Here is a 144,179-nt window from a genome sequence, read left to right as displayed (position 1 = left end):
TGTGTGTGTGTGTGTGTGTGTAGATAAAACACAGCTCTTCAATATCCAGAGGCTTGCCATCAAACTTGATTCTGGACTGACCTCGAGCAAAGCAGGTGCAGGGCCTGTCGTTACTTCTCAGTTTGACTGATTGTGGGGAAAGACTGAGCTGCCAATGTGCTTGATTTCGGTGCATTCTCCGCAAAGACAAAAAGAGCATTGATTTGGGAGTGGTCCTGACCTGGGTTTAAATTTTAGCGGTACTATGCATTAGCCTGTGATCTTGGGCAGATCTGTTTCTTCATCTTTCATCAGCCAAAAAGACTCCATGTCAACAACTGCCCAAGAAGTTGGTCTTTAAATAGACATAAAAAAAAGGAAAAGAAAAACACTAGACTGCCATGCCTTGTTTCATATTCTGACAGGTGAGGAACTCACAGGGTTATTCATGCCTCCCCTACCCCACTTCAGAATACCGAAGTTACACTAGTTCAACGTGGAGACCATGTTTAGTGGTGGGGTCAATAAATAGAGTCCATAATAAAAAGTTCTTTCAGGAAGAAGATGTCCCAAGACACCCAGACAAGTGAGAGCAGGGGAGGGATGCCCTTAAAAATGACAATACTAGGTACAAGAGGGAAGGTGAGTCTGACCTAAATGAAAGGGTAGGTGCATTCATTCATGTTCAAGAGAAACAGAGAGCTGCCCTAGGTTGGATATATGCCATTACATTTTCCAGAAAATGGATGGGATCCCATGTTTCTTATTTTCTGTTTCATTAGAGTGAAACTATGATAATGGGATGTGGTTGAAAAGGAAACTCTGAGTAAGTCAGTAAATCACCAAGAATCAGATTGATACCAAAGAGAAGATGTTTTAAATTCTGTCGACTGCCCCCTCCCCAAATCCAATTTTTGGGAACCCAGCAAATTCCTTTTCCATTTCCCCATCCTTTCCATTATTTCCCACAAAAGCTAAAATTTAGCCTGTCATGCCCCCTGCAAGTGGATTCTCTGCCCCAGTAATACTGGGCTTCTTGCTGCTCCCTAGACATAACCCCTGGTTCCAAATCTAGCCTGTTCTGACTTAAGGGAGGGGCAGTTCTTTCTGTGTGGAATTCTCTTTCCTTAATGCTATTTCTGGATAGCCCCCTTACCCCCTCAAATCTTTGCTCAAAAAACACCTCCATAGATTCCCTTTTTACATATATAATTTTTGATTTTATAAAGTAGTTCACAATATTTGATTATATTTAATATTCAAACACCAACCCCACCACCATTACACCTTCTCACCACCATATTTCAGATGTTTCCATCCCGAACCCCAATCCCCGACACAAAACAGAACCAAAATAATATATTTTGTATTGTTTGTTTGTTATGAAAATCTGCTGAGAAAAAAATATCCTTAGAGGGAAAAGTGTGAGGATTGTTGTATTTCACCCAGGGGCCATTAAACCCTTCTATAAGAGATCACTAACATGTATATTATCACTGTCACTGTCATCCCATTGCTCATCTATTTGTTCGAGCGGGCACCAGTAACATCTCTCATTGAGAGACTTATTGTTACTGTTTTTGGCATATCCAATACGCATGGGTAGCTTGCCAGGCTCTGCCATGCGGGCTCCATACTCTCGGTAGCTTGCCGGGCTCCCCGAGAGGGGTGGAGGAATCGAACACAGGTCGATTATATATATATGTCACTGTCACTGTATCACTGTCATACCATTGTTCATTGATTTGCTCGAGCAGGCACCAGTAATATCTCCATTCATCCCAGCCCTGAGATGTTAGCAGCTTCTCCTTACTCGTCTTTCTCAACAATTGGAGGCTCTTACAGGGTCAGGAGAATGAGACCTGGTATTGTTACTGTATTTGGCATATCCAATACGCCATGGGGAGCTTGCCAGTCTCTTCCGTACGGGCGGGATACTCTCAGTAGCTTGCCAGGTTCTCTGAGAGGGACGGAGAATGTCACTGTCACTGTCACTGTTATCCCATTACTCATCAATTTGTTTGAACGGGAACTAGTAACGTCTCCATTGTGAGACTTGTTACTGTTTATATATATATATGTATACATATATACATATATATATGTAAAAAATGTATACTTCCCTCTAAGATTGGTTGTGTCTTACTTTGAACCCTGTCAAATGTGGTGCAGTAATCCTGGAGTATAGGTAGTGTGTGTGGTTTGAAGTATCGCATTAGAGGTCACAAGGTCCAGAAATAGATGCACCTGTGGGTGAGGCTCAGCCTGAGTATGTGGAGAGCAGCCGTGAGAATGGCGGCGGCTGAATTGTGGAAGTTTTCGGCTGCCAAGGCTGGATCCCTTGGGGCGGGAAGGGGTCTCACCCGCCCCCCTCTGGGGCGCCCTGCAGAGATTCCCTTGATTCCCTTCCTCTTCTCTCAGTTTAGAACTTGCCCATCATCTCAGTGCTGGTATCCTTCTTAACTACCTAACCTCAATTTTCCCAAGACATTGCCCCATTTTAACATTGCTTATACAGCCCTTGACTTGCATGCTTATTGTTCTTATCATTTCCCAACCAGAATAAAAATTGAAGTAGGATTTCCATTTGTTTGTTCACGGAAGTTTTCCCATTGCTTAGAATATTCAGTCATTAAGGAAGAGGAAAGGAGGCAGGGAGCTTTCTGGCCCCCTGTGAACTCTTGACAAATACAGACATCTCTGCCCCCACTCCAGCTTGACCGAATCAGAACGTGTATTTTTATAGGGTCCCCAGGTGATTTCTGTGTCCCCTTGAACCCAGGAAAGGCTGTTGTAATGTCTCAGCTGCTATGACAGTGCTGAGGAGACTTGTCATATGTTTGAGAAAACATCTCCCTGAATCATGCTGTGCACCACTTTATAAAACACTCAGAGTTTTATAAAATGGGCTGACCTTGGGGATAAGGTTAAATGAAAGACGTTTTGAGGCTGTCACACACCCATCCAGCTGCATCCGCACCTGCATCCACAGCTGCATCCTCTCCTTCCTCCTCCTTTCTACTCCTGCCTCACCACCCTTCTCTGTCCCTCTCAGGCTTTCAGGCTGCTGCACACCTTTCCAGGCATGTCCTGGCTGTTCCTAGGCAGGACCATCCTGTCTGTAGTTCCAGCATGGTCAAGGGTCAGAATTGGTCCCAAAGAGAAGGACCATTTGTTATGTACGGTGCTGTGTCATTTGCTTTATATTTGTCAGTGGCAACCTGTTTCATTAGTGATTTTTTTGGTGGGGAGGGAGTTTGGGTCACATCCGGTGATGCTCATGGTCACTTCTGTACTCAGGAATTACTCCTGGAGGTGATCCCAGGATCATATGGGATTCCGGGGACCAAACCCAGGTCAGCTGTATGCAAGGCAAGAACGCTACCTGCCATACTATCTCTCCAGCTCCTCATTGGAGAGGGTTCTTACTCTGTGATTTTAATCTCAGAGTAAGAACCCAGTAAAACATATTCCTTTTTGTAAAAGCCTAAGAAATGTTCTCAGTTAACACCTCTGCCATGCTGACAAAAATAACCAAAGGGCCGATTTTGTGGCTGTGTTTCGTAGGAATACCACCTTTTCAGTTAGACCCACGAAGGTTGTCAGTTACTCTGATACTTTGGGGACTGGAGATAACCATTACTTTTAAAAATGACTACAAACCAAGTTCTTACTAAAGCTTTATTCATGCCTTTTGAAAACTTAAAATCACACTGCTAGGTTATATTTCCACGAACACTGTCCACTATTTTATTAACCCTGGAATGTTGTAATACCCTTGTGCAATTAATACAAGAAAAAGCAACTCAGAGTGCCTGGACTATAGGACACCTGTTGACTCAACATTTTTCATGGTGCTCCTCCATTCATCTCACAGTTCTATAGAAACCAGAAATAACAGCAGTGAGCTTTAGAGACAGTTCTGGGAAACAGTTAGGGAATCAATAGATTTTGCCTTAGGATCCTTGAACGCCTGTGTGTCATTTGACTGATCAGGGCTACCCAGGCCAGGGAAGGCACTTCGGTTGATGACGTGTTGGGGCAGGTGGGTCTTCTGCAGGTGCAGTGGGCAGGAAATAGGCTGGGTTGTCACCTTGTGACCAGCTGGGGGTCAAGGGTGCCACCATCAACTCTTGCCCAGAGGTGCTCCAACCCCTCCGTGCTCCTGTACACCCTGTGCTACATCCTGCACACATCCTCTGCCAACAGCACTAGATCTCCAACATCTGCAGATGCCAGATGTCCAATGATTTGGAACAAAAAGGGAGGCAGGAGGGGGAAGCCTGACCAGGCACCTGTATTTCTGCTTCTCCTTCTGTGTGGCTTAATTATACAGTTGTGGGCAGAGAAACCCGCTTGTCTTTATGTCCCCAAAGGGCGTCATTCAAATTTGTGAAGCCTTCATCCTCACCCGCAGGAGTCAGGAGGTTTTCTTGGGACCAAATAATCTCCTCTGTACCAATGTTATTGTTTTGATAGAATGAAAAATGCGGGGCCATCAAGGGCTAACAGTGGCTCCATCATTCATCCTTTCATGGCAGGCAAGTATATTTAGTAAACGGATAGAGCCATCGGGGAGCACAAGGCAGGCTGCTCCATTATTCAGGTTATTACGGAATCGGCAATGTTTACTTTCTTATTATAGTTTTCCAATTAGTGGGAGAGCAATGGCAATAGCCCAGCTCGAGAGGGTCTCCAGGGAGATGCCTGAAATTTTACATGCAACTTAAAGGGACATAAGGAGCTATCAGGTCTGTGTCTTGTGATAATCTTCCTTTTTCATCAAGGGATTAGGAAAGTTGTGGATTTGCAGTTTTCACCTGAGGAGCTGCTGACTCTGGCCTGTGAATGTGGCCTGGGTTCCTTCCATCTCTGGTGGAACAGGTCACTGAACCCTTTATGCCCAAGAGCTAGGATTGCCAGGGATGCCGGGAGTTGATAGGTCTGTGCTGAGCTGTTCACTCCACTTGAGTCCAGGGAATCTTGGTCCATGGCTCTGCACCCCTGTCACTTGCTACAGTGTGGTTGGGGATGCTGGACTTAGCTGGGCATCTCCCCAGTTCAGCCAGCCTGGCTCCCCTCTGCTCCATGCATCCAGCCCCTTCCCTGGATCTTTCTCCCTACCTCTCTCCAACTGCTTTCCTCACCTCCCCTCTGGCCACCATACATGGCTGCTTTTCTATTCAGAGGTCATCTTCTAGTTCTCCATTTCACTTTAGGGCTCTGGGTGTCTGTAAATAGACCCAATTTTTTTTTTGGCTTTTTGGGTCACATCTGGCGATGCACAGGGGTTACTCCTGGCTCTGCACTTAGGAATTACTCCTGGCGGTGCTTGAGGGACCATATGGGATGCTGGAATTGAACCTGGGTCAGCTGCGTACAAGGCAAACACCCTACCCACTATGCTATCGCTCCAGCCCTAGACCCAATTTTATTTTTTTAAAAAAAGAACCTAGGATACTAAATTTGACTGTAACAGCAACTCAATTTAGGTAGTGATAATGTCATAGAATATGATAGAAAGTACTATATGAATCTACTATCCCCTAAAAGGGAACCATTTTTAGCCCTTTAGTTACTTTTTGGTTGGGTGAGACTCAGTGCACCTGGAGGTCACTCCTGGTGATACTTTGCCCACAAGACTGACACAGTATTAGTGCCCAGTGATGTGGTTCTGCTGGGCTCTCTGGTGTTGAGGATCACGGCCACATTGATGGTGCCTGGGCACTTGCAGAGTCATGCCCAGCCATCCTCATGGTCTGGAGGCCACATGGTTCTGGGAACCTACATCTGTTCTAACCCCTGCACCATCTCCCTGACTCCTTTTGATATTTTTGCTTGTTTATTTTTGGACTTGGAGGACCAAACATGGTTCCAGAATCTAACTTGGGTCAGCTAAGTGCAAGGCTAGCACCCTACTTGCTGCATGATTGCTTTGCTCCACATGATGATTGCTCTATATACAAGCCAGTCTAGGACTTAGTAGAGTGCTTATGGCTACCATCTACTAGATTAAAAAGGTATATTTAGTCCTAGATTACTAAGGGATTTTATTCATTTTCAATGTAGCACTGTCGCACTGTTGTCCCATTGCTCATTGATTTGCTCAAGCAGGCACCAGTAATGGCTCCATTGTGAAACTTGTTGTTACTGTTTTTGGCATATCGAATATGCCACGGGTAGCTTGCCAGGCTCTGCCATGCGGGCAGAATACTCTTGTAGCTTGCCGGGCTCTCTGAGAGGGATGGAAAGATTGAACCCGGGTTGGCTGCGTGCAAGTCAAATGCCCTACCCGCTGTGCTATTGCTCCAGTCCACAGTTTCAATAATGAATAATTTTTATTTATATTGAATGTTCTATACCTAATCAGATGTTATTTTTAATCCCTAGAAATTTTTTTCCAGTGAGGCTTTTTATTTGCTCAGTTTTACATCCCTAGACAAAGAATTTCAGGATTTTCCCTCCTGTGTGTTTCCATTTTGCTTCTTCATGGTCCATGATGCCAGCTGAGGTTGTCAGTACAATGAAACCGAACTGACGGGATGGGAGCAGGTTGTTCTGTCACTTTTCTAGATCTTTGAGCTGCATTTCAAATCTGGGGCTGATCACGCCGCACTTGTTCAACCTGCCTGTAAGGTTCACGACAATCTTCCCGGCGCGGTGATCATCGATGATTTCAAACTCGCCGATGTAACCGTGCTTCATCATGACGGTGAGGAACCTGACGATGACCTTGGAGCACGGCCAGATGAGCACCTGGCGCTTGCAGCGCTTCCCGGAATTGTTGATGCTCTTGAGCGCGTCGGCCAGGACGTTCATGCGCACCACGGCGGCGGCACGGGGTGATGGCGGAAAGAATATCCTTAGAAATTTTTATTAAAATATTTTACCTTATTGTAGACACTTAAGCAGTATTTATAATATGATGCTTTACAACATAAAAATTTTTTAAACCATATAGTAGTGTGAAAACAATGGGAATTAAATAAACTATTAAAAACCTAATGAATTAATTAATCTTTGGGGAGTCTCACCTGGCGATGCTCGGGGGTTATTCCTGGCTCCACACCTAGGAATCATTTCTAGTGGTGTTCAGGAGTCATATGGAATGCCAGGGATCGAACTCGGCTGGCCACATGCAACTCAGGAATTTTACCCACAGTATTTTTTTTTCTTTTTGGGTCACACCTGGCGATGCAGAAGGGTCATTCCTGGCTCTGCATTCAGGAATTACCCCTGGCAGTGCTCAGGGGACCATATGGGATGCTTGGAATCGAACTCAGGTCTGGCTTCGTGCAAGGCAAACGCCCTACCCACTGTGCCATTGCTCCAGCCTGAAACAGTATTTTTGAAGAAAAGGTGAGGTACATAGCACAAAACACAATATCCAAGAAATATCAGTGAATCAGAGAGCATTCTTAGCTTCCCCATGTGATTGTGTGCCTGCCACAGGCCAGCATGGTGAGGGAATGAATGGGTAGTATGGAAAAAGATCAGAATACCAAATTGCCCAACTGTAGGCTAATGTACATAATCTGAACATACCTTAGGCTAGGATTGACTATGGTGTTCAGTTTAAGGTTTTATTTTATTTAATTTTTAATTTTTATTTTATTGAATCACCGTGAAAAAAATACAAAGCTTTCAGGTTTAAGTCTCAGTCATATAATGATTAAACCCCCATCCCTTCACCAGTGCACATGTTCCACCACCAAGAACCCCAATATACACCCCTCCTACCCCCCACCTAAGTAGCTAATGATCTTCACTTTATTCTCTCTATACTTTGAATACATTCAATATTTCAATAGAGAACTCACTATTATTGTTTGGAATTTCCCCCCAACAATCAGGCCTGCTGAAAAGGGCATCATTTAATAATTTGTTTTCATTGCTGAAAATGAAGACTCTATGAGCTCGCTCGGCTGCTGTTGCAGCCGCGCAGTTTTGGATTTCTGATATTTTAGCTCAGTTCACAGTCTAGAAGCATTTCTGTAAGAAGCTGCTCTGGGTGCCAAAATGAGTTAGAAGACCTCTCGAATCATAGTCTTTAGGAGCAGAGGGTCCCCAGTTTAAGGTTTTAAATGTGTTTTCAAGTTAAATGTTATTTTCAATTGAAAATGTAGTCATCATTATAATTCCAGTAGGATCAGTTTTCCTTCCTTCCTTCCTTCCTTCCTTCCTTCCTTCCTTCCTTCCTTCCTTCCTTCCTTCCTTCCTTCCTTCCTTCCTTCCTTCCTTCCTTCCTTCCTTCCTTCCTTCCTTCTCTTCTTCTTTCTTTCTTTCTTTCTTTCTTTCTTTCTTTCTTTCTTTCTTTCTTTCTTTCTTTCTTTCTTTCTTTCTTTCTTTCTTTCTTTCTTTCTTTCTTTCTTTCTTTCTTTCTTTCTTTCTTTCTTTCTTTCTTTCTTTCTTTCTTTCTTTCTCTCTTTCCTTCTTTCTTTCTCTCTTGTTTGCTTGCTTCCTCAGGGGAGGGAGGTGGCACAACCTGGTGATACACAGGGATTATTCCTCGTTCTGCCCTTAGAGATCACTTCTGACAAACTTGGTGGGCCACATGGGGGTCCAGGAATCACACCCAGGTCAGCTGCATGTAAAACAAATACCTAATCTGCTATACTATCTCTCCAACTCTGGAAGATCAATTTTCATCCTCGTTACTTTCCTCACTAAATGAGGATCTGTGTACTTTTTTTTGTGCCATTTACAATTTTTCCGGAGCCCTGGTTTAAATGGCAGAATTATATTTTATTATACATATATGCTCTTATTGTTTTAAAACCAATTCCTTATTCTTGACTGTTTAAGTGGCTCCTATGATTTCCTTCAGATAAACTGCATGATGATTAATGTCTTGTGCCTAGCTGTTATCGTTTCCTTAAGATGAATTCCCAGAAGCAGAATTGCTGAGTTAAAGCACATGCATATTTCGAAGGGCTTCAAACAGTTCTGACAATTTCTGTTCCATAAACATGCTCCAACTTACTAAGTCCACTGCCCCCGCCAAACAATGGCATTGTTAGGGCTGCTTCCCAGTTTTTCCAGGATGAACTCGCAGGTTTCTGTGGATGGTATCCATACCTCTTTGTCCTTATACCAAATAGCAGACTGTCTCCATCCCCATTCGCTCTTGCTGGCACACCCTCAGAGCTGCAGAACACAGATATCAGTGTGCTCTCAGTTCTAACTCTGATGTATATTATCTTCATCATAAGTTTTTTGGTCTAAATTTTTTTTTTGGTGTCCAGGCACTAGTCTTGTTTCTGTGCTCAGTAGTAACCCCTGGCTGTGCTCAGGGGGCTTTAGTTGGTGCTGGGGATTCAAACCAGGGTCAAAGAAATGCAGGGAAAGCACCTCACCCCTGTGCTATCACCCTAGCCCCAGCAATCTATTTGACAGTGAAGAATATTGCATCCCAACATCATTTATCTTGGCTCTTAATGGTTGTTGTCCTCTCATATTATGCACCTGCAGTGAATGCATCACTCTTCTTTTCCAGGCCTCTGCAAGTGTGTAAGGTTTTTTTGACTCTATTTCATGTGCAATGCTGAGAGCCTCATCTGTACAGTTTGACATGGACTGACCCAGCTGCCGAGCACCCAGCAGTGTCTCACAGGTCTGCTCTCTATCTCAGTAAATGACCCCTCCTTGGTAGATGCGTATGATGAAAATGATGGCAGCGAATTGAACTCAACTTTCTTCCATTTATGGCTCCTCTCTTGGATGTCTGATGCTTCAGGAGTAGGGGTGACTGGTTCAGGCTGGGAGACCAGGAGCCGTGCTTCTTGGTACAGAACTTTCCACTCAAGTTTTTAAGGGGTGCAGTAGCAATGCAATGCTCTCTCCCACCTCCAGGGTTTTCTAAACCTCCTGCATTCTGCCTTGTGGTCTCAATGATTAAATGGTGGCAATTATGATGATATAATAATAATAATACATCTGTGTCTTTTTGAGGGTATACATCTGGTAGTGCTCAGGGCTTATTCCTCTCTCAGTGCTCAGAAATCATTCCGGGCAGGTTCAGGGAATCAGACAAGGTGCCACAATTCTACCTGGGGGTGGCTATATGTAACAAAAGGGCTTTAGCACCATTACTCTCCCTGACCCAGTGTGCCTGCCTCTGAAGCAGGCATGGTATGCTCAAGAGAACACAGCCAGGAGAGAATATGTCCTCCCTTACCTGATCACCTGACCAAAGCACTGACAAAACATGGCTCTGGGTTTAGCCCCACATATTTAAAATGCAACTGGGTCGTTTTTAAGCTGGATGGCTTTGGATAACTGCCTGAAATCTCCAGAAGTAAGCCTCAGTTTTCTTAGCTATAAAATGGGAATGGTTAGAGTGCTCCCATTTTACAGCCAAAGTGAGTACTGTGTACAGAGCATCTGAACCCAGGGCACAATACACAATAGTGAGGAGTCACAGTCAGTGACTCTGAATCTTTCCTCTCCTTCTTCTAATAGACCATAGTCATCTGGTCCTCTACCACCCCCCACTCTTTTTGGCTTTTGGGTCACACTTAGCAGTGCTCAGGGATCATTCCTAGTGGGTTTGGGAGACCATATGTGCCGCCGGGGATTAAACCCTGGTCAGCTATGTGCAAGGCAAACACTCTACCAACTCTTGTCTAAAAAAAGGAAGATTTTTGTTTTGGGGCCACACTCGTTGATGTTCAGGGGTTACTCCAGGGTCTACACTCTCCTGGCTTGGGGACAATATGGGATACTGGGAATCAAACCTGTGTCAGCTGCATGTGAGGCAAATGCCTTACTGTACTCTCTCCTTAGGGGTTCTCCCCACGCCCCATTTTTTTTGAGATCTGATCACACTTCTCTTCCCAGCACCCATCCTGTGTGGCCTTCTCATTCCAGTTCTTCAATCAACCCCACTGTGGAAAGGATATGAAAAATTATCTTCTCAGTATACATGGTGTGGTCTGAGCCTCAGAACAGGCTATTCCTAGGCCTGTGAGACGTGTGAAATGACACTCTACCAGCCCTGTGGAAGCAGAAACTGCATTTCCACAAGCTCTTCAGGAGCTTCCTGAGTCCCACCACGCTGGAGAAGCACCAATCTTCTCCAATTCTCTCCCCTGTCTCTCCTGCCCCTATTCACTGCCTCTCCTATCTCTCCTGTTGTGTGTGAGCTGCTGGCACTCTTCCACTCTCCCTTCTTTCCGAGGCTAGGAGAGATGTGTGACACAAAATCACTTCAATGTCATATTAGCCAATCCTTCCATCTGCAGACAAGGACTTATAAAGATAAGATCAGAAGGGCCAAGAGGTGGAACGATCTTTTCAGAGCTTGCATAAATTAAGTTGCTTTTTATTTTATTTCTCCAGATTTCACCTTTTGGATGCCAGCTTTCGAATGTAGCTTTATCAAAATATATCAAATGTTAATTGAACCTCTGCTTTGGACTGTGTGGTTCCCACCTTCTTGCTCACAAATGGAGACAGACATTTTCCGTCACAGGAATGGAAGAGGGTGTGAGATGGAGCTGTGGAGTGTGCGGAGATCTCGGGAGAGACTAGTTCAACAGCTCCAGTTGTTGACCCAAAGACCTCTGGTCTGTCTGGGTTCTTCCTGGCTAACATCTCCCTAATTTTGTTTGGACTTCAGGGAAGTTGTATCTCAAGTACTTTGGCCCATGATGAAAAGGAGGATTTTAACCTTTTATTTCTTTATTTATTTTCCTATTTTGGAGGGTTGGTTCAGGGAGGAGGGTGGGGCATGGGGATTGGCCACATCTAACAGCACTCAGGGCCTCTTTTTGGTTCTGTTCTCAGGAGTGACTCCTGGCAGTGCTCCGGGTTGCCCACATGCAAGGCAAGTGCCTAACCCCCTCTGCTCTGTGTCTGGCCCGGTTTTGTGTTTCTATAAGTTTGCGCATTCCATTCTTTTCTTCTCATGTACCAGTGAAGATCCTGGTGTCATCTTGGGCCACCAACCCAGCCAATGTTGCTGGTACTGTAAGAACAAGCTGCGCCTAAGTCTTGATTTTGTCAAGGTGTCCTTGATGCTAAGAGCTGCATCTCTTCGTTCTTGGGCCACAGCCATGGTGCTCAGAGCTTACTTCTGCCTCTGTGCTCAAGGATCACTCCTGACAGGGATCAGGGGCCCACCTGCTGTGCTGGGGCTCAAATCCTAGTCAGCTGCAAGAGTCACATCTTTGATCTGAGTGAAAAGAGACAGAAATGGATGGTTTCCCACTCTTTGGCCATGTGGTATTGGGTGAATATAAACAGCTCTCTGCCGAAGCCCAGAGGCTGTCCATATTTGTGCCAACAAGTCCATGGTGAAAAGCTGTGCCAAGGATGACGCTCAAAGCCGAATGCATCTCCATTCTTCCATGTCATTTGCATCAACATGATGTTGTCTTGTGTGGGGGGCTGACAGGCTCCAAACAGGTATGTGGGTACTTGAGAAAGAGTCTACACTGGCCAAGTCATCATGTCCATCTGCACCAAACTGCATGAGATTGAGGCACTGTGCCAGCTTGGGTCCAGGTTCCCTGCATGGCAGAATATCCACATCTCCAAGAACTGTGACTTCATCAGTTCAATGCCGGTGAGTTTAAAGACATGGGGGCTGAAAAATGTCCCATCCCCAGATGGCTCTGGGCTCAGATCACCCCTAATTGTGGACCTCTGGACAAATGGCCAACGCTGCACTCCACAAAAGCCTCAGAGCTGCCCGCCCCATCCCTGCTTCCCAACGCAGTCCTCAGTACCCCCCTCCTTTCATCACAATAAATCCTATCTCTTAAAAATATATATAAATGGAATGAAGTTACTACCTCCCATGAGGCCCAGAGATTCTGCCTGCCTTTTTCAGAGCTATTCTCCAACATGTTGGAGCCACATCTGGCACGGGTAGATATTCACCTGAAATAGGCAGACCCACCCAGTCAGGTGACTCATTACAATTCAGCAAAGAGATATTGATTTCTTTTGTGTGCCGGGCCCTGTGTGGGGCCCAGGAGATGCTGTCCTGAACAGACACAGATCAGGAAAGAGAAATTCAACAAAAAAATAACAAAAAAGTATTCAACAAAAAAATAACAAAACAAGATAGCTCGAGTGAGACCAGAGTAATGGAGTCAGAGCAGAGGGATCCCACGGAGGGGAGCCTTGGACTTAAAGATGTCAGGAAAGGCCTCCCTGGGGTCTGCGGGAGCAGTGGGAATTACAGAGATAAAACCAGCAACCGAATAATGCGTGGAGGCTAGAGGGTCCCACACAAGTTGGTCAGAGATGCCCGAGAGTTGAGGGGGAGAGGGATGGAGAAGCAGGATCTAGGGGGAAGGTGGTCAGGGCTGACTGGCTGAAGGGAAAGTAGGTTGGGGACATGCCTGGGGACCAATCCAAATTGGGTGACCCCGGAGGTGTGAGTGGCTGAGCTGAGCGCAGGGGGAGGGACAGAGGGCATGGGGGGCTTACAGATGTGGGTGTATCATTACTGCCTGTAGGGAGTGTGACATGAGTAGGGGCATCCCACTCTTAGCTAGAACATTGGTGGTTGAGTGAGCCTGGTCCTAGTGGTACCCTAGAAGGGGCGACGGAGGCAGAGTCGGTGGCGATAGTGTTGGCAGTGGCGGCGTTGCTAGGAAGCAGAGCTGGGGAGGTGGAATTGGCCTGGCAGCGTGGCCTTTTAAGAAAATGCTGCCTTTAATCCTCATTGTTTTATTGATGCGTGCTTTTAATTTCAATTTAAATAACGGGGACGGGAATGTCGGAGGCCTTTCCTGGGGGAGCGCTAAACCCTGAATTTAATTCCGTTAATAGGACCATGGAGACTTCCTAGCCTTCAGTCTCGCCCAACTGATCTTTCTCCAGAAATGCTTTGAGTTCTAGCAAGACACGTTCTTCTATTTCAACTCCGTAGGCATTTCTCAGACATGGAGTAAGGGATTGTGAGGGTGGAGGCACAAAGATGAGACAGAGGCCTCAAGGACACGCACCTTCATAGGGGACAGTCTATAAACCTCGAAGCCAGGGAACCAGGGGGGTCTGCAAGGTACTCAAGAGTAGGGGGGCCCGGGGACAAAAAATCTTCCTATTGAACCCAGGTTCCAAAGCTTGGAGGCTGATACTGTATGATAGGAGGGAAAGGAGCTCAAGCAGAGGGAACAGCCTAAGCAAAATCAGGAGGAGTCAGCACTCAAGTTCCCAAAGCTCCAGGGTGTGGGTGGACAAGAGTAGAAACCCAGCTTGAAAGAGAGCAAAAGGGGGTCCACTGTGCCGCACTTGAGAGTTAGCCCCCGCAGAAATGGGGAGCACTGAGACTGAAGGGGGGAGAAGGGTGATCTGACACATGCTCTATGACCACCAACATTCTGGCTGTGCCAAGGGGGGACATAAGTTAGAGACACAGGGAGCAGGGAACAAGGGGTGGCTCATTCTAATCTAGGAGAGAAGTTTGGAAAAAAGCAGCTTTGGGCAGACTCTGAGAGCAGTACTTATTGACTCCCTCTCAAAAGAAATTTATAAGTAATATGTCCCAGCATTTCCCAACTAGGGGCCATACGGTAAAAATCGCATAAGTGAGGGGTCACAGCATGAGACTAGGGGCCACCTGAGAAGAAGGGGGGGCCCACAGGAAGAAAACCAGGTCAGAAGGGGGCTATGGTTGGAAGAAGTTTGAGAAAAACGGATATAACCCACTGGTTCTCCTAATTTCATAAATTGTCATGCGCCAAATATAACATCAGGTAGAAATGAATGCATTAAAAAGCAGATAAGCTGTGTTTCAATAGGGAGTGATCAGATGTTTTCTTTTTAGGGGACTCCACCCAGTGGGGCTGGGGTTGGGCGGGGACATGTGATGTGGGGCTGGGACTCAAACATGTGAAGTGGGTGCTCTGCCATGGGAGTGGCCTCTCTGGCCCCAGGGCCGGGCGTGTTCAGCCATACCAAGATTGGTACCAAGGCACCACTTTTAAATACAGCATGGCAGAAGACTGAACAGTAAATGGCAGTTTGAGCCCCTAGAATAATATTGCTGTTGTGACATTGATGTAGGCAGGTAGACAGGGAAAGGCCCTTGACTATGAAACTTAGATTAACAAAGTCTCTGGGAAGAAGAATCCTGAGACTGACCTACCCTGTGGATACAGAAAACAGACCTGATAAGACCTTCAGCAGACCCTGAGGAGGTTGGACCCCTCCCCATGAAGTTCCTCGAATTCCCTCGACCTCTCCCTTAATCTGATTAAAATGTGATCCAGCCTAAACCACTCCCAACCTCCCTGGTAACCTCCTTAGCAACGGACTTTTACCTGGGAAGAAGCCCCCACATGGGGGCAGGTCGAAGAAACCCTATAAAAGACACCGTGAACAAAAGAAGTGCGCATATATGCTGCCTGAACACCATGTGCTGCTTGTACCCACATGGCCAAGCACATGTGGTGCCCGAGCACATGTGTCGCCCGCATCTCCCCTCTTGAGATGTGTATTTTCATGCTTTCATACTTTTGTGTCTAAAGCTTGGTTATGTGTAGGGGCTTCCTCCACCCTTGGAGAAGCCCGCGTTCTCCCTTGAGCACACTATTCTTACTATTCTCTCTCCCACTTGTCTCTTCCTCCCTCCCTCAGAAACCTCTGAATAAAATCTATTTACTTCACTGCTTGTCTACTCCTGAAATTCTTTTCCTCGAGCGAGACAAGAACCCAGTAACTCTGGGTCCCGGGTGGTAGAGGCGGTTGGGGAGAAAGTGACTGTCTTTCTCCACCCCGCTTCATGTAAGTCACCCGTGGAGCCCACAGACATCAACATGAGTTTCTGGAAGGTGGAGCAAGCCAGCAGAAGCATCTGGAGGAGAAGAAGGAGGAGGAGGACATGTGACTGACAGCGAGAGCTCAGTGAAAACTGGGAAGGTTTCCAAGGTCGCTAAGGCTTCTAGCCCTCCAGAGTGAGAGGAGGGTCCTGCGGATACCAGAGGCCTGCTGGGGCCCCTCCCACACCCCCAGTGCAGGCTGAGGACAAAGGCCAATGCTGACTTCCTGGAAGCTGAGTTGCCAGGATTTTGCCCAGAGGCCCCCCCCTGCAAAGTGAGCAGGAAATTCTTTGGCTATCAGAGGCCACCCAGAGCACCCAGTGTGGCAGGGAGCTTAAGTCAAAGCCATGAGGGAGTTTAAGTAAAGCAGCCTGAGAGGTGACCCTGAATCACTCAGGAAGGAGCTAGTTCTTGACAGGACAGAATCCAGGCAGTGGCTGCTAGGGAGGCAGCCAGGGCAAAGGAAGAAAGGACACTGGGGGTTAGTGAAGTCAAAGCTGCAGGTTGTAAGTGTCACTGTGGCCAGGTGGTGGGCGGGAAACAGTGAGTGAATGCAGACACCACGTGTGCATGTGTTTAAGGAAACACAGCTAGCGTCAGATGAGGGCAAATCACAATTCATTTGACTGAGTTCTAGATAGAACACGGAGAATTATACCTAGCCAATATTTGACAACATGTATTGAAAGAATAAAAAAACAGTATGAGAGGGATTTTTATTTTCTTTAAGAAAACTTAAAAGCTGTCTAGCTCTGAGTTCCTGGTACACATCCTTGCCACTTCATTATTGCCAGTTGAACAGAGACCTTGGCTGGCCTTCCAGTAAGACATGACGTAACCTAGTTAAAAGGGTGTGTTGGGAATTCAATGGTTGTTTTCTTAAGAAGCTAAAGGATCCCCTGGCCTGCGGGTGGCTTGGGGGTACGGGTGGTTCTATTAGGATAAGGCTCCTTCAGGAGGCAAAGTTGGAGGGTTTTCCCAGAAACAGGAAGGTTTGTTGGGTTTGGGTTTGGGTAGGGGGAAGCACCTGGCCATGTTCAGCTCATACTTGTCTCTGTGCCCAGGGACTCCCTTGGCATTGCTCAGGGGACCAGAATGCTGTGTGATAATGGTGGTAGTGGTGGTGGGGGTTGCAAGCAAGTGCCTTACCTCATCCTATCTCTCCAGCACTAGGAAGAATTTTCTTCCCTAAAAGTCAGCTACGTGGCACCCGGACAGAAAGCCTCGCAGGCTTTAGTCAATGAGATTAGAAGATTTAGAAGCTGACTCAAAGGCGGCCCAGACCCCCTTCCCGGCTCCAGCCCAGCCCATGCAAGAAAAATGCATCTAATTTCGTTTTATGTCTGACCTACCGGGCGAGCTCCTTTGCCTTTCTCTCATCCACCCTGTGGTTTAATGCAACTGAATCAGGCTGACATTTTGATAATAAACTCCAGGCGGAGGCGAATTTTCAAATTCTGTGTCACTGTCCCTCATTGATGGTTCTCATTGATGCTGAGAGTGTTTGCAACAGCGGCGGCTGTTAGACTCGCGCACAGGGACCCCAACAGCCCTGGGAGTGGGTGTGAGAGAGCCTCCCTACAAAGACGCTTTAGATTTCTTTACAGCTTCCTCTGCGCTAACAGCTGGGGGATGGGGCGTGTGCCGAATGGAAACGTTTTGTAATTTCCAAGCCACCCCACAAAACAGATCCTTCAGAACGTTTTTATTTTCTGTGGCGGTAGAGTCGCGGAGCACAAAATTCTCCTCCTGTCCCTTAACCTGCGTGGGTCGCCCTTCGCATTACCTTAGTCACCAGCAGAAAATAGGATTTCTCACCTACAGATGGCGAGGACAGAAGAGGCTAGCCTGAACATTAGGTAGAAATTACTTGTCAAGTTTGATCAATTCAGAGACGATCCAAATCCCCTTTGAGAAGGCACAGTTGATATTCCAAGATTAGTGGGGATGTTCTCAGAGACCCATTGTTTGGCTAAATTGTCTGCATATGCGGTGTGTTTTCTAAATGAATGATACATTTGCATCGAAATGGCCCATAAATAATTTGATTCTGCTCTAGAAGGGGTAATAAACAGCCCCCTCCTCACTGTTGGACTTGTGAGGTGTGTGTGTGTGTGTATGTGTGTTTGTGTGTGTGTGTGGTCTCTGCTCTTACAGCTTTGCCTGTGCCAGCATTTGACAGGGCACTGGGGAAAGAACACTTAAATCTATTAACGAGAACCAATCTCCATCATGAGCTGAGATCTGAGTGAGCTGCCAGAGAAAAATCTTTCTCTCATGGTGCTGCTTTTGGCCTCTAGCTTTCTGGATTGAAAAAACCAAAAATACAAAAAAAAAAAAAACAACAACAAATAAATAACGAAAAAATCAGATACTGGAATGGTTGCCACTGTCACAGTTCCTTGCTGCCCGGTGGGGACAGTGCTCAGCGTTAATTGCCATCTGCGCTGTTGCACTTTATGAGTGCGCTAAATACCTCAGCATGCCCTGCCTGCACCTTGGTGAGTCTTTACAGCACTCACGTGGTGGGGAGGCCCAGGTGCTACGTTCCAGTTGATACCCAAGGACTTGAGCGACTCAGTGCACAGTGGCATGTTAGGATCACACAGACCTCCCTGCACCCCCCCTCCCCTCGACCATGTCCAAGCCCACGAGTTCTAGCTCTAATCTGGCTGGCAGGGAGTCAGAGGGCGGCATTGACTGTTGCCAGTTTCCATTTGCAGTTATGTCACGCCTATTATGTCAAAAGATGACTTTTTATGACCTCCTTTCATGGGCTTTGCGATGTTTCGTTCTTTTAAATGGCTCCAAGGGTCCTGCTGTACCTTGATTTAAGAAATCTCCATATATTAAATCCAGTTTCGTGTGAAAGAAATACAGAAGGATGGTTATTCCCTTGCAAAAGGATTTGCCACGGGATTCTTTAAGTAATAAATATTATATGTGATGTTTAGCACATGATTTAACCTGCAGTTTCAGGAATAGATCGCTTGGCAAAATACAGTCTTACTTAGAGGGTTTTGAGGCTTTTTACTGCGGATTGTTCAGCCCTTGATCCCCAACCCACACCAGCACGGGGACCATCCAGACTTTGTGGGCTAATCCCAGCACTAGCTGCTTTAATCCCTGTTTTGTTCCTGGAGCTCTTTCATTCTTTACTGTGACAGGTAGTGTAAATTGGTTTGCTCAGTCCCAAACCCAATCCCTTTCAGCGGGCTTTCTTGAGCTTTAGCGCCTGAAAGCTCCAACCTACATTTCCCAATTTCCTTCCCATTTAGGGGGAGTGAACACGGTTCAGAGATTTGATGTTCTGGCAAGCTCGTTCAGTGGCAAGGACAGCTCTCTCTCTCTCTCTCTCTCTCTCTCTCTCTCTCTCTCTCTCTCTCTTTCTCTTTTTATTTGGGTCACACCAGGTGATGCACAGGGATTACTCCTGGCTCTGCATTGAGGAATTACCCCTGGCAGTGCTCTGGGACCATATGGGATGCTGGGAATCGAACCCAAGTTTGCCGCATGCAAGGCAAATGCCCTACCCACTGTGCTATTGCTCCAGCCCCTGACAGCTGTCTCTTGAAGGGAAGGGAGCATACCTTTCTCTCTACCCTTGTGCATTCTTTCCTCAGATCTTGTAATGAAGGACATATTGACAAGAGAAAAAGAAATAGAAGTTGATGACCATGGGAAACCCCCCCCCCCCAAAAAAAAATAAGTGTCTTTATGAGTCAGGATTATATTGCTACACAGGTATCTTGGGGAAGAAAAGTAATTGATTTCTTAGGAAGGATGAATGGATTCTTAGGGGACGGGGTGGAAAGTATGACAGTTTTTGTTTATGGGCCACATCCAGTGATACTCAGGGACTACTCCTGGCTATACACTCACGAATTACCACTGGCGATGCTCAGGGACCATATGGGATGCTTGGGATTGAACCCAGGTTGGCTGCGTGCAAGGCCAGCATCATATCCACTATCTCTCTGGACCCGAAGGTATGAGAGTGTGTGACCAGCCTATTTTGGTTGTAGTATAGCTTCTCCTCATCTCTTCCATGGCCAGAGTCCATATTCCCTGCAGGGTGAAGCCCCAGGAGGGATTTATGATGGCCACATTCCTTGTGAGCACACTATTTCTGGACAGAGAGACAGTCAGAGGGAAGCCGATTTTCAGGTCTGTACAGCTTCCCATCAACCATATGCCAAAGCGTGTATTTGGGGGTGGCCATTCATTGCTACCGACAAAGTTGATATATTCCAGGGCAGCTCGAGTCCAGTTTCTGGCCCTGGTGACTGGTCTTAGCATTTAGATGCAAAGCAGACAGCAACTGCCGTGGTGTTTCTGCTATGGTCATTCTGTCCTGTAGTTGGGCTTCTTCTCTGGCTACTCTGCCCCTGGCTCTCTATGTGATTCATCTTCTTGTTAACTTGTTTTGTGCCTGAACTAGCTATTTTATATTGTTTCCAACAAAAAATCTTGTCCGACATACTCCTACTTTCTTGTGTGAACTGAGTTGTTGCTTTGGGCTCCTGAGTTCAGCTGTGCGCGTTGTGCACTGTACAACCCCCAAGTATATCACACACTTAGACTGAATAACTTTTTTCTTGAGTTACCTTTGAAGGTTCTTGCCTATCTCTCAGCTCTGCTGTTTTCACAGCCTCAGTTCAGGCCCCATGCCATGGTTTGTGCAGTAACTTGCCGACCCAAGTGTAGGATAACTTGGCTTGTCTTTTCTGCCTTGCTACAGGGAGCTTAGATTTATTGAGTTACTCACACTACAGTGCTCCAATTCCTCTGTGTTTATTTGTAAACTCTCTCTTTGTGCTCTACTTTCCCAACTGATGAATCACCTTTATCTCCTAATCAGACTTTCTTAACTTGTAAATATTGCTTTTCTCTCTTCTTAAGTTCTTTGCATAATTAATTCAGAGCAATGTCCTTTCTGTATAGACACAGGAAGACAGTTTATGGTATGCTTTTGTAACTTGGGAGTTAATTGATTCAGAATGATATTCACTTCTGGGCATCTGTTTTATTGACTTAAGCCTCAGTATCCTTCACTTCCTAGCACCCCAAAAGCAGGGTCCTGTTGAGGGACTGGATAGACACAGGGCAAGCTGTGAGGTACCTTGTCATCGAAATGGGCCAGGCCAAAGTGCCATAATACTTAACTATAAATTAAGAGCATGGTCATGGACAAAATGTGTCATGATCCAAAAAGTAATAACTGGAGTAGGACCCTGCTAGGGTTAGGTAAGATTAATCTGACCTGAGCACTGTAGTTTGAGGTCTAGAGCAAGATGTCCTCAGGAGAGTCACCTTATAAACTCAATGAATCTCTTACTGTGTCCATACAAAATAACTAATATTAAGAAGTAGAATTAAGATGTTAATTAATATGTTAATTAAGTTATTGGACTAAGGAGAGGAGAAACTCCCCTAGGTGGTATTTCTACTCTTGAGCCAGATCAGCTATCAGGAAGGGCTTTTGATATATTGATTGAGCTAAAAAATGTGTGAATCTGTATCCATACCCTCATGGTGATTCACTAATTAAAGAATAAAATAAATTAAAAAAAAAACCAGTCGTCTCTGACATCTTACTGTGTCTGATGAAAATGAATCCCAGGTATACTTTACGGCACTGGAAAAGAAGGGTCTAATCAGCCCTATATAGTATACTGTAAAGTCTTTTTCTTTTATTATGAACTGACTCTCCCAAGCTAGAACCTTCATATGAGGGGAAGAGGGTTTGGGATACACTCAGCCATGCTCGGGGGCTACCTTAGTTCTGAGGTTAGGTGTAGGATAACATTGGGTTTGTCCTTTTAGCCTTGCCGCAGGGAACATAGTTTACCTTAAAGCAATGTCCTTTCTGTATGGACACAGGAAGAGATATATCAGACTTAAAGTTTGGTTCTTCTTGAGGACATTCACTATATATTCCAGACCACAGTTCTCAGGCCAGGTTAGTCTTCCTAACCCCAGCAGGGTCCTAGTCTCATCGTAACTTTTGGATCATGATAGCATTTGTCTATGTCCATTCTCTCAACTTATAGTTGAGTATTGTGGCGTTTTGCCTGGCCCATTTCGATGCCAGGGTAGCTCACAGCTTGCCCTGGGTCTATTCCGTCCCTCATCGGGACCCTGCTTTTGGGGTACTAGGAACTAAGGGCAACTGAGTTGAGAAAACAGATGCCCAGGAGTAAATATTATTGGAGTCAATCAATTCCCAAGTTACAAAGCATATTATTAACTGTCTTCCAGTGTCCATACAGAAAGGACATTGCTTTAAGGTAAACTAAGTTCCCTGTGGCAAGGTTAAAAGGAAAAACCCTATGTTATCCTACAGTCAGGAGTGATCCCCGGCCGATCTCAGGCGACTGAAGGTAGTGCTGGGAATTCCAACTGGGTTCGAAGGCAGACATAGCAAGGGGCATTAACCCCTGTGCTGTCTCTCCAGTGCAAAACCCTTGTATTTTGACAGTCCTCTGCCTAGGATTATTTCAAGCAGCATTCCCCATCCTCAGTGTGTTTCTTTTCATTGTTATGCTGAAGGGTTAATTAATCCTGAATTTTCCAGAAAGAGAACTCAATAGGCTGAGCACATGCAAAGTTTTGCTTGCTATAAGAGAAGGTGGAGTTCTATTAAACCACGAGTTCTCCTGACCTCCAGGTATGCCCCTCAAGCAAAGGTGAGTCCCTTCACGAGTGGCACAGAAAACAAAAAAGTCATCCTGGTGTTAGTAAAGTTCACTGACCATCAAAGTTCTCTTAATCAATTATGTTAGAAAATATAGATGGTATCAAGAGTGAGGTTTTCTAGTCTTGTTGGGTTTGTGTCTCTAACTCTTCTAGAATTTTCTAGCCCTTCTAGAATATTGGAGGTGAATAAGCTTATTAACATTCAAACAGGGTTCTAACATCATCCTTATGTTGAAAAAAATTCAAAATGGCTATATATATATATATTACGGTTACTTTGCTAAGTCCCTGAATAATTCTAAAATTTAATTATGGTAAAGGACCCTACAAATGACCTAGTTTAGGTGTTTCAAATATTCTTTTAAAGATATTTCTTCCAACTCTCTCATTTTAAATGAATCCTTTTAACCATTTTAAATAATTGATCATTTCATTGCATCTGTTTGTTATAGTCAAACTATAGTCTACAGGACAAATTTGGTCTGCTACCTGATTTTTTTTAAATAAAGTTTTATTGAAATGCACCTGTACACCTTCATTTACATGTAATTTGGCTACTTAAATACTATAATGACAGAATCAGATATTATAGTAGAGGACATAGGGTCTGCAAAATCTAAAATATTTATGATCTGACCTTTCACAAAGACCTAGCCAAGCTCTGTGCTAGCATATAAAATGAATGGGAACAATCTCAAATCCTTCTTCCTCCTAAAGCTTTTAAGTCATGCTTGCTGTCAGCAAGTCATCAAGCTGCCAAGAGTCTCATCAGACCTTAGCGGTTGAAGTCTTAATCACTTCATCTTGTCTCCACTATACAAGGCTGTGCTAGTGTTGACAAACAAGTGTCTGTGTATCTTCCATATTTGTGCATGTCTAGGCATGCACAGCCACGTGTTCCAGAACTGTCCTTTCTAGGCTGTGAATCAGAGCTTGGAGAAGAGACAGCGACTCCTAGAACAAACTTATTGGCTGTGATGTAGCTCAGCCATAGAGCACTTGCCTTGCTTGTGTGAGGTTTCAAGTTTGATCCCTGGGGGTTAAAATCCACCTAGAACAAATTTAGTGACTTTACTGAATAGCAGAGGTAAAAACAATCCCTCCTTAGATAGATTGGCTTACATGCCAAGGTAAATAAAAAGAGCCTTTGTGTGGGGGCAGGAGGTGAGTGAGGGGGGATGACTCTGGATGTTTGATAGACACCTCATTACGGACTCCCAGGCTCAGACAGGGTCCTTTCCTTTCAGGCACCGCTGTTTGTGTACAAGAAATACCTGCGTCTCATTGCACAGTCCTATTAAAATTATGGTCTGGGAACGTGGGACAGAATATTCTTATTGCTATAAATAGTAAATGAAAGCTATTTGGGTTCATTGATTCCTTACTGGCTAAATCTAAATATATGAATGCAAGCAAAGCAACCTATCTACTGCTATTGAGTAACAAGTTAGAGACACATAACTGGACTTCCTGACAGCTGTTTAAGGCCATGGTAACTGCATTTTATTTTATTTTTTTTAGTATCTGGAGGACTGGAGTGATAGCACAGGGGGTAGGGCGTTTGCCTTGCACGAGGCTGACACGGATTTGATTCCTCCACCCCTCTTGGAGATCCTGGCAAGCTACTGAGAGTATCCTGTCCGCAAGGCAGAGCCTGGCAAGCTCCCCATGTGGTATGCAATATGCCAAAAACAGTAACAAGTCTCATAATGGAGAGGTTACTTGTGCCTGCTGGACCAAATCTATAAACAATCTGACCACAGTGCTACAGTGCTACAGAATATCTGGAGAAGGTCCTTTCAGGGAGAGGTCAGGTTTTCTCTTTTCTTTGTATCACTTAGCAAAGTTCCAACACACAGTAGAACTCAGTAATATTTTGTTGTTGAAGCTAAAGAAAGCTGCACAGTTATCCTGAGGTCTCCTCTTCCTCTTCCTCCCCTTCCTCCTCCTCTCTCTACTCCTCTCCCCTCCTCCTCCACCTTCTCTTCCTCATAGCCACCCCTTCTTTCTTCCTCCCCCTACTCCTCCACCTTCTCCTCTCCATACCCTCCCCCCTCCCTTTTCTTCCTCTTCCTTCTCCTCCTTATTTCTTTTTTGGGGTCACATCTAGCTCAGGGCTTACTTCTGGCTCTGTGCTCAGGGATCACTCCTGGTGGTGCTCTAAGCAGACCATATGCAGTACCAGGGGTGCAATCCGGGCCGGCCACCTGCAGCGTTACTGTCTACTCATTGTATTTCCTCTCTGTCCACCTGAGACACTCTCTTTAATGGATGGCAAAGACTTGGAACTCTTTCTAAAGGCCATGCCATAACTTTCTTTTGTCTCCGTGTCCCCCACCCCCAAAACTCTAAAATTTAAAGCCACGCTAGTTTTCTCAAGAGGCAGGCAGAAGTCCTAGTGTCTAACCCCCAATCAGGCTCACTATGGATCTGCTGGCAGGACCTAAGACAATGTGGTCCCTGGCCCTGGTCAGTGGGGGTTGGCAGCACACTCAGATCCCCCAGGTTAGAGGAAGAGTTAACTAGCAGAGACTCTCCCTCTTGGATCACTGGCTGCTGTGACAAACCATGAGCACAAAAGTGAATGCAATTTATGGACTCTTCCCTTTCAATGGCCAGATAGGAGCATATAAAAATACAGGACACTCACAGACCACTTATGTCGGGAGTTCAGATAAATAACACACTTTATGTCTCCTGTGAAATATTCGGGATAGGTTTTTGCTAAAGAGAATTCGTTTTTTTTTCTGGCTCTGAATTTTTCAAGCAGACTCTGTATTCTTCCCCCTTCCCCCTTCAGGGTCTATCTCCCAACTCAGCTGGAAGTCAGCCCCTGTGCTCATGATTTTTCTGATACCATATTTTCATAGAACACTTCCTTTGGACTGGTGCAGGTGCAAAGCTGGGGAATGTTCAGGGAAGGGGCACAGCTTCTCAGTTACCCTTCCCGTGTCACTGTCTGCAGAAAGCAGGACTAGGATTGGATTTTGTGCTTTTTGAATGATCTAGAAACTTTTGTGATGTATCCAGGAGCTTGGGAGTCTGTTTGTATCTTCTCTTTTAAAACTAGAATTCCCAGAGTTGTATCAAATCTGAAGGTCAAGAAGCGTCTCTCCTCTGTGTATGGATGAAAGTTGAATTGGAAGCAAAGAAGAAACCAAGGGAATGGACGACTCAGTTGCACTCTTTCACATGCATTTATTTCCCTTTGTCCCATGCAGACGGTGTGCACAGTAGACCCTGTCAACTTGAGGCTAATGAGAAACTAGTTCCGAGAAGTGATTTCCTTCCTTCCTTCCTTCCTTCCTTCCTTCCTTCCTTCCTTCCTTCCTTCCTTCCTTCCTTCCTTCCTTCCTTCCTTCCTTCCTTCCTTCCTTCCTTCCTTCCTTCCTTCCTTCCTTCCTTCCTTCCTTCTTTCCTTCTCTTTCTCTCTTTTTCTTTCTTTCTTTCTTTCTTTCTTTCTTTCTTTCTTTCTTTCTTTCTTTCTTTCTTTCTTTCTTTCTTTCTTTCTTTCTTTCTTTCTTTCTTTCTTTCTTTCTTTCTTTCTTTCTTTCTTTCTTTCTTTCTTTCTTTCTTTCTTTCTTTCTTTCTTTCTTTCTTTCTTTCTTTCTTTCTTTCTTTCTTTCTTTCGCCTGTGGGCAAGGCTGAGATGGGAGCTCTGTTCTGAGCTGCTGAGGAAAGTGGCTTGAAAATTCACCTTCCCTACGCCAGGGCCCAGAAAAGGCTGGCCAGGCCCAGGCGCCCAGAGGGATTTGCAGGATAAATACATAAATACATGCCTCCCTGGGGACTGCCTAGATAACTCCTGTCAGTGCTGGGGGTGGAGATTTAAATATAAATTATCACCCCAGCCTGACAGGGATTTAGAGGATGAGCCCCTCTCTGCATGCCAGAGAGATTTACACGTCCTTTCCGCGGCACCAGGCCCAGGCGCCCCAAGCATTAGGCACTTGGCAGCAGGGACCATTCCCCGCTGGCCTTTGTCACCAGCGCCCTGCCACACGGCCTTCTTCCTTCCACTCTCCCTCCACCCCCCTCACGTAAGAACAGAGTTTCCTCTGCTCCCCATACAGGGCTACAGGAGACCGACCCCTTGCTCCCCACTCTGATCCTGCTGGGAATCCATTTCAGAGTTTCCTGCTTCTCCACTGGAAGGTAGCAGTGGCCATTTCTGCCATCTTTCCCTTCACAGGGTGACTTTCAGGGCCTCTTTTCAGCTTCTCATCTTCCCTTCACAGCCTGTCCTTTCAGGGGATCATCTCAGCTCCTTCTGTGGCCCCCTCCTCACCACTGTGCTCAATCCTGACTCTGAGGTCAGTGGGGACTGGCAGCATCCTCGGATACCCCGTTTAGGGGAAGAGTTGACCAGCAGAGACTCCCCCTCTTGAGCACTGGCTGCTGTGACAATCCATGAGCACAAAGGTGAATGCAGTTTATGGACTCTTCCCTTTCACAAGGGCCAGATAGGAGCATGTAAAAATACTGAACACCCACAGACCACTAATATTGAGATAAATAACGCATTTCTGTGCTCAATCCTGTGTGAATCCACCAACCTGATGGCTAGTTCAGCCCCTCTTGCAGAATTAATGCCAGGGAAGAGTGACAAAACCCCAAATCCCTTTGCTCCCTATTTTATGAATTGATTGGTTCGATGACTTGCATTAATTTAAAGCATTTCATCCACAATGAGCAAACTGAAAGTAATGCACTCAATCTTCGTCGAAGGAGCTTGTAAATATATAAATAAGTTCTTAGTGGTTTGCAATTAATGATTAAGTAATTTTTTTGCAAAAAAAAAGGATTTATTGTCAGTTTTATAGAGCTTCAGGAATTTCACGTGGCACATTAATAGGTATGTTTGATTCACTACTGTACTCACCAGCAAAATTCCAGTGCTGTCCTGTCCCTTACAGACCACCTACTGATGCCCACCCTGCTCTTTTTCTTCCCCCATGGGGACCACCATAGTTTCTACCAGTCTGGACGCTCTATTTATTGTCCTGTCCTCCTCTCTGCACCTCCTTCAGGGCACGTTCTAGCACACAATGTCAACCCAGAAAAAGAGGTTCACCATGTATGTGTGTGTGGGGGGGGGGTGTGGGGCGCTTGGGAAAAGAACTCATGTTCTCTGATCATTCTTAAATTAAGCACACTATAGTCTAAACTCAAACTTGCAGAGGGCAACTGAGCTGAATTCCAAAGGGTCAGTTTCTCTCCAACCACCCCCCCAAACCCCCTCCATACCCACAACTCACTCCCCCACCCCCAAGTCTCGCTAGCACCTAGCAAAGGCCTGTCTCTGAGGCTATTTTGAGGTGAAAGGCCATTATCTGGGACACTGTGGGTAGAAGAACTGTCCCGGGAGAGGACAGGGCCTGAAAAGCAAAATGGCTCGTGAATATTCATACAGACCAGGCCTTCAGTTTGGATGGCGCAGATCAATTCAAGTCACTTTCTAAAGCCTTTGTGAGAGCAGGAAACAGCGGCTGGGAATCAGGAGGTGGGAGGAAGATAGAGGCTAAACCGAATTGACAGGCAATAGGATTAGAACTCTTGCTCAATCCTGATCTTGCAGGTAACTAACAGTGGCCTGAAATTAAAGAATTAAACCATGAAGGCTCCCTTGACAACTGATCTGATAGGCCTGGAAGTAAATTTCAGGGACACTGTTGTCAGAGCTGGGGAGGGCTGAGATAAGGGTCTGGGAGGCAGGGGTGGGGGGGTGTATGGGGTGAGTCGGCCCAGATCTCTCTCTGCCCTCCAGGAGGGAGACGTCCGGTCCTCTTCTCCGAGCCATACCACATACTGAGACTACTGGGGGCGAGTCTGTTGCCAGGACTCTATTCACCTCCAGTCACACTTGCTTCTTTACATCCAATTATGACTTAGAATGGAAGCAAAAATGAAAAGGGGAGGGAGATAATGAAACCTAAGTTGAAGGCGGCGGCGGGCACATTTCTGATAATTGCACTCTCCCCTGTAGCGTTTCATTTCTGTTCCCTCGTGTTGCGCGGCAGCCGAGGGAGGAGAAAACCCCACAGCAATGACTGCAACAAGCGACTCGAAAGGTTCCAGTTAACAGTATCAAATGCAATTTAATGACATTTTTTTCCATGGGAGACAGGGTAAAGAGAAGGAGTAGCCTAAGTTTGCTTCTCGTCCTTAGCATTGTAAGAAAGCCTAGAAAAGTATATTTACATCAATGGAGGTGAAGTCAAATGATTCTCAATTTTCCTTTCTCAGCACAATATCCTAAAAAAAGGTTTAAAAAGGGCAGGGGATTGTTTCTAGTAGAGTACCCAGGGTAACATATTTGCACATACAATTGGAAAAGACAAACTCTAAACCAGATGCTTATCTATGACACAGCTCTTGGCTCGGTCCTTGGTGAACCTTTTCGGGGCTGGTGGGTCCTGGGGCAACACAGTGGAGCACTTGAACTCTTCTTGCAGGAAGTCTTCAGAACAGATAATCTGACGCTCTTTCTAGCCGAAAGGAGATGGTGCTCTTGATGCTTCTGGGAATTGAGCTTGACTCACAGCGCCATTCTCTGATGTGCAATCATGATCCCTCCCCGTTCCACCAAACAGTGAGTCCATTGGAAGCTGCTGGCCGGCCCCTACCTGCTGTTCTTACTCCAAAACCACGGACCCACCACTGACTTAGAGATGCCACCTGCTTCAAGTCACCCTCCTGTGTGTCATGACTTCCAAGTGGGAACCTCCACTTAGAAAGAAATTTGGTCATGTGGGCTCTTCACTGAGAATGCACCTGTGTTGGTGATGAAGGCAGTGATGCAGACAGAAGTAGGAGAGGAAAGCTCTGGGCTTAGCTTAGTTTTGAGCAACATAAAAGCTATTCTGTTTGTTTAGGAGAACCTCCCAGTGGTGCTAGGCTCACTAGAGCTATCTGATAGAGCTAGGGAGGCCATATAGTGGGGACTGAACTATATGCCAGGACCCCTTGCATACCCAGGACATCCTGCAGCCTTGTAGCTGCCTCCCCAGCCTGAGTCCCATCGCTGCAGCCACATTGTGTGTAATGTTTGAAACTAGAGCTTGCTTTGCCCTTCTCACATGTAGCCTATGAGCAATTTTTCATTTCAAGGTCAAATATTTCTTTAGATTAAGTTTGGGTCTCTAGCAGAAAAAAGAAAGATGACCCATAAGAACAAATCCCACTAGAGTCCAGGTATGGGGACGTTAGCTCCACTTCAGAATTGGGATTGCCAGTGGGCTGGTTCAGTGGAGCTCCATGGGAGTACCTGATGGAATGAACTCCGTTTCAAGAGCGAAATAGAGAAGGTTTTAGAGAAGGGTAACAGATGCTCTTGAAGCTGCTTAGAAGCCTCGGAGTCTTTTATCCACAGCTGTTTGCTGTTTGTAATCACTGGCTGTTTGGTGGACACAGCTGTTATCCACACCCGGGTATATATGTGGCCAGGATTTTCTTCTCCTTCCAAAGTCTTCTCTTCCAACATGGCTTTGTGCATCAGAAGGAACTAGGTAATGACAGACTGGTAAATGTGTAACAACTAGTTAGTTGCCTGAGGTGGGGGACGGCAGAGAATCCCTGGTTTATAGCATTTGCTAATTTCAGTGGTGTGAAGACCACCACCAATAGCGGTCCGTTTCAGACTACTACTCTCATGCCACTAAATGCGAATTTGGAAAAAGCGCAATGGTGAGTTATGTTAAAGTATGTCCATCTTGCGGATATGATGGACATAAATCACCTTAAAATCATCCGTAAAATCTAATGAAATGATTAGAAAAGATGGAGTTTTGTGTATTTCTTACCTTCGTTTTGAATAGAATTCATTTGATAATTTATGTAATTTTGGAGTTTTTGTGGCAGTGCTTACAAATCAGCCACGGAGGTCTACCAGCCAGCTCAGGGACAGCAATCTGGGCTGAGCGGGGATGAAGGAGAAAAAGCAGAAATGAAAGGACGCATTTAAACTCAAGAACCAATAGCCTCTGTGCTATGTGGCTTTATCACTCTGTCCTTGGTGCCTCGAATGCCATGCATTCAGAGAAATGACAGAGGTAATTTTAGTCCCGAGCAGGTCTTTGGAGGAAGCCACACTAGGTTTCAGGCCCACTCTGCATTTGCTGACTGTGTGACCTTGAATAACTGCCCACCTCGCTTAGCTTACGTTTCCAAGGACTCCAATAATAGTTTCTGCTTCATAAGGTTGTGGTGAGAGTTGAATGAGACAATAGGTTGAAGTACTTCGACCACTGGGTCCATAGTAAACTCTCATAATGAAAGCTATGAGTTCTGTGTTATACTTGGCACGATTCATTTCTAAACGGCCACGAATAGCCACAGGGAGGGCTAGGATGGCTCCAGAAATGAGCTCATGCAGAGCCTTGATGGTCAAGACCATCTCTTTGTACGGCCTATCTGACTGCCATTTCAGCCTTGATTATTTATGTGACCTCAGGCTGGAGGGGAGGTGGAGTGTAGAAATGGCCTTGTCCCTCACACCTCCTGAAAAAAAAAAAAAAAGAATACTGTTTTCACCAGGCCTGAACTGAAAAAGTAGTAATAAGGGTTGGAAGGGTTAAGGCGCTTGTTTTGCCTCTGGCTGATCCTAATTTAATCTCTAGCACTGCCTGGTCCCTTACACTGCCAGGAGGGAGTGACCCCCAGCCCAGAGCTAGGAATAGCTCCCGAGCACTTCCTGTGTGACCCCTTCTCTCCCCACTCCAAAACACCCAAAAACCTCACTCCCAAAATACAAGTAACACACTCATTTCTTGCTGTTAAGTGCTGTCGTTTCCCAAGACCCATATCTCAGTGAAAATTCTCCTTAGAGGGTGAGTCATTTAGTTACTCCGTGGGTGAAGCTCCAGACGCGAGGACTCAGCCTAGGACAAACTTTTAAGAATCTAAGAATGAGGAACCCTGGGTGGGGGTGGGGAGAGCAGGGTCCTTCTCTTTCCTCTGGCTCCTGTCTCAGGCTGGGTCCACTGTAGAAGCCAGTTCCCCACGGTCCCTCCCTGCGCTGGATGCCTCAGCCTCTCATCCTGGATCAGGCCCCGCACACTCTCAGCTTGTGCTTCCCAGAGGAGGTGTGGACACACCAGATTCTGGTCGTTTCCCATCTGCTGCCTGCGGGACAGGCTCTGGTCTCACTGCCGGCCACTGGATGGGTGACCTGGGGAGCTGAGCTCATGCCTCTGAGCCTCTGTCCACCTGCACTGAGTGGCCAAGGCTGCAGCTAGGAAGCCTGGAGCACTTCGCCCAGCACCGTTGGGGGCTGCTGTTTTCCTCTTCCCTGTTCACTGTGTTTCCTTTGTTCCTTTTTCCTCCAATTTTTCTATAGCATGTGGCTTTAAAGCAGAAGCTTCCCTTGGGAGCACCAGAGGGGAAAATGCAATATTTTTTTAGCCTCTTCTAAGGGATGGTGGTATTTGGGCCACACCGGCTGTGCTCAGGGCTTACTCCTGGTTCTATTCTCAGGGATCATGCCTGGGGGGAACCATATGGTGCCAGGGATCAAACCCAGGTTAGCCATATGCCAGACAAACTCCTCAGCTGCTCTACTGTCTTTCTAGCCCTGCTACCATTTATTCTAGAGGGTTGCAGGCACTGCAAACAGTGGTTTGGATACAAAATTCCTAGCTCATCTGAGAGTCTGTATCTAGTCACTAGAGCTGGGTCCTCCCAAAGCAGCTCAGGACTCCAGGCACGGCAGAAAGGCAGAGGTGAAGTTGGCAGGCGCGCAAGGCTCCCGGGAATGGTAACTATATTCTTCACTGAAGTGTTGTTTGTTTACCTTTGAGAGGCCTCAGACTTCGAGGTCTCGGGTCTGAGGAGCTGGGAATGGGCCTGGGATCCCGTGTTCCCTCAGTGTCGGCCCCGACTCTCTCTCTGCCTGCTCATCCCGGTGGGGCATCCCAGGGGCTTCCTGGCGCCCTGGGAGAATGTCCTGATGCAACAAGCAAGTGTGCCCTTTCCTTGTTTCTTGGGGCTCTTGTTCCCTGGCCCCAGAGGGCACTCCCTGAAGACAGTCAAGAAGAGGGCCTGGCAATTCTGAGTGTGGAGAGGGAGGGGGCTTTATGCAATCCACTGATTGGGAGGGGGGGCACAGGTGGGTAGTATAGGCTGATGCAGATTACCCAGCAGTGAGCAAAGGAGCCGTGTTTTAAATCCATTACTTTCAGAGGAGAAAAGAAAGCTGACGGCTAGTGGGGGCACTCTGTCCGGGGTCTAAGTGCTCCCCGGGAGGCCTGCCAGGCTGCCCCCGAGAGGGCTGAGGTGAGGAAATGGCCTGGAGAGCACCATTGTCCTATTCTTTGTGGGTGGGTGGTGGTGGCTCTGAAAGGAGGCTCCTGTCCAGGGGGATGACGGTGCTGTGCCCCCCCTCCACGAGAATGTGAGGTACTCCCTGCCTCTCACAGGACTACAGGGGTGGGAACGAGGTCCTCCTGCACAGGACCGTAGGGCCTTAACTGTGACCTGAGCAGACGAAGCTGACAAATAGGTGTGTTCTCTCAACAAAACACGCAACCTGGCAGGGCTCAGGAGAGGAAGCTGCCACCCGGCAGGGGGAAATCAGGATTCTCATCATCTTCCAGGAAAAAACCAGGATTCCCATGTCTTCTCTCCACACAGCCATGCTGTGCCATGTCCATGAGCATCTGTGTGCATGTGTGTGTGTGTATGTGTATGGGGTGTGTATGAGTGTGTACAAGGGGGTCCTGGGGACATTTCAGAAACTAGGGGAAGGCTCCAAAGAGCCAGTCAACTTCCAGCAGCCCAGCTGTGGTTCCGGTTTGTGAGGGATCTAGCACCCAGTGGAGGCTTTGCATGATGCCACACTGCTCTGCCCCAGGTGAGAGAAAGAGAAAGTCTGTAATTGGGGATGATAAAACTGCCTCAGGAGAGGAGGCCTTTCCAGAGGTGGAAGGCCATTGACCCTCTCTTCCCTGCCCCAGAGCTTGTTCACATTTTTCAGCTGCATAGTCAACAGAGGGCAGAGAGGTTCAAGAAAGCACCAGAGACTTGGATTTCAGAGCAGGACCGGATGTTGCCAGCTGAGAGCAAATCCTTGGCAGGCTGGAAAGAGGGTTCATCATAGTTCACTCCGTCCCCCGAGTCCTGATTCAGACCTGGAGGGTGTCTCCCGATGCCAGGGCCTCCCCAGCCCAGGGCCCGTCCATCCCGGAGGCGTCTCTCCACTCTCCGCCCAAGGCTGCTGGGAAGGTGTTGGTTTGGATCCAGTTGCTCTGAATGGCTCTCTGAGCTGGCTGGGTCTCCTTCCTGGGGTCTCACACTTTGCCGAGTAACTCAGAAACGGACCCCAGAGGCAAAAAAGAATGAACTCAGACTCTGTGCCTGTGCCCCTCCCCCAATGGTCCATGCCAGGGCTTCACCTGGGAGACATCAGCGAAGGGCATTAGGGGTAGAAAAGGAACAAATCTGAGTCTCCTTTTTTTTTTCCCCCCTCTGTCACACCCAGGGGTGCTCAGGGCTTACCCTTGGGTCTGACCTCAGGACTCTCTTCTGGGGTGCAGGATCAGGGGCCATCTGAGGTGCCAAGGATCAAACCTGGGTCAGTCACGTGCAAGGCATGTACCTTCCCTACTGCACCATCTCTCCAGCCCCAAGAAGCATTCTGATGGAAGCCGATGAACATGTTCTACAAAACCCTACTGACAAATGGGAATACGCATCACACCAAAAGCTTGCATTGAATCACTGGATGTTTAACACACCTCCCGTCCCCCCACCCCTGACCCCACAGACAAACACGAAATACCACAAAGTACCTGAGACAAAAACAGGGAAGGAAGAAAAGAGAGAAAAAACAGAGAAGAATAAAAAAGGAAAGTCTGGCGTCCTGGAATTCAAAGAGCCAAGTGATCCCCGTGGGGTGTGTGTGTGTTTGTGTGTGTGTGTGTGTGTGTGTGTGTGTGTGTGTGTGTGTTTGGGGGGTGGAGGTCAAGGGCTTCTGGGGGTGTTCCAGGATGGCCTGATGCTCACAGCTCGGACTCGGCGGCGCAGACCTCTGTGGCCGTGATGGCGATGCCTATGGCCAGGCTGCCGTTGTCAGAGAAGAGCTGGGCCAGCGACGTGTTAAGCACCAGGCAGTCCCCGTCTGTGATGACCGAGTCCACGCACTCGAGAACCGAGCGGGGGGTGGCCTCCCATTTGAGGCGCCGATGGTTCCTGTTGAGCTCCAGGCGGTAGGTGAAGCAGTCGGCCTGCGTGGGGGTCCCGATCAGCATCATGGTGGCAAAGAACTGCGGGTGCCCTTCGTGCCGCTCCTGCTTCCTGAGCACCAGCAGGAAGTGGTGGCCGAGGCAGGAGTGCAGGATGATCCAGTCAGCCGGCGCGGGCAGGTGCATGTCTGTGGCCAGGAAGACGATCTCAGCTCCCTGCAGAATGTCGACCCTGTGCATCTGCTGCAGGTGGGGCACCACCACCTCCAGGTGGCCCTCCCACTGGCAGGAGAACAGGGGGCACAGGCAGGGTGTCACCTCGGGGGCATGCAGCCCTGCTTCCTGGTGGTGGAGGTGGTGGGGCCGGGCATGGTGGTGGTGACGGCGGTGGTGGCGGTGGTGATGGTGGTGGGCAAGGTGGTGAGGGGGGAAGCCGCCTTGCTCAGGTGCGCTCTGAGTGACGGCTCGTCTGCTGGAGACATACTGTAGGAGAGAGGAAGAAAAGAGGTCAGTGGTGGGCCGGCAGAAGGCCATGGAGACTCCCTGTAAAAAGCGAACCCTGGGGTGCAAGGAGAAAATGTTTTCTTTTTTGCTTTTTTTTTTCTTTTTGGGTCACACCCGGCAATGCACAGGGGTTACTCCTGGCTCTGCAATCAGAAATTACCCCTGGTGGTGCTCAGAGGACCATATGGGTGCTGGGAATTGAACCCGGGTTGGCCACGTGCAAGGCAAACGCCCTACCCACTGTACTATCACTCCAGCCCCTCTTTCTTGCTTTTTTGAAGGGGTGTGACCCTGATCAGTCTCAGGCGGCTTTGGGAGCACTCCTGGTGGTGTTGGGGTGGGGTGAGGACATGGGATGCTGAGGATCATAATCTAGGCTCCAGCCTCCAAAGCGAGCTGCTGAGTCCACAGTTTTCTTTCTTAAAAATTGAGAACCGTGGGGCCAGAGACATAGTACTGTGCCTAGGGCATTTGCCTTGCACGCAGCCTATGCTGTTTCAGTCCCCGGCATTCCATAAGGCTCCCCAAGCCTGCCAGGGTGATTCCTGAGTGTAGAGCTAGAAGTAACCCCTGAGCACTGCCGGGTGTGGCTCAAAAAACAAGGAAACAAACAAGCAAACAAAAAAACAAGGGCCAGAGAGACTGGACAGAGAGCAAGGTGTTTGCCTTGCACATGGCCAGGCTGGATTTCATTGCAGCACCCCATATGGTCCACGTGTGACTCTTGAGCACAGAGCCAGGAGCCAACCCGGAGTATTGCCAGGCATGGCTTAAAAATAAAAGCAATTCTTTTAAAATTTTGTTTATTTATTTATTTATTTTTATTAAACCACCATGAGATACAGTTACAAAATTGTTCATGATTAGGTTTTGGTCATACAATGTTCCAACACCCATCCCTTCACTAGTGCATGTTTCTCACAACATCCCCAGTTTCCCTCCCGTCCACCAGGATGCCTCTACAGCAGGCACTTTTCTTCTCTTGCTCTCTCTTGCTCTCTCTCTCTCTCTCTCTCTCTCTCTCTCTCTCTCTCCTTTTGGGCATTATAGTTTGTAATACAGATATTGAAAGGTTATCGTGTATATCCCTTTACCTCCCTCCTTTCAGCACTCAGTTCCTGTCCAGAGTGATCATTTCCAACTATCATTGTCATAGTGGTCCCTTCTCTATTGGAACTGCCCTTTTCCCCCAACTTGTAGCACACTCCCAACTGTGGGCCAGTCCTCCTGGCTCTCAAAAAACAATTCTTTTAAAATTAGGAAACACCAGGTTGTTTTCCAGGTGGCAGCACCACATCGCCTTCCCATTGATTCTGAGTGAGGGTTCTGTTTCAACATGTCTTTGTCAACACTTGCTATTGTCTGTTTTGACACATATTTGTAAAAGGCAAATTAATTATTTGGAGTAATTTGCAAAATGTAGATGCCAAAACATTGTAGGTTTTCTCCATGCCATTCATTTAGTGGAGACTCTAAATTTCCTCAACTAAAAATAGAAACTCCTTCAAAAGAGTCTCCCAGCGAAAAGAGATTTGAGATTTTTCTGAATCTAATTTACATGGGGGAAAATTTAAGCACAAAGGAAATGAGGGACACTGCTTCTGCCTTGAAGAGTCTACAAAGTTGGCGCAGGAAAATGCAATGTGCATGCCTTTCTGGTTCTCTAATGCCATCCTCAAACACTTTCATCTCCAAATAACACCTTAAGATTGTAAAAGTCCATTTTTTTTCCAATTTTGATACCAATATTCTTTTCACAGCAATTGAGGTCAATGGACTTCCTCCCTATTTCATCATTGCTATTATTTTTAGAATGAAATTTCAGCAAGAGCTGCCTTTTTGCCCTTCCAGTGTTTCCAGGGATTGTGCTACCTCGGGCGCCCTCCTCCCGGGCTCTCAGGCAACCCTGGGGAGCAGGGGAGTCTGTGCACCCGGGCCACTGTCGTAGAGGGGAGAGACTTGTCTGGGACGCCTGCCGTACTGCATCCCAGTCACTCTTTTCAGCTTTTTAATTTAGCTTAATATTTTATTTTATTTGGGTGGGCGGGGTTTCGGGGCCACAGCCGGCTGTGCACTTACTCCTGGCTCTGTGCTTAGGGAGTCACTCCTGGAGGGGCTCAGTGGATCATATGTGGTGCCAGGGATAGAACCAGGGCTAGCTATGTGCAAAGCAAGTGACTTAACCCCTGTCCTATCTTTCCAGCCCCTTTTTAAATTAAAACTTTTAAAAATTAAATCATTGTGAGATACAATTACAAAGCTTTTATGATCAGGCTTCAGTCACACAATGTTCTAACACCCACCTCTCCACCAGTGTACATTTCCCACCACCAATATCCCCCGTAACCCTCCTGCCAATCCCCAATTCTTCTCCAGACTGCCTCTATGGAAGGCACTTTTCTTCATTTTCTCCCTCCCTTTCTCCCTCCCTACCTCCCTCCTTCCCTCTCTCCTTCCCCTTCTTTCTCCGTCTCTGTCTCTGTCTGTCTCTGTCTCTGTCTCTGTCTCTGTCTGTCTCTGTCTCTGTCTCTGTCTGTCTGTCTGTCTGTCTCTCTCCCCATTTGGGCATTATGGTTTGCAATACAGATACTGAGAGGCCATCATGTTTGGTCCTTTACCCAGTTTCAGCACATCTCCCATCCAGAACTATCCCTTCCAACCATCATTGTCACAATGTTCCCTTCTCTATCCCAACTGTCCTCTCCCCCAGCCCTGGAGGCAGGCTTCCAACCATTCCTTCTGGCCCTTGTTCCAGCCACCTCTTAATACTGTATTGCTACTGAGAAGACATGTTTTCAACAGTGTATATGTTTGGGGTATCAAGTTGCTCCACCAAGGAGCCCAAAGACCTTCCATGATTGTCCTGTGCACTCATGGGGTAGATGCGTAGGACTAGAATCATCACCCTAGGCACACTGCAGCCAGGCTTCAGGCTCACTGCCTTGAATAGCTTCCCAGGGGCTTCACCACTAGGGGTCTTAAGAATTTTCTGACCTATGTTCTTCACGGCATTGTGCCCGTAAGTATCCTCAAAACCACAAGAAGCTGTGATGGCACCTTCTGATTGGGTATTAGTAAACGTGTGAGTTTTTTTTTGTTTTGTTTTGTTTTGTTTTACTGGGTGGGGGGGCACACTCAGCAGTGCTCAGGGAACCATCTGCAGTGCTGGGAATCAAACCAGAGTGAGCCACGTTCAAGGCAATGCCACAGCACTTGTATCATCTCTCCAGGCTGAGTATACAATATTTGAGCTCCTGCTCCCCAAGATTTTGCAGGCACTAGCAGACAGTCATAAGACAAAGGAACTCCACAATGCCTGGAGTGGGTGGCACGGTCATTAATACACACACCGTTAATTCTGTCATGCTGATAAGGAGCCTCTCTCCCTCTCACACAAACACTATGATTCAGATTCTTCAGCTGGAGAAGCAATCAGCAGTGATTCTAGGTGACAAAGTGACTGAGGTTACCAAACTGGTAAAGAAAGGGTGGGGATTCATTTCCTGGCTTCCCAACTCTGAACACAGAGGCCACCTGCACCCTTCACCCCAGATAGCCTCTCCTGCCTCACCGCCCCTCATGCTTCTGCTTCTGCTGCACTCAACCAGACCTGGTCTCTGACTCCCAAATGTGGTTGCTTCTTCGTGCCTCTGAGAAACCTCCTCCCATCCTTACTTAGCTTTTTCTTTCTGGTGCGGTGGTCCTGGGCGGCACACACCAGGCACTGCTCAGGGCGTTCTCCTGGCTATGTGCTCAGGGATGACTTGGTGGGATTCAGAGGACCACATGCGGTGCCTCTGGGGATCAAACTGGAGTTGGCTGCGTGCAAAGCAACCGCCTTTACTATCTCTCTGACCCCTTAGCCTTTATAATGCACCATGAGAGAAACATTCAGTTTGTCTATGGATGAAGAGACCGACACAGAGAAGGTAAGTCACTTGCCCCAGGTGTCGCAGCCCCCCACAGGAGGCTGCTGGGGATGAAACTCAGATTTGCTCAAGGACACACGGATGACTGAAGGGCAAGGCCACAGGTTGCTGTTTTGCTCCATTGCCATCTCCTTTAGAAGCCTTAATTAAGTCAGTTTCTCCATCATCAAAGCACCTACTCAAAGTCTACGCTTGGGGGCCTGGAGACCCCTCCCACCGCTGTCTTGGCCTGAAGTCCCCTGTCCTATGCTGACTGCTGACATAGAACATCCCGATGTCCCCATCTCGGGAAAGGCTGCAGGGCTAGTCTCCACATGCCCCTCTGCAAGCGCATGCCCCATCTGCTTCCTCCTGTTCCGTGCAGACAGCAGCAGTCGTGTGAAGAGCAAAGGAGGGAGGTGAAACGGAGCACCTTGGTCTCCCCCCAGCCTCCTATTGGCTAAACCCACTCAGGGATAAACCCAGCAATCCTGCCCTTTGGGTACAGTCCCACGGGAGGACTCGCCAGCGGGAACGTGCATCTGTACACACACGTGTCTCCATCGCCACTCCGGGCCACCGCTCCTAGGCTTGAGCTCTGAGGAGGAAGAGGGTGAGGGCTGATCTGCTCTCAATCCATTAAACCCTTGGGCAAAATAATCTCCATTAGGTAACGTGCCTGGGAATGCTGCACAGAGAAAGGTCCTGGTTGTCGCCTCAGTAGCTGAAAACTGTACGTTTAATATTCTAATAGCAGGGGACATGCGGGGCGCAGTGGGCTCTGTGAGCCAGAGGCTGGGAGGCAGCAAGCCTTGCCCGTGTGAGGTGACATTTACATTGAGTGAAGCATGAAGGGTAAAGTATAACAGAAATAGGCAAGAGGTCTGCCAGTAGGGTGGATGGCGGCTTTGAAGGAGCTGGGCTCGAAAGAACGTGAGATGTTTAAGAAATGAGTGGCTGGTAGGTGGGGGGGCTTGATGCAGAGAGAAAGGGGTTGTGTGCAGGACAGAAGCCTCTTGCTGAAGTCTCAAAGGCCCGGTGGCGCTGAGTGCTACCCAGGGTTGAGTGAAAGTCAGTGGGCAGCGCACGTGAGGCAGTGGGTGGCACAACAGAGCCCCCAGCCTGCCAGCAAGGCAGGTTTGAAGCTGGCACTCAGGGTGGGGGTGGGGTGCGTGTCTAAACACAGGACCCAATACCAGGTTAGTCCACCTGGCTCCCCCTTTGCCTCTTTCGAGCCTCATCTCCCACTGGCCGCTCTGTGTTTTGTCAGTGGGGGGAGCAAACAGGGAGCAGGGGATCACCCAGGGTGTAGCTGCTGCCAGTGAGTGCGCAAATAGAGCGAGACGGTATAAATTCTCCAAGAGACCCTGCACTGGCTGTGCCCCAGCAAGACGTGAAGAGTGAATACTGACTTCATTCTGCTCTATCTTCTGATGCAAACGATGTTTCCTTGAAATGATCTTTGGGGTGAGTGAGGTCACAGGGTGGCTGGCAGGGAGAAGGGAGTCTTTTAATTGGCAAAACGCTAATCATTCTTGGAAAATGAACTCTAATCTTCCCATCTCATACAGCGGATGTGTGAGTAATTACTTTCCCTCACTAAACTGTTAATGCAACATTAGTGATTACGCTAATTAAAACTAATGAACTCGTACAGACTGATAAACCCCTCTGTCAGTCAGCGGAGGCCGGACTTCCATTGGCTGCATTTAACTTTCCATTTGGAAGAGAGATCTTGAATTAACCTTTAGAATAATGTGCAAAATTGGGTTTAGAAATGTTAGGCTTTATGGACTGGGTATAATGCTCTCTGCAAGCATTACTGAGACCGTTTCCACTGAGGGTGTAATTGAATTTAAAAACACCTTCTTTAATTGGATCAGCCACACTGCCAGGGCTGGTAACAGCCGTGCTTCACCATCCTGGCATCCGAAAAGGAAATCAGCCCCTGGAAAATCATGTGCCCCTTTGGTCACTGGACTCTCTTTAGAGAACTGGCCTTCCACTAGCTTCCAGGAACAATATTATGCTAATGCATTTCAGTCCAAGCAGGAGTTTGCACCCAATTGTAAATGACAGGCATTTGCCTGGGGGTTGCTCACACCTTCATTTGTGTGAGTTAATTAACAGAGGTTTTCACTGCTGGGTGAAGGGTTTGAAAGGTAGTGATGCTCATAATATGGGGGACATTTCACACACAGGAAGGAAGAGAAGCTAGGCTGCAGGAGTCAGAGCCTGGGTAAGACCAGGGCTGGAGCCAGTTTGGGAAATAGCAAAGGTCAGTCAGCTGAGAAGTTTGTAACTGCTCTTGGGTTCCACTCAGTCCTGTTTCAAAATTCTCAACGTTGGGGCCAGGGAGATAGTGCAAGGGTTAGGATGATGCATCCAGGGCTCAATTCCTGGCACCACATGAAGCCCAAAGTATTTCTCTGAGGGCCCCACCAGCCAACACTAGTAGGTATATTGCTGGATGCCTCCAGGCACTGCCAGGGATGGCCCCAGAGATGATGTGCATGTGGGTTGCTCTAAGATTCCTGAGCATCCCTCGGTATGGTTCTGGAGGCCCGGAGCATCCCTGGGTGTGGTCTAGTCCTGGAGGCCCTGAACAAAGTTGGGTGCCCTGGGTGATCCCTGACAATCCAGAGCTTGAACAGTATGGCGTCTGGTTGGCTGAGAATTGTTGGGAGTGATCCCCAGGCCCTCTAAGCATTCCTTGGGAGCATCCCTGTAGCCCCCTCACAGGAAAGAAAGAAAGAAAGAAAGAAAGAAAGAAAGAAAGAAAGAAAGAAAGAAAGAAAGAAAGAAAGAAAGAAAGAAAGAAAGAAAGAAAGAAAGAAAGAAAGAAAGAAAGAAAGAAAGAAGGAAAGAAGGAAAGAAAGAAAGAAAGAAAGGGAGGAAGGAAGAAAGAAAAGAAAGAAAGGGAGGAAGGAAGAAAGAAAGGAAAGAAAGAAGGAAGGAAAGAAGGAAGGAAAAAAGGAAGGAAGAAAGAGAAAGAGAGAGAGTGAGAAATAAATAAATAAAGATCCTCCCAATTTCTGGGAAGGCCAGGAGTCAAGGCTGTGAGGTGACTGTTATCCGTGCCATTTCCTCTCCTGCTCTCTTCCCCAGGGCCAAGCGTGAATGCAGTAGCCACACAGAGGCCAGGAGTGCTCTAGAAGGTTTGCAGTCAAGACCCAAGTTAAGCTAAGACAGAAGCCAGCATTGGCCTTGTATCACCTGCACTAAACATCTTCATTAGAAAATCTGTCTCATGCTTTTTCCCTGCAGACCAGCTTGGTTCTTACACACACGGATGAGGTCTATAAGTGGCGGGTATAATAGTGCTGCTAATTTTCTTAGAAATAGTAGAGATTGTGATATAAATGCGAACACTTAAGCTTTCGTGCCAGGGACTGTCAATTCCCTAATGGGGAATTCACGCTTTGAGGTGGCCACGTTTTATCTGAAAGGCCACACACCAGAGATAATGACTACAATTCCTCAATTATTACTCATATTTCTGATCCACACCAGATGCTGCTAATTAACATTTCCACAGAGGTTTGCATTGGCGAAATTAGTCATTTGTTAATCAGCATGGTAGAAGATAGAAATGGACTTTCCTGGATTGAATTTGTGGTTTTCACATTATGATGATGAAGATATTTCAGAAAAATTCTTCTCTTTTTATGGGGGTGGGGACTCAGGAAGCTCGGGGGCCATTTTCAATGATACACGGTTAACCAGGCCAGAGGCTCAGTGCTTGAGTTGTGCAGTGCTGAGGACCACTAGGGTCACCCATTGTTGCTTTAAGGCTCCGGAACAGGCCCCATGATATTTAGGGAACCACACCGTGCCAGAAATCGGGCCAGGAATTTGCCCAGTCCCTGTAATATGTCCTACCTGAGAGTTTTTTTTCCATCTTAAGAATGGCTGAAACAATAGCACAGCAGGTAGGGCATTTGCTTTGCAACGCGACCAACCCGAGTTCAATTCTTCCATCCTCTCAGAGAGCATGACAAGCTACCAAGAATATCTTGCCTGCACAGCAAAGTCTGGCAAGCTACCCATGGCATATTTGATATGCCAAACACAGTAACAACAAATCTCACAATGGAGACATTACTGGTGCCCCCTCAAGCAAATCAATGAGCAATGGGATGACAGTGGGACAGTGAAGGATGGCTCTGAAAATTCATAATATCCACTGAGCATGGAGAGGCTGGTGAGCAAATGTCCAACATACAGGATGTTTGAGTCTTGAATTATAGGTGCCATTAATTAATTAGAAAAGAGAGAAATGAACGTCACTGTGAAAAGAAGAACAGTGGAAATTTGGGGAACAAAACTTATAGAACCAAGACCAAGGGTGAGACATGTGGGGGATATACAAACCCACCTGTCAGTCATCAGGCCCGTGGTCTTCAGAGCTGCCAGAGCTGCCAGAGCCACCCGAGCCTCTTACCCGTGTAGTCCCCAGCATTTTGAGGGCAGCAGGGAGCATGTGGGCACTGCAGTGCTTTGCTTTTGAGTTGCCACAGCGCTGCTTTGCTGTGCAGCAGGAGCTGATTGATAGAGAAACTTCTTGTCTGCTATATGCCTTTAACACGAAGTCTCCTTGTTCACAGACCCTCACTGCTAGCACAGTGCCTAGCATGCGTGACAGGTGTCCATAGACCTTGTGTGCATTAAGGACACTGTCTTACAGGAGGTTCCTACTGCTTCTTGTTCTCCAGAAAAAGGCTTCAAGTCGGTCAGCTATAGTCCCATTTGGTGTCTGTTTGGAACCAACAGCCTTGGTAAGGGTTGGGGGCTACCTGCTCCCCCTGCCCTTGAGATCAGGCAGCAATTAAGATGGGGAGGAAGAGAGAAGAGAGAAAGAGAGAGAGAGAGAGAGAGAGAGAGAGAGAGAGAGAGTGAGAGAGAGAGAGAGAGAGAGAGAGAGAGAGAGAGTGTGTGTGTAGGGATTAAGGCATCTATTTGGCATACAACTGACTCTAGTTTGATCCCCAGAACCACACATGGTTCCCCGAGCACAATCAGGAGTGATCCCTGAACACTGAGTCAAGAGCAAGCTCTAAGAACCACCTGTTGTGCCTCCTTCAAAAAGTTGGGTCTATATAGTCACCATGAACTTGTAAATCAATAGTTCTGCCTTCACTAGGATGACAGGTGTTGTGAGCAGGGGCTGTGTGTGTGTGTGTGTGTGTGTGTGTGTGTGTGTGTGTGTGTGTGGTGTGAGAGATTGGGCCAGACCTTGCAGTGCTCAGGCTTGACTCCTGGTTCCATGCTCAGGGAGCATTCCTGGTGAGGGTCAGGGGGCCATATGGGATTCTGGAAATTGAACTCAGGTCAGCGTTGTGCAAGGCAAATGCCCTACCTGCTGTATTATCTCTTTGTCCCTAATTAACTATTGGCTCAAACCTGCAATCTTGGTGTTAACTAAGCTAATGAACCTTCACAGAGCACTATGTTTGGTTTGCTGGTGACTAGTTGACTGGTGGATAAACCTGGAACTTCTCAGTCCTAGTGTTTAGTACACATGCAATAAGTATTTGCCACGTAGCTGAATGAATGAATGTTTTATAAATTGACTCATTTTTATAAATGGTTTATGTTCTGTTCTGGATCTCACCCATGGAAAGACTGTTTTTAGTTAAGAGCTCTCTCTTCTACCTTCCCTTCTTAGCTGCTACATAACTGAGGTGTGTGCATGTTGTATGTACATGTGCTGATTGATGTGTATGTGGTGTGGTGCATAGTATGTGTGTGGTGTCTATGAGGTGTGACTTAGTATTTGGTATGTTGTATGTGGTGTGTTGTTATGTATAGTGGCATATATATTATAGTGTATGATGTATGTGGTATGTGTGATATGGTGTGATGTGTGGTATACTGGGTGATGTATGGTGTTTTCTGGCACGTGCTGCATGTTGTATGTAGTGTATGACATGTGTAGTCTGTGTATGATGTATGTATATTTGTGTGGTGTGTGCATGTGTTCCTATGGTGATTCCTCAGATCAGGTACTGGACTTGCTCAGCTGCCATCATGGGGAATAAAAGCTTCGTAGAAGCAGTTTCTCCCCCCACAGAGAACCCTGCCCTACTTCCAGTCCTCCAAGCTGGACACTTCTGTTGGCGGTAAGGACAGTCAGCTGCACTCCCCCAGAGAACCAGCTGAGCTAAACCTCCCAGACAGAGCTGGGCACCTATTGGCAGGACCACCCCTGACAAAGCCAGGATGCCCCCACACTTCCTGCTGATTTCTGAGTCACCAGGAGGGGGCTGGGGCTGGCTCCTCAGCTACAGGGCTGCCTTGTAAAAGTGAAGTGAGAGTTTGAACCTGGCCAGAGGCCCTAGGGACAGCATAGTCCCTAAAGCTCTGCTACCTGGGGTCTTTGGTGTGACAACTGAGTATGGCACCAGCACACAGACAGTGGGTGGGACCTTGGAGGACACTGCACAACCTAGTGTGTGTGTGTGTGTGTGTGTGTGTGTGTGTGTGTGACCTGAGAACCACAACAACAGCAAAGAGAAGGGAAACAACTCAACTGGAGATTAATGACCTTCCTTGGGTTCCGCCCCTCCCTGGGAGATGAGGTGGCAATGGGTTATGCTCTCCCAGATCCTTAAAATCCACCGTTTTAGACCAGATACTCCAGTCACTGGGGACCCTGAAATTCCCAGGCCAGTCTCTGAGTTGGCTTCCTGCTGCAGTGCTATTTCTGGGATCCATCATCACTAAGACGTATTGCTCCCATCCCGGTGTGGCCAGTGGTGACCATTTGCGGGGGGTGCGAGCTGATCTGGGAAGGGTGGGCTGCCGTGCAGGAGACTCATTATACTGCATGATGAAGCCTCATTAGGAAGGAAGTGAAATAGGTCACTGGCTGGGGGCTGTGGCCGTTAAGAGGGGTAATTATTAAGGTAGGAGGTAGGACATGCTGTAAGAGTCTCTGACCTTGTTTTTCCACTTTGAAGTACTTGGAGTTGCAGTACGGGGCCTCCACCTCCACTCTGCCTGGGGCCCTGCAGATGTTCTGCAGGGCGGGCCTGCAGTGGAGACTCAGGGACAGAGAGCCAGGTTCCTCCTGAGTTCATTCCTGCTCTCTGCCTTTCATCTGGGAGGCTTTGAGCCTGCTAAGGAGGTTTATGAATCTTGCAGGTGAAAAATTTTTTTCTTAATAAACTATTTCTTTTTCTTTTGAAAAACTTTTCATCTTTTGACTTCTACATCTCTGATGGGCAGATAAGAGTCGGACCCTGTGTGTGTAGTTGAAAGGTAAAAATGGGACGAAACAGCCCTCCTGAACAGGAGCACTGCCCCAGGATGCATTCAGGCTGTTGGAATGACTTGCAGAAAGTGAACACAAACTGCCACTGTGGCAACCTCAGGCTGGGACTACAGTGTATCTCCCAGAATGGGGTCACTTTGGCTGGAGTCCGTGTTAGGACTGCATAGTTGAGGGAAGGCAGATTGCTAAAATTGGTTCCATATGCAAATGCCAACATCAGCATGTGTTAGCCTGCTGAGAGCTGGCAGAGGTCTGTCAGGGGTGATCAGTGATATTTCATGGCCAGGGTGCCCACAGCCCCATGCCATCCTTGTTTGTCCTGTTTAATAATGTTGTCTTGACAGGAATCCAAGCTCTCTTGGCCAGAGGGGTCCATCTTCCCCATATCCCGGCCCCTGGAGCAGTCATTGGGAAACTCTTTTCAGCCCCAAACCATTGAGATATTTATAGCATTATTTGTAGGCCACTCAATATAGGTAGATGGGCTGCAGGCAACTGACAAGAGGCATACTTACATGTCTGTCCCATCATGCACTAGAACAAACCCACATAATTTCATGGGCCTTTTATAGCTGCAGGATAGATGTTTTCCACCCCTGGCTAAGTTGAATCCTTCCTTCATGTTTTCCCTGCACTGCCTAGAGCAGTTTTGTCTTTCATGGAGGCCTTTCTTCTTCCATGTTCAGTTCATCTGTTGAATTGTGTTATGAGCGATCATTTTCTGGGTTTCTTTCCTACTGGAGTGCCTGTGTTAGGATCATGGTAGGTATGGAAAAACTATTTCTGGAGAGAATGAATGAATGACCTGTAATCCTGCAAAATTCAGCCTCTTATCATCATCTGATTGCCACTAGCCTAGGGCAAGCAACTCTCATCAACTATATGGGCTATTAAATGTAGCTTCCTAAGCAGCTGTATTGGGTAGAGAGGAAGTTCCCATCCCCCAGAAAAGAGACATGAACATATGCCTGGAAACTGTGATAGTGACTTTATTTAGAGCGAAAGGGGGCAGATATTTGCAGTGGACATAAGGAAGTCAAGGATCTTGAAAAGAGATTATCCTGGATTACCCAGAGAGACTTTAAACCCAATGACAAGTGTTCTTAGAGGAGGCAAGAATGGGAAGGCATAGAAAAGGCCTTCTGAAGATGAAGTTGAGATTGGAATGATGTGACCATAAGCCAAGGAATGCAGGAAACCACTAGAATCAGAAACAGCAAGGAAGGATTCTCCCCTCAGCCTTCCCACTGAGTGTGACCTTGACAACACTTTGATTTAGAAATTTTGGTCTTTGGAAGTGTGTGCAAACACATTTCTGATCTTTTCAGCCACCACCTTTGTAATAATGTGTACAGCAGCCCTAAGAAAATGAGAACACAAGTGTCCCTCATCCATTCTTGGCTTATATAGACTATAACTTTTCTCATTACATATTTCAATGATTTTCCATCAGGTTCAGAATGGAACTCAAAATCCTACACATGCCTATTAATCAAGAACCAATATATGGGGGTTGACAGAGGGAGAATACAGTGGGTAGTACGCTTGCCTTGCACTTAGCAGACCCAGATTTGATCCCTGGCATCCCATATGGTCTTTGAGCACTTCCAGGTGTAATTCCTGAGTGCATGGTCAGGAGTAGCCCCTGAGCATCACTGGTATGACTCCAAAACAGAAACAAAGAGTCAACACGTGTGAAATGAAGATAGTAAAGAGGTGAAAGTGCTTGCCATGCATGCAGCCAGCAACGTTCAATCCCTGAGACTACATATGGTCCCCTGAGCATAGTCAGGAGTGATCCCTGAGCACAGACCCTGACATAGTTGCTATATCCCAAGCCCTTACCTCTCCCTCCCACATAACCAACATATAAGATTCCCCAGATAACTTGGAAATCAATTATTTTTGCAAAATTTACTGACCTGCCCCTAAGCTCATTTACCTCTTGTTTTCCCCACCAGTAAGGCCATGAATCCCTCTGCTGAGAGTGTGGCCTGAGAGCCACATGGCCAGCACACCTCCGTCACTCACATCTCAGTTCCACTGTGAACTCCATTTCCACCCTGCTCTATCTTATCTCATAGTAGCTATTCATGCTATATAAAATTTGTTTTACCTCATCAGGTTGAGACTGGGAATGATTTGCTGCAAAAAACACCTTGTCCACACACTCAGACATAAGGCATGCTTAGCCCACCCAGCATGATTGTCACTCAAGACCCACTTGTCTGTACAAGAGATGCACGTGGAAAGCAGAGGATTAGGGTGCTTCATGCAAAGACCATCTTCTTACAGCAGGATTTACTACCAAATAATCATCTCCAGCAGTGAAGCCTTTCTATGAGTCTATTCTCGAATGCCGACTCATGCCGTTTGACCAAGTGAGTTGTACAGTGGAAGGAAAACATTTGAAGTCAGATCCACTTAGCCACAAATCTCGATTTTGCTACTAAAAGATTTGGGACTCTGAACTCATTAATTAACCTGTTTAGGTTTTAGTTTCTTCAACTATAAAATGGGTATTATAATTATACTTCACGGGATTAAAGGAAGGATTGAATGAAAATGTAGTGTACTAGCCCAAGTAACGAGATGTTATTATACTATCATTATCATCACCATCACTATTGTTATTCATTATTGAATAGTTATCTGGTTGTAATGTAAGCTAAGGAGATGCACCCGGCATAATTTCTAGGCCCAAATGTGAATTGGGTGAAATCATAAAAGCCCTTTCAATCTTCCTTAAGATTCCTAGATAGCACTGGATACAAGCTTAATGGGCTGAAATGCATGCTATGCATGCAGGGGACTCAGTTCAATAATCAGTACTGCATGATCCCTGGAACACCTCTAGCAGTGAACACTGAGCACAGAACCAGGAGTAGCTTCTGAGCATCACCAGTTGTGGTCCCAAATCTTTAAATAAAATGATATAAAATAAACAGTATCAAAGTAGTAAATGAAAGAAAAAATTATTTAAAAAATAAAATAAAATAGAGAAAAAAACAAACTCAGATCACTCTCATCAAGATCATGTTTTTAGTAACAAAAAAGCCTCTCACTATTTGCATGGCAACATTGGCCATTGAATAGAGGCTGTGCTGTGCTTCAGAATCGAAGGCATATAAAGACCCCAGCTTAGTTCCTTAACATAGGTGGTACTCAGTGATCACTGGGTCATTTCACCTTCAATGTCATCATCTATCCCATCCACAAGCATCTGGGTCAGTGCGAGCTTGCAGGAAGCTCAGTCCTCCAACTTGGCTGAACTCTGCCCTACACCTTACTTACAGCCCACTCCCTTCACACCTGTCACCTATGTTGGCGAAACCTGAACAGCAATGCGAAGGCAGCTCCCCCTGCTTTGGATACACCCCAACCTCTATGTTGGGGGTTCCCAAACTTACTTGCCCTAAGACCTTTACAGAAAAAAAAAATTGCTCAGCTCCTTCTGGAAAATCTACCTTAAATAAACAAATGATTGTACCCCCAACTGCTGACAAGGCTACCCACTTAAAGAGTGGGGGGCTCCAGTGGTGCCAGCCACTTTGGGAAATATTGCTTAAAATTAATAAATACATTACCTGAAAGAAGTTTCTTCTCAGTGTCTTTCTACTTCCCCAGAGTCTGACTTGGTATCTGGCTGTTCAGACATAATCTGCAAATGGACCATTGGTAATGGCCATGATATTCACGCTGCTTTGGACTATGGTTATGGATAACATCTGGGCAGCCCTGTTGTGTGGGCAGGACCTGAAGAGCCAGACAGGACCCAACCAGGATGGCGTAGGTCAAACAGCCCAGCAGCATCCACATTGCCAAGGCCGCAGAACCACCGAAACTCTCACTGCTAGGAGCAGACTGTACAATTAAGTAGGGGAATGCATTTCTGGAGTAGTATCACTAAGTTAAATAGGTACTAGACTCTGGAACTTGGCAATTCCAGTCCTGGTTCCATACCTGTGGGGAAACAATGAGTCTTTGCCTTTTATTATTTTTTTAAGTCAGGTACTAAATAGGCTTTGTTCCACTCTACACTTTCTATTTTTCTGTTTATTTGTTTGTTTGTTTGCTTGTTTTGGGGGTGTCACACCTGGGAGTGCTTAGATATTCCTCTGAACACTGCTGGGGTCTTGAGGGTTCTGAGGGTGGACCCCAGGTTTCCTGCATGCAAAATTTACACTCTAGTCCTTTGAATTATAGCTCAGGCCCCAGACTATGTTTTCAAGGACATTTAAATTTTATTATTATTACTTTTGAGGAGGGTTACACCTAGTGGCCCTCAGGGACTACTTCAGGCTCTGTGCTCAAAGGCTGCTCCTGGCTATCCTTGAGGGGACCGTATGTAGTGCCAGAGTTGAAGCCAGGCCTGGTTGCATGCAAGGCACTTGTACTATCAGAGGCCTTCAAAGGAAATTTTGTAGTGAGCTCCTATCAGGTATAGAGGTAGTACCTCGCCCTGGAGTAAAGGGCAGGCTTGCTTCCAGTCTTAGTCTGCAGAGATGATGCATCTTGCGGGGGCGAAAGGTGGGCAAGCTTCCTGCCCTTTAGAAGAGATCTGGGGATCTTGGGACGTAGTACAGTGGCATAGCATCTGCCTTACAGACAGTTGCAATGGGTTTGATCCCCAGTGCAACCTTGCATGGCTGAATGTGGCCATGAGCGGCCAGTTCCTGGCACACCTCAGGGTGTGTTACCCCTGAATATCATAACAACTACCGTAACAATGGAGTTGGGAAGGGGGAACACAAAATTTATGCTCCCTGAGCTTCTTTTTTTTCTGCTTTTGCTTTTTGGGGTCACACCCAGCAATGCACAAGGGTTACTCTTGGCTCTGCACTCAGGACTTACTCCTGGTGGTGCTGGGGGACCATATGGGATGCTGGGAATCAAGCCCAGGTCGGCCGCATGTAAGGCAAATGCCCTATCTGCTGTGCTATTGCTCCAGCCTCATCCCTGAGGTTTTGTAACCTTAACGTACTATGTGTGTAGGTAACACTTGCCTTGTTCCCCTGTATCCTACAGTCTGAGTCTCAAAAGAACTGGCATCAAAAAATTGCAAATACTCTGGCTACTGCCTGTTCTGTGTGGCAGAAACTGTCCTTTCTCTCTGACCCAGGACTCTCACTTCCACCAGCAGTTATGAACTTAGGCAGGCTCTCAAGTTTTCAAGCCTGCCAACAAAGAAAAAGATCAGGGCCTTTAGAGTTCTACCCAACCCCTGTCAGGTGCTAGTTCTCTGTGACCACAAAGCTGTGCACGAGCATTGCAGATGGACTAATTCATGATGGCTCCAAGTTTAAAAAAATGATTCAAGTGTCCTTTAGATGGGTACACAGTGGAATGCTACACTGCTTTAACGAGACAATGAACTATGAGTAGATTTCAGAACAGGTGGGATAAGGAAAAGTTGGGGCAGCTGAATTGGGAGAGTCCTCATGCATTGCATGCAGGAGGCCCTTTTTGATCCTGCTTGAGCATTGCGTGGTTCCCTGGACACTGCAGGAAGGGACCCAAAGCACTGAGCTGGGATACCCCAGGCACTAGTTTGGGATGGTCCCCAAACCAAAAACAAACAAACAAACAAATAAATAAATAGATTAATAAAAAGGAAGATCTAAACACAGAAGTATGCATATTGAGCAATTCTATTTGTATGTGGTTAAGACACAAGCCGAGCTGATCTGGTGTGATTGAGGTTGGAACAGAGGTGAACTCTGTGGGGGGCTATTGACCAGGAGGGGACATGAGAGGAGGGGGTCTCAGAGGCTGGAAATATTTTGACCTGATCTAGGTGGTGTTTATATACATGTATAACTGCTCATTTATCTATGTCTCTGTATGGACTGGGAGGCTTGCACATTTCACTGCAGGCTGTTCATGAGAAATTAGATGTAGAGCAACAGGAGTGTAGGCAGTACATGTGTGTATGGTCTTTGTCGCCAGGTCAGTTAAATGGGCTTATTCTCTGAGACTTAAGAAAGAGTCCCGGGGATCCTTTTCGTCTCCTCTTTCTTTTCAGTCCTGGATGTCTGAGATGCTAAGAATTAGGGTCCTGGAAGATGGGGCAGAGAGGCATAGTCAGGGCAGGTGCGAGGGGTCCTGGGAGAGGGAGATGGGCTTGGATGGGAGATGGGCTGACCTTGGCAGAGGTTCAGACTGACGACTGGCATACCTCCCCTACCCCTAGGGACTTATAGGGTCAGGATACTCGGGAGGGGGGGACGTGCAGACTTGTTCCTCCAGCCAGACTCCATCAGGTTAAGGACTCCAGAACTGGTGGTAGTGGAGGAGCTGGGGGTGGGGACAGGGGGAGGTCAGGGGCAAACCCTGATCTGGGACCCGGGTAGGCATAGGGGTAAGAGCATCCCCCCTGGCTCCCAGCCCATGAAGGATCAGCAGCGCCTCCATAAGCTCTGCCTTAAAGCCCTGAAGCAAGGTGGTGGCAGGCATGTTACTGAGACGAACACGGATGCCCCCCTCCCCCCTCCTCCCCCCTCCCCAGTGGTGGGATTCACATTTCATAACCATCATAGGCTGGGGGATGGTAGAATCCTGGGAAGGCAGACGTGAGAGTGGTTGCCCCCTCCCCTGGCCCTGGGGAGTCGGCAGATTGGCTCGTCCCTAATAACTCATTCATCCTTTATTCATTCATCTCAGAGTTATTACAGTCACCATGTGTCTCTAGGAAACCCTTTTATTAGTGTCCACTAAGGTAATTAGCCCAGCACATTTCAAGGCAATTGAAGCTGTCCCCTTAAGTGTATTTCTGCCCAGAATCACCCTGAGCAGAGCTGGCCAGGCTGCACCCCACCCCGCTCCTCTTCCATGCACGTTTCTCGCCTATGAGGGCACTCACTTTGCTGTAGGAGTGCCATGCTCCTACAAGCCGCAGGCAGAGGCCATGAGACCCCAGGCTCACCCCTCTGCAGGGAAAGTCAGCTGAGTCTGCACCATGCCTACAGCTCAGGTCACCTCTAGCAATAACCAGACTTGGGGTCCGGGCACTGCCCTTCTAGGTCTTGTTCTCCATGCACTTGGTTTCTGGCACCCCAGTGCTCCCCCACCAAAGCACCCAATTTCACACCCTGTGTTTGCACAGAGTTTCCACCACGTTTTGTGCAGTTTCCAAAGTAGTCCATCTCTGTCTTTGCTTTTCTACAGAGTGGACTGCAGCAGTGACCCCGGAACTCTGCGGTATGTGCATGAATTGACACCGAGTGAGCACCAGCACGCAGAGGGAATCAGCCGGTCTGGCCTGGAGCTGCTGCCATACCTCCCTAACTAAGCTAGCCACAGCCATGGCAGATCAGCTCAGGGGAGCAAGGGGCAAGACCAGCAATTGCCCACCCACTTCCATCCTGTTGGCTATCGGTCCCACTAACCTTTGATGTATCAGACCAAAGGTTCCTAATAACCTCAGACACCCCTCCTCATTCTGATTCATTTGCAACCTTCCAATCTCTTTGAGTTTCCACTGAACCCTGGTGATGGAGGTCTTGGATTGATTCCCTTGTGCTGGGGGCTAATGAAAGAGGTGGAGATTTCTCTCTTCATCCCCAAGGCAGGGCAGAGCTAGCTAACCCAGGCTGACTTCTCACAACCAACTGGGAGAAGTTTAGCTCTTAGATAATTTTGGGGGGGGTTCTGGTGTGTTTGGGGGCCACATCCAGTGGTGTTCAGGAATCACCCCTGGCTCTGTGCTCAGGGTTCACTCCTGGAGGTGTTTCAGGGCATCCTATGTGGTGCTGCGGATGGAACCAGTTTCATGCAAGGCGGTGATACTGAATAAGCCCAGAATCCTTGTAGGTGAAGCATGTTTGCCAGTGGGCCCAGTCATGGCCCTGGCCCTGGAATGTCTGTGAACAGGGAAATGCTGAATTCTGTTGGAGAGAAAGTATTTGATGGATACAAATCATGGAGGGCATGGTCCTGCTAATGTAACTGTCCCAGATGACGCTGCTAAATTCCTCTGCTCTTTTCAGCACCTCATACAGTCTCGCTTAGTGCTCCCCTGTACCACACCTGGAGCAGACCACTAGACTAGCAGTTCACACACAGGGCAACCGGCACTCAGGTCTTTGCCAGGACTGCTGGGTAAGTAGTAATGGCTTGGGGTTCCATCCTTGGCAATCTGCTTCTAAGAAGGGGTGCCGGGGCCCCACTTCCTGCCTCTTTTCCAATTGCACAGCCAGTGCTCACTTCTCTGCCTTGTGGATTAGCGGCAGCTCATATTTCATTTTATTCCAAGCTGACTTTTCCCTGTCATCCTGTTCAGCTCATTAGCTGGCAAGGGAGCTCAGGGACTTAGGACTAATCCTAATATTAAGTAAAGAGCAAAGCATAATTAGGAAGGTAAATCTTCTGGGGGAGGGGTGTATGTAATGCATTCCAAAATTGTGCCTGGGTCATCTTCCCCATACAGCTCTATGCTGGCACAGAGAAGTATGAGTAGGTGGTAGAATCCCCTCCACATACCCACATGAATAATTTTTTCTGATAAGAAGGAAATATATTTTCGTTATAAAAGTTTTTAAAACTTTTGCAGAGCATAAAGAAGAGAATCAAAACCTCAGAATGTTGCCATTCTGACAATGTTGCTGTTACCATTTTACTGCCACTGTCACTGTCATCCTATTGCTCATTGATTTGCTCGAGTGGGCACCAGTAATGTCTCCATTTTGAGATTTGCTGTTAGTGTTTTTGGCATATGGAATATGCCATGGGGAGCTTGCCAGGCTCTGTCGTGCGGGCGAGATACTCAGTAACTTGCCAAGCTCTCCGAAAGGGGCGGAGGAATAGAACTTGGTTCAGCCGTGTGAAAGGTGAATGCCCTACTGCTGTGCTATCATTCCAGCCCATTTTTAAAATGCTTTGGTATAAATTCCTAAACATGTACTTTTCCCCCCAGTAAAAATATATTGTAGAACAATTGATATCCAAAAATGTAGGTTAACATCTTCATTCTTTTTGGATTTTAGATGGCATGAAATGGGCCTCAGAGGCTACTTCCTGCTCTGTGCTCCAGGTTCATTGTGTGCAAAACCCTGAGGGTCAAGGATCAAGCCCAGGCCTCCCACATGCAAAGCACATACTCCAGCCCTTCACGCCCCACCCCCACCCCAGCCCTAGCACCCTCATTTTTTTTTTTTTTTTTTTTTTTTTGCTTTTTGGGTCACACCTGGCGATGCACAGGGGTTACTCCTGGCTCTGCACTCAGGAATTACCCCTGGCCGTGCTCAGGGGACCATATGGGATGCTGGGATTTGAACCCGGGTCGGCCGCGTGCAAGGCAAACGCCCTACCCGCTGTGCTATCTCTCCAGCCCCAGCACCCTCATTTTTATTGGCCTTGGAGAACTCATGGACAACTCAGATGAATGGGGCATAATTGATTCCCTTTAGCACTGGCTAAGACACACTGCTGCATGCATCCAATCATCGACGAGTTTGTTCTTTGCACAGATGTGCCTGCTATTGGGGACATAAAGAACTATGACATTCAGTTCAGATCCTCAGAGTTGGTTGTCTTGTCTCAGGGTTTCTGCAACCATTTCCTTTGTGGCCCACCATTACTCTTCTCTGTGGCTCCTCCCCCCTGTCTACACTGCTCAGGAGGTAGCTTTGTTGTCAGATGCAGTCAGGCCTTATCTGCTGACCCTCCCCCAATTACAACCCCTCTCCCCTTTCTGCCTCTGGGTTTAACAGTAGCATAAAACTAATTTATGGCTCTTGCCAGGAAGAGGACAAATTTTCATCTCAGCCCGTCATGCGAGAAGCACTAGTAGAAATGAATAATTGTCGACCCATGCTACCTATTAGAGATTGTGCTGGGGTCACCTCGTTTGTTGTTTTAACACAAGAAATTAAAGGCCTGGAAAGGGTTTCTGTGGGGACTGAATTGGTAATGAGGTAGAACATTGCCTCTGTGGGTGACCTCTCCTGGTGCCATGTCTCAGTGAGGATGAACAAGAGGCCTCCCTTTCAATTTCACTAGAAGGGCAGATTCTGCCTACAACCACTTTGTTTGTGGGCCCCAAACCTCCCCACTTGACCTCCAGAGCACTTACCAACCTACATCTAGAACAACAGGATATATAGGACCCAGATACAGGAGGAGACTCAGTCAGAGTTTGCCTGTTGGGCCATTAAGGAGCTCCCAGCAAAGCTGCCTATTTGTGCAATGCAAGAGTGGTTGTACTGAGACAGGCTGTGTTATCTCAGCATTAAATGGCTTGAATTATAGGGAAAGGCTTGGGGGGGGGGGCAGTGGTCACCCTTAAAGCGGGTCAGATGCAGTGAGTGGGAGACAGAGACGCATCCTGGGGCAATGGGAACCAGCATAAGCACAGTGAAGAGTTTGTTTTCTCCTGGGCTCGTGCTAGCCTTGATGGAATCTTTGGCACTACATATGATCCCCAAAACACAGCCAGGGGCACTTGTGAGCACAGAGCCAGGAATAATCCCTGAGCATTGCTGGATGTGCCCCTTCCCCCACAAAAAGAGGAGGACATAAAATGAAGCTGGGTGGGTGTGCAACTAGTTAAACCAGCACTTTGAAAGTGGGACAGCGTGGAAAAGGTGAAAGTGACCTGTCACTTTTGATTGATTCCATAACCTGGATTTATAACAGCCTTTATCACAGCAGGAACTAGACAGATATTTAATAACATGTTACATTATTTACACTTATTGTCATCTCTCTAGTCAAGAACTATTGCCTCAAACCACCATGCTCGTGTTTTTTATACATGTTTGCACATCCAGGGCTTATGTAATCCTGAATAGAAGAAAGGTCAAGTACCATTTGTCAGTCAGTTAATAATGTGCCCTGACTGATATTCCCTATGTTCCAGGCATTAGTCTTGACCAGAGGATGAGACCCAAAAGGAGCAGAAAGACCCTTTTTGGTAGAGATTCTGCTTTTCCATTCTGACCCCTGGGGATCAGAGACCAGGAAGGGAAATACTCTTCATAGACACTGGGGTATTATGCAAGATAATCACTGCTCCCCAAATGATAAAAAGAATAAAGTGCAAAGAAATTGGAGAGAGACAGGTGCCCAGTTATTTCTAGCCACTGGATCCTGACCTGATGGTGGTTGTGAGCTTAGAGACACAGTACAGTGAAGAAGGGAAAAACTACTGATTTAAACTGTATGTGTGTGTGTGTGTGTGTGTGTGTGTGTGTGTGTGTTTCTTAGAGATTGCTCCTGGCTGGCTCTGTGCTCATTCTTGGTGGTGCTTAGGGAACCATATGTGGTACCAGGGATTGAACCAGGGCAAGTGCCTTCACCTCCTTACTATCCAACCCCGAGTAAATCCTCCTTTTGGATGTTTGCATGTGGTCTCTGGGCAGAAAGGAGAAGGGGAAACCTGAATTAAGATAACTTTCCACAAAAATATTCTTTCACTAGACTATGGGCCCACATTTGCAGTAGTTAGGCAAAAGGGATAGGATGGACTCTAGGATAATGTAATATTCTAACAAAGAGGCCTTGGTGAGCTTCATGAATGCACCCCATCAGTTCTACCTTGGCACTCAGCATGCCACTACCTCATGTTAATATGCATTAACCTGGAAAGAGCTCTGAGGAGAAACTGCCATGGGCCAAAAAACCTGCTCAGTAAAATATGTGCAGGAGTGACTTAAAGTAGTACTTCATATATCTCTGTCTTTCCCAGGTCACTTGCTGGCTATTCAATAGGTGGTTCAAGAAGTGTGTAGAGAAATGCTTACAGCTGACCTAAAATCAACTACTGTATGGTTTGAGCTGTGTTTACTCATTCATCCATCAGACTTCATCAGTCTTCTTCCTTATTCCAGGAAGTATGATAAATTCTGGTGATAAAAAGATAAATAAGGTCTAGTGTCTTTCTGCCAAAGAACACGCAATCTGCAAAGGAGAGAGGATAGAAACAGCTAGGAAGCCAGTCCAGACAGTGCTATGGTGGGAACAAGTCCAGTGTGGTGCAAGAGCAGAGCAGAGACAATAGGAGAAGTCTGTCATGGAAGTGTTGAAGAGGTGACAGCTGAGATGAGTCTTCAATGAAAAACGGGGACCATCCTGGAAAAGGGCAGTTTGTGGTGAAAGAAAAGGACATTGAAGTGGACCAAAAGCAAAGGCATATGCAACCAAGTTGAAGGTTACAAATAGTTTAGTCTTTCTGGGAGGGAGGTCAAGGTGTCAAGTTCAAGGTGGGTAGAAAGCTGACAAATGACATGGGAGGTGTCAGTGAGCTTCTACACCCTGCTAACAAGTTTGGGTTTTATTGTGGGGCTTTAGTGTGACATTAAAGGACTCCAGGCAGGTGTGGAAGAGGTTGGCATAAATTGCTCACAAACAATTCACACATAAGTGGGTGGAATGAAGAGGGACATGAAGTGAGTTATATACTGGTGTCCGCTTGAGTAAATCAATGAACAATGGGATGACATTGCTACAGTGCTATATTTATCCAAATTCATACAGTCCATTATAAGAATGCATACAGCTATACACTGAAACATGTTGATTCTTAAATGGCAAGATGTAGTGGAGAGCTTTCACAAGTATATAAATTTGACATATTACAGTAAGAAAATAGAATTGCTCTATATTTTATTTAGGTGACCTCATTATTAATTCATTGCTAATAATAGTCACCATTACTAATATATCAATATTATTACAAATAGAATTATTTAAAAACATTTCTAAAAGACAAAAATCCCTTTCAGGTAAATAAATACTGTTTTTTTTAAATCACAAGGTTGTATCACTGTCACATCACATCACTGTCATCCCATTGCTCATCAATTTGCTCAAGCGGGCACCAGTAACGTCTCCATTGTGAGACTTGTTGTTTACTGTTTTTGGCATATCGAATACACCACGGGTAGCTTGCCAGGCTCTGCCATGTGGGTGAGATACTCTTGCCAGGCCCTCTGAGAGGGACCGAGAAATCAAACCCAGGTTGCCCGTGTGCAAGGCAAACACCCTACCCGCTGTGCTATCACTCCAGTCCATAAGGTTGCATAGTTCAAATTTTTCATAAGAAGGTTTTTTTGGTTTTGGTTTTTGATCACATGCTGTAGTACTTAAGGTTTACTCCTGGCTCAATCAGGGATCACTCCTGGTGGTATATAGGGGACCCTAGGTGGTCCCGGGGATTAAGCTAGTGTCAGCAATGTGCAAGGCAAGTGCCTTACCTACTGTACTATCCTCCAGCCCTATGTTTTGATTTTGAACTAATTTTAGCTTTAGAGATACGTTGCAAAAATAGTACAGAGATTGCCCACATGCTGTTAACCCAGCTTCATGTAATGATAACATCTTGATCAAAATTAAGAAAATAAAATTGTTACAGTATTCTTAACTACTGCCCTAATTGGAATGTAGAAATAAGCTATGTACTAAACCTTGTTTCCTGGTGTGTTCAGGGAGTCACTTAAAGGGAAGAAGACAGGAAGGAGAGGGAACAGCTACTGACCAAGCCAACAATGCTCCGGGTGCCCAGCATGGAGAGTCTGGGTTGAATGGGCAGCGTCTACCTTCCCTTTCACATTCATATTGTTCCACTTGGAATTATTTGGGAGTGGGAGGCTGGATGACACCTGGAAGTGCTCAGAGCTTACTCCTGGCTCTGCATTTAGGGATCAACTACTGGCAATACTCGGGGGGACCACATGTGTTGCCAGGAAATCAAACTGGGGTCAACTGAGTGCAAGACAAACCTCTGAGCACCAGTGATATCTTTCTGGCTCTGTAGAGTTTACTATTTGAGGGCAGTGTAATCTTACAAAACAACTGGCTCAGATAATTTATAACAATTATAAAGCAACATTGTGCTTCCATCTATGCAAATTTATATATACTTTCTCTAGAAAAGATGAATTAGCAGAAGTAATTTCTGAAAAGACTGAAAATGGAAACATAATTGCTCAGAAGCAATGAAAAAAAATTGTTACCTCTGCACCATAGCTTTCCCCCAAATGTAACTGACAGGCCCAGATGGTTTCACAGAATGATTGTACCAGAACTTTACCAAACAAATGATTCTTATCCAACTTAAACTGTTAAGCAGACCACAAGGCACAAGGGAACACACACACACACACACACACACACACACACACTTTTTTTTATGGTGCTGTGGATTGAACCTTGGACCATACACGTGTAAATCAAGTGCTTTAACACTGAGCTACAGTCTCAGCCACACAAAAGGAATCTAATTTTTAGAAAAATATCCTGTTTTACTAATAAACATTTATCAAAATAACAAAAAAGGATAAATATACTAATTCACTCATGAACAGTGATATAAAATGTTAAATAAAAGTGTCAAATAGAATAAAGTTACAGCATATTGAAAAGATGACATCCCGTTGCTAGGAAGGACCTGGATCAGAAATGTGAGAATGAACCAATATTTTGAAAGCTATTAACATAATCACCATACAGATAGAAAAAGAATTAGAAGGTGGGAGATAGAGTAGGGGTTCAGTCACTTGCCTAGCATGTAGCCAAACCTGGTTCACAGAGCTGGGAGTAGCAATCTGAGCACCACTGGGTGTAGCAACCCTGATTGCATAATTTTCTTCTTTGATTTAAAAATAAGAGAATATTTGTTAATCATAACTTATACAAGGAAGCTTATATCTAGAACATATAAGACCCCTTAAAAATCAAGACATTCCAGTTTTTAAATGGCTAAATGATTTGAATATGTACTTCTCAAAGAAAGATATATACCTGTTCAATAAGCAAATGAAAATTTTAATGTCATTAGCTTTTTATTCAAAACCACAATGAAAGATGCCACTCTACAATAGGTAGTTTAAAAATAGAAAAAACATAGTATGAAACTATTACCCAAGGACAGTAGAAACAAGGGCAAGGAGGACTGGTCCATGGTTGGAAGCTTGCCACAAGTATGTGTGGGGGCAGAAGGCAGTTAGAATAGAGAAGGGACCACTATGACAATGATAGTTGGAAATGATCACTCCAGTCACGAACTGATTTTTGAAAGGAGGTAAAGGGATATACATGATAACATTTCAGTACCTATATTACAAACCATAAAGCCCAAAAGTAGAGAGAGAGGGAGAGAGAAGAGAGAGAGAGAAAGAGAGAGAAAGGGAGAGAGAGAGAGAGAGAAGAAAAGTGCCTGCCATAGAAGTAGGCAGGGGGTCGGTGGCAGGAGGGAAACTGGGGACATTGCTGTTGATCAGTCTACACTGGTGAAGGAACAGGTGTTGGAACATTGTATGACTGAAACCCAATCATGAACAATTTTGTAGTTGTGTATCTCACTATGATTCAATAACAAAAAAGTAAAATAAAATAAAATAGAAAAGATAGAAAGAGTTATTATTGATGAGGAATGGAGAAACAGGATCCTAAAATATTGTAGGCAAAGTTATAAAAGGTGCAAGTTGTTTTGGAAGCCACCCTGTCAATTCCTCAGAAAGTCAAACATAGAGTTATCAGAAAATCCACTCTTAGATGCTCAGCCTGACTCAACTTCAACTCACGCAGTATACTCAAGATAAGTGAAAAATTAGATCCACAGAAAAAAAATTCCCAAAATCCTTGTAGCAGTATTATTCAAGACTAGTGGGAGAAAAACAATGGCCTTCCACTGCAAACTGTGTACATCAAATGTGGTATATCCATTCAAATGCATTTTATTTGCAATTAAAAAAAGGAGTGAAATATGAATACTTGTCATTAGAGAAAAAAACCTGGAAATATTATTCTGAGTTAAAGAATTTAGTTGCAAAAGACTGTACTTTAACCATATGTTTCATATGTTGTATGATTGCACTTATATTGAATGCACAGACTAGACAGCTCCATAGAGATGGAAAGAAGACACGTGTTTGCAAGGGCTGGGAGGAGGGGAAAGTGGCAGCACTTGCTAATGGATGTGGGGTTTCTCTGGGGGGCAGTGATGAAAATATTCTAAAATTTGATAGTGATGATATTCGAACAAGCTTATGCAGCTATAAAAACCAGGAGAATTGCACACTTGAAATGGTTTGTGAATTATATCTTAGGAACAGTTATAAATAGAACCAGATAGACACTTTCCTCACAAGTAGGTTGACACACTTTATAACGGGCAGACTTTAGAAGCATTATTGAAATCTGAAACAATAAAGAATGTTTCATATCATATAGAAGATCTGTTGCAACTCTTACGTTGTTTTCCTTGTATTTGAGGGTTTATATTCTCTCTTATTGCTGTGTGTGTGTATGTGTGTGTGTGTGTGTGTGTGTGTGTGTGTGTGTGAAGATTGTTGTATTTCACCCAGGAGCCTTTAAACTCTTCTATAAGATATTAGTAACATGTTGTTAAAGATTGAGCCTTGTGTGCTCTCTTGCTGCTTTAAATAGTCTGTCTTTGTCTTTGGATTTTACCATTTTGAGTTCTATGTGTCTTGGTGTTCTTTTGTTTGAGGCTATTTTGTTTGGTGCTCACTGGGCCTCTTGAATCAGTGAAAAAGACTCTCCAGAACCAGGGAATATTCTGTTACTATTTCTTCCACCAGTCATTCTACCCCTTTCTCTTTCACTTCTCTTTCTGATATTTCTATAATTTGGAGATTATTTCTCTGGGTATTATCTATCCAGAATCTTAAATTACCTAAAGAATGTTTACAGTAAGTTGGGGAAAAGGCTCAAAGGGCTGGAATATATGCTTTATAGATAGGAGCCCAGGTTGGATACCTGGCACCACATGGTCCTCCAAGCACCACCAGGAGTATCCCATGAGCACCATAGGAGTAACACCCTCTGGAAAAACAAAAACAAAACAAAAAGTTCACCATGCTATTCTTTAATATTATATTTTGTAGGAAGTACTTAAAAGAATTTGATAGGCAAAAGACTAGTAGAGAACTTTTGGAAAGAACTGATTTGAAAATTATTATAAAAATTAAAGGATCTTCTAAAGTACAAATATAATAATTGTCATATTTATTCAAATATGTACTTAAATATGAACTAGTTATGAAACTTAAAATCAGTGCTTGTGAATGCATTTTACATACAAATTTTAATCCCTAAAAAAAGTTCAAAATGAAGAGCACAAAACATTGAAAAAAAAGCAAGTATACTCAATAAATTTATGATTTAATGCTATAAACATGTAGAGATTCTATAAATTCAACATAATAATTATACCAGTAGGTAAAAATATATATTTAAAAAGTTGGCATCAAAAGTTTGCATGAAAAAATAAATATACAAGTATAGCCATCATATTGCTGAAAATCGAGAGTGGTGAAGGAGACTGATCAATCAGTGAAATGCAGATTAGCAACAGTACTTAAAGTTGTGTGATTCTGATTCATGAAATCTTTGAGCAGGTCAGTAGAATGGCACAGACAATCCCCAAATAGGTTCAAATACATAGAGGTCTGTTTAGTAAATTCATTAGAGCAGAAGGTTAGCATTGTGTACCCTTAGAGAAAAACATTTCCCAACCAACCTTCTATAAGTTTTTATGTCTGCATCCATACAGAAGGGCACAGAAGTGACTTGAGAGAGATTGGAACTGGAGATGACCTAGTTATGGGAAGAAGTTAGGACTCAACAGCGACCTTCTTGGACCAAATACCAGAGATCAGATGGAAGCAAGATCTCTTAGTAGGGGTCGGCATGGACTGCTGATAATAATTATAAAGACTGTTTACTAAATTCAACCCCTGATAGCATACAGGGTCATGTGTCTCGGCTCACAAGATCAGATTGTTAAAGTTTGAGAAATTTTATGAGTTGACTACTAAACATAGCTGTTATTAATATTAAATTATTAAAATGCCAATTTTATAAATTATATAAAAACAAAGGCATTGAATGCTTAAATTCATCACTTAATTGTGCCATTATAATGTGTTCCTGTGTTAAACCACAACAAAAAAATCTGAAATTTTTATCCAATTCAGCCCAAAAAAATCATTTATGTCATCGATGAGTGATAACCTGACATTTACCTTTGCTATTTCACTTTTCTTTGGTTACATAAAAGAAAATGCCACGTTCATATTGAAATCATAGTACATTCATCAATAATCAATGTAACCTAATTTTGTGAAATCATAGTTGAATGACAACCATAGATTGGCTATGGGTACAAGAATTAAGCAGAGCCAGTTAAAATATTCTGTGTGGCTATGTGGAATTTAAGCTTAAGAATATTGTATATTATTTTAAAATTGTGTCATGCTTCCTTTATGTCAGTACATATATATTTTTTTACATCTTGGATTTGGGGCCATACCCAGCAGTGCTGTGGGCTAACTTTAGTTCTGTGCTTTAGGATCACTCCCTAGCCCCTCCCAGCAGTGTTGGGGAACCATAAGGCTCTGGGAATTGAACTCAGGTATCCTGTATGCAAAACATGCACTTAGTCCATTGAACTACCTCACTGACCTTATACTAGTAAATTTTTAATAAACATATGTGCATATATATGTGCACACTACCCCCTGGAAAGTTTGTTGCTGGCCATCTACCAGTCCCTTACCTCAAAGAGCCCTCAAAACTTGGACCCAGTCATTGACAAAAGTGGGAAACTTCCCCTTTGGCTTAAATTTAAGTTTCCATACTGTGTAGAATGAAACCCACACTGTCCAGTGGGTTGAGTTATACAGAACAGAAAGTTGCATTTACTGTTGCTGTTATGAAACTCATACCCATTTTTCATGTGAAAGCGCTTAGCTGAGCAAGGAGCCTGGAAAGTCAGAATGCCCTCTCTTTATGGCTTTAGGGGCAAGCCCCACATGGTGAATGAGGGGCTTCCAACCCTGTTGTAACAATATTGATGATCCCTGCCTCCTCCTGACTCATAAAGGAAGTCGATGAGGGTCAGTGAGTGACGGAGACGACATAAATCCTAAGGCTGCCCTATGTAACCTCTGACCTTTCAGGGGCTGCTGCCTTAAGGTAATTGGTTGAGCAGCTAGAAGTTAGGGTGGGAGAAATAAGGACGCTGCAGGGTGGGGGCTCCATAGAACCAAGACCTTTAAATGGACTCCATAATTTCTACTCCACAGTTAAGACTACCTAGGAAATTTATAGACTATGGTTTGAAAATCATTACAAATGCTGGACATGATTTTTGTGCCTGCAGATCTGTGGAATGAGCATCTCTTGACATTGTAATAAATGCCCCAGATAAATCGTATATACCCACTGGAAATTAAAGCTGACTCTCATGGAGAAATTTTCAGGCACAGCTCCTGAAATTATGAGCAGGACTATTTCAGGAATGCCGCGAGAGTTTCCACTGGTGGTGTCTGTTTTTTGGATCATCTTCCTAGAGTCAGGGAATCGTGGGCTGAAAAATCCTCAAGTGCTTACCCGTCAAGATGCTACCTTCACACTGACCTTGCAAAATTCTCACAGTGATTACTTTCTTTAAAAACAAGGTAAAACTGTACATGCATAATGCTCTCTGATACTTTTCTTGTAAACTATAGTCACACATACTGCATTGCATTGAACATTTTTACTGGGCACACGAACACCAAAATATTTTTTTTAATTTTTTAATAGTTTATTTTTAATTAGTAAATCAACGTGAGGGTACAGTTACAGATTTATACATTTTTGTGCTCATGTTTCCCCCATACAGAGTTCGATAACCCATCCCTTCACCAGTGCCCATTCCCCACCACCAGTAAACCCAGGGTCCCTCCCACCCTCCCCAGTCCCGTCTCCCCCCACCCCAAACTGCCACTATGGCAGGGTATTCCCTTTAGTTCTCTCTCTCTGATTAGGTGTTGTGGTTTGTAATAAAGGTGTTGAGCGGCCATTGACGAACACCAAAATATTAATTGTGGTGATCTCTGGGTAAGATTGAAGGCAATTTGTTTCTTAGCAGATTTCTATATTGCACAAATTTATATACAGAGCATGTATCAGCTTTGGAATTAGAAAAATAAAACTGCTTATTTAAAAAATAATTAAGAAAGATAGATAAAGAGAAGTGAAATAAAACGAAAACAAGGCCCAGATGAGATCCGGAGCAGCCTCGCACACACGGCCCCTCTGCTCCTTAAAGACTATGATCCAGGAGGTCTACTAACCCATTTTGGCACCCTGAGGCTTCTGATAGGAATACATCTAGACTGTGAACTGAGCTACAATTCCATGCCGCCCGGGAAGGGGGAAGGATTTCCTCTCTCAACGCTTTATTTCTACAAGGAGATAGCAGCGACAGCAGTGGCAGTAGCAATGCCCACGTGGCGTCCGCCATTTTCTGGAACTCACAACCCAGAGGTATGAGCTTGCAGTGATGTGGCACTCAAGAGATCATGGGATGGGGGTGTTACTGGCATGCTCTCCACCCAGATGAGATCCAGAGCAGCCGCGCATGCACGGGCCCCTTTGCTCCTTAAAGACTATGATCTGAGAGGTCTACGAACCCATTTTGGCACCCCGCAACTTCTGATAGGAATGCATCTAGACTGTGAACTGAGCTAAAATATCAGAAATCTAAAACTGCACGGCCGCTGTTGTGGCCACGAGAGCTCATATAATCTTCATTCTCAGCAATGGAAAACAAATTATCAAATGATGCCTTTTCAGCAGGTTTGATTATTGGGGGGAAATTCCAAATAATAATAGTGAGTTTTCTGTTGAAATATTGAATGTATTCAAAATATAGAGAATAAAGTGAAGATCATTTGCCACTCAGGTGGGGGGGGTGGGTGTGGGAGGGGGTATATTGGGGTTCTTGGTGGTGGAACACGTGCACTGGTGAAGGGATAGGGGTTTGATCAATATATGACTGAGACTTAAACCGGAAAACTTTGTAACTTTTGTCTCGATGATTCAATAAAATAAAAATTAAAAAAAAAGAAAACAAACTTTCTGTTTATATATTTTATGTACATATATTTAAATTTTGAGGGTCATTCCCAGCAATGCTCAGGGGATGCTCCTGGATCAGTGCTCAGGGCTTGTAGTTCCCTCCGGGGAATCATGTAGTGTAGTACTAGGGATGGAACCCAGAGCTCCCAATGCAAAGCATACATATGCGTTTAGAATCTCTACCAGGGACCAGGCCCAGGGCTGACACTCAGTTATGGACTCTCAATTTGTCCTAACCCATAGCTCCCCCGACTCCCAAGTTTCTAGGCAAAAGCAGAAGATATAACTTAGCAACAGGAAGCCAGAAGCTTACTTGGACCTCTCTGCTCAAGTGCCACAGTCATTGAGCTTTCCAGGGTCCCAGTCTCTATATTCTGCCCCCCAGAGACTAGGGTTTTCACTTGCTCTGTCTCACCTCAACCTTCCAGCACAGTTGAGAGACACACAGGTCTAGGTAATGGCTCAGTCATCAGGACCCTCCATAGCTATGTCGGGGGATGGATGGAGGAACCGCTTTGCCCGGAGTCAGCTTTTACACCAGGTGGGTGAGGAATGGTTTGCTCTCGGAGCACACATATATCTCATCTCTGGGTGTGCTGTCGAGCTGATGTAGTGCTGCTGCAAACCACTCGGGATACTTAAAGTCCTGGAGGCATTTTTCAAGCCCTGCTCACAGCCACTGTGTTCGGTGGCATAGACATGGGGTATTGATGAGTCCAGGAATCAGAGCAAATCACTCCCTGGAAATAGAAAGCTGCTGTGACAGGATGGACTTAGGACTGGAACTGTGGTCCAGTGCCCTGGACTGGAGCAATAGCACAGCGGGCATTTGCCTTGCACGTGGCTGACCTGGGTTCAATTCCTTCATCCCTTTCAGAGAGCCTGGCAAATTCCGGAGAGTATCACGCCCGCATGACAGAATGAGCCGTGGCGCATTCGATATGCCAAAAACAGTAACAACAATTCTCACAATGGAGACGTTACTGGTGCCCGCTCGAGCAAATCGATGAGCAACAGGATGACAGTGCTACAGTGCCCTGGCCCAGACGAAATTGATTTCTCCATTTCTAGTTTTGTGATCAGAAGCAACCCCCAGGGAAGCAATGCTGCTTGTGTGACTGAGGGGAACCAAGCATGCCACCAGAATCACTCTTTTGGGATGGCCTCCTAAGTGGTGCTCGGGGGCTCCAGGGCCTTCCCAGAGTTTCTTGGACAATCAGGCTGGTGTTTCAATGCTAGAGTCTGAGAATATGGTGCTTCTCAGGCCCATGCAGTGCCAGGGATTCCTGGGTCAGAGATCTCCAGGGCAACAGCTATCAATGCTTGGGGGACTACGTAGCGCTGTCAGCTTCATACAAGGCACAGGAATGAGTCCAGCCCTAGGAATGAGTCTTTTTTTTTTTCTTTTCAAATACCACTGCTAAAATTTAACCTTTTAAGTTACAGACAGATTGGGAGACATGAAGAAGCAGCAATCTTCCTGTATCACCAGACCTTTTAGTTACAATGAGAACACCTTTTCATTACATGCACAGCACCTGAAAGGGCCTGGAATGAACTTTCCAGAAGCCAGGCACAGAGTCAGAAAGAAAGAGGAGGCACAGCTTGCACACCCCTAGCCTTCTCCTGGCTGACTTCCATGGAGATGGGTGCCTTGAGGTCACATAGAGAACACATTAAGATCCTGAGCTTAGAAGCTCTGTTTGCAGGTCTTGATACAGCATCTCATTTTCTGTGCAACCTGGGGAAAGTTGAGTTACCTCCCTGAATGTCATCTGTGAAATAAAAACAATAATAGAACTTATGTCCTGATAATGTAGAAGGATTCTAGGAATGAAGTGAGATTCTTGTACCTTAGGACATTGTCTGGGACAAGGTAGTGGCAAATCAGTGATGGTGATGATAATGATGACCATACTTTTTCCAGTTAATTGATGAGGTAGGACTAGTGGAAGGAAATAATAGAAATAATAGTGGGTACTATTGGCTATGCTGGGTTAATGAACATTTCTGAAGAAAAAAGAATGTTGAATGTTTTTTTCAGTCCAATTAAATTTTAAGGCTTGGAAATGAAGGCTTTATTGATGGGCAATACGACATCTTGGAAAAGCACTTTCAGTCATGAGTGACTCTCTGCACCCCAGGAAGCCACTTCAGGACTTTATGGTTGAGAAGTTAGGGTGCTGGTCTGAGACCACTGCTGATACTGTCACCAGTCCAGATCCTTTGTCACACTTTCTCGGGGCCACCCTCTCTGCTGGAGTTTGCTGCTCTGGGGTTTAATTTCTTCTTCTCACAGCTCCTGATCTGGGGACTGAAGAGTGAATCTCCTAACTCTGTCTCTGCAATTCTGTCCTCACAGAAGTGAGAATCTTTAACCCAGTTGTGCTGTGACAGGGCTTAGGACCCCTGCTCTGATGCTGCACAGGGAACCTGAGGGGAAGCTCCTCAGTCAGCAACTGGGGAAGCTGGCATGACCTGGGCATGGATGCTGGGCCACATCCTGTGACAGGAGCTAGAAAATTCTCTCCCAGGACAGACTGATAGCACAGAACCCTGAAACCATTCATTTGATGACTTCCTCCCCACGCCAGAGAATCAAGTGTCCAAGGAGAAAAAGGGACTTCCAAAATCTTTGATGCAGAAGTTTGACCTGAGGGTAAATCATTCAGGACCCATGATATGCCTGTGTCCTAACTGATAGAACAGGTAAGAGATTAAACAGGCCGACAGCAAATTTTGCAGAAAAAGATAAAGAATTTAAGATTTTTCTTTTCAATAGACACAGAAGGACACAGGAGAACAGAAAGAATTTTCTGGACCCTAGTAAGAAGAAAGAGATTTGTATTAATACTAGGGACTTTACAGATGAACTCCCAAAGAATAAAGAAAATTATTAAGAAAGAGAAATTTAATTTCTTCTAGCAAGATCTTTTATGGTGGCTGGCACAAAGCTGAGGCAGAGATATTACTCATTTTGTCAGGTTGGTAGAGAGTTTTGAAAAACATGCTGCATGCCCACTGGACACAGGGCAAGGGTGATCTGAAAAGGAGTTTTTATGTCATGTTCTCCTTGCCATGTTTTTGTAAGGGACTATGAGACCTACTCTACCTAATTTCTGTCTGGATGAGTTCTAACTCACAATACTCTAACCTTGCTAGTTTTCAGGGGCATTCACTTATACATCTCATGTCTTCCTCACAAATCCCAGAGGAAGCAGCCAGAGGTGAGATGACAGACCCAAAGTCCCACAGCTGAGACCTTGTAGGTGACCAGAACGTGGCCCAATTCTTGAATTATTATTATTTTTGTTAACCCGAAAGAGGTTAAAAATAGTGCCTGCTAAAGAGCTACCCCTAAGGACTTTGTTAACAGCACTGCATTAATCCTCACAGTCACTCGGGAGCAGCGGGTGGCTAATATTATAATGATCGTTATCATGACAAAGAACCACTAAGAGCATGCTGTATGGTACAGGTTACTTAATGTACTGCTTTTCTGGGACACAGAAGGATAGAGACATAGGCCCCCGTGAGCTAGCAACCTGGGAACGCAATTCTCCAGGGGTGTGGGAAGGAGAAGCCAGCACTGGGAAGCCAGCACCTTTGAGGACTTGATGAGGCTCTAACATCACCTTTGCAGATGGCAGGCACAGACACCTACATGACTGGAGAAATGAGGCGCATAGGAAATTAGGAAGCTACATGACTGGAGAGAGTGAATACACAGGGAGCTATGTGATTGGACAGTGAGTGCATAGGGAGCTGTGTGATTGGAGGGTGAACAGGGAGCTATGTGATTGGACAGTGAGTGCATAGGGAGCTATGTGATTGGAGAATTAGGCGCCAGCGCCTGCAGCACTGAAAGGCTCTGAGAACAAGGGGGCCTCAGATTCCCATGAGCAGATGGGAACCCAATGGGGAACCTCCAGCTTTATACTCTCTGGGCTCATCTGGAGGGCTGGAAAGCCCTAAGGTGCCCCCAACTCTCTACCCAATCTTAGCTGCAGTCGTGAACTGGGTGGTCGGAGCAGCTGTTTGGCCTAAGACTTCTGGTGTGGCCTGAGACCACACCAGAAGGTGCCGAAGCACAAAGTCCTAATTGGAATTTCTGTTCAGATCCAGCACGTTGCACAGTTCCAGGGACCTTCCTTTCCCAAAGTCTCTGGCGAATGGTACCCGCAGCCTGGCAACCTGCTGGTCTCTTCACCTTAGCATTCTCTTGACAATGAAATAAAGACAATTATCCAGTGAGTCCCGCTAATCCCCAGCCAAAGAGGAGCAGTGTTTACAGCCACTTAGTTCCACTAACCTGTGGAAAAATTATGTGTCTGCATCGATGTTTAAGAGCCTCATTATGGGAGTTAGGGATGAAACTCTGTAGTAGAGCACTTACTTGCCTTGCAGGTGTGAGACCCTGGGTTGCATCCCCCGTGCCACCAAAACAAAATCCTAATAAATGAAAACCTTGTTGTAGATGAGAACAGATAGAAATCCCTGGGGGAATGGCATGCATCTGAGTGTAAGCATCCACAAAGCCCCACAGAGCGGCAGGTTGGAGTACACAGTACTAAGTAATAGTACTAAGGATCCTCCATTGTCTGCCTCTCCCAGCAGGATGAGGAAGGCTTGAGGGGGCTGCTTGCTGACCCCATTCACATTTGGCAAAGGTTCTCCACTTTGGGGGCATTTAACTACTGCTCACTTGCTCTAAGATAGCCAACATGTGGCGGCAGAAAACAGGTTTAGAGAGCCAGTCAGACCCACTTTTGGGGGTGTCTTCATGCTGATTGGCCAAGAAACGAATAATCACTTATAATAGATGAGCTCTAAGTACCCACTGGGTGATTATTTGATTGGTTTAGGTAATTTTAGTTTATTGAAAAGAGGCAGCACTACATCATGATTGGGAATTTGCTCTAGGCAATCAAATCCCCTCTCTGTTAACTCTAGTCTCATACTGACTGCACTCGCATTTCCTCACAGTCAAATAGGAATAATATCACCAGCCTTATAGTATTCCTGAGCACTAAATGACTTTTTAAAAGCACTTAAAATAGTGTCTGGATCACTATAAGAACACACATAAAATAAAACTAGTATTTAATGTAGATACCTCGATGCTATCTACAATATGTCTCCAAGCTATATATGTACATATAGGTACCAACACATGGATGGTTTTGTAGGAGAGACATGAAATCAGATCAATGTAACTATGATTGGGCTATCTGGAGGGCTGCTGAAGCTAAGTACCCTAGACAAGGGGGCTTCATGACCAAAGTCTACTCTCTACAGTTTATGGAGGTGAAAAGTCTAAAATCGGGGTGTCATTCATAGATACATATGTGTGCACACATATATACATAGGTTTTTCTCCTAACATTTTCATTTTAAGTATGACAATATGAGCAGGGGCTGGAGCGAAGCACAGTGATAGGGCGTTTGCCTTGCACGCGGCAGACCCGGGTTCGATTCCTCCGCGCCTTTCCAAGAGCCCGGCAAGCTACCGAGAGTATCTCGCCCAAACGGCAGAGCCTGGCAAGCTACCCATGGCGCATTCGATATGCCAAAAACAATAACAAGTCTCACAATGGAGACGTTACTGGTGCCCGATCTAGCAAATCGATGAGCAATGAGATGACAGTGACAGTGACGGTGAATATGATCAGAATGTCTGCTGGAGTGTGGAGCCCACACAGTGGCCACGCTGCAGCTGGTTGCGCCCCCTGCAGGCGGCTACATGCATCACAGCAGGTACTCTCACTCTCAGTGCCTCATCCAGACACTAGTCATTCTCTAATGGGTACTTCCTGCCACAAGTACCTGGGATCCTGCCAGCATCTGGATGAGACAACTCTGAGATGTGGTCCACATTGTCTCCCATGGGTCCCAGGCAGTCTGCACCCCAGGCAATGCCCAGTAGAAACTTGCTCATGCCTCAGTCTCATGTTCTCATGCTCTTGCTGATTTTCCCTTGAGTCACCTCTCAGATTGGTGACCTGCGTTTGTGACCCTGTCTTGGGGTTTGCTTCTGTGATAATTCAAACTAAGTCACATTTATGCACTTACACATATTTGTTATGTTGATTCATGCAGTTAGGTCAAATGAAGGATTTTAAAGATATAAACACATGAATTACTTTCCTATGGGTGCCATAACAAACCTGGCAGTTTATAACAATATGCACTAGAGTCTGGAGCAATAGTACAGTGGGTAGGGTGCTTGCCTTGCATGAGGTCAACCTAGGTCCAATCCTTGGCAACACGTATCATTCCACAGGCCCTGCCGGGAGTTATCCCTAAGCACGGAGCCAAGAGTAAGTCCTTAGCACTACTGGGTGAGGCTCAAAACCAAAAACCAATTTTTTTCTTTATAGTTCTAGAGGCCAGGCTAGGATTAGTATCACTGGTTTAAGATCAGGGTGCTAGGGATGGGTGTTGAAACATTATATAACTGAAACCCAATCGTGAACAACCTTGTAACTGTGTATCTCATTGTGATTCAATAAAAATATTTAAAAACAAAAATCTAGGTGCTGTCAGGTTGTGGAAACTTTGGTTACTCTGGGAGAGAATTCATTCAGTGTCTTTCCTAGCTTCTGTGGCTGCCATCAGTTCTTGGTTTGTGACTGCATCCCAACAATCTTCAAAACCAAGCCATTAAAACATCTCACTGTGTCTTCAATAAGGCCTTCTTCTTTATTTGTACACAATCTTCTTTGTCTCTCTTCTAAGGATGCAGGGGACTGCATGTAGAGCCCACCCAGTATTCCAGGATAATCTCCCACCTCAAGGTCCTTAATTGGATCACATCTGAAAAGGTTTTGCCATATAAGGTAACAGTGAGATAATGTAGGCTTGCAGAGAGTCTCTTGCCCGCATGCCTGGCTGTCTTCCCCGGGGCCCCTCAGAGGGGATGGGCTCTAGCTTCCCTCCCCACGCCAAGCAGAGCTCCCCGCAGCCAAAGACCACCGGAACCTAGCTACAGCCATGCTCGAGGCCCCTCTCCACATGCATGAAGGTACCGGCAGAGGATCCCAGGTGTGTGTAATCTGTGTAATCCCATCAACGGCCAACATCCAGAGACTTAAAAGCAAGCTCCCAAAAGCTTCAAGACATCTTGTAGCCTACTTCTCCCTCTGGAAGACTCTGGCAAGCTTCTGAGAGTTTCCTGCCCACATGGTACAGCCTTGCAAGCTTCCCATGGTGTATTCATATGCTAAATCCAAGCTGGATCTCATTCCCCTGACCCTGAAAAAGCCCCCAGTGCGACATCATTGGGAGGGCCGAGTCGAGATAGTCTTCTAAGATCTCAGGGAAAGGACAAAATGAGAGGTTACTGAGCCCGCCTGAGAAATCGGTGATTAAAGGGATTTCGTGATCGTGATCGTGAATGTAGGCTTGCACCAGTTTTTCACTGTGTAGCTGACCTCTGCAATAATATTTGTGGTCCCATAAATGTTAGGGGTGGGTCTGCTCAGGAAAATAGTGTTCTGCAATTCCTCGGTATCTCTGAGCAGCAACACTGCCCCACCCCACCAATATACTAACTGCTCTTCTGGCACACAGATGCTGCCTGGGCATCTCTGGGTTCCTGGAACTTAGTTTCTTTAAAACTCTACACTCTACTCATATATTCTTCATTTTCAGCAATGGAAAACAAAGTATCAAATGATACCTTTTCAGCAAGTTTGATTGTTGGGGGAAAATTCTAAGTAATAATAGTATTCTGTTGAAATATTGAATGTATTCAAAGTATAGAGAGAATAAAGTGAAGATCATTAGCCACAGAGGTGGGGGGTATGGGAAGGGGGTACACTGGGGTTTTTGGTAGTGGAACATGTGCACTGGTGAAGGGATGGGGATCTGATCATTGAGTGACAAAGACTTGAACCTGAAAGCTCTGTAACTTTTTTTCACGGTGATTCAATTTTTAAAAAAAAACACCTCTATACTCTGGGGTCCATTGGTACAAGGGATGACCAAGGAAAATCTCAGTGGTGGGGTAGGGTTTGAACTGTTGCTGCCTCTAGTTTTCTAAGAGGCTGATCCCTGCTCACTGGACCTTCCCACTTAATCTCCCCTCATCTGGAAATGACCCCTCCCCAACCTTCTGTTTCCCGGCTTGCTCCTATCAAGATCTGTTATTTCCTTCTGTGTTCCCCTATGGGTTCTGTTCCTATGTAAGGGTTTTACTATGGCCTGAATTTGAATGGTTGTGTTCCCTCAAAAGAAGTTGACCTCTTAACTCCCAGTACCTGTGAATTGACCTTACTTGGAAGGTTCTTCAGATCAAGTTTAAATGAGAGTATGAAGGTGGGTCCTGATCCAATCTAACTGGTATGCCTATCATAAGGGAAAATTGGGGGCACAGAGAAACATACATGGAGAAACGACAATATGAAGACCTGGGAAGAATGTCATTTATGAGCCAAGGAATGTGTGAATTTTCTAGAAACTTGGAGAGAGGCCAGAACAGATTAGCCCTGGCAGCCCTCAGAAAGAATCAACAGTGCTAACAGCCTGACTGGGGACTTCTCACTTCCATAAACTATGAGGTGGTAGACTTTGGTCACGAAGGCCCTAGTCTGTGGTACTTGGTTACAACAGCCCTCCCAACAGCCCAATCACAGTCTGTTCATTGATCTGACTTCTTTCTTTTCCTACTAAACCACCTACTCCCGAGTGCCTGACCATAGTAGGCTGACAAACGTCATTAATGCCGTAATGATCCTACTTACACATGGAAGACCACAGAGAGAATCTCAAACTGTCATCCTAATTAACTTCAACCAAGATGCAAATTAGAAGCAAGTGTTATTTCCATGACTTTGTGACCTTCTCAATTATATCATCACTTAGGTATGGGCCCTAGGAAAGAACGGTTCTTCATTATTGGGTTGATAATCAATGAAGGTGGGGTAGACAGGGCTCATGAGGTGGGAGGTGGTGGTGGAGGTGGGGGTGAGGGGGTTGCTGCTCAGCCAGTTGAGGAAAGAAACAGAACAAGAACAAGGTTCACCGTGAAATGCCTGGAGACTCTGTTTCATGGGCACAATTGATTTCTGGTGCTTATCTTTCAGCTCCCTGCTGCCTGGGGGAAAGGCAGGAGTGATTTATGGGGACTATCATCAGACCTATGTGTTCCTGGATCGGAGGACACTCCTCTGCTCCTCAGACACATGTCCCGGCTTGGCAGCCACACGGGAGACACTGTCACGGGCATCTTAGACATGTCTTGTTCCTGGAGCCCTCAGTCCCAGGTCCCCAAGATTGTTCCTGAGACCAGCCCAACTGCTTTCTGAAGATATTTGGGTCTCAACTCAGACTTGTATAAGTGCCTGATTATGTCATTTGGGAACAATGAGCAGAAAAATTGCAGTTCTTTTTGGAATGTGACTTGGGGACTTGTTCTTTGGTGCCAGTAAATATTTCTTAGACGTGAGTGTATTTGCCAAATAATTATTCATTGTATTTTCAAAGTGTAGGAGGCAGCAGATTGGAGCATGTGAAAACACACAGTGGAGCTGAAAGGATTCTTGTAATGAAACAAAGGATAATTTTATTTTGAAGTCTTTTTGTTTTGTTTTGTTTTGGGGCCACACCTGGTGGTGCTCCATGACCAAATGGGATGCTTGGGATGCAATCCGGGTCTACTGAGTGCAAGGCAAATGTCCTACTTGCTGTACTGCTACTCCAACCCCTAAATTTTAGTTCTTTCTCATCTAATCTTCAGTTTGTAACTCTTATTCAAGAGTGATTTATGTCATGATAAAGCTAAAATTGTCAATTCCAAATATATATGAATTATATATTATAGCACAGATTATTGTACCTAATTATATATAGTATAATATAATTATTAATGTGTGTTGCCTTTGACTTGTACCATACAGGTATTCCCACTTTTCAAAAGTAGATACTCCATGACTTCACTTTTGAGAATATCTGTTTTCATGAACCAAAAGAAATATGAAGAAGATTTTTGCTTCGATACCTAAAGGCAAAGAGTGAAAAAGCTGGCCGGTTAGCTCTTTCTGGACAGCAGCTATTCTAAGAGAAACACCCTCTCACCCTCCACCAAGAAGGTCCCTTCTCTGGGAACCATGGCCAGTGTCTCAGCATCCAGTTGCCACAGCACTGAATTAATGGACTACACGCATCTCCACTTTATCTCAGTTTATTTTGTGCATCCATTAGCGAGGTATTTCCTAAGATATGAGAAAAATGATAGTGAGCATCTAAAGGTGTTTGTTTCACATAAAACTGGTGCAATTGAAACCCAAAGCAATAGCAAACAGCCAAAAAATAACCCACCTCCCCTCACCGGGACTGAACGAGCAGCTCTGTGTGAGACATTTTGCTCGGAGTGATAGGACTGTAGTGATTGCAGAAAAGTATGACTTCCATTTGGAAAGGGCACATGGGATGTTATGAGTGCCTCAAAAGAATTGTTTGATAGCTGAAAAGTGAAGGGAAGCAGTCAAGCAAGCAGTGGTACCGAGAATCTCCCACACTTGCCACGCCAGTGGGCATGGCAGACCATGAACCCGGCCTTGGACCTCGAGGCAGGGACAGAAGGCAGCGACCCGTCTGCCATCATGCTTCAGACGTGCGTGTGATGTCGATAGCTGAGTCTCTTCCTCTCTTTCCGATGCTCCACCCTGACTCCCAGGACCCTGCCTGGCCCGATCCTCACACTCTCAGCCTCCCAAGGTGCCTGCTGTCCTCACGATGCAAGAAGGTGCCAGGTTTACCTGTTACTGCTGTGTCTTACTACATGGTATTGTCATTTTTGCCTTTGTGTGCTACTTGATAGGATACGGCAATTATTTTTTGGTTTTTGGTTTAAATTTTTTGGTAAATTTGGGATAATGCTGGAAGTCTGAAAAAGTTAAACATGATTTTCATGTAGGACTAGAGATAAAGCACAGGATTAAGGCCTTTAGAACCACCCACATATAGTCCCCTGAGCACCATGAAGGGTCACTCATGAGCACTGAGTTAGGAATAGGCGGTGAGCATTGGTAGGTGTGATACAAACTGATATATTCCATATAAAATATATTCCATGTAATATATATTTCATATAAATGACTGGGGCTGGATTCTTCACTTTATACTCCTGGAATGTATGAAATAATTCATAGAAATGTTATTCAGGTGGCTGGAGCAATAGCACAGCGGGTAGGGCGTTTGCCTTGCACGAGGCAGACTCGGGTTCTATTCCCAGAATCCCATATGGTCCTCTGAGCACCGCCAGGGGTAATTCCTGAGTGCATGATCCAGGAGTAACCCCTGTGCATCATCAGGTGTGACCCCCCCCCCAAAAAAAGCAAAAAAAATGTTATTCATAGGAATGTTCTACCTTCAGATACTGGGGAAAACTTTATTAGATGTAATGCATAATCATATAGTTTTGTATTGAATATACCATATTTGCATGTTTTATGTATTCATATATATTTATATATTATTAGACACAGAGAGACTATAAAAAGGTAAATGATTGGGAGCAGGTCATTATAGGTTATTTAATCTTTTCAATTTTCAGATTTTGAAAGTGAATATGTATTTTTTTGGTACCATCAGAAAGCAGGTATTTTTCAGTTGATTTACCCATGGTCTACAATTCCATATAGCTTTCAGAAGGAGAGACTCACATCTTGATAATATGGCTATACCGCTCCATAATCACTGCCAGAGACAAGAGCCATAGAATCCTCATTACCCATTCTCTCGGCCCTCTTTCCCTCTGCTCACCAACCCCAGCATTTATTTGTGTTGTGTTTGTCACTTTGGTTTATTTATATTCTGCATAAGTATGAAACCATCTGGTATATTTCTTTGACTTTCTGACTTCTTTTTGCCAAGCATAATCACCCTCACCCCATGTTGTCACACAAAGGCAGGGTTTTCTTTTGTGAAATGATTAGTTGTTCATTGAGTATATATACAGCAACTAATTGATACTAGCCATCCATCAATGAACTTTTATGCTGTTTCCAAGTATTGACTACTGTAAATAGTGTTGCATGACCCAGGGGATTGAAGACATGTATTTGAATAAATGGTTTCATATTCTTCAGATAAATGTATAGAAGTGGAATTAGTTGCTGGGACTCCAGATTACAGGATGTTCAGGGTCACCTTGGCACCACATGTGTGGCACCAGGCCTCATGTGTCAAGGCCTCATGTGTTCCCTGACTGCTTCTACGTCTTGGCACCATTTGGGGGTCCTTTCTATCTCTGAGGATCCTAAAAACAGGACTCTCAGAAAAGCAGCACTTGTGAATGGCTCTAGGGTTATCTCCAAGTCTTGTACTTGCTGGACAAGTGCTTTAAGCCACTGAACCATTTTCCAAGCCTTTCTTACTGGCAATCACAGTGAGATTGTCACCTCAGTAGATACAGTGGCGCCAGGCTTTCAGCTCATGCCTTAAGCCACTGATTTGTTGTCTGGACTCCTTGTACTTGTATTTTCTATTTTTTGGAGAATATTCTACATGGATGCTGTACAAATTTACATTCCCACCAACAGTGTACAAGGAAGTATCCCTCCCCCATCTCACAGGCACCTGTTATTTTCAGTCTTTTTGGAATTTCGTTCAGGATTGACAAGATATTTCATTGTAGTGTTGATTTGCATTTTCTAATAGGTGATGTTGCATATTTTTTTTTCACAAGTCTTTTGGTCAATGTCTTCTTTGGCTAAGTATGAATTCAGGTCTTTTGTTCATTGGTTGTTTTTCATTTGAATTTTTTTGAGTTGTATGAATTATTTATACAACTATTTGTGGTTCTACATATATATAGTTATTTATACTATATATAATTATTTATACTTCGGCAGCTGAAGACCTCCAGAACCCAGCCACAGCCATGCTCAAGGCCACTTTCCATATGCTTGGACGAACCTCACACATGAAGGAACTGGTAGAGGAACCCAGGTGTGTAGGACCCAGGGCTGAGATTTCCAAGCCCTCTCGGATCGGGATTGGGCCTCTTCCACCCAGATATCCCATTTCTCAGTAGCTAGCCATCACACCCACAAACTGGCCCTGGCGAGGTGTAATTCCATCAATGACAACATCCAGAGACTATTTTGACAACATTGATTCTCCCTATCCACGAGCAGGGTATATGTTTCCATTTCCTCATGTCCTCTTTTATTTCATGGAGTAGCGTTTTATAGTTTTCTTTGTAGAGGTCTTTTACATCCTTGGTTAAGCTAATTCTGAGGTACTTGATTTTCTGGGGCATGATTGTGAATGGGATTGCTTTTTTCATGTACCTTTCCTCTGCCTCATTGTTTGCATATATGAAGGCCATGGATTTTTGGGTATTGATTTTGTAGCCTGCAGCTTTACCACTGCTGGGAATATATCCCAGAGAAGCAAAAGAGTATAGTCAAAATGACATCTGCACTTATATGTTCATCGCAGCACTGTTTACAATAGCCAGAATTTGGAAAAAACCTGAGTGCCCTAGAACAGATGACTGGCTGAAGAAACTTTGGTACATCTATACAATGGAATACTATGCAGCTGTTAGAAAAAATGAGGTCATGAAGTTTGCATATAAGTGGATCAGCATGGAAAGTATCATGCTAAGTGAAATGAGTCAGAAAGAGAGAGACAGACATAGAAAGATTGCACTCATCTGTGGAATATAGAATATTAGTATAGGAGTCTAACACCCAAGAATAGTAGAAATAAGTACCAGGAGGCTGTCTCCATGGTTTGGACACTGATCCCTCATTCTGGGTAACTCAGAGAAGGGAACACCAAGTAAAATGTGGTCGGAGGTCATACGGGGGAAGGGTGACGCGTGCCGAATTTAGAGACTGAACACAATGGCCACTCAACACCTTTATTGAAAACCACAGCACTTAATCAGAGAGAGAGAACAAAAGGGAATACCCTGCCATAGTGGCAGTGTGGGATGGGGGGGATGGGACTGGGGAGGGTGGGAGGGAAGCTGGGTTTACTGGTGGTGGAGAATGGGCACTGGTGAACGGATGGGTTCTCGAACTTTGTATGGGGGAAACATGAGCACAAAAATGTATAAATCTGTAACTGTACCCCCACGGTGATTCACTAATAAAAAAATTAAAAAAAAAAACATCTAGAGACTATATAACCAAGCTCCTAGAAGCGGCCATGTGACATCTAATAGCCTAGTTCTCCCTTTTGGAGAACCTGACAAGCTACCGAGAGTCTATTGCCCACTTGGGAGAAACTAGCAAGCTCCCCGTGGTGTATTCTTATGCCAAATACAGTAATAATGATGGGTCTCATTCTTCTGACCCTAAAAGATCCTCTAATATGGCACCGTTGGGAAGGACAAGTAAAGAGAGGCTGCTAAAACCTCAGGGCTAGGATGAATGGAGACATTGCTGGGCCTACTCTGGCAAATCGATAATCAATGGCATGACAGTGATAGTGACAATGAATTATTAATATGTTTGAATACCAACCCCTTGTTGGACGCATGGTGTGCAAATATCTTCTCTCAATTAACAGGATGTCTTTTAATTTTTTTGGTAGTTTATTTTTTTATTCACTGTACAGAAATGTTCGGTTTGAAATTGCTTTGTTTATATTTGCTTTTTTTTTAGTGTTGGTGTTTGTTCTCCAAATATATCTCTAAAGTTGATTTCAAGGAGCAGACAGCCTATATTATCTTGGATGTACTTTTTATTGTTATAGCATGCAAGGTTTTTTTAAAACTCCGTTTTGGGTAAATTTTGATGTATAGTGTTAGTTTCTTTTAATTTTTTTTTGCTTTTTTTTGGGGGGGGGTCACACCTGGCAATGCACAGGGTGCACTCCTAGCTCTGCACTCAGGAATTATTCCTGGAGGTGCTCAGGGACCATATGGGATGCTGGGATGGCCGAGTACAAGGCAAACACCCTACCTACTGTGTTATCACTCCAGCCCCTTCTTTTAATTTTTTTTTCAATAATGTGGCTGTCCAATTTATTTCTTCCTTTCCTTTCCTTTTTTTATTTTTACTTAACTTTACCTGTTCTATTTGGAGCCAAATATCACTTGCTTATTGGTAACTTCATTTCTCTCTCTCTCTCTCTCTCTCTCTCTCTCTCTCTCTCTCTCTCTCTCTCTCTCTCTCTTTGCTTTTCTGGTCACACCTGGAAATGCACAGGGGTTAGTCCTGGATCGTGCACTCAGGAATTACTCCGGGTGGTCCTTAGGGGGCCATATGGGATGTTGGTGATCATACCGGTGTAGGCCACATGCAAGGCAAATGCCTTACCTGCTGTGCTATCGCTCCAGCCCCTAAATTTTTTAATTAATTATTTATTGTTTAATTATCATAAAATTACAAAGTTATTCATGACTAGGTTTCAGGGCATACAATGTTTCAATACTGGTCCCTTCACCAGTGCCCACTTTCCTCCATCAGTGCCGTCCTCCCTACCCTGTTTGCCTCCCACCCACCAAGAACATTTCAAAAAACGATTCTTTTGCACTGTGGTTTACAATACTTTTGCCAACAGGGTTTCATATGTAACACTTTACCACCTTCTAGCTCCTCCTCCTCTAGGTTATTTGTTCTCCAAAGATATCTCTAAGGCTGATTTCAAGGAGCAGTCTATGTTATCTTAGATGTACTTTTTATTGTTTTAGCATTCAAGATTTTTTTGAAAATCCATTTTGGGTTAATGTTGGTATATGGTGTTAGTGTATTATACTTCCCTCAACCATGGACATTGCCTTCTCCCTGATCTCTTTCCTAGCCCCCTCAAGTGGCATGTTTCTCACATGACTGTCCAATTTCTAAGCAACATTTATCGAAGAGATTTTTGACTGATTTCACTGTACACTATAGACTCCTTTGCTGTAAATTAACTGCCTGTGTATGTGTGAGTTTATTTCTGGGCTCTCAGTTCTATTCCACTGGTCTGTGTGTTTCATTCTATTTCATACCATGCTGTTCTGATTCCAATACCTTGTAACAGCAGAGTAGTTGAGAGTCATGAGCATATATCTATCTCCTTTAGAAAATCTTGCTCTAAAAAAGAATAATTTCCCTAACACAGATGGCAGATATTTATCATGTGAGAACCAGATATGATGCAAGCCTACGTGATACAAAAATTCAGGCTCATTTTGACCCAGAGGAACTGGTGTCAGAGTGGCATTGTTATTTCATATTTCCCTTTGTACCCACGACCTTCAGTCCCAGCCTAACATATTATCTCTGTATGGTTCCATTAATTTCCTTTAATGAGAACAAATTAAGACTGGAGGTCACAGGGTCCTCCATGGACATCAGTGCATGGGTCAGCCTAGAGATAAGTGAGCACTATAGACAGTATTGATGGCCCTGTAATCTAATAGCCCAGGTCCAGTCACTATAGATGAAATCTGGGACAGCTTATCTGAGCCTCTGTGGAAAGGGGACACCCTGTTCCCTAATCATCCTGGGTCTACTTGCATACTAACCTAATAATCACCCGAATTTGCATGATGCTTCTGAGTGGCGTTCCCTCGGCTTGAACTGTACCATAGAATCACTTGAGATTTTCTGCTCACTGCAACACCAGAGTTCTGACTCAATAAATCAGGGTGTGGGGGTGGGCTGGGACCCCCTTCCTGGAGTTTAGTGAAAGCTCCCCCAGGCAATTCTAACATGCTGCCAGTGCTGAGCATCGCGGTTTTGGAGTTTTTAGAGCACTTGTCCACTATTTCAGCTGATCCTCGGAACTGCTGTAGGCAAGGCGAGTCTGCCCTAGTTTCTCACGTCAGTCTTTTTATAGGCACCACTTCAGAAACCTTAAGTCTCATTCTACCTCTGGAGTTTTTCCAATTTTCTCACCTTCGTGAAACTTACAGTGATATGCCTCCCAGCTTTAACATTCTCCAATTACCTGAATGCAAACTCTTGGCTCTGGAGAGCTTACTCTGATTCTCCAAGTGCTGGAAACAATTCAGTCTCAAAACTTCAGCTCTGCAAGTATCCCTTTCCTGCATCTGCCCACTCTATACTCTTCTACTATTCCTTGAAGCAGAGGCCAAGGGATGCAAATGCTTTAAGAGAGGCACCCTTGATCTGGAAGCGCAGTCCTACAGTACTGGGGGCTCTGCCCCTCACGGATGCAACCTTGGTGACCTTTGTGACCGTAGGCTGAGCCCTCAGAACCTCTATTTGCCTCTGTGGCATCACTGGCATGTGTCTTGACAGCTTTCCTAGCAAGGCCTGCTGTGTTCAAAGCTAGGTGCTCTTTCTTTGGATCTTCACATGGTAGCACTTAGGGCACAGGTTGACACCCCATTTTACAAACCAGGCAAATCCCACCAAAAGAGGTTTCAGTGCCTTGTTAAAAATCAAACAAATAGAAACCGGCAGAACTCGGTTCTGAAGTCAATTCCTATTAGTTCTACCCCCTTTATTTGCTTCATTGCTGTATTAAGTTCCTTGAAAGTGTCAATAGTCTTCCGGCCTCAATGGGTTCTTGTTGGGATTGAATGTGATGGGCTTGGGGCAGGCAGGACATCTGCCTGCCTTTGCTGTTACAAAGCCTTTCTGTTCATACAACAGGTAACAGTGGCCACAAGTCCCAGACTGCTCACCTGTGTCTCACCTGTTTTCCTTCTCCCCCTCCCCCGCCCTGGTCCTCTCCTCCACCTGCCTTTCTATACTCAGTAAGTTCAAAGAATCTGGACCTCACTTCATCTAATTACGGGGGAATCTCTGGGGTGGGACTCAGGTTTCAGCATTCTTTCTAAAAGCTTCCCAGATGAGTTGAGCATGCAGGCAGAGTTGGGAAACACTGTTGGAAAAGAGACTGGAGAGCTGGAGAGACAACATGGGGATAAGCCTCTTGCTTGCACATGGCTGACCCAGGCTCGATTTTCGGTGGCACCACTAGGAGTGATCCCTGAGTTCAGAGTCATGGGTAAGGCCTGAGCAGCAGTACTGGGTGTGGCCCCAAAACCAAGGAAAAGAGAGAAGAGGGAAGGGGAGGGGACAGCAGGGAGGGAGGGGAGGAAAAGGGAGAGGGAGCCAAATTTCTCTGGTTCCCCAAATGGAATAACACAGAACCAGGCACATACAGACAACAGTGTTGGTCCAGGAGATAATCAGGGATTAGTGCTTGACTCTGGTTCAACCCAAACCACCGACGCTTCCCTGAGCACACTGGGCGTGGTCCTAAAGGCTTGGCTCCTTGTCCCACCACCCAGCCACATCATCACCCAGTGATGCTGCTAGTGGTCCCTGACTTTACAAGAACAGGGCAGTACCAAGCTATTGGCCACTAGCCTTTAATCAGAGACCAAAACTCATCTGGAGTAGCCCCTGGGACCCCTGAGTGACACTTGAAATTTCCCCAACTCACCCCAAAATAAAGTGGTGGATTATTTTGTTTGTTTTTCTTCTTCTTTGCTGGGGAATCCACACCCACCAGTGCTCAGGGCTTACCCTGGTTCTGTACTCAGGGCTTACTCTTGGCAGTCCCAGGGGAGCTATATGTGGCACCTGGGATTGACTCCAGGTGGATCACATGCAAGGTAAGCGCCTTACCCATTGTACTATCACTCTAGTCCCAGTGCTGCTAACAGGCCCACTAAAAATCCAGATTTAAATTTAGCTCTGCCACTTATCAGACAAATCAAATCCTAGGGCTGAGACATATACAGTGATTAGGGCGCATTCCTAGTACGCGCCTCATCCAGATTCAATCCCCGGCACCCCACGGTTCCCCAAGCACCCTCCAGTTCTTGCATTGAACTGCTGAGCCCATCTGGCAGAGAACTGGTGGAGCCCTGGGCCTCCCGAGCACTGTTTGGGAGTCTCCCATCTCCACTAAAAAGTGATCCCGTCCTAGAGTCCTCATTCCTTAGGAAACAAAAGCAGAGGAACAGAGAACAGACCCCTCTGGTCCCCAGGGTGTAGGTGCGCAGCGAGTGAGCAAACTCACATGCTTGTTCACATCTTTGGCCCGTGAAAGCTGAAGCCGTTTGTGAAGGTAAGGTGGGATGACAGCATTATAGGGCCTTAACAAATAGTTATTGATCTGCGTGAGGTTTTACCTACCCATCTTCTTCTCTCTTAAATACAAGGCTCGGGGAAATAAATAAAAAATATAATTGCACCTCACACTTCAGGACTCCCCAGGCATCTCGCATTCATCGGGCTCTTCAGCTGTCCTCTAAGTGCTAATAATTCCTGGGTGGTTGGATGGCAGCACTTTCTTCCAGAGATGAATTGACCCCAGCTAAGAGCTGAGCTCCTTCCCAAATCTCATTACAATCAGCTAGATGGCAGGCAGGCTTCAGAATAGGAGAAAATTAGGGCTTTTAAATCATTACCTCGACTCTGGGAGCATCCCATTAATAAATGGGAATGTAGATGATGGGGAATAGGCAGGGAAGGGCTTGCAGACACCACACTGTAGATTCCCACCAAACCCTGCGCTGTAAAACAAGGCAAAAACGTGAATTCCACCAGGACTAGGAGCCCAGCACTCAGGCACATGAGGAGTTGTGTTCAGTGTCAACTCAGATCACATTGGAGGGTCATGAGATTGGCAATGTCCTTTCCACACCTTTATAAATCAAGCTAGCCACTTCCCCCAGTTCACTCTCCCAACGAAGATAAAAGTAAGAAAACGAAAGTACAGGAGTTAAAGGCACTTCTTGTGCATAAGGGATATCCTGGTTCAATCTCTAGCACTGGATAAGTTCTCCCAGCACAGTGGGAGCAACCCCTGAGCAAAGGGGCAGGAATAGCCCCTCAGCATTGCTAGATGAGTTGTCCTCTAAAGAAAAGCCATATTCTTTCATGGAACCTCTCAGCTTCTCAGGCAGAGACATGGTAGGTGGCATTTCCTGTTGCTGACTGTTTACCTTTTTCCCTTTCTCCTTGAGCTTTGAACACATTCCATCTGTTCATTCAGTGATCATTATCTAGATGATCATGAAAATCTAGATCATTATCTAGAAACCACATGAGATTTAAAAAATCTGCTTATTTGAAATACAAATGCATCCCCAGAACCTAGGACAACACTTGGGACACAGTAGATGCCAGGTCTTTGAGTCAATGAACAGATGGGTGGATGGATGGTCTTCTCTGTCAGCCTTCCTTGATTTGCCAAGCCGTGCTACTGCAGTCTCTCTGTGTTTACACGTCCTTCTCCTCAGACTGTATTACAGCCTTTGTTACACACTAACAGACTATAGCCAATCACAGCTCCTGTTACGAGTGGTACCATTAAACACATTTCTTATACTCAAAATGGATTTGCTCTCTAGGAGTTTATAGTCCCATGGAGAGGTAAGATATGCTCAGAAAAACTAAATTCCTGGTGTGAGTTGCAAATACCATTTTAAAGAAGAGAGAGATGAAATGACCTTGGGTTAAAGATTAAGGGTTTCAGCTCCCCAAATGCCTAGGACAATATGCAAACTCACCCTCCACCCCAAATTAACATCCAGAACAGCCAGGTCCTCTCAATCCCCATGGATGTCCCTGGGAGACATACACAGGCACTAGGTTGAACTAGGGCACTATCTTGGTCCATAGAGTAACCAACAGTCTCAAGTGCCATGCAATATCACTTCTCTTTCTTCCATGGCTAATTGAACCTCATTTTGTTCATGGCATCCTGTTCATGTCCAAAGCTTAGACAATTACTGCTCTTCGTTTGTGCACCCTTCTAGGTTGTTCTGGGTGGCTATGTCACCAGACCTGGTAAGTGAATTTCAGAGCCATCAGTTTGGAAGTGGGGATTCTGAGAGAGCCTTTGCTTCCCACTCTTGGGCATTGGTCTCCCTTTCCCTTTCTGTCTGTCCTGAATGGAATTCACATGGCTGGAGCTGCAGCAAGCATCTTACTACTGTGAGGTAATAACCAGAGGTAGAGGGCAAGAGAATAACAGAGAAGCCAATACTGCTATTTTAGACATCTGGACAAATGCTCTGAACTTTCTACTCCTAGACTTTTTCTTGTGAAAAAAAAAATTAAATCCCTATTTGTTCCAACCATCGTGCTGTTATTTGCTATTAATCTTACTACTAACAGATAGGAGATGATGCAGGCATGTCTAGTGCAGGTCTGTTGAATAATTGAACTGGTCCAGAATGCCACAGAGTTCTTAGAGGGACTGAGAATATTTCAGACAACAGAGAACTAAGTCAGGAACAAGATTCCTTCTCACCCCCAGAGCAGGCAGCTTGTAGCCAGGACAGAGTCACGGGTGCAGACCTAAGTAAGGCACAGTCACTGTAGAGCACATAGAGATTTCTCAAATGCAAATCTAAGTTCCTCAATATGCCTTGCTCTAGTTAGTAAGCACCACAGGTCAGCACTGTCTATAATTATATTTTATTTTATTTTTGCTTTTTTGGGTCACACCCAGCGATGCTCAGGGGTTACTCCTGACTCTACAGTCACGAATTACTCCTGGCGGTGCTAGGGGGACCATATGAGTTGCTGGGAATCAAACCCAGGTTGATCAAGTGCAAGGCAAATGCCCTAACTGCTGTACTATCACTCTACTCCCTATAATTATATACATATTTTTAAAAAGACAGGAGAGATATTTCAAGGGTAAAGGCCCTTATTTGCTTGCATGTGGTCAACTCCAGTTTGCTCCCTGATGCCATATATGGTCCCTTGAACATTGCCGGTAGTGACCCATGAGCACATTGCCAGGAATAAAACTGAGTGCCATTAAGTATGACCCAAAACCAACCAACCAAACATCCAAACAAACCCTAAAGACAGTGCCTTTTATTTCACTGCCACTCCCATGAATGAAACTCTTTATTTTATAAATCTTTCCATTCTTGTATGTTTCCATAATTCCTTATAGCTCCTCCACGCAAGATCAGCTACATGAGCATTTAACCTGCATAGCTAGCTACCAGAATCCTTGGCTTAGAAGAGCCCCAGACTTGATTTAAGTGTCTGACTGTCACCACTGGGAATTTGTTATTCATTATTTTAAATGCTGGACCCTACAATTTAGTCAGTTCTCCTATACCCTCTTATAGACTTTGTGACTTTGGGCCATATTTCAGCTCCTGTCGCTCATCCATGACATGAGAACAATTCTAATTGCTCTGTAGGGTTATTAGATGCACTAACATGAAATACAAGTGAAACATTATCCTCACCTTGCTTGTCCTCGGAAATCTCTATTCATTTCTTTCTCACAAGCTTCTCCCCTAGAGTGTCTGTTCCTGTCAGAGTCACTAGGGCTGAGCACACATCTGTCTCCATTCCTGAAGTTCACATCTCTGGTGCACACTCTTAAGCAGAGTGCTAGCAAAGCTCTCTGAGGGCCAAGATCTTCTGCATTTCCTCCTGCAGTTGTGGGATTTCCTTGCCCTTGACAGGCATCAGATCATGATGAATGCATGAATGCTCCTTTAGAGGCTTCCAAGACTGTGTATCAAAGCCCACTTTGCCTTTTTAAGTTTAGCATAATTTAACAGCAATACAATAAGGAAGACGCAGCTAAACTTGATTATAATCATGTGCTGTTATCCCATCTTGTCTAAGAGCAAAAGAGCAGAACAATCAAAATCTCCTCTCTGCCCTGGCTGATCTTCTGGGTGGCATTAGATTAGTTATAGCCGGAATATCACCATAGGAACCAGAAGCAGTGAGGACCAGGATGATGTTGGAAGCCTAGGTGGAGTCCACCACAAAAGCAATAAAGGTCTTTTTTTAATAAGCCCTTTTCAACAGTGCGCTCTGGTTCCCCTGAGAATTGAATTCAGCTCTCACTGAAGTGCCTGGTGGTGAAGAGAAAACTGCTAACAGGGCAGAAAACTCAACCCTTCACTTCCCCCCCACTCCCAAAGTGCAGTTTAGAAGAAACTATTCAGTGGAAACCAGCTGTAGTGACTGAAGAGTTAGAATGTGGGGAATTTCGGACAGAACAACATCATTTTATAACATTTGGAAGAAAATATACCCTAAAAAATTTCATACATGTCCAAGTTTCCTGTGTTTTATAAGCAACTGCTGGCAACTCCATGGGAGCTAATGTGGTTAATAGAATAAGGAGCCACTTGGCGGAGTGCTCATTTCATATCCCCCCCACACACACACACACACAGTGCTTCCTGTATACCAGTTGCTCCTACCCACTGCATTGAGCAAACTGAGGAGTAAGAAGTAATTGGCTCAAGGGCTCAGACTTCACACGCCCAAGCTGACTGCTCCAAAAAACTGCTCGTGGGTGAAATGTGTTTATCGCAAGTGTGCAGCTTAGTGAATTTTAACATAGATGCAAATTTTAACAATAATATGACCTAGTAACTGCTCAACGCATGAACCAGAGCCTTCCAAGAGGCTGAAAGTTTCTTTGAGGTCACTTCCAGTCAGGGCCCAAACCCCCTACTCTTGAAAGCCCCCTCTGACATTTTGCTCTATCCATTAGTTTGAGGCAATAGAATCCTGTTTATTTCTCTTCCTTCCTCTTCCATCAGAGAACACCAGGAACTCTCTCTCATGCCTGCTAATCAATTATATATGCATATATAATTTTTAAATTTTACTTTCTGTTTAAATGGTCTTTGAAAAATATTTACAGAATGTGTTCAATGCCCCTATTAAGAGCAGCAATTACTTTGCATTTTAGAGGCCTCTGTGTCCTGGAGAACCATACCCACCAACCCTCTCTCTGGTGGGGATGACATCCTGTCTGGCTGACATGCAGGCCTGACTCTATTATGAGGAAGACCCAGGACAAGGGTCAAGAAGGGACTGAAGGCTGAGGAGGTGAGTCAAATGGTAGTGCAGATGCCTAGCATGTGTGAGACCCTGGCATCACATGCCACTACTCCCCCAACATCTCTGTGCTGCTGGGTGTACCTCCTAGTTTAAAAAAATGTACAGTCCATAGAGTATTTTTCTCAATGTTTAGAGCTATGAACAGCCCACAGACTGTTGAAGTACATCTTTTCTATTTTTTCTTTCTATCTTAAATGCCTTCATAAGAAGTCAGTCAGCGGGTCAGGCTGGAATTCAGAGTTCACCAACTCCTCAGTGTTATAGAACAGGGTGGTGGAGGGAGTCAGGCACAGCTTCAGGACTCCCCCCGCCCCCGCCCCACCCTTTCCTTTCTGTCCCTGCTTCACTTCCTACCGGCTGTGTGGAGGTGGCCACCTTGCCTGTCTACCTGAGTTCTGTCCACTGGCTCCACGGGGGAATGACAACAGCACGAGGCACACTGACGGGGTGGGTCTGTGAGACATCGACTCTGGATGCCCAGAGGGAAATGTGCCCTCCCAGTAGGAGTTCTTCACCCCGAAGAGAGATGGCAGCGGAAGCGTAGAGGATGCCGGGACTGAGAATGCCCTCAATTGGCCGAGAGGAAATTGAGTAGGTTCGAATCCAGGCAGGAGTTAATGAAGGTCTATTTATTCATTGAACCTGTTGAGCCTGATGGTATGGCCTTGCTGGCTCTAAGGGTGGTTCTACAGAATTGAGGTCACTGTCTCAATCAAGAGACAAATCTCTTTCTCTCCAAATTCACTATAAGGACTTTGGTTTGGTTAAACCCCTTTCTCAGAGCACCTGCTGCAAGACGTGCAGTGTGCTACGTACCCAGAGAAGCAGAGTATGCCCCAGCAGGCCAGGGCCATGGGCCATTTTTGTCTCATTAAAATTTACATGGGAGGTTTAGGGAATGGGGTCCTGAAAGGAGAAGACATCTGAGTTGTCCTGAAAGAAAGTATTAATCAGACAAAGAAGCAGAGATTGGTATTTTTCAGAGAGAACAGCCTAAGTTTAGGATGTTATAGCAAGTTCCCCAGCAGTGGCAGGGAATGAGTACTGAGTTGGGGGTGCACCCACATATATTCCAACAAAGGCAAGGACCTGAGCTCTGGGGAGCATGAAGGCCTCCACCTGAAATGGGACATGGACCTATTGACATTGGGTGCACAGAAGACTCTGGTGAGCGTTATCTGAGTAGGAGCTAATGGAGGCAGGAGAAACTGCAGTATCCAAGATTCATCTGTGACACCAACAAAGTGCTCTGCCCCATTCTAGGCTGGGGTGGGTTACTGCAATGGACAAAGCAGAAAAAAATACCTGCTCTGAAGGGACTTACATTCTAGTTAAAAGACCAAAGTATCCACAATACACAGAGAGATTAATACATCAAAGTTTTCTAGAGGGATGTAAGTGCTATGGACAATGAGCAGTGGGTTAGCAATGACAGAGGGAAGGAGGGTGGAGGAAGAAGAGGGGGAGCATATTTTCTAGGAGTTCTCCATCCAGTGCACACACATTTGCTGAAGACCTACTCTGGACAGCATGGAAAGAGAAAACCGATGCAGTCTTGTACACACACACACATACACACACATATGCATGCATCTGACAGGGGAGTAAGGTGTGTGTTCCATATAGGAGTTGTGCGCTTTGTTTTGTGTTCTTGTTTGTTTGTTTGTTTATCTTGGAACCACATCTGGCAATATCCAGGGGTTACTCCTGTCTCTGCACTAAGGAATTACTTCTGGCAGTGCTTGGGAGACAATCTGGGATATCAGGGATCGAACCGGGGTTGGCCACATGCAAGGCTGTACTATAACTCCAGCCTGTGGAGTTGTGTGCCTTGAAGAAAAGGAAATCAACAGCAGGTGACCAAGGAAGATGGCCTAGCCTGGGTTCTTGGGAGGGCTGGTTTGGGGAGACCAAGAGCATAGGTCTGGTAGTGGCAGGGTGACAGGGATGCTGTGATGGAATCAGCTCAGAGACTATAGACCTAGGGACAGAAACCCAGTAAGAAGCTGCCTAAGGAAGCACAGGATCTTCCAAGAATTTACTTTAGTTTGGGGGCAATGCTTTTGATAATTTGGGGGACATAATTCATATGGTTTTTATTGTGTTTCAATAAATATGTACACATAAACCATGCCTATTTAGCATTTTAAAGTGTGCTGTGGGTGGCGTCAGTTGCCTTGACCATGTTGCGGAGTCATTATCCCCATATAGACACTCTCATCATTCAGCAGTAACTCCCCATTTCCTTTACCCATCAGCCCCTGGTAACCACTGGCCTCCTTTCTGTCTCTCTGAACTTGCCTCTGTGAGAGCTTTAATTGAGGGGCATTGTGTGCTTGTTCCTTGCTGGCTGATTTATTTCACTTAGCATAGTGTCTTCAAAGCCTACCATGTTGTTCCTTTTTCTATGTATGTTCTCATCACCTTTTCTTCATCTCATGGACACTCTGGTGTCTCTGCCTCTTGGTCATTATAAATGCTTCTGCCATGGCCGTGGCTATAATAGTCAGCATTTTCCATACCTGTCTGAGCCTCTGTGTTCAAGTCCTTATGCCATATACACAACAGTGGAATTGCTGGGTCGTGAGGTACCCACTAACCAGGGCCATTTGAGAGGCCTCTTCCTCTCTCCCTCATAGGGATATCCGTCATTAGCAGACTTTTGATGAATCTATGCTCATAGTGGGAACTAAGTAATTTTCAATATGTACATTGTGTGGAAAATTCCTCCATCTTCTTTCCCACTTCCCCCTTTATCTACAGCACCCTTACCACCCCCCAAAGGCTCAACTACTTCCCAGGCTGTTAGGCAGGTGTCTAAACCTAGCAAACCATCCTGGGTGTGTTCAGATAGTCAAGAATTTTTTGCTACATCAGTCATCAACATGATGCTTCTAGCTCTGCAATAAATTAGTGAAAAATGGGCAGGTGAAATTTTATCTTATTTTATTTTATCTTATTTTGGGGGTTTTGTGGCCACATCCAGCTTACTCCTGGCTCTGCACTCAAGGATAATTCCTGGTAGTGCTCAGGGGACTAAACCAGGATTGGCCAGGTACAAAGCAAGCACCCTTAACCCCTGTACTATTTCTCCTTGGTTCTGGGATTGTTTTCATGGTGTTCTTTTTCAATTTTTAAAAAAAATTTTGGGGGGTTGTTTTTTTTTATTAGAACAAAGCAGGGTAAGAGCAAGAAAACAACAAAAAAGATAAGAAAAGAGTTTATCCCAAATAATACTCTATCTGAGATCTTCTCATTCCAACCTTACAGTAGGCTCCTGGCGTTGGCAGGGGAAGATGGCTGTCTCTCCTCCTTTCTCAAGAGGGGGCACACTCAGAAAACAGAGGCGACCCAGCAAAGGTTAGAGTGGAAGAGTCAGGGACAAATGTGCCCAAACCGCCCACCCCTGCTCCACAGCATGGGGTGACCCATCTTTGTCCTGCTGCCCCTCGGCTGCTCAGAGCCTTGTGGAAACTCAGTGAGACTCTCAAGAATCAATCAAGAGTTTTCCTTAGGCGTCTGTACAGACTTTTGGCTGGTCTTCACAGAAGCTGTTCTTGCAAAATGCTGTCTTATTTTTTTTTGTCCAACTAAACTAAGGTGCAAAAAAAAAAAAAAAAGTGCTTCTCTTTTTTTCTGCATCAGCCAGCCTGGCAAAGCCTATTTCATGCCTGAAATTCAAATTGGAAACTGCCTTCTGTTCTCATTAGTTTGGGTTGTAACAGTCATTACATTCTAAACAATTAATCCCCGAATGCCAATTTCTTACTAGAATTATCCTGGACTCAACAACCGGTTTTCTTAGCAGCAAGGCTGAAGCAATTATTCCTGGCTTTTGTAACTAAACATGCTGTGCTTGGCACTTTACAATGTTTTCATCATCATTGAGTTATCACCATTTATCTCTATCAGGGGAAAGAGAAGCCAGTCCAATTGTGAAGGCCCAGCAATCTCACAACGCTGTTCATGGATGGCCAGGCCTTCCCTGGGGCTGCTTCTGCCTGCCTGGAGAATTGAGAGGAAGTCTGTGTGTTCTGGGGCTCTCCTGCAGGAAATGGAAGCCCAAAGGGAAGATGTAGTGAGAGATCTCTAACGACAGGGCTGTGCGCCCTGCCTGCTCCTGGCTAGCACATGTTCTCATTCTCCTGGGTACTGACCCCATGGTTCTCACTTCTGTCGGTGGGGCACAATCTCCCTTCCAGGACCAGGCCATCTGGAGTCAGCCCTGGGATTCTGGTGGGGTTTCAGGAATTCTCCTTTTTCTCCAAGGGGAAGGCAGGACTGCTCTGGGAGAAGATTCTGGAACATCAGCACTTCTACCAGCCCTAGACTGGAGGCTGACTATTTCTCTGCGCATTGACCAATACTTTCTTCTGAGCTTCATTCAGCTATATAAAATGGTGCTATTTCATAGGTTCTTATGAAGATGAAGGGAGTGAATATCTGCAATTAGAACAGAGCTCCAGGCCCACAGCGAGAGTTCCCTAAGTGTGTGTTTAAAGACCAGTGGGAAGGCTAGAGAGGTAGTTTACAGGACTAAGGCCATGCTCTTTGTGAGGGAGGCCTGGGGTCCATCTCTGGGTACCACCTGTTCCCTAGAGCACCAGAGCGAGTGACTCCTGAGCACTGCCAGGTGTGGTCTCCAAACCCAAACAAACAAATTACCAATAGGAGCTTTTCTCTACTAGCTAGAGGGCCTTTTTCTTTCAAAAATTTTTATTTTATTTTTATAATGTAGTTCACAATATTTGATTACATTTAATATTTGAACACCAATTCCACCACCATCACATTTTCCCACCACCATATTTTGAATGTTTCCATCCCAAACCCCAACCCCTCTCCCAAGCAGAACCAAAGTAATTTATTTTGTATTGTTTGTTATGAATAAACTGCTGAAAATGCTCCAAAAAATCTTCCTTAGAGGAAAGAGGAAAGTGTGTGAAGATTGTTGTATTTTACCCAGGGACCATTAAGTCCTTCTATAAGACATCACTAACAAGTTGTTAAAGGTTGAGCCTTGTGTGCTTTTATGTATGTGTGTGTGTGTGTGTGTGTGTGTGTGTGTATATATATATATATATATATATATATATATGTATGTATATATATAGACTGGAGCAATAGCACAGCGGGTAGGGCGTTTGCCTGCATGTGGCCAACCCGAGTTTGATTCCTCTGTCCCTCTCAGAGAGCCCGGAAAGCTACCGAGAGTATCCCGCCAATATGGCAGAGTCTGGCAAGCTACCTATGGCATATTCGATATGCCAAAAACAGTAACAACAAGTCTCACAGTGGAGACTTACTGGTGCCCACTTGAGCAAATCGATGAACAATGGGACGACAGTGCTGACAGTGCATATATATATATATTTCCCTCTAAGATTGGTTGCCTTCTATACCCCATCAAATATGGTGCACTACTCTTGGAATATAAGTGGCGTGAGGTATGAGATGTCCAGGAATAGGTTCACTGGTGGGTGAGTCTCTTCCCGAGCCTGTGGAGAGAAGCTATGAACATGGCAACATGGCGGCGGTTGAGTTCTGGAGATTTTCCGCTGCCGGGCCTGGGTCCCTTGGGGTGGAGAAGGACCTGACCTCACCTGCCCTGCTCCAGGGTGCCCCAATGGAACAGCTGGCACGGGGTCTGGCAGCATGGCTATGGCGAATCCTCTTATGCTCTCTTTCGAGAGGTTTATAATGAGTCTCTGAATCATGGTCGTTGATGAGATTATTTGGCGTAAAGGGCCTTTTTCATGTTATTTTGTTCACTTTAGTCGAGAGTTCACAAGACACAGTATTAATATAGATGAGGAAAGACTGATCCCCTAGATCACAAGGTTTCCCGCCCCACTCCAATTCAGCCGAGCACACAGACCCAGGTTTTCAGCAGGGCCTCCCACTCAGTGCTCGGCCCCGGGTGCTGGCAGCCGCCAGCTCAGGTGCTGGTGCTGGACTGAGACCGTGGGGCCCACACCAGGCCTGCATTTCTGCCCTCTGAATATAGAAGTACTCGAGGGTGGCGGGAAGAGGGGCAGCTCTCCTCGGGCTCTCAGAAGAGAGGGCCTCAGATTCCTTCCTGAATCGTGGTGAGGACCTGCTTCAGCCCCCTCCGAATGAGTCAAGACTCCATCACCACGTTCCCAGGCCCTAAGGAAACCGAACACTCTAAACTCCAGCCTGCTGACTGCTAATGAAGAGGTTTATTTACCGAGAGGGAGAAAGGATGTACTTGATTGAAGAGCCTATGGGGTAAGTTCACAACTCTGAGACATCTGGGTAAATGCTCCTGTGGGCCTGTATTTTTGTTTTATAGGGACCACACCAGCAGTGCCTAGAGGTAGTGCTGGAAAGGAAGGGCTGGAGATGGGGTACAAGGGCTCATGTATATGCCAGGCACTTGCTCTAAAACTTGAGCCACATCTTTGGCTCTCAGTCCCTATTTGACTCCTGCCATGGCTCTCCTTAATATTAGGGGCAGCAGCCTGTGGGCTGGAAGCCCAAGCTCCTGAGATACCTCTTCCTGTGCTCCCTGCCTTCCTGCTGGGCCCACCCTCCATCTAAGCATGGTCAGCAAAGGCAGCAATACAACACGTTTCTCTCCAGGAGAGGGAATTCAATGCCAAGCACTGCTGTGAACATCTCATACCACTGAGCCTTCCCAACAGCTTAGACACAGGCACTAGTGTGCCCACGGATAGACAGGAGATCCGAGCCAGGAAAAAGCCACCCAACCAGCCCACCTCTCAAGGCTCTTGATAACCCAGGAGGCAGTGCTGGTTTTAGACACTGCATTAGATTCACAACTTCCTGCATCCCTGAAACCCATGATGTGAGCTCAGACCCAGTCCAGGTTCGGAAACCCAACTCTGAGAACAGAGAGATGGTACACAGGGGTTAAAGGTGCTCGCCTTGTACATGGCTGGCTCGGCATCAGTCCCTGGCATTGCATATGACCTCTGAGCACTAGCCAGGCTGATTCCTGAGCACAGAGCCATGAGCAAGACTTGAGCACCGACACGTGTTTCAACACCCTCCCCCGCTCCCCGCCACCAATAATACAATTCTATCCTTACTGTGGAGGGAGTTGGGGACTTGTTTGTTGTCTCCTTGTTTGTTGTCACCTAACTGCTCTCCTCACCCCATGATTCTCAGGCTTTGACATATAGGAAGAGGATTTACCCAGAAAGGCTTCACAGAGGAGGTGGACGAAGTGCCTCTTGAAGCAACATCTCTAGCACGAGCTGCTGGCCTGGGATGTTCGCAGGTTCTCCCTGCAGATGCCACCAGCCTGGCTGGAGCACTGTGGGAATTGTGTTTTCATCTGGGTGTTTTGGTTATTAGTGGGAATATGTGCAGAAATCCATAGTCTCTGTACTTGCTTCTGGTGGGAGATAAAAACAAGTTCTGTGACCACAGGTGTCAGCCTGCTGATGTGACATCACATTGGGATTGGTGCCCTTGACCTTTTGGGAGTGGGGCCCTTCCCTGTCATCTAGGTTCACGCAGAGAGCAGCCTCCTTGGGCTTCCTTTGTTCCTCCAGACTCTTTGGGAGGTGAGGGTGGGGGTAGGGTACAAGAGGAAACCCAGAGGCTAACACAAGAGAAGGCAAAGGACTGGTAATGCCCTACACTGATTGACCCTCCCCCATCCCTACTGTGGGAGCAATTCTCCTCCCTGCACAGAAAAAGCCTTTTCCTTTCATCATGTCAGACTCTTTCTTCTCCCCAACATTCCCTTCCAACTCCCTGATGTCAGACCTGTTCCCTGGAGATGTACTTATTGCACATGAAGGAAAAGAGAAAAGGGAAAAGGAAGACAGGAAAGAGAGAATGAGGGAGGGAAAGAATAAGGGAAGGGAGGAATGAGGGAAGGAAGGGGAGAGGAGAGAGGAAGGAAGGATAAAAGGAAGTAAGGGAGGGAGAGAAAACAAAAGTATTAATGATTATGAGGCTATTGACATATATTGGACACTGTTCTGGGTAATTTTTTATGCATTTGTCCCATTTAGTTCTCCGTTACCTTCACTTTGAAAAGAATAACACAGCTCCAAGGGTTCAGTTACTTGCCAAAAAGCACACAGTTGGATTCCATTGGAACTAAATTTGAAGCCATATCAAAGTCCGATGACAAGACCTGTCCAATACATTGAGCAATGTTTAAAATACAGTCACGGAATGTCCTTTTTCTCCTAGGTGTCTGTCACCCGTGATGAGTGGCTTAAGCCAATACAACGAACCACTCTACCATATTTCCTCTGTAGTCACTTTGCTGCTCCACCCCCAATTCAAGTCCTTTTTGAAAGAGGCAGCAGTAGACAAGGCTGAGGGTCCAGACTCTTCCTTGCATGGGCGGCAGCAGAGGTGGTGGGGGAGGGGAGCCTTCACAGGGAGGCAGGAATACGTGTCATCCCCTCATCTGACAGATGGAGAAGCCAAAGTGGCACAATCTGCCTGAGGTGCCGTGAAACAAGTCGCAGAGAAAAGTCTGTCCTCTCGGATCCAAGAAAAACTTCACAGCCAAGTGTTTTTAGGGAGTGGGTGGTAAGCGCCTGGAGCTCTCCTGTGCGCCTCTAACTTCTCGAGGATTCTTGGAGAGCCGGGCGTCCCTGGCACTTGCTTCAGTCAGCACGCTGAGAAGGGTCCAGCTGGCATTTACTTAATTACCATAAACAGATGTGTCACGTGGCTTTCGTGAGGCAGCTCAATGTGCTTCTGGGAGGCAAATGGGGTTAGAGGGCGAACAGGGGGACCCCACTTGTCAGGGACTGCAGACACTGTAAGGGACACGGGTTGTGGCCGTTGGCCCCAGCCCTTCAGCTCATTCTGCTCAGGGTCCCCCTATGGGCCATTTCTCTATGTCAGGGGCAATCCTGGGTGAGGTTGGCTCGGGGTTTGCTTCGGTGATGTCTGCTCCAGGGGTCCTGGTGGGCGTTTACCCTCCACTCCCCAGAGTTAGTGTCCATGTGGTGCCACATTTCCTCAACTTCCCCGCTGCAAGAACGCTGCCACCCCTCCTCCCACTGCCTTCCCTTCACCTCCTGCCCGGCCCCAGGTCTTCTCATAGCTGTTCCAGATGGAGGAAACGTTTCAGGAGCATTGGGAGAGGGTGGTTTGCCAGACATTCAAGGTGGAGACAGAGCTAATTAAGGTAGAAAATAGTCATGAAATGCTGCTCCTCTTTTATTGGGGGGTGGGGATAAGTCAAGAATAAAATATGGCTGCTAATGAAAAAGGAACTTCCTGAGGTCTGGGCAATCTCTGAGAGAACAGGTGTTATGTGGCAGAAGCTTCTCCCCCCCTCAACTCTCTCTCTCTCTCTGTCTTTTCTCTTCTCTCTCTCTCTTTGTAGAGAACAGACCAAAGCAAACTCTGAGTCAACCTCAGCCAGGATTTCCCCCAACATGGGAAAATATTTCAGTGGTTCTCGGGGCTTATTCCTGGCTCTGCTCGGGGCTCACTCCTGGTGGTGCTTAGGGGACCATATGTGCTACCGGATCAAAATGGGCCTGAATGTGTTCAAGACAAATGCCTTAGCCCACACCTTCTCTTGAAGCTCATTTTTGCTTCTCCATAAAATGAATTCTTCTTTTCTTTGAGAACAGTCAACGTGTCTGATGTGACCCCTGTGCTTAGGGAGTCTTTCTGACATGGTCAACCAGCTTCCATGCCACAGAGAAGCGAGACAAGACAATCCCTGGGCCCAGATTTGGGGGTCAGTGCCTATTTCAGTAGGAAGGAGGCATTGCTAGCTGAGTGACCTTACCTCTCTGCATCTCAGCTTCCTTCTGTAGGAACCAGCGCTAGGCTGACGACATCCTTCTGGGGCTTTAGAAAAGGCAATATAGGTCAATCACTTGGCACAGTGCTGGATACTTAGTAACCAACCCCTCAGAAAATATTAGCTATTGAAACAAAGCATATGTGAATAGGTCTTCTTATATTTCGAGTTTCCCCACAGTAGAGCCTGAGATCAGAACTCGGAGGCAGTAGTTAAATTGGGAGGTGATTCCAGGCATCTTTCTGAAAGTGAGCCAAGTCATTCCTCCAGACTCATCCCAGAGGATGCCTCCAGGCTCATCCACCAGGAGCTGGAGCAGTTGTGGGTGGGTTTGGTGTACATTCACTCAAGGATGACTAAGAAAGGACCTGGATGAATATTGTATGATTATTATTATTATTATTATTATTATTATTATTTATTGTTTTGCTCTGGGGCTTTACCCTGTGATGCTCAGGGGTCACTCCTTGGCTCTATGCTCAGTGATCACCCACTTGGAGGGGACCATTGGTTGTCCTGGAGATTGAGCTGTGCAAGGCACAAGGGCCCCACCCCCCTGTACTCACTCTCTGGTCCCACAGCTCAATATTTTAAAGTGAAATTAAGCACGCTCAATATCAGCCCTACGGCCAAGCCTGATGGTTCAGCTGTGAGTCGTGCACAGAGAACAGTCGGGGGCGGAATGCATCAAGAAGGGCTCAAAGCACAGGATTTTCTCTTTAAAAAGGCTCCGCCACAAAGAGCCGCGAGACACTCAGGAAGTCCTTTCCCCTTATCCCTCCGCTTTCATATCCCCCAGAAGCTGCATATTATTCTATCCCCAGAACCAGAATAATATGCAGCTTCCCAGGGAAAATGGAACAGGGGGTCTTGAATCCAGTTAGCAGATGAGTGGGGCTCCCCGATGGCCCTGTCCTGGAGCTGTTAATATTGTCACCGTCCTTCCTGTGCAGAACTGGTTCAGGAGGAAACACTTCTATGAGGTCTCCTGAGGGCTGGCCTGCTAAGACGGGGCCTAGGTCCCAGTCTACCCTAGTTATAGAGGTTCTGTGTGGACTGGTCTTGGACTCCCCAGCACATCCTTTGTGAGGTTACAGGAGTTGGAATTGAGGGGACGGTGGCGTCTGGCAACAAAGCGATGCAGATGGCTAGACTCTCTGGCCAGTCTTCTGTAAAATCTGTTATTGATCTGCGTTTGGCTCCTTCTCTATGGGGCCATTCTAATGAGGCGCTCACCCCGTCATCCCTCTCCAAACATGGTCTGGCTCCTCCATAAAGGACCCTCTGCGGTTTCCTGGGGGGGTCCGCCCTGCCTTACCCACAGCCGACTCTAGTGGCTGGAGTTCCTGGTGCCCCAGCCAGAGACAGCCCAGCAGCACGCAGAGGCTCTCTCTTCCTCATTACAGAGTCCCGATTAAAAATACATGAAAGCACCAAGACATGATTAAGAGACAGCGTCTTGGGAGACTGACATTTCCAGTTAGCCTGTGATTCTGAACAATGCACGGGGACCGTGCCCTTCAGCGGGAAACCCCAGGCTGCTTGCAGATCTGTTTTCTGTGGACACCGTCAAGTTGGAATGAGCTTTTGGTTGCAGATCTGGATTTGTCTCTGTTACTCTAGAGTCCTCATCTAGGACTCTGACTCCACTTGGAGCCTCTGCCCTCTTTCCAACACTCAAGGAATAGTGGCTTTCATTTATTTTTGTGTCACACCCTGTGGTGTCAGGGGTTAGTTCTGGCTCTGCACTCAGGAATAAATCCTGAGGATGGGGGTGGGGGTGCGCTCTGGGGACCATATGGAATGCTGGGGATGGAACCTGCATGCAAGCAAGTGCTGTACTATTTCTACAGCCCTGGAACAGATGGAACCAGCTGAGTTCACACCCTGGCAGGGTCTAAAAACACGGGTCCTGGGGTATTTCCTGGGACTGTGAGGTCTGGAATCCAGAGTAAGAAAGTGGGTCCCTCATTTGTTCCCTCTTCCACTGAACCCGCTTGAAGATTTCCTCGCCCCTTTGTGTTGCTCTCATTAGACCAGGACCTGGGAGGAGAGCCTGGCTTGGGCTCTTGCAGCATGACGTGACTGCTTCAAAATGTCTGGGTCACTCAGCACACAGGTGCCCTGGGTTTGACCTTTCCCTCTCCTGCCCCCAGTGTCCAGCCTGAACAGGAGAAAGTTGGTTACACATAAATATGGGGCAACGGTGCCTGGCTGGGTTACTCCTTGGCCAGGAGGTAACATGTCAAGAGGACTGCACTGGACAGTCATAGATTCTGTTTCTGGAGAACTCTTATTTGTCACATGCTCCGCACAGTCACCCATCACATGACTTCAGCTCCACAATTACTTTTTCACAGGTGGAGCAATACAGCCTAGGGAGAACAGAGAGATTGGCTTAAGGAAAGCAACATGCTGGGTTCATGCTGCCTGACTCCAAACCCCACCCCCCCAGCAGGTGCAATGTTACTCCATTTCTCCTCTCAAACCTCTGTCACCACTGTTCTTTCCTCCTGAAGATGGGAGGGCTTAGTTCTCAAAGGGGTGGAGGTCACCTCCAGTCTTTATTTCACTGCACTGAAGACCAGTCCTCTGTCCTCTGGGTTCTGCGAATTGCACCACTTTGCAGAGAACACTTAGGGACAAACGAATTAGCCTCTCGGAATTGCTATCATGTGTGTGTGTGTGTGTCTACACATTTGTGCATATGCATAGACTCAGGTCTATGGTCTAAGTCATTGAGAAATGACTCTGATGACATTGGAATTCTGGAATTCTCGCTGGGAAACTGAACATCTCTCTAACACCCTCTGCTCCAGGGGGTGCAGCCTTGGGCCAGCACCTGCTGGCTCCTGCCCTACTCAGGGGGAAGCGCGTCCTTCCTTCCCTGTGAGCAGGGTGTCCTCACACAGCTGCTTGCCCAGGGGCTCACTCAACAGCTGCTCATGGAAAGGAGTTGGGCAATCAGGAGGAACAAGCTGCGGAATGACTGGGGAAGGGGATAGAACTACATGGCCCCTGGCTCTGTGGGTGACAGGGGACCCAGCATATTTGATCCTCATGCTGTCACAACCCTTGCACACATACCCCCTCCCCCGCCCCATCCCTACAGCTCTTTACCCCTATCCCACAGACTCCTGGGCTCAGAACCCAAGCAGTATTCAGAGCCTTCTTTGAAGCTAAGTGTTAAGGACAAACCTGACTTTTATAGAAGGCTGGAGATTGTTCTATTAAAACCCTCTCCAGGGCCAAGGGCAATTCCCAGATTCTCAAAAACAGCAAGCACAGAGGGAAGGAGGAGAAAGCCAGCCAGACAGCCAGACAGGGTTGCAGGCAGCCTTGCAGCGGCAGCTTCACAAGAGCAGTGATCCTAATGACCTGAGCAAGTGCACTGACCATGCTGGCCCCTCCTCTCCTGCAGACCTTCTGCGAGCATCTCTTTTTCAGCGGGGAGTTGTGGGGGGCCCCAAGTGGTGCTCAGGGAACTTGGTATCAGTATCAACTTATGGTTGATACTCTTCTAACCTGACCAGACAGTTCAATGTTCCAGTCATCAAAGTCCTGCAGCTCAGACCTAGCAGTGCTGGGGGGAGTGGGGAGGATGGTACCAGTCTCACCCTGGCAGTGTTTGGGGACATCCAAAACCATATCCGGTGGTACTCAGGGGCCACACAGTGCTGGGACCAAACTCAGGTCCTTGCACATGTACTCCATCACAGGACCAATGGGCTCTCCTTTTCCTTGTTAGAAATGAGGAAATGGAGTCTTTGGGATGCTAAGGCGTTCACTCACAGTCACACAAAGTCACATAGAGCAAGCTCTCTAGGACTTGAAATCAGGTCCATGTCCCTGGAAGTGAGTACTTCTTAGTAACCCCCATGAACTAACTCCTTTCCCAAGGATCTGGTGGGTTTATAAACTCAAGGACCAGAAATAAAGTGCTATGCTTTTGGGGGGGGGGTGTCTCTCATTTGATTTAAAAAGCTACAATGGGGAGAGTTGCACATTTTTTGTATTTTATTGCTTTTAAAATAATTTGACAAAAAGACAACAAATGATTCGAGCTGTGGGGGATAAGGGAGTCAGAGGAGGGTCATATTGAGGTGCAACTTGTTAAAGAAATGTGACTCTGGTGGAGGGAAGACGGTAGGGACGTGAGGCAGAGAGTGGGTCACACTGCTGATCCATAGCAGGCTAATGGGGAATAGAAATGGGGAGTCCCTACAATTGTCTATTCTACAACATCTGCCCAGGTGAACTAATGGGAAGGCAACCTGTGGCAGAACAGGGGCTATGGCTCCAACATCAGGAGATGCCAAACTTCCAGTTCCAATCCTGTCACTAAATTAGTTGACTTCATAGAAATTCCAGAGTGAGTTGACTGATTACTACCAAATATGTTTACTTCCTAATCCTTGGGTTGTGTAAATTTAACCTTATATGTGTGGCCTGTGAGTATTCTGTGACCAAAAGATGATGAAGACTCTAGAGAGAAAGGCTTATTCTGGGTTATCTGGGTAGACCTTCCCAACTCAATCTCTCAGGGGAAAGATATAGAGAGGAGAAGGGGACAATGTGGCTGACTGGAGTGATGTGGCCACAAGCCAAGGGATGCCAGGAGCCCTCGGAAGCTGGATGAGACAGGAATAGATTCTTTTATAAATCTGTGGCAGGTGGTGGGTCCTACAACACCCTAATTTTGGACTTCTATTCTCTTATACCTTGACAATACATAGTTGTAAACAATCAAGTTTTACCTTTGCTTAAAATCATTGCTGGATGATTTGTTCCATAGGAACATATAGGAACATATAGGAACATATAGGACATATAGGAACATATAGGAAAGAAATCAAGTGGCTGCCCCATTGTGATCTCCATTTCCTTACCTGTAAAGGTTTATCCTCCCTATGCCACCGTTCTCCATCCTCCAAGGAGACCCCCTTTGAGGAGCAGAGCCAATTGAGTCAAGAGGACAGGGAAACAGGTAAAAAAAAACTTCACACAGCTTTTTGTTGTTGTTGTTGTTCATAATTGTTGATTATGAAGAATTAGGAGAAATAGTCTGCCATTCCCCAGGGAAGTCATCCAGATAACTCCGACCTCTCTGTAGATTTCAAAGAAAGCTTTCATTGCCCATCTCTGCCTTTCTTTCCAGCGGTCACCTCGGCTGGAGGGAGGGCCACAGAATGTGCCTGGGGAATGGTGGTGGGAGGTGGGGGGGCCACTGGTTCGGTGCAGTATAGAAGGAAGCTGAGCTCCTCTCAGCACCGGCCCCAGCCTTCCCAGCACACAGCAACTTGCAACTGCGACTGCTCAGCCCACCATGATGTGACTCAGGAGCCCCATTTGCAATCACCATTAGCCAGGAAAGCCGCCTGACTGCTCCCGGCCAGCAGCGAGTCAGCGTTCCCAGGGAGCACGGGCGGGAAGAGGCTGCCAGGGAGAGCCTTGAGAATAAGGCTCACGGAGCAGGTGCCACCAGCCTTGCCCCCTCCTTTTATAGCCTAACCCCCTGGGAGGTGCCACACAGCTGGGCAGTGAGGCCTGGGCAGCTAAAGGAAGATGGTGGAAACTTCCAGAACACTGCCGCCAGGACTCTCAGAGTGGCTATGTCAGCCACAAAGGAGCTATTTAACAATCTTTGAAAGGCCTTTATTGGCTTTCAACGAGGACTAAGCCTGGGCCACCTCTAAAATCTCTGAAAACAAAGACAGGGTCTCTTTCCACTCTTGTTTTTTGCTTTTGTTTAGTGACCTGCCGGGCTGCTCTGGAGGGGTCCTGGGCTACAGGCATAGGATTGTCCCAGGATTATCTCCTGAAAGCGAGAAGTGATGTTGGTTTGGTCTCAAGTCTGTCTCTCCTGTTTCCCTCCTTGGATGGTGCCCCCCATCCCCGTCTTTTCCCCTGTGGGTGCCTCCCAGTACCATCCCCACTGCACACACCTACTCACACAGGGTGGTCTTAGAATTAAAAGCTTGATGATGCTTCATGCAATAGTAATAAAATGCCTCCATTTTAGGTTTAGAATCTGGGCCCAAGAGATAGTACAGTGGGTAGGGTTGTTGCCTTGCATGTGGTGACTTGGGTTCAATCCCCAGCATCCCATAGGGTCCCCCAAGCTCTATCAGGAGTAATTCGTAAGTGCAGAACCAGAAGTAACCCCTGAGCATCACTGGGTGTAGCCCCCAAACCAAACCAAAAACATAGATTTTAGGATCTATGAGAGACTTAAATGAAAACCATCATGCTCCTGAAAAACCATGCTCCTGCCTGTGTGTGAGTGTGTGTGTGTGTGTGTGTGTGTGTGTGTGTGTGTGTGTTGTGTTTCTGTCTGCAAACCCAAGCTAACAGATTACAACACTGCAGAGCTCAGCACAGAGGTATGGGGCACCTACAGGAGATCCAAGGACATTACACCCTTGAGTCTGAATGCCTAGGTTGGGGTGGAGGGAAACGGGGTCTCCCCAATGACATTGGCACTGGCAAGAGGCCTGAGGAAGCTTGCCAGAAAGCATTTTTTGCTAATCATCTTTAGAAACTGGTTCATCAAAGCTGTGGTTAAGAGGGGAAGTGGTCCAGCCAGCCTCAGCCGCAGTCTGCTGGGCGTGTGCTGAGGGCTGACCTGGGGGAGGGGGCAGCCCCACTAGACCCTTCCCTGGAGAGTCCTAAGGGCAGAGACTGGTCTCTCTGGAGAGGGGGCAGAGGGCAGAGGCGGGTTTGAGGGATTATGTTATGGGAGGGGGGGAGGAGCAAGGAGAGAGAAGCCAGGAATCAGGAGGAAAAGACTTTTTTGGTCTTGAACCAAGTGCAAGCTCTGAAGGAGAAGGCAGTGCTGAATCAGGACCAGGCACAACAGCCTGCTCACGCCAGCCTGAAGCCCGCTGGCCACGTTTCAGGAACCCCTGGGAATAAAGATGCAGAGGACACCCAGCCAAGAAAATTGGCTCTCTAGTGATCTCTTCTGGTGGGGTGAGAAGGGGTGGTAGGGACCAACATCAGGACCAACATCCCTAATATGTGCTGGAAGCCCTATCTACAGACAGACAGTCAGCAGATAGAGGGAAAATACCACGTGTCCTTTTGCACACCACCCAGGGGGCTCTGCTCCTAATTCTCCCCCTGCCTGGCTCTCACTGAGCCTCCTGTTCCAGGTCAATTCCTTGAGATGCCCCTTTTAATTAGCATGGGCTTATAGGGGGGAGTTATTTTAACTGGGACCCACATGCCCCTGAACGCTTTTCTGCCTCCCATTTAGAAAGAAAGGCACCAGCCCGCTTGGAGGAATCCCAGGTTACTGAGTAATCACCATAATGAGATTGAGGATGAAGGTGACCTATAGAAGCATGGTAAACACAAGATTTTCTCCGCTCAGTAAGTGAATTTTGATTATAACCCGGCACTTGCCTCAGGACCTAAAATACCAGCCACATTCTCAGGAAGGCCCAGGAAAGGACAAAGGGCAAAACATGTTTCCACAAAGGGAAGCACAGGCTTGCCAGCCCAATTTGAGCTGCATGCAATCTAGAAAATGAAAGGCGACGTTTCTTGTCCTTGGTCACCACTTCAGGTGCCAGCCTGTCATACAAAACATGGAGCCGCACCGCAGATCAATAGCTATACTGAGTTAAAAATGCACAGATATTTTTTCCTGTTAAAAAAGTAGAAAAATTTCCCCTATGTGTGAATAACAACTTATTACATCAAAGGTATATTACTGTGGCCTGTCTAGAGAATGCTTAGAAGGAGCACTTTTCTTCTGAGGCTTATGCACTGTTTACCATTAGTGAGAGTAGTACCCTAGCTCCTATAGGAAGAATTTTCCTGGAATCAGAAAAATAGTTCAGTGGGTAGGATGCTTGCCTTGAACACCAGGGTTCAATCCCCAGAACCCCATATGGTCCCCCAAGTACCACCAGGAGTAAATCCTTAGTGCAGAGACAGGAGTATGCCCTGAACACAGTTGATTGATGTAGCCCAAAACCAGGACAAAAGGAAGGAAGGAAGGAAGGAAGGAAGGAAGGAAGGAAGGAAGGAAGGAAGGAAGGAAGGAAGGAAGGAAGGAAGGAAGGAAGGAGGGAGGGAGGGAGGGAGGGAGGGAGGGAGGGAGGGAGGGAAGGAGGGAGGGAGGGAAGGAAGGGAGAAAAGAAAGAAAGAAAGAAAGAAAGAAAGAAAGAAAGAAAGAAAGAAAGAAAGAAAGAAAGAAAGAAAGAAAGAAAGAAAGAAAGAAAGGTAAGAGGGAAGGATGGAAGGAAGAAACGAAGGAAGGAAGAAAGGAAGGAAAGAGGGAAGGATGGAAGGAAGAAAGGAAGAAAGGAAGGAAGGAAAGAAGGAAAAAAAAGAAGGAAAGAAAGGAGGGAGGGAAGGCAAGCAAGCAAGCAAGAAAGAGAGAAAGAAGAAGAAGAGATGGACAAAGAGAAGGAAGGAAGGAGGAAGGAAGGGAGGGAGGAAAACAGGAAGAAAGGAAGGACAGAAGGAAGAAAGAAAGGAAGGAAGGAATGAAGGAAGGAAGGAAGGAGGAAGGGAGGAAGGGAAGGAGGGAGGGATGGAGGGAGGGAGGAAGGGAGGAAGGGAGGGAAGAAGGAAGGAACTAATTTTTTTTTGGCTGGTGGGTGGGAGGGAAACTAGGACATTGGTGGAGGCTAGTGGGCACTGGCAAAGGGATTGGTGTTGAAACAAATATACACCTGAAACTCAGTCATTCATATATTTGTAACTTTGTAATTCATGGTGGTTCAATCTGATAATATGTAAAAGAGACCAGAAAGATAGAGATAGGGCAACCACCTTGCAAGGGGTTTGATCTCTTGCCTGCATATGGTCCTTGAGCACTGCCAGAAGTAATCCTTGAGCACAGAGCCAGGAGTAAGCCCTGAGCACCACGGAGTGTGGCCTCTCCAATAAACAAATTAAAGGTCTGCAAATGGCTGCTGGCCTTCAGGTCAGATGCACCTGATGAATCCCCCTAGCCCCTGATGCATGCAGGGGGCTAGGAAACCCTCCCCGGTGGTGGCCTGTTTTGGGGGGTCTCTGTGTTGGGCTGAAGCTCTGATTCAGGAGCTCTGCTGCACCCCATGGCCACATTAGGGCTCTCTAAGTTCTCAAGCTGCATTGTTTGCTGTGGTGATGCTGACCTGTCTGAGCAAAATCTTTAAGTCATTTTTTTTTTTGCTGGAGGTGTCAGGGGGGGGGGGCGGAGGGATGGGAAGTGAAGAGCCAAATGAGGATGCAAGAGAAAAAGTGAGCCCTGGGAAATAGCCCGGCAAAGCAGATGTCACCCAACTTTACGGTATTGTTTATATATAGCTCCGTGTTAGCTAAAAGCTTAAAGCAACAACTTTTGAAGTTCCTAATAGAGCCCTGACAAATTATGTCTAGTATGACATATCTTGGGGGGAGGAAAGTATTACCAAGCACAACCCCCTCCAAAATCTCCTTTCAACCTCACTCAGCTGCCAGAAGGCAGATAACTATGTGGATATTCATTCTGAATGCCTGGCCGGCCGGCCGGGGCTGACCCAGAACACAGAGCTTGGCTGGATCCGGCCAGCAGCGCTGCTGGTCTGTACCCAAACACCATCACTGACAGCGCACACAGACACTTTCCACCCAACTCACCCCAAGATCCCGACAGCCCCTCCCAACCCCCACCCCCACCCCCACCGTATCATCAGTTACAGTCAATGAAACACATGAATGCAATCTTTGGCGATGCCGATGCTAAGTCTCGTAAATTTTTTTTAAGGTATTAAAATGCAAAACAGGAACAAACAAAATTTCTTGCCACTGGGAACTAGCTAATGGAAAGTGACAAAATAATGGGAGTTTGAATATGGTCTTAAGAGCACTTGAAAGATGGAATCCAGAACTCTTTTTTAATTTGTACACTAGACAAATAGCTCTACCGATGATGCCTGGTGATGAGGTCTTGCTTATAAAATTAAGCCACAAAAGAAAAAGGAATCATGGACCCAGGTGGGAGAAAGAAAGGCAAAGGGGAAGACCGGCTGAGGGAGATGGTGTTAAACAGGGCTTTGAGTACCAGAAGCCGCCTCCTACCTGGGGCAGATGCAGGCAGGGGACCCAGCACCGTCCCCACCAGGACTGGCTTGGGCATATGACCCCTGGACTACTCCAGGAAGCTGTCCCTAATGGGACTTCCAGGATGGGGACCCAGGGCACCAGTTAGTCTTGACTTGGGGGTTTGGGCTAAGGAGAACCTCCTAGAAGTTTGCAAAGTGATAAGCAACAAGCAGCGATGAGCAACAAGCTCCTGCCCCCGAGGGGTGGTCAGATGAGGGCTCACTTCACAGAGACTGTCCGGGCACTGCGCTGCACACAGCCTGACCCCAGTCGCTTATCCCTCATTGTCGTGAAGGGGACTGGAAAGGAAGTTTCCAGGAGCCAGGGGCTTTCCTAGGACCCATGACGCCCCAGCTACACCCCAACTGCCCTCCCTCCTCCCCGACCCCCCACCCCGCACCCCGCTGCAACTCTTGTTTCTGCTTCATTTCTTCCCCATCAATCCGAGCTCCAAAGCACAGCGGGCACTCCGAGCCCATATTTTTGGCTATTCTCTGAAAGGGTATTGACCGGCAGGCACAAATGCAAAGGCAGCGGCGCCCGCCGCTCACCCCCGCGGCCTTTGGCTGCACAGCGCCCCGCAGGCGCGGGCGCCGCGGTGATTCCCGCACAGAGGCTGAGCCCAGTTCCTCGCAGCCTGGAGCTCAGCTGCCTCAAAGCAACCAAAGCGGCAGTAACTGGAAAGGAGGCAAGTGCGCGCGCGCGCGCCACACACACACACACACACACACACACACACACACACACACATGCTCGCTCGCTCGTTCTCGCTCTCTCTCTCTCTCTTGCTCTCTCTCGCATTCTCTCCCTCCCTCTCTCCCTTTTTCTCTCTGTCTGAACCCAAGAAAAACACACTTTGCATCAAGAGAATGCGCACACACACTCAGGTACACACACAGTCACAGGAAGCCAAGTCTGAGCCCAAGAAAACACACTTTGCATCAAAAGAGCACACACATTCACACACACACACACACACACACACACACACACAAGCCAAGCCTGAGCTCAAGAAAACACACTGCATCAAAAGACCTTGCGCACACACACATATTACACACACATGCAAGCCAATGAGCTCAAGAAAACAGTTCTCATCAAGAGCACACACACACACATTTACACACACAAAAAAAGCCAAGTCTGATCTCAAGAAAACATAATTTGCATCCAAGGAACATGCACAGACACACTCACACATACACACTCACTCGCAAGCCAAGTATGAGTTCAAGAAAACACACTTTTCATCAAGAAAGTGTGCACAGACACACAAACACACATACACACATTCTCTCACACAAATTCACAAACACATTCACACACGCACTCACATGTAAGCCAAGTCTGAGCTCAAGAAAAGAAAACACTTTGCCACTTTGCATTAAGAGAGCACTTGTGCGCGCGCGCGCACACACACACACACACACACACACCCAGAGTCAAGCCAAGTCTGAGCTCAAGAAAAAAACATTTTGCAGAAAGAGCGCCCCCCCCCCCCAACTCGCGGGCAGGGGCTTCCAAACCGCGCAAATCACCTGCCCTTTCGAACACACTAGGCAGACTGCAATCAATATTGCAACTTTTCCAATACTGTCCCCTGGACACGCTGGGACACTCATATTTTGAAGCAGGGCGGGAAGCCCCCATCTTCCTGCACCTGTCCCTTCTCCCCCATCTCCCGACGGCGTCAGCGGCTGCAGACCGCGGCGCCCGACTCGCTGTGCCCTGTGCCCGCAGCCAGCAAGCAGCCCAGCCTGCTAGAGCCAGCAGCAGCCGGGCAGCAGCTCCAGCTCCACACCGAGCCCACGTCCGTCCCGGCACCCCCAACTCCAGGCGCACGCGGCACGGAGAAGGAACTTGTCCCGAGTGGCGCGAATGGACAAGCCGAGGCAGCGACTCACCTTTAGGTTGTGTGTGGGGTTGACGACGCAGACAAGTTGCCCGGAGGCGGAGAAAACCCGTTTAGCCTTGTAGTGCTGAAAGCGGAGGTGAATGAGATCTAACACAGCCCCAAAGCACTGGGTAAAGAAAAGCATCCCAACTTTTTTTTTTTTTGGTGGGGGGGATGGCGGTGGTTGGCACAGGAAGGCGACGGAGGGAGCTCTAAGTCCGTGGGCTCTGCAAGGAGCGCAGCCTCCGAGACACTCCGCTCCAGCCCGGCTTAGCGCGCCTTCATATTCATCATCAAAATAAGACGGTTAGAATCTTGCAGCAGTGAGGCGGCCAATCAAAAGGACAGAAATGTTATCCTTGAGGTGCAGCGACAGCCAATAACAAATGCCTCCTCTACCGAAACTCCCTGATGAATTGAGCCTGGCGGAGAATGTATTATTGAACATTACCATAGATCAGCGCATTGCATTTATCTTGTGGTTACAGCCAACCATACATAATGCTGGGGAGATAGGCTGACAAAATTGATTGCTTAATGTGTCTCCATTTATTAATTGACTTAATTTAACACGAGAGCTTTTCTTAATGCGCTGGCAAGGAAAAAAAGAAGAAGAAGAACGTAAAGCATTTAAACCGCCAAATAGTAAAACACCCAGCTCCAAAGTAGGCAGATGGATAACGCAGATCGTGGCTCGACTCACCAGAGCTGCTTGGGAGAGAATCAAATATTACAAGACTCCTCTGATTCCAGATAAGGATTTGGCAGCGACAGAAATGTGCATCTTTCAATCTTGTGCTCTGACTCACAGCAATTTGGATTTTCAACTCCTTGATAAATCTTATGCTTCGTTTTTTGCATTTTTTAATCAAAGAAAAGGATTCCAGAAAAATAAATGCATTTGCAATGGGAGAGGGGAGGGTGGTTAATAGATCAATCCATGATACCGTAATTACTGAAGCCTGAAAATATGAAAAACGCACAGAATAAGCTTCTAAAAATAAATGAAATCCCTGATGCATGAATGCACACAGAGAAAAACCTACAAAGAGAGGAAAGTGGCTTGTAAATCAGCAAAATAATTACAGATGCAGAGGGCCTTTGCTTGTCATTCATTTGCATATCGGTGGGCAGCAAATTGCTAATTAACCACTAGATTGTTGGAGACGTTAAAATAGAGATGAAGAGCACACATACCACATCATTTGCTTGTCTCTGAGAATGCCAGCAGCACATTTTTGTGCTGGAACAGGCAGAGGGCATTCCAGCCTCAGGTTGCTCTCTCCCTCTCTTCAGAATGGGGCTGGGGGGAGCACCAAGCCCACCCACTGGCTCCCGAGGCAGATCTGAAGATTCTTGGGGTTTCTGGAGATGAACTCTGATGGCTTGGTGAGCCCTTTGCCAGGAAAGCAGAAGAGTTGAGCGTGCCTCCTCCTTCCTTTGGTTGTTTCTCTATTGAGAAGGTGCCCCAGATCCAGTGCCCCATGGGGAGGATCAGCTGCCAGTCTGAATTGTACCCACTGTGATTTCATGACTCCTTCCTCTAAGGCTCTTGGCCAGTCAGCAGGCTGCAGTGTGTGGGGCAAAAGAGGGTTGCCTGGGATGCCAAAGACCAGGCATTTCAATCAACAGAATATAGAAAAGGATGGGGAAGGGTGTAGCTCAGTGGTAGACACTTGCCTTGCATGTGGGAGCTTCTGGGTTTGACCCCCAACACAACAAAAAACAACAACAAAATTTCCATAAAATGCAAGGGGTAAGCATATTGGCTAATTAAAAGCATAACCAAGTCCAGGTATTCGCTTAAATTTCAAGCCAAACCCATGTTTTATGAGACAGCCAAGCACCAATAAAAACAGAAATTTCATATGTTAAGCAATTGCACCAACGCAGAACCAGATGACAATATTTAAAGTGATTAGAACCTCATCTGTGTGGACTCTTATAGGATACTAGTCCCAGGATGCACTCATTACGGTAGAGTTCTAGGACCCACTCATTATGTGGTTTGTAAATAAGGGTGCTTGGCTCATAATAACCAGAATTGTCCTTCTGAAATTTTCATGTTCCTAAACGACCTCCCAGCAGCTGAGAAACATCATGTTCTTTATTGCCCTTAAAAAAATAAAAGTGAGCATATACCCCATAGATTCCTTTAAGAGCATAGTTTATAATTCAGAAGAATCCACATTTACCTCTATTCAATCTTTGTCAGAATGAAGCTACTGTGTGTGTTCCTCCCTTTGTGTAAACACAGGTTTTTAACCCTCAGTTTGGCTTGATTCCCACACCTGTGAGAATGGGAGTACAGACTTTATTTCTCTCTCAAGGTCACGATGAAGACCCACAGGGTATATCTAGAGATTCCCAGCACAGAGCCTGTTTCAGAGCAACCTCTCAGTACTTGAGATTACAGGGTATCTTTGGTGGCAAGGCGACTATCTGGTAGCATTTTCTCTATATCTTTACTGTTGGGGAATTTTGTTTTCTTTTTGTTTTGAGGTCACAGTCAGTGGTGCTCAGGATTTACTGCTTCCTGGTTCTGTGCTCAGAGATCATTCCAGCTGGGGATAAGGGAACCAGATCAGTGCCAGGGATTGAACATTGTTTGGCATGCAAGCCAAACACTTTACCTGCTATACTATCTCCTTGGCCCTTCATGAAATATTTTTGCCCTCTGAAATTCACTACCCCACTCAGAGCTTTGCATCAGAGATGTAGTGAGAGCAGCCCACATACCTACAATTAACACAAGTCTTTCCCTTGTCTGAGACTTGACCCCTTGTTCTGACTCACTAGCTAAAACTAGCATTTTGCTCTATTTTAGAATATTAAGCAGTACACCCATCTGTTCCCATTGGGTCCTCCATAATCATCCATTGGGTAATATTTGGAACCTACCCTAATAACAGATATTCATGCTTACTAGACCAAATAGAGTGGCAAACCAGCCATTAGAAAGGGATTTAGAGCTGCGTCAACTTCTTACCCTAGATTGACCTCTCTATGGCAGCCACACCAGTTCCCTAGTTCTACACCTTGCTCCGTGCCTAGGGCTGCCCTTCCTCCTCTATAGTAACAAGTTTTGCATTTTATCTGGATTATAAAGACTCTGGGATTAGGAAACACATTTAGATTCAAAGCCTAAACTTTTCTTGTCTATAAAATTAAGCTAATAACTCCCTTGAGTATCTTAAAGATTAAATGAGGTCATAAGATATAGGTAATATTACCTGCCCAGTGTCTGGTCTTCATAATTATTTTATTTCATTTCATTTTTGGTGTTCGGGCCACACTCAGCAATGATCAGAGGTTATGCCTGGCTCTGCACTCAGGAGTTATCCTGCCCATGTTTGGGGAACCATATAGGATGTCAGGGGTCAAACCTAGGTTGATTGCATCCAAGGCAAGTCCCCTGTATACACTGCTATTTACTCCAGCCCCAATGGTCTTTATAGGAATTTTAACATAAAACTTTTCTTCCCTCCCTCTTCCTTCCCTCCTCCTCTTCATCTCCTCCCTACTACTCCCCTTCTTTGTTTACTCCTACCCATACACCATTTTTCTCATTAATATTACTTTTGTCTAAGTCAGCATAAAATGCTGATGAGAACTTGGGGCAGAAGAACACTCCAATACTGCTGAAAATCACTTGGAAAAGTGTTTGGGAGCATCTACAAAGCTAAGTATATGCATTACCCATGACCCCCATTCATATACCCACCAGAGATGTGAGAATGTGCTCTCTTAAAGACTTAAACTAGAATTTTTATAGCAAGAGTCACAATAGTTAAAAAGTTCAATACCCCCTCTCCCACCAAATCTCTGTCCATGTAAAGTGGCCAAGCAACATGACTTTTCTTCCTCTTGTTAAATACTACACAGCTATGAAGAATTTTTTTTAATTTCTTAATTTTTAATTTATTGAATCACTGTGAGAAGTTACAAAGCTTTCAAGTTTAAGTCTCAGACATATAATGATCAAACACCCATTCTTTCAGAAGTGCACATTTTCGACCACCAAGAGCCCCAGTATACCCCCCATCCCACCCCTCCCCCTGTCTATGTGGCAGATGATTTCCATTTTACTCTCTCTCTACTTTGATTGCATTCAATATTTCGATAAAAGACCCACCATTATTTAAAAAAAATTTTTTTACACACATCGTCCACTTCATTTTATTAGTAAGGCTAAATGAAAATTCCACTTGACTAAACAAACTATATTGATTTGCAATTGGGTTTACAATCATATAACATTTGAATTATACTTTTTTTTACAAACTTATGAACTTTCATGTTTGCATTTGGTTTACATCCCTCCACCGGTGCCCATTCTTCCCCACCAATGTTTCCAGTATCCCTCCCACCACCCCCACCCCAACCCCCACCACCCTGACCTGCCTCTGCCTTTTGTTCTCTCTCCTGTTGGGTGTTGTAGTTTGCAACAGAGGTATTGAGTGACCATCATGTTCGGTCTATAGTCTACTTTTGGTATGCAGTTTACAACCTGAGTGGGTTCTCCCAAAATTCTCTACTAGGTGTTCCCTTCTCTATCTCTGCTGCCTTTTCTCTCAGCATGTGAGGCCAGTTTTCAAGCTGTGGAGCAGACCTCCTGGTTCTTATCTCTACTACTCCTGGGATATAGTGTCCTATTCTGATACTTTATATTCCACATATGAGTGCAATCTTTCTATGTCTGTCTCTTACTCTCTGACTCATTTCACTCAACATGATACGTTCTTGTTGATACACTTATATGCAAATTTCATGACTTCATCTTTTCTAACAGCTACATAGTATTCCATTTGTGTAGACGTACCAAAGTTTCTTTAACCAGTCATCTGTTTTAGGGCAGTCCTGTTTTTTCCAGATTTTGGCTATTGTAAACAGTGCTGCAATGAACAGACAAATGCAGATGTCATTTTTTCTGTACCCTTTTGCCTCTCCGAGATATATTCCCAGGAGAAAGACCCACCATTATTATTTGGACTTTCCCTCCAGCAATCAGACCTGCCAAAAAGGCATCATTAGATAATTTGTTTTCTATTGCTGATTATGAAAAACATATGATGTTGTATGGCCACTATCGTGGCTGCATGAATTTGGATTTCTAATATTTTAGTAATTAAGTCTGGAGGGGTTTCTGCCAAAAGCCACTGGGTTCTGAGATTCATTTGTGTGCCTCTGGGATCATGGCTCTTCAGGAGCCAGAGGAGCCGTTTGTGGGCAGCAACTCTGGGTCTTGTCAGAGTGGGGGGGAGGGCTGGTTCCATCCCCCATCCTGTGAGGCCCTGCGTGTCTCATCTCTGCAGGCTCATACCTGGCTGTCCAATAGGCTCTGAAAGATGGCAGCCACTGAGCCGCCATGAGGAAAAGGTAAAGAGACAACACTTTTTCCCACCTGGGGTGGCACAGCGCTGTAGTTTAATGCACAGTCTAGACGCATTTCTGCCAAAAACCACTGGGTTCCAAGATTGGTTTTTGTGCCTCTGGGATCATGGCCGTTCAGGAGCCGGAGGGGCCATTCGTAGGAGAAGAATTTTTATTAAACACTTCACAACTATGAAGAATTAGGTACGGTTGCTTTATGCAATAATGCAACAGTGAAGTTGACTCTTGCAAATACAATTTTGAGTTATTGGAGCTGGATCTGTTGTGGAATACCATTTATCTAAAGCTTGAGAACAGAAAAACTCCTGTGTAGGAAATCAGGAGAGTGGTCATCTTGGCAAGGCGTGAAGGTGAATGGGATACGAGGGAGGTAGAAAGCAAGAGAATCTGTTCCTTCATCTGTGTTCTACTTTCATGGGCATTGTAGGTGGGAAATGACAGGCTGGATTCTTATCCTTCAGTACTTCAGAATGTGACCTCACTTAGAAACTGGATAATTAAATCGGTGATTAAGTTAAAACAAGGACGTCAGGGGCCGGAGTGATAGCACATCGGGTAGGGCGTTCGCCTTGCACGCGGCCGACCCGGGTTCGATCCCCGGCATCCCATATGGTCCCCCAAGCACCGCCAGGAGTAATTCCTGAGTGCAAAGCCAGGAGTAACCACTGAGCATTGCTGGGTGTGACCCAAAAAGCAAAAAAAAAAAAAAAAAAAACAAGGACGTCAGTATAATCTCTGACATTCTTATACTAATGGGGATCTGAATACAGATACGCATGGACTGGAGTACACATGTGAGTGGAGAATGAGGTAGTACATTAATAACCCAAGAGAAATCGAAGATGACCAGCAATCAGCATCAGCTGGCTACTAGACAGGACCAGACTCTCCCTTGGAGCCTGCAGCAGGAACCCACTCTGCTGCACTTCCATCTTAGACTTGCAGTCGTCAGAACTGGAAGGCAATGAGATTTCTGTGACTTGAAACATAGAGATTGTGGCATTTTGCTATAGTACCCTAGAAAACAAACACAATGATACTCATAGTCTGTGGAATTTCATCAAGCCTTTCTTTCTCGTGTGTGTGTGTGTGTGTGTGTGTGTGTGTTTGTGTGTTTGTGCCACACCCAGAAGTGCTCAGGGATTTCTCTTGGCTCAAGGGTCACTCATTTCATATGTTGTGCAGGGATCAAACCCTGGTCTGCTGTGTGCAAGGCAAATAGTCTACCTACTGTACTATCTCTCCTTTACAGACTCTTTTGTATATAAGTGATAAGCCCCAAATAATATTAAACTAGTATGTGAGCAAGCAAAGTATTAAATTTTTCAATTGTGAAGCACTTCAAGTCTATTAATCAATAAGAGACATATTTGATAACATACCATGTTAAACTCTTTATCTCAAAATAATGTGTAATAAATAAAATTGAGAAAATCTCCAGCTACTGGGGAATAATTTTGCAACGATTATGATAACGAAAATTTGTATTCCTAATAATGAACTCATATATTCATTTTAAGTAAGTATATAAAATATAAACAGTAATGTAGAAAAACCCCAAAAGATTAAGAAGTAATGTTCAATAGAGCTAGCAATCTAAGAAATGCAAATTAAAACAAGAAAACATCTTTTACTTGCTAATTTGGCAACTTTTATTTTTAAACAACAATATTAAGTACTGATTAATCTACAAAGAAACTGACATTCTCTTTGCTGGTGACTTTAGTAATAATAATGATAATAATAATAATAAATGTTAACAATGAGATATACCAGTGTGAGTGGCATGCACCAAAAATAAGTAGATGGAGCTAGAGAGATAGTACAGGGAATAATGTATTTGTTTGGTCTATGACTGATAGTTCAAATCTACAACACTGCATATGGTCCCTTTGAGCATTGCCAGAAGTTCTCCTTGAGGACAGAGAGAGGAGTAAAATCTTAAGCAGAGATGAGTATAGTGTCCCCCCCCAAAACTAATTAATCAATAGCCAATATCTGGGAAGATTCTATGTGTTTACCTAAGAACAACTGAATGCATACAGAAACTGTGGTATATGTCTACAGTAGAATATTACTCAGCTATGAAAAGATAGAATACAGATGAAGGAGAAGACTTTCTATTGCTTCATTGCTCCCTCACCTAGAAATGTTTCTTAGACGACATTTACGTAAAAATATTTATAATAGTACTATCTTTAATAGCAAGAGACTGTAATATACCACATTATCTTACTCTAGGAGACTGATATAGAGATGAAATTATATAACTTATCTTCCAATACTGGTATAAAACAAATTCAGTTTCTATTGGTATATTTTTAAAATGTAAATAAAATACATACAACATACAAATATTTATCTTAGAATAGAGCATATGCATTAATTTGTGATATTTATATTTTTAAAGGGAAAATAAATTAAAAAACTATAAAAAGTTACTTATGGGGGAGAATGAAAGAGGATCGAGGATGAATATGAATCTCAATTTCTCTGAATATAACTTGTTCTACAGCTTAACTTTCAAACCTTGAAATTATAAAATGACAACAGAACAAAAAGTTATCTCTGAACATTAAAATCAAAATAAAATAAATTATTTGTCAAGTTGGTGACGTGCACACACAAAAAGGGATGTTTTTATGTAACTTTGGAACATATCTATTTGACTGCAGATACTCAGTAAAATATGTTCTGAGGACAAAAGGAAGCTCAAAAAATTTGACGATCTTTAGTAAATATTGCTGGTGATAGTGCTTGCAGAGGTTTCAAAATGTATCATCCCCTTTAAAAAGTGAAGCCTTATCTCCATTCCCTGGAATGTGAGGCAGACTTGTTTCCAATGAAAGGTGTGGAAATAATGATATGTGACTTCTCAAGCTAAGTTTCCTTACTGTTTTCTTGCATTCTTTGGTCTGGGGTCAGCTTTCATGCCAGGAAGACATTCATTAGCCCTGTGAAAAATCCCACATAGGAAGCAGTCAGCCATGGAAATGAATCACCCTGGAAGCATATTCTTATATCAGTCTTACTGCCTTGGACAAATTACTTATTGCAGCTTCATGAGAAACTTTTCACCAGAACCACCTTCCTGCTTTCAAATAACTGACCTACAGAAACTTTGACAGAAGAAATATATAAAGATGCTTTAAGTGGATAATGTGTCATGCAACAATGGATAACTTATATGAATTTTTACTTGGTCTAGAGTGCTATTCTAGTAAACCTTTAAATTTTAATAATTTAGTAAAATTTTACTAATTTATTAGTCAAATGTTTATCTTCCCTTGAGTATGAGCCAGGCATCAATTCATTGATCACACTAGAATGTGCTAGACCTGACAATTTATGATTTCTGAGGCTAGGTCATCAAAGATATTGCCATTTTATCTTGTGTTCGTAAATAACTCAATTTGAAGAATACCAGAAATCCTGCAGTGACTGCCCTCCAGAAAACAACTATCAACACCAGCATCAATTTGCTAGTCCTTGGCGGTAGATTTCCCAGACCCAGTAAGATGACTGAAGCTGAGGCTAACATTTTTTTTTTCAGCAATTTCTTCAAAGACTAACCTTGAACTGTGCAGCCAAACTGCTTCTAATTTTTGGATCCATAGAAAATATACTGTAATTAGTGTTTATTGTTGCTTTGAACCATTGTTTTGGGATAATTTAGTATGTGCTTATTGTTAATGAAACAGATGAGTAATTATGTTGATATCACTGACATGAGAAACCAAAGCCACAGGTATGAAAGACTCATGAGATTGAAAAAAATATTGTAGTCTGTGGTGTGAGGGACAGTCATGGCAAAGGGAGTATTTTCTGTTAACAAGCAGAGAAGAACAAAGAAGAGGACAGAGAGGAGAGAAGAAGAGAGAAGGAGGAGGAACATTTTTAGTTATGGTTATATAAAAGACCTTAAAAATAAAATATCTTAAGTAGTTTCTACATCAATAGTTTCACTTTAAAAGAAAATATAGATCTCTTTAAAGAAATGATTATTTCTGGTTCAGAAGCAGAAAAATGTGTAATAGCCTGGGACATGTCATCATACAATAAATAAGAAAACAAAAAGTGAAAAAAAGGGGGGAGTGTTAAGGCACAGGTCTTCTTGAGAACTCCAAAAGCAATGCCAAGAGACTCCCAGTGGCAAGGATCGAACCACTGGGGCATAGGTAAGAGTAACTGCGATGGATTGAAACACATCAGATATGCTTAAATTCCTGGACTCACAACAACCTTTAAAAAATGAGTTCCCTTTGGATGGTGTTTGGTGCTTAATTCATTGTTTTGATAACTGGCAAGTAAAGGGAATATATTAAGCATTCATCTTGCCTTTCTCCTCTGAACAATACTTCAATGTAATTAGATCGTCAATAAGGAGAAGTCTCTTGGTGTAAAAGCACTCGAGTTGAAAAATGAAAAGTAGTGGTAAAATGACAATATCACCTTTTTGAAATTCCTAATGAAATAATGATTCTGGGCAGTGGTGATCAAGTCCACAGACGCAGAGAGAGCCAGCCAGGTCTGTGGGCTCTGGGGAAGCCATGCACGATGCTCACCAGGCTTCCTGCAGAAGGGCAAGGCTGCCTTTCATCACACTTCGAGCATCTGCTACTCATCTTCAGGAAATTCAAGAGATCCAGGAACATAATGAAGGATACCATGAAGGTCCAACTAGTAAAATCCAAACTTCAAGAACCCTGCAGGAAAAATGACCTGATTTTTTTTTTTAACAAATTATGGACACAATGGAAAGGAAAAAAGGAAAGTGAAAAGGAGAGAAACAATGCTCTAAATAATTCTGATATTATGCAAAAAATATGTAATTTGACATAAATTTTTGAATTTATGCTAAATTAAGAAAATAAAAATATGAATTTATTCTTATAGATCAAGTTCATTTTATTGTTTTATAAATTGCACCAAAGTAAAAAAAAACATACAGAAATAGTAATAGTCTATGGGCAGCAGGATTCTTGATATTTTAAAAATATTTTATAATTTCCAAATCTCTTTTAAGATTCAAGTATAATTTTTATAAACCTTACATCACATCCCTTTAGGTATAAGGGAAAATAGACAAGTTAAGATAACCTATGTCTCACAGTGGGGAAAAGAAGCGTGTCATCTGAAAACACTGTTGCTTTTGCTTTTTTCACGAGTGCCCTTGTTCTTCCTTGCCTTGATATTCTGTCTTCTACCAAAAAAAAAAAAAGACTAATTCCATTGGATTGTAATACGAGGTGGGTTCTGTCTCCTTAGTAACAGACATACATTTTATAAAAGATCATATGGAAAAGAACCGAATAATAGAGAATGAACCAGACCAGAGGTCTTAGTCTGAGACAGTCTGAGAACTTCTGGTGGCTTTCAGGGAAACTCTTCAGAAGGTCAGGACACCTCCAAGAGGAAGCCTGGTTTGGGGCAGGTGACAAACAGGAAGAAGGAAACAAACAGCCTCCACAGAGCCCAGGTTGGGTACAGATGGTTCAAAAGCAACAAGTTTATTCTGTAACGTTGCCAAGGCAACCGCAGCAGCTGCTTCGTGCATCCAGGAGGGTGGGGGTGGGGACGGGAGGGGTGGGGGGGAGGGGGGGCGGGGAGGAAACCATGGCACTAAAGAGGCAGAATGATTCTGTGTTTCCTTCTGAGGAAAATAGGAACTGGTTTTGTCAAACAGCAAATATACTCGCGGTAACTGTACTTCTATAGCCCTGGAAGTGCCACCCATGAAAGGCAAATGGTGTTTTTCTATATTATAATTGGCCTCAAACTGAGTAGAAGCTGGTGCCTCTTGTCATACTGTCACCTCTTGTCATAGTGTCATTCTCCCTTCCATGCCTCCCAATGGCAATGGACAGAGCTTTCTTTCAGCTTTATCCCCGAGTGGGATAAACACATTAATTTAAAACACATTAATGCTTTTTTTTGTCAGGTACTGCAACATCCACTCGCATGACTGAAAGATGCTCATTATGTGTTCACTGTGTCTAGACTTGAGAGAAAAGAAGAAAGAGAGCAGATAGCATTGGTCCCCTACCCTTAGAGTTTTGTGTTTGTTTTTTTTTTAACCTGCAAATGCAGAGAATGGGAGACTGTAGCCGTGAGGAGGGAATGAGACAGCAAATTTGGGGAGCATTCTGGAGATGGCTTTTACCCACGGGCAGAGCTCTTAACAGGCTAGCCTAGGGACTAGAAGACAGCTGGGATGTTAGGTGCCTTGGAAGGGCTGAGTGAGAAAAAGAGCAGGGTTGAATCCCTGCTCTCTATGTGCCAGGCCTTAGTGAAATATTGGAGCTGGGGAATGTGAGGTTTGTTCGGACAAAACGGCGACCAGGACCAAATGGCAACCAGCTGATGAGACAGCAACATTCCCGGAATCAGGGATCACCCTGTCCTCAGCACAGAAGACAGGACTTATGGCCCACCTGGCACCAGGAGGCCACCAGGCTGCATTCCATGCTTCCTCACCATCAACACCCTTGCAGGTAACAGAAGCCAGAGCCAAGCGTGCCACTTCCACTAGTATTGGTTCCCTTCCTACCTACCTAAGACAACTTAAAAATCCCACTTAGTCTCTCCCAGGGCATGGCTCCACCACAGCCTCACCCGAGGTTCGTGGAATTCACCCAGGACCGTACCCCCAATAAGCTTCTCCTATTTCCTTCACTTTATTAATCTCTGTCCCTCTGTCTGTTCCAGACAGGGTTCTCAAATCTGTCAGGGAGGAAGACAGAGCTTGGATCAGCTGGAGATGCTGATCATGGACATCATCTTCAACCTAGAGAAATGAAGCGCTCACACACCTTGGCTCAGTTCAAAACTTTCCTGCTGGACCTCATTGCATAAATCTAGCATCCAAAGCAGGCTTTAGTTGGCTTTCACCTGTTCAGAAGTGAAGAGTGAAGAGAATTGAGAACCCTTAGTTCTCGTGCCCACTGGTTGGCATTATGCCACTTTTCTAACAAGGCAGGATGCCTGAGGCCGAAGGCCTGTGCTAGAGCATTGGGCAAATCACGGGAAGTTGGAATCACATTTCCAAGGGTGGAGACTGGAAGCTGGGAGCTCAGTCTCCCTGACCCATAGCTTCCTCATTTATCAGCCAACGGGTTGCTGAGACCAGCCTGCTGGTGCAAAGCTTCCAGAACACTGTTTTTAGAATCCTTTTTGAAATATGCCTTTAGAAAGGGGGAAGGAATAGAACTCTCCTAGGCTGGTTTCGTAAATGTTAAAGTGATCCTAGGTAAAGCAGAACTTCTGACCAAGTGTGTTGTGATGATGGTCACAGGACTGGAGTAATTAAGATTATCCAGAGAAACAAAATCAACAAGGGTGAATTTGGTTTCTCTGGAGAACTCTGACTAACATGTATAATACGAACATCATGCAACTGGCAGGTTGGCTGCCTGGTCCAGCTGCTGGGCCAGTTCTGGTCCATAGGCAGTCTGGAAGCTAAATTCCCTCTTCTTCAGAGGAGTCTTTTTCTACCAAAGCCTCCAAGTGATTGAAGAGAGCTGGGAAGATGGCAGGGGGGAGGGGTGCTCTGTGGGGTGTCATTTCATTCACTTGAAGTCTGCCCATTTAAATACTAAGCTCATTGAAAAAGTACTTTACAAGACACATAAAATAATATTTTATCAAAGAGTTGAGTATCACTACCCAGCCAAGTGGGCAGGTAGGATTGGAATATCACAGCACCCACAGAGCACCTTCCAAACATGATCACCCTCTCTTAGGTCAGTACCATAACCCAAAAATTTGAGTCACACAAAAAACAAGGTTCCAGAAACACAGTGCAAGAATAAATTTCAGTCTTACTTTATTTGTGCTACACCCTTCTAAGGGAGAAAAAGTTAAATAGCGCAATAAAGGGAGTGTGTGTGCTAATTTGGTACTGAAGTCCAAATGGCACTCTTTCAGGAGGCTCTGTCGTACAATGGACAGGGCACTTGCCATGCATGCTGACCCAGGTTTGATTCCTGGCACCCCATCTGGTCCTCTATGTCCCAGCAGGAGTAATCCCTCAGTGCCAAGCCTGAAGTAGGCCCTGAGCACTGTGAAGTGTGGCTCCACCCTTGCCCACACCTGCCCACCAAATTAAAACAATTAGACACTTTTTTATCACTGAGCAGGAGAACTATGTGTATTTATTCCAATCCAATCCCTTAACAGTTAGGTGGAAAAGACATGTGAAAAAATGCTCTACACTACAAACCATCAGGGAGATGCAAATCAGAACAACAATGAGATATCATCTCACACCACAGAGACTGGCACACATCAAAAAGAACAAGAACAATAGCGCTGGTATGGATGTAGGGAGAAAGGGACTCAATTTTATTGTTGGTAGGAATGCCGACTGGTTCGGCCCTTTTCGGAAAACAATATGGGCATTCCTTAAAAATCTAGAAATTGGGCTTCCATATGACCCCACAATACCACTTCTGGGAGTGCAAAAAAGAGTGTGAAAAAGCACAGTAGAAATGACATCTGCACCTGTATGTTCATTGCAACACTGTTGACAATAGCCAGAAACTGGAAACAACCCAATTGCCTGAGAACAGATGACTGGTTAAAGAAACTTTGTACATCTACACAATGGAATACTAAGCAGCTGTTAGGAAAGATCAAGTCATGAAATTTGCTCATAAGTGGATGGTCCTGGAGAATATAATGCTAAGTGAAGTGAGCCAGACAGAGAGGGACAGACATAGAATGACTGCACTCATTTGTGGAATATAAAATAACATAATATGAAACTGACACCCAAGGACAGTGGACACAAGGGCCAGGAATATTGCTCCATGATTGGAAGCCTGCCTCATATGAGCTGGGGAAGAAGGCAGCTGGAATAGAGAAGGGATCACTAAGTCAAAGATGGTTGGAGGGACTGTTCGGGATGGGAGATGTGTGCTGAGAGTAGATAAAGGACCAAAACATGATAGCCTCTCAGTATCTGTATCACAAACCATCATATCCCAAAGTAGAGAGAGAGTATGAGAGAAATTATCTGCCAGAAAGGCGGGGGAATGGTGGGATGTTGTAGGGGATACTGAGGCCATTAGTGGTAGAAAGTGTGCGCTGGTGGAGGGATGACTGTTTGATCATTGTATGACTGAAACTCAAACATGAAAGCTTTGTAACTGTATCTCATGGTGATTCAATTTTTTAAAAGAATAATAGAAACAATTAAGAAAAACAATTAGGTGAAAGAGGAAAGTCGCTCAAGAGAGCAGTCACCTGGGAACCAGCAGCTCAGTGTTCTACCCAACCACAGAAGTGACGGTTCTAACCACTGTGGGCCAGCCCACAACAGTGCTGGCCATTTGTGTAAAGCATCTTCCCTGGTACACTTGAGTCTGGAAGTCTGGAATAGGATGGAGGCAAAATACTGCCCCAGTCAAGTCCCTTTCTGTTAAGGACAATGCTGTCTGAACAGAAAGCAGTGTGATTTTGATTGCCCGGGAAGGAAGGAGACAAGCAAGCTGTGTCACACGGAGGCCGACACTTGCTCTTTTCTCTCTTTCTCTTGTTCAAAATTCATTGTCCTGACAGTCCATGGCTACAATCCCTCGAGTTGCTGGCTACCTGCCCATCTTTCTTTGTTCCCGGGCACTCCAACAGCAAAGAGCTCTTTCTTAGCCTGCCATCATGGAAGGATTGTGTTCTCACTGAGGGTGCAAGGGCCACTCTGAGACACGGGATTCTAAAAGGCAGCTCCCATGAGTCCAGGGCAAGAGAGTCTCTCAGACACGGTCACTAAGAGGGCAACTCTGTACAACACACTGCAGGACGGCTTGGAAACATAGAGCAAATGCCTCCTAAAGTGCACGGACCTAGCAATTCCATGCAGAGGAACTGACCCTAAGAAAACAACTGAGAAATATTCAAAAGAGAAGCATACAACTCCATTTTAAGGAGAGTCTTTTGATGGTAAAAAGATACAAGCAACCTAAAAGTGCAAGCATATGCAAGACTGAAAGCATGCAGTATAATCCTTCTTGAAAATATTATTTAGCCATTAAAAAGAATTAAGTGGACTAGGGAGATAATGCAGGATCAGAGAGCCCAAGCATGCATGTGGCTGACCCAAGCATTCATTCCTGGTCTTCCTTTCTTCCATTCCTGGTACTACACAATCCCCCACTGTTCCATCCCCATCCCCAAGCACTGCTAGGTGTAGCCTTGGAGGCCTTGGTCACAGCATCCTCAGGCACTAACATTGAATGTCTGGCCCAGCTGACAGAATTGCCAGGAATAGTCCCTAGAACTCTGTGTACCCCTGAGAGGATTCCCCCAAATAGTAACAGGTAACAGTAATACTAAATAATACTAAAGCAATGGTGTGCATTTGTATATCTATATATCGATACATAGTTATGAGTCATTAGGAGGAAAAACAGATCACAACACATTAAATAGAGCATTAATTCTATTAAAAATTAGCACACACATAAATTTTCTTTGGTCACATCTGGTGATATTCAGAGGTTACTCCTGCCTCTATTGCACTCAGGAATTACTCCTGGTGGTGCTTGGGGGACCAGGTGGAATGCCGGGATCAAACCCAGGTAATTTGTGTGCAAGGCAAATGACCTACCTGCTATACTATCACTCCAACCCCCAACCCCTCTCCCACCCATACACATAAATTTATAAAAACATTTTGTTGAACTCTTACTTGGACTGTTAGAATATTATAAATAAGGGGCCGAAGCGATAGCACAGCAGGTGGGGCATTTGCCTTGCACGCGGCCGACCAGGGTTCGATCCCCGGCATCCCATATGGTCCCCCAAGCACCACCAGGAGTAATTCCTGAGTGCAAAGCCAGGAGTAACCCCTGAGCATCGCTGGGTGTGACCCAAAAAGCAAAAAAAGAGAATATTATAGATAAGATGGTTTATAAACAACAAATTTTATTTCTCGGAGATCTGGAGAATGGGAACTCAAAGATCAAGACACTGGTACATTTAGGTGAGCACTCATGTCCTGATGACAAGGTTTGGGGTTCAGTTTTCTTTTCCTGTGTTCTCTCACAAAATGGAAGGGAGGAGAGAGCTTTCTGAATCCCCTTTTATAAGGCATTAATCCCATTCATGATGGTTCCACACCCACAATCTTATTGCCATCCTGTGGTCCTGAACTTGAAGCTCTCGCATTGGAGTTTAGGATCAACAGGTGAATTTTGAGTTGGGTGGATTCAAACATCCAATCTCTATCAATGAATATACAGCAACATACTTAGAGATTTTCTCTGGTTGTATAAATTTAATTTTTAATTTATTTTTCCTTGTGAATATTATCTATTTTTCTGCACTGGGTATATGATTGCTTTTATAATTTTTTAATAAGAGAAAAATACCTTTACTAGATAGTATTTACTGCTTTCTGATTTGTCTGCCATTTATTAGAAGGTAATGGTCACATGCTCATGAGGATTTCTGGAGAGAAAATGTTTCTCATCACTCTCTCTGGTATTTTCACCTTCCATTGGTGTTTTAACATCAGTGTTGATGGTAAACTCTCAGATTGATTTTCTCTCTCTAGTAAAAAAGAAAATTCTAGCAGACATCCACACAAGATAGCTCTTTCTATAGAGTCTAGATAGTGAACCAAGGAAAGGCAGCCATTGAATTTCATAAAAAGTAAAGCAGACACTTAATTTCCTCGAGGTAAAATAATTCTTTATTCCATGAGAGGCTCTGGTCCCCATCTCATAAAGGTTGCTTTGCTTTGTTGCTGTTTGTTAACCTACATTTATCAAGAAGGCTCACCCTTTAATGGCAAGATCCAGAAGTCAGGAATAAATACAGGTAATCCTGAGAAACCTTGATGGGGGGGTATGTGTGAGGGCTGACTGATATTTTCCTTCCTCGTGGTGGACCATGAGATTTGATACTTTTAGTGGATATAATGGCAGTGCTTGCAATGATGCTATTGCTCGATAACGCTGGGACATTTCACCCTGAGTGCTCATGCTGTAGATAACCCAGGAAACAGGCAGCACTTTTCAGACTGGTTACTGCAGAATGTCAGCATGGAATCGTGTTACCCTGTTGCACTGTTGGCTTGTAATCAGAGATTTCGTCTCCTGACTGCACAAATGTTAAGATCATTTCAAGGCATCTCAGGCTTCTAGATCCTGAGACACAAAGCAGAGGCCAGAAGTCTCACTGCATCTTGAGGTGACAGTGAATCAAAGTGGGGGAGGGGATTTTGGGTAAAAGGCCAACACAATGCCCAGATATTTGCAATGTTAAATGGGTTCAGGCTCTGGGGATCACTCTAAAGAATCTTTCCCTCCCCTTCTTGGACAATGGAGATGTAGAGTGGTCTCTTGCCACAGCCCCCTGCCCCCTCTGGAGCATCCACTAGCCTTAATTAGTATCTAGTATAGGCATTGACTTAATCCTTCCTTAGGTTAAAGTATTGCACAAATACCTAGATATATACTGGATTGCGAGCCCTCAGTGTTCCTAAATTGACTTGACATTGATGAGGTACAGTACCTGTCAGATGCCCCATGGGAGGGGCGGTACCTAAAGAAATAAATGAATAAATAAAGAACATATATTCAAAATTTACTCCCACTGGCAGAGAGAAGAAAAATGGGAGCTCTTTCTTTTGTTTGTTTGATTGTTTGGGGGCCTCCCCAGGCTGTACTCAGGGCTTACTTCTGGCTCTGCTGTCAGAGATCTTTCCTGGCATTGGTGGTGGGGACCATATGAGATGCTGGGGGTGGAATCCAGGTCAGTGTGTGGAAGTCAAACTCCCTACCACCTGCACTAATTGCTCTGCCCCCCAAAGTGGGAACTCTTTAAGAAAAGCCAGAGCTAATCTTTCAAGTCCTTAATGATTCCATGAAAGTATGTTTTCTCTCGAAAGAAAGGGGTTAGCTCTGATATCCCTGGCATCTTGGTTTTGAAAATATCCTCCTCTTTCCCCCCAGAAGGAAAGGTGAATTCAGCAAATAAATACAAAGGGTTCATTATCAAAGGTCCTTCTTCCTCTCTGGGATTCTGCCTAGTGAATTTCTCTTTGTGCCCCCTGTTAATAAGCTTCATGATGGAGCAACAGACTTCATCCTTCCACTTATAATCTGTTAAGTTGATTTGTAAAATTCAACTTGTAGGTATTTATTATTACATTATTCAACTATTGGCCAACACGGAGAGGTAAAATACTCACATTCTTTCTGTAGAAAATTGAATGTAATCAAAGTAAAGAGAGAGTAAAGTGAAAATCATCTACCACACAGGCAGGAGGGAGTGAGAGAGGGGTATGCTGGGGTTCTTGGTGGTAGAACACGTGCACTGGTGAAGGGATGGATGTTTGATCATTGTGTGACTGAGACTTGATCCTGAAAGCCCTGTAACTGTTATCACAGTGATTCAATAAAAATACATTCATGGAATTATTTTTACTGAATAGGAAAGTCAAGTGTTTTTTTTTCTTCATAGGTTACAATAAATAACATAAACCACTTAGTCCACTGCTTTTAGAGAAAAAAACTTACCCCAAGACATTCTAGGATAGCAGCAGTTTTTTCCCCATCTCCTCCTGTTCAAATCATCAGTCATAATCTTTACCAAAGGCTTTATGGACAAGGTATTATCTAAGTGTGTAAAGTGATGCAGAAACTTATGCACACAGAGAACTATTTCTGCATGATTTCATTTTACATAGTGGACTGAAATAGAGACTATATCTTCCGTGTCTAATGGCATCTCAGACCTTTGTCACTCCTTCAAAGGCCAGCCAATAATATTAGAGCAGGTCCAGTAATGTATTGGTTCCTTGCTGAAAACCCTTTCTTAGGGCCCAAAGGAGCATGGCCATACGCAAGTCTGGGTAACTGAAAATCATGTTCAGAGCTTCAACAGAGAGGCCCCTCTAATTAAAGAGGGTGTCCCTTTTTTGAGCTACCCCCAAAGTATGAAGTGCTTACTTTGTATCACACTCATTCCCCTTCCTTCCAGCCTCCTGGCCTGCCCAGGTCTAAGTAAGGCTTTCTCCACTCTTCCTTGACTCAGAATAATATATGCATGTATGTATTTTTATGGAATCACTATTAGATACACAGTTGCAGAATTGTTCATGGTTGGGTTTCAGTCATACAATGTTCCAAACCCTTCCCTTCACCATGTACATTTCCCACCACCAATGTCCCCAGTTTCCCTCCTGCCACCCCATCCCCTTCAGCTGCCTCTATGATAGACACTTCTCTCTCTCTCTCCCCCTCTCCCTTTCTGCTCTTTGCTCTTTCTCTTTCTTCTTGGGCATTATGATTTGCAGTACAGGTTCTGAAAGGTTGTCATATATGTCCTTCTACCTACTTTCCTTGACTCATATTTAAATCTGACTCACATCAGCTCCAAATCACAGACCCCAAGCCACTAGCAATCATAAAAGGAAAACACCGATGTCTCCAAGAAGTCTTATATTTGTCAAGGAATCTCCACACTCCATGTAGTTCCTGGTTTCCTTCAATGATGTTAATTCTCCCAACTCAAAACTTCATCTCCTCCCCTACTGCACACATTTTTCCCTAGTGAAGGAGCTGATGGATTCTGAATTCTAACCTATCCAATTTTGTGATGGTCTGAGGACCCACAGCCCTCACCCTCCCAGGGCTGTCTGGAGGCCTCCTAACTGGCACAGCCAGGCTCTCAGCAGGCTCTTGGGCTGCTGTACAGAGATGTGCAGTGTGAGTGACATGTGCATACTAGAGTCTGCTTGCAGTTTTGTATCCTGGATAAATACCAAGGTCAGAAAATCTATGGAGGATTGTCCTAATATTTCCTCCCAATCTGGCTCCACCTGCCTTAGCGCAGCACTGGGGGGCACACCTTCCGCCTCTTGGAATTGCTCCTCACACAGCCTGTTCTGACTTTATAATTATTTATTATTCAATTATTAGAGTTATTGGATGTGCTCATGGCTTATTACCTTCTGGACGCATTTACAAGTATGATAGGAAAAACCTACAGCAGCTTCATTTCGGGGATTGTTAAGAAGTGTGTACTTACTGTGAAACATCGTACTGGTTTCATAAAGCTTTTATGTCATATTTATCTTCCCAAACCTTGGTTTTCCTTTTCAGAGCAACCTAAAATGTACAAATGTGGTCCTGTGAGCAAGAGCTTGCCCCCTGTAAGGAGAAAATTCACTCCTAATGATGTCAGCATTTACTTAAAAGACCTTTCCCCATTCCTCTCATCATTCTCAAAAGCGTGCTTTTCCTCTTCAGTTTGTGGATACACACACACACACACACACACACACACACACACACACACACACACACACACACACACACACACACACTTGGGGCTGTGATGTTGCAGTCTTCTCTTTGCAGCACAAATAAAGCAAAAAGCTTTCTGGAGACAAAGATGTTTCAGCAACTGCTTCCCCCTGGACTCTTATCTCTGCACTCTCCTCCAATGTGGATTCTTTCACAAGCCAGAAGCTTCCTCATTTTCTGCTCTGCTGTAAACTCTGATGCAAAAGGAAGGTGCTGAGTCTACAGTCAGGCTACAGGGTACGTGGTCTTCTCTGCATGCAGTTGATAAAGGATTGTAGTGTGTCCACCTAGGGCAGAACATTTCTCCTCCTGACACAGGAAGAGGCAGGATGGACTAGAAGGGACCTGGGAACTTAAGCTTTATTATTCTGTCTGCACGTTTTTTGCCATTGTCAAGAAACTGAAACATGAGAGAGCTCTGGCATGTCTTCGTTGTCATCTTCTCCCTTCCTGTTCGTGTCTGTCTCCAGCCCACCCCTCTGATGAGGTGAGGCACCAGCCCCAACCTCACTGCAGAGTCCTCTGGAATCCAAGTGATATCCTTGATCCTGGCAGCTCAGAGCTCAGCTTCCCACCCACTCTGCAGCCAGGTGTCCTCCCGCTCTGTGTTGTACCTTCTCAAGGCAGAGGGCAGGGACAGGAGCACTGAACCGGGACCTCGCCCAGCTGTGACGTCTGGCTGTGACATCTGCTCATCATTTCAAGCCAGACCCTGTCCTCCTGTCCATCACTGGTCCATAGCAGAGGCAGTGGAAATGGCCATAGGGGATTAGAATCCCTGGACACAGCAACCCCTGGGTACCCACTTTGGTCTGTCTAGGTTGTGGGGGACAGTCACCCTCTGCTGAACCTGGCAGTCTCCAGGAACGCTTGAGAACAGTGAGGCTTTCTCTCAGGATTCCTGTTGTTCCTCAAGCAAATGTGTGATTTGTAGGGGCTGGCTTGCTCTGCAAGTTGGTCCCCCTCAGCCCTGCACACCATCCTAACAATCAAATACTGAGTCATTCAGAGGCTAATAGAGTGTTTGCTGGTTGATGATTGGTTGTCCCCATTGCCACTCTGAAACCTGGCTATTGGGCAGCGCTCTCCTCCACGGGGGGCTCACTCCATGCAGTCTGCCCATCACTGCAGACTGAACAAATGCTCTTCTGTGGCTGCTTGGGAGAGCTCCTCTCATCTCTTCATTCCTCCTTCTAGAGAGCCACGTGCAGCCCTGCTTACTGCCCACTGCAGCTGGTAATCAGGTCCAGTGATTATTTCCTGAGGAGACACTTCCGTTAGCCTCTTAGAAATACTGTTATCTACTGAGGAAGAATGGCCCCGAACTATTGCGAACTATTGCATCTGGCCTTTTCTCCACTGTTTGAATCAGATGAGGACAGAGCCTTGATTCTGAGCTACAACAACCAGCAATCACTTATTGGCTTCCTGGAGGACAAGCCCTGCTGTTGAAATGCAAATGGCTGATCAAAAGAAGTAAATCTCTTCTGAGAACTAGGGCTGCCTTGGCCACATTGCGTTCTGCCAGGTATGCAAATCGTTTTTCTGATCCAGGCAAAGTGGAGTGTTGGTATTTATCATCAGTGGAAAGCAGAGTTCCTTAGCAATAAGCACTCCGGTGCTGGTTCTGAAAACAGTTTTAGTAGTTTACAATTAGCACTTAGAAAAAATAGATAGAAGCACATAAAAGAGAATAAGCATTACAAGAGAAGTCCGCCTTGTGCCTGCAAGGTAGTTTTCTCTGTAATATTCTTGTCATGTACATAAAGATTTAAATGTCTATACTGGGTAAAATGCATGTACTGGAGCACGACATGCATTTTACTAATTTTGAACCTTTATTTTTATTTTGAATCATGCGAAACTCTCAGCAGCATATATTAAATGTATGTTCAAAGACTAATAAAGCCCATAAGCCCGTGTTGTTGAGAGCTAAAAAGAGAGAGCGGGTTACAGGAGGGCATTTGGGCACCTTCTCCCAACCACCCATCAGACCTGTATGGTAATTACCCTTTGAGTTCCTTGTAGTTCTACTTTCAAGTACTGAGTTTATCTTTGCCTATCTTTGAGTTCTTCTTAGCTTTGAGGTCTTCCTAAGCCTTCTGGCATTTGCTTCTTCCACTCCACTTTATGTGGAAAGATCAATTTTCTCGGTTGTGATCTGGCCCAATAGTTCATTCAATCCCACAACTGGATAACTTTTCCTGGGATCTCACCATTTGGGTCCAACCCAAGACTGGTGGAGGAATTGTTTCAGGTGGGGAATTTACAAATATTGCTGTTACAAACCTCTCATGCCTTGCATCCCTTGAAGAAATTTCTCTGGACAAATAGCAGAGTGATACTTGTGACGTGCTGTGTAGTCAGTCTGAAAAACTGGAGTACCAGGATGGGAGTTAATCCTGTGGCCAACACATGATGTGGTTTCAATATGTTTCTGACTTGTGTTGCAGTCCAAAAACAGTTGGAAAAATGTCAGGCCAATTATGTTCCCTCAACTACAACTAAAAAGAAAGAAAGATGAAGTTGTTAACACTGGTTTAGGTTAACACTGAACACTTGTTCAGTGGCTTTTGTCTCCAGCCACAAGACTAAAGACAAGAGAGGAAACAAAGATGGTCAAACCCAAATAGGTATTATTAGAAAAGAAAAGGAAGAAAAAATGTGAGAAAGAAAGAGAATGATGAAAAAAAGGTAGAGCAAAAGAAAGAAAGAAAAAGAGAAAGAAAGTTATATTTTGCAAATGTAGTGGGGTGAAATAAGTCTAATTGGCATGATTGGAAAGAAGGAGGAAGAAAGGAAGGAAGGAAGGAAGGAAGGAAGGAAGGAAGGAAGGAAGGAAGGAAGGAAGGAAGGAAGGAAGGAAAGGAGGGAAGAAGAAGAAAGGATGTCTAAAGAATCCCAGAAGAATGGTACTTTTAGGAAGCTGAGAATTTTTTCATTGCCCTGTGTACGAATGTGTATCTATTTCTGTGCTTCTGTGTGTGTGTGTGTGTGTGTGTGTGTGTGTAGTGTGTGGTAAGTGTGAATGTGAGCATGTATCTGAGTATGTCTGAGGAGGCAGTTCAGAGGAAGGAAGTAGAGCAGGAGAAAGGACAATGTGCTCACTACTGAGCACTTGCATCCTCCCAGGCATTAAACTCAATATTTTACCACTTTTCATGAATTATCGCTTCAAAAAATTTTTTTTATCTAGTCACCATGAACTACAAAGTTATTCATGATTGGGCTTCAGGCATGCAGTATTCAAACACCAGTGTCCACTTCTCTCCTCCAATATTCTTTCCCTCCTACTCACTGTCTCTATGAGAGGCCCTTTAAATTTTTTTTAAATAACTTTTGAGAGGCTGGAGTGATAGTACAGCAGGTAGGGCGTTTGCCTTGCACGCAACTGACATGGGTTCATTTCCCAGCATCTCATATGGTCCCTTGGGCACTGCCAGGAGTAATTCCTGGGTACATGAGCCAGAAATAACCCCTGTGCATCCCAAAAAAACAAAACAAAACAAAACAATAATAATAATAATAATAACTTTTGATACTTTGGTTCACAGTTGATTAACATCTCTTAAATATTCTCATTCTCCACATGAGATGTGTGAACCCCACTTGATGGAAGAAGAAACAGGGGTCCAGACAAAAGCATGTGGGGGGCTGCACTGTAAACCTAAGCCTGTCTGTTTCATGGCCTGGGTGCTTATCCTGTCTTCTAAGCTCCTCTCCATTTCCAGGTTCTGCTTCCTGGCCTCAGGGGAGTGACTTTGGCCTTTAGTGACATAAGGTGTGTGTGAGAACAACAGTGCATTCCAGGGTCTCTTCTAGTCATTAGCAGTCCTTCATCCCTCCATTCCCCAAACACACACACACACACACACACACACACACACACCACACACACATACACACGCACATACACACACACATGCACGCACATACACACACACACACGCACATACACACACACACACACACACGCACATACACACACACACACATACTCTTAGATTTTCCTGGTGCTTTTCCTCAGATATCTCTTCATTGGGCTTTTCCAAGTCCCTCATCATCACTCTTTAGAGGGAGTTCTCTCACTGGAGATGTTTGAGTTATTCCTTCCCTTCTGCACTTTTCCATGTGTTGACTTCACACACACGAAGAGAGTACAAAAAGGGATCCCTTTGTGATTTTCAGAAATAGGTCCTAGTTGTGTTGTTGCACAACTTCTGGCACCGGCTGAGCAGAGGGAGATTTGCAGAGAGCCTGATCTCACCAGGGCCACTTCTTGCCAGATAGGGCAGAGCTGGGGCACTCAGATGGAGAAAGCAGTGCTGTTAGGGACCGCTCAAGTAGGAATGTTTGAGATTCAAATAGCCCCTGAGACCTCTCTGACAAGTGGCTTCAGGTACTTCAGGCAGCTACTTGCAGCCAAGAAATGATCCCCCTTCATTTGGAACAAAATGCAGCTGGAGGGGAAAAAAGAGAAAGCACATTTGTTCGTTCATCAAACAGACAGTGGAAATCGTGAAGGATTGTTAGGCCTCAGGATTGCGAGGTGAGTAATAACCTTCAGTGACCGGAGGAGTTTACAATCTGGTGCAAGAGACAGATAGGGGCATTATGAGCCACAGAGAGATGCTTACTTTTCTTTGCTTTGAGATTTAAGAGTAGGCTACTCAGTGAGCATGTGGGAAAATTCTATTTCTGGCCCAGGAGTTGGATTGGGCCCCAAGTGACCAGTCTGGCCAATGAATGATAAGGAAAACACTGCCCTTCATTGCTAAAAACTTGGTTGCCATATGCATGACCCCAGGGTGCTCTTATCTCTCATGATAGTCACAAGGAAACACATAGATGGGAGCTACTTGATCAACCTGATACCCCTAGGAGACATATACAGAAGAGTTCCCCTAGTTAGAAGTACCATGAACGAGGAACTTTGTGTTAAGAGGCTGAGTTTGGGAAGCTGCTTGTGACCACAGTACAGCCCCAACAGTCTTCCTAGATACAGCTACTCAGCACATTCTCTCAATCTCCTGTGGGGCGTTGTGTGCTCTGATCTGCCTCACAGAGAAGGAAGCTTTCTTGGGGGCTGAGGTATTCTCCAGAGCCTGAGGAATCCAGTCATGCATGGAGAGATGTTTTATGGTTCTGGGAGTCCTTGAATGTTCTAAAAGCTCTAATGTGTCTGTACACAAATTAATTAACTAAGGAAAATTAGTCACTGAACAGCAACGTCCTCCATTTCCATGACACTGCTTGAGGCAGAAAACACCCAGGGTTTCATGGACATAAGTGGCTCAGCACCACCGAAATCATTTAGAAGGGCAGTGGACAAGATAAGGTGGAAGAAGGATGAATAACCAAAGATATAAAACATCCTACTGAGGGAAAGAAAATGAATCTCCAATTAAACACACCTCATTTGCAAAGGGCCAGTCATGTGGGAGAGTGTAGGAATATAGCATTTGATAACAAAGGCCACTCCTGACTGAAGAATTTGGATTCAGTCAAATTCTGGAGAGACCACCACACCTAGCTCCCTTACTCTATTTTTGTTTAAAAAAATGTTTTCGAAAGCAGGGTGATTTACAATATGGTTATTGATTGGGTTTCACACAATGGTTTCAACTACAAACCCAAAGTCTGTTTCCCTCTACCCGTCTCAGGGTCCTCCCCTCACCCCCCTCTCCCCCACCTCCTTCCCTTGGTAAGCTCAATTCGGTAGATCCACTTTCAGGATCTTTTCTGTTTAGCCATTTGTTATTTCCCATTCACTCCTATACAATTCCCCTGCAGGTTTCCAGAGATTCTGATGGAGGCAAAGGACAGGTGGGCCACCTGTTGTAGGTCAGATACTGTATCTCCTGCTGTCTGTAGTACACACTCCAGTGGTGCGATTTCTTTTCTTTTTCTTTTTTTTTTTTTTTGCTTTTTGGGTCACACCCAGCGATGCTCAGGGGTTACTCCTGGCTTTGCACTCAGGAACCACTCCTGGCGGTGCTTGGGGGACCATATGGGATGCCGGGGATCTAACCCGGGTCGGCCACATGCAAGGCAAATGCCCCACCCGCTGTGCTATCGCTCCGGCCTGGAAAGAGCTTGGACTTAAGAACTTTGTTCTTGGCCTGGCTCCCACCCAGAGTAGCAGCAGGGTCTGCTGGTGACCACCAGGCCTAGCCCAGAAGACCCCTGGAGGCTCCTCCTCCCCACAGCCTCTCACTCCCGGGACTGGTGAGGCTGGAGCTGGGAATGAAACTGCATGAGCTTGCGGAGTCCCAAGCTGAGGAATCTCACTCGAAAGGGGTTATTTTGAGCACTCTGCTCGAGTCTGTGGGCAAGGACAGCCTCTTCGGAGAGGAGGCTGAAAAACTTGGAAGGGGAGCCTGGGAAGCAGAAGCTGGAGATTTCCCAGCCTGATGAAAGAAACCCACTTGTGACCAAGACCCCGTGGCCACTTACTAAGGGGCAGGTCTGGAGAACTTCAGAGAGAAAAGCAAGACCCGGCCCAAAAGGCAGCCTAGAGTCTTACCAGAGGGGTATGGGCCTGAAACCCCCTTCAGAGAGGTTTGGAAAGAAGTATTGAGTTGTCGGGTGCAAATGACTTTCCATCTTCTTATCAGCTTTTTGAAATTCACAGCCTCTTATTTTTTTTCCATAGATCACCCCAGTGAAGGATACCATAATGAAAAAACCAAATAAATTTATTTCTTAGATTAATTTATTAATTTTTCCCACGTGGAATAAAATTACTCAGGAAATAACTTTGGGGAAATAAAATTTAATTTAATTTATTCTTTTGGAGTTAGCCCTTGGTGGCACTTATGGGGTTGCCCCAGCAGCATTCAAGGGACCATGCTGGGTAGGAACTAATCTAGGCCTCCTGCATGCAAAGCACACATTTCAGCCCTTTGAGCTGTCTCTCCAGTCCAGGACAATTTTTCGTTGTTGTGGTGGTGGTGGAACCCTGAAGATGGCTGGGAGCAATTCAAGCACCCAGGATGACCGTGCAGCCATTTAATTCCAAGTGATACAACATGCACTGAGGTGGCCCTCACACCCTCACTATCCAGGTATCCCTGATGAAGTAAATTAAAAAAAGTTGTTATTGTTAAATTTCAAAAATGTGGTAGACCTGGATTCAATTTCTGACAGCTCACACACACACACACACACACACACACACACACACACACACACACACACAAACAAACCAAACATAAAAAAAAACACAACCAGGAAGGGTAAAATACTTTTTACACAAAAGGTATTAATTTAGCCACTTTTAATTGTAGAGTTAGTAGCATTAAACCATTTATTTGGTGCAATGGGTGTTACTTTGACCCTTCCTCCCATCCCTTCCCCCCAGCCACGAAAGTGGGCATATCAAGATCTGGTTGATTGATATTTTCCCTCAGCCCATTCCAGCACTTTCTGGCTATCTATCCTTTATTCCGTGAAAGTCTTTCCTCCATTTGAACAGTAAATGCCACCAAATTTTTTGCATTACCTAAACACACAGAGAAATAGAAGGGTGATATATTATCTGTAACTTAAGACTCAGCTCTTCTTTTCACAAAGGCTGCAGAGGGGGACAAAAAAAAGATCTAGGAGGAGAAGGAATAAGTTTTATTGTAAAGCTCTGTATTCTCTTGGTGCTAAGCCCATGAGAAATGTCATCCCATTCTCTGAAAATGTCCTTCACCAAGGTGACATTGTCTCCATTCACTGGTGAGGAAGCGGTGACCCTCCCAGAGGACAAGTAACATGATCACTCAGCTGGGGCTGAACTCCATGAGCAGTTGACTCCACATCCAATAGGTAGGTGGGGGGATTCAAAGTAGGGAGGGGTGTGTGTGTGTGTGTGTGTGTGTGTGTGTGTGTGTGTGTGTGTGTGTGAGTGAGAGAGAGAGAGAGAGAGAGAGAGAAGTCTTCCTGTCTTCCTTTCCATAAGAAACCAACACCGTTCACCCTACCCTAAACAGCACTCATTGCTTTTTTTTTTTTAATAGTGAGTCACCGTGAGGTACAGTTACATACTTACAAACTTTCGAGTTTGTGTTTCAGTCATACAATGATTGAGTACCTATCCCTCCACCAGTGCCCATTCTCCACCACCAATGATCCCAGTATCCCTCCCACCACCCCCACCCCATTCCCCTCCATCCCCCCCACCTCTGTGGAAGGGCATTCCCTTTTGTTCTCTCTCTCCTTTTGGGTGTTGTGGCTTGCAATAGAGGCATTGAGTGGACTTTGTGTTCGATCTACAGTCTACCTTTGGCATGCATCTTCCAACCCAAGCAGGTCTTCCAAACACCGTTTACTTGGTGTTCCCTTCTCTATCTGAGTTGTCTTTTCCACCAGCATGTGTGGCTGGCTTCCAAGTCATGGGGCAAACCTCCTGGTCCTTATTTCTACTATTCTTGGGTGTTAGTCTCCTATTCTGTTACTTTACATTCCACAGATAAGTGCAATGTTTCTATGTCTATCCCTTTCTTTCTGACTCATTCTACTTAACTCATTTCACTTTCCATGTTGATTCACTTATATGCAAATTTAATGACTTTATCTTTTCTAACAGCTGCATAGTATTCCATTGTGTAGATGTATCAAAGTTTCTTTAACCAGTCATCTGTTCTTGGGAACTCAGGTTTTTTCCAGGTTTTGGCTATTGTAAACAGTGCAGCAATGAACACACAAGTGCCAATGTCATTTCTACTATACTTTTTTTGCCTCTCTGGGATATATTCCCAGAAGTGGTATTGCTGGGTCAAATGGGAGCTCAATTTCTAATTTTTTAAGAAGCATCCATACTGTTTTCCAAAAGGGCTAAACCAGTCAGCATTCCCACAAGCAGTGAAGGAGAGTCCCTTTCTCCCCACATCCGCGCCAACAGCGGTTGCTTTTGTTCTTTTGGATGTAGGCCAGTCTCTGTGGTGTGAGATGGTATCTCACTGTTGTTTTGATCCACGCAGTGCTTTTGGTGCTGGTTCCCTTCCCCTGAAGAGAGCTCTCCAAGAGGCCTTCCAGGCCCTGCTCCTTTGTCAGGACTCTGATTACAGACGATTTTGGTCACTTGCCTTCTGCTCGAAGATAGCTGGCCACTTAGGGCTGTGGGCAGTTTCTGCCTCTACCTCAAACTAAAACGCCAACAATTCGTCAAGATAGATTTTCTTAACCAACTATCTCCTCCTGTTGGGATGTCGCTCTCTAGTTGAAAATGCCCTCACCACCCGCCCTGTTACCATGGCAATGCTTGTCTGCAGAGTGACACGACAAATCCTTAAAAGAGACTTCCAATTTTGCTATGGCTACTTTCAGCCACAGGCCAGCTCTGAGTTTGGGGTTCCTATCTGATAGATGGCTTTATCCAAGGGGATAAAAAGTCCAGGAGGAAAATTCAAAGGCACCTAAAGCCACTTGAAGCCTCTCTCCCAGCCTTGGGAGGAGGTTGCTGTGTCTTCGCCAGGCTGCGATGATTTCCCTGCCTTTTCTCTGTAGTCCCAGCTCAAGGTCAGACACTTTAAAGCCAATTTATTTCTTATAGAAGAAGCCCGATGTGTGAGACAGGGAACAGGTTTCTGGTTCAATAAAAGTAGATCAAAGAAGGTAAAAATATTTGAATCCTTGTAAACCAAATTGGATTTTGATAAAGGATTAAGATAAATTTTAAGAGAGTTCAATAAGTGTCTCTTTCTCCATTTCTTCTTCTTTTCTTAAAGAATTGGAATAGACATGCAAACAGCCAAGCTATTTGAAACACACAATTTAACATAAGAGAGTTTTAAAGTTATAAAGCTCCTGTACCAGTCTTTAATTGATGCTGTGATTCCCCCCCAAAGATGGCAGACATCACAGCTTAGCATTCAGAAATTGTGCAAGGTCAGTGACATGCAGGTGTGGGAGTTTGTGGATGTGTGTAGCCAAGATCTGTTAAATGCTGTGAAGCATCAGTCATTCCGAATCTTTCCAGTTTGTATAATTTGCTTTTCACCTTGGTCCTTTCATTGGTTTAACCAGCCCCCGCACAAGGCTTCCTTTTCTCTATCCCTTCTAATGTAATCTCTTCCATCATCACAGATTGACTCAGAGTGAGAACAACAAGGAACCCAGAAGCACATGGCCCCAAGGTCTCAGACTCTTTAAAAATTCAGAGGAATGAAACACTCACACTGACCATTGGTGGGTGCAGTTGTTTCCAAGGGAAGTAAAGGCAGATGGTCACAAACTGGATGTCTTCAAAGGACAGAGATGCGTTCTCTCAAAGTTCTAGGGATTAGCAGTCCTGACTCCACTATCAGCAGAAATGGTGCCTTTGGGAGTTTCTAAGAGTGAATCCTTGCTTACCTCCTCCTGCTTCTAATGGCTACTGGTCGTTCTTGATATGCTTTGACACGTAGATGCTTTTGCCCTGTTTCTGCCTCCATGGTCACACAGTGCTTTCCCTCTGCATGTCTGTCTCTCTTCTTTTCTTCTTTTTTTTTTGTGGGGGGTGTGTTAGGGCACACCCTTCTGTGCTCAAGGCTCACTCCTGATTTTGTGCTCAGGGATAACTTCTGGTGATGCTCGGGGGACTACAGTGCCAGGAATTGAACCAGGGTCATCTGTGTGAAAGTCTAGCTTCCTAATCACTGTACTAACTCTTCTCTTGAATAAGAGAAGATTGATGGGGGCTTTATAAAGGCAGCAGCTGTAGCTATCTAAAGCCTACCTCCTCCAGGATGACCTCACCTTCAGCCGATTTCAT

At 45.4% G+C, this 144,179-nt stretch overlaps 1 protein-coding gene and 1 pseudogene across 2 annotated transcripts; both read right to left on the bottom strand.

The window, feature by feature from the left end:
• Positions 1-6,414: 6,414 nt before the first annotated feature.
• Positions 6,415-6,810, bottom strand: LOC101550834 (40S ribosomal protein S15a-like; annotated as a pseudogene).
• A 21,721-nt stretch (positions 6,811-28,531) lies between these two features.
• Positions 28,532-113,005, bottom strand: SIAH3 (siah E3 ubiquitin protein ligase family member 3). 2 transcript variants are annotated; one of them, XR_008627291.1, is made up of 3 exons: positions 112,741-113,005; positions 34,241-35,116; positions 28,532-30,953 (listed from the first exon to the last, which is right to left on the bottom strand). XR_008627291.1 is itself a non-coding variant. In XM_004604577.2 (2 exons), exons 1-2 carry the CDS (start codon positions 112,873-112,875, stop codon positions 34,451-34,453), a joined length of 801 nt encoding a protein of 266 aa, XP_004604634.1. In that variant the 5' UTR covers positions 112,876-113,005; the 3' UTR covers positions 28,532-34,450. The 2 variants fall into 2 exon arrangements, 1 of the variants encoding a protein (XP_004604634.1); XM_004604577.2 differs by having other exon boundaries at positions 28,532-35,116.
• Positions 113,006-144,179: the final 31,174 nt, after the last annotated feature.

Source organism: Sorex araneus, chromosome 1 (genome assembly GCF_027595985.1).
Source record: "Sorex araneus isolate mSorAra2 chromosome 1, mSorAra2.pri, whole genome shotgun sequence".
Taxonomy (NCBI): Eukaryota; Metazoa; Chordata; class Mammalia; order Eulipotyphla; family Soricidae; genus Sorex; species Sorex araneus.
Note: the sequence above shows the minus strand (reverse complement) of the source record. Positions and strands in the feature narration are given on the sequence as shown.

Coding starts and splice junctions, on each gene's coding strand:
- SIAH3 (XM_004604577.2), bottom strand. CDS start 112,875: ATGCTTTTCTTTACCCAGTGCTTTGGGGCTGTGTTAGATCTCATTCAC. Junction 35,117..112,740: donor ACCCCACACACAACCTAAAG/GTGAGTCGCTGC, acceptor TCTCTCCTACAG/TATGTCTCCAGCAGACGAGC.